General features: G+C 44.7%; 3 protein-coding genes, 2 long non-coding RNA genes and 1 other non-coding gene across 11 annotated transcripts; 1 reads left to right on the forward strand and 5 right to left on the reverse strand.

The window, feature by feature from the left end:
- Positions 1-28,683: 28,683 nt before the first annotated feature.
- LOC128154018 (uncharacterized) lies at positions 28,684-41,638 on the reverse strand. Its single transcript, XR_008239208.1, has 6 exons — positions 40,810-41,638; positions 33,055-39,862; positions 32,677-32,940; positions 32,425-32,537; positions 31,414-31,542; positions 28,684-29,969 (listed from the first exon to the last, which is right to left on the reverse strand). It is a non-coding gene; the product is annotated as an uncharacterized LOC128154018 (long non-coding RNA).
- A 3,827-nt stretch (positions 41,639-45,465) lies between these two features.
- On the reverse strand, positions 45,466-57,864 carry PABIR2 (PABIR family member 2). The gene is made up of 10 exons (XM_052814055.1): positions 57,436-57,864; positions 56,873-56,951; positions 55,476-55,532; positions 55,051-55,094; positions 54,916-54,970; positions 54,588-54,689; positions 53,193-53,281; positions 52,560-52,624; positions 50,077-50,173; positions 45,466-48,998 (listed from the first exon to the last, which is right to left on the reverse strand). The coding sequence occupies exons 1-10, from the start codon at positions 57,549-57,551 to the stop codon at positions 48,848-48,850; spliced, it is 855 nt and encodes a 284-aa protein (XP_052670015.1). The 5' UTR covers positions 57,552-57,864; the 3' UTR covers positions 45,466-48,847.
- On the reverse strand, positions 49,083-49,227 carry LOC128154083 (small nucleolar RNA U109). Its single transcript, XR_008239237.1, has one exon. It is a non-coding gene; the product is annotated as a small nucleolar RNA U109 (small nucleolar RNA).
- A 644-nt stretch (positions 57,865-58,508) lies between the features above and the next one.
- LOC128154022 (uncharacterized) lies at positions 58,509-61,394 on the reverse strand. 2 transcript variants are annotated; one of them, XR_008239211.1, is made up of 3 exons: positions 61,253-61,394; positions 60,855-60,912; positions 58,509-58,663 (listed from the first exon to the last, which is right to left on the reverse strand). It is a non-coding gene; the product is annotated as an uncharacterized LOC128154022 (long non-coding RNA). The 2 variants fall into 2 exon arrangements; XR_008239210.1 differs by having other exon boundaries at positions 60,855-61,394.
- Positions 61,395-61,824: 430 nt separating this feature from the next.
- LOC128154014 (P2R1A-PPP2R2A-interacting phosphatase regulator 1) lies at positions 61,825-79,990 on the forward strand. 3 transcript variants are annotated; one of them, XM_052814047.1, is made up of 10 exons: positions 61,825-62,287; positions 65,851-65,929; positions 71,337-71,393; positions 73,468-73,511; positions 73,591-73,645; positions 74,081-74,173; positions 74,737-74,825; positions 75,499-75,563; positions 76,610-76,706; positions 77,838-79,990. In XM_052814047.1, the coding sequence occupies exons 1-10, from the start codon at positions 62,172-62,174 to the stop codon at positions 77,995-77,997; spliced, it is 855 nt and encodes a 284-aa protein (XP_052670007.1). In that variant the 5' UTR covers positions 61,825-62,171; the 3' UTR covers positions 77,998-79,990. The 3 variants fall into 3 exon arrangements, with proteins under 3 accessions (XP_052670007.1, XP_052670005.1, XP_052670006.1); XM_052814045.1 differs by having other exon boundaries at positions 62,042-62,287; positions 75,502-75,563; XM_052814046.1 differs by lacking the exon at positions 61,825-62,287 and adding an exon at positions 62,568-63,658.
- Positions 79,991-87,305: 7,315 nt separating this feature from the next.
- On the reverse strand, positions 87,306-102,795 carry MOSPD1 (motile sperm domain containing 1). 3 transcript variants are annotated; one of them, XM_052814052.1, is made up of 7 exons: positions 102,368-102,795; positions 96,239-96,495; positions 95,980-96,055; positions 92,518-92,744; positions 90,409-90,570; positions 89,721-89,824; positions 87,306-87,974 (listed from the first exon to the last, which is right to left on the reverse strand). In XM_052814052.1, exons 2-6 carry the CDS (start codon positions 96,390-96,392, stop codon positions 89,745-89,747), a joined length of 699 nt encoding a protein of 232 aa, XP_052670012.1. In that variant the 5' UTR covers positions 96,393-96,495; positions 102,368-102,795; the 3' UTR covers positions 87,306-87,974; positions 89,721-89,744. The 3 variants fall into 3 exon arrangements, with proteins under 3 accessions (XP_052670012.1, XP_052670011.1, XP_052670014.1); XM_052814051.1 differs by lacking the exon at positions 102,368-102,795 and adding an exon at positions 101,848-101,958; XM_052814054.1 differs by lacking the exons at positions 89,721-89,824; positions 102,368-102,795 and adding an exon at positions 101,848-101,958.
- Between the last annotated feature and the right edge of the window lie 16,092 nt (positions 102,796-118,887).

Here is a 118,887-nt window from a genome sequence, read left to right on the forward strand (position 1 = left end):
GGAAGTCGGCCTTTGCCAGGATATTCAAATTTCCTGTACAAAGCGAGTAACCAGCAAGGGGAAAAAAAAAAAAAAAAAGGCAAAAGCTGGGTGCCAATTTTTTAAAAAATATTTTAAATTATTTTGCTCAATTATTTTTTGGTTATACTAGTTTTTGGGATTTTTTTTTTTTTTTTTAATGCATAAAACTATTTTCTCATGTGCACCCGCTTTGGCGGCGGAGGCTGGGGGCGAGCGCGGGTGGCTGGGGGGGTGCGCAGGCCCGACGCTGGAACGAAGTGGCTGCCGGCCCCCCCGGGATTTCTTTAAAAAAAATGTAAAAAAAAGAGGGAAACGGGAAAAAAAAAAAAAACCAACCAACCCCCCCCAAACCCCGAGCCACACCTGCGGGGGGCGGGCGCGGCTCCCCGCGACGCACCCCCCCCCCCATTAATAATAAAAAACCCAAGAGGAAAAGGCTTCCCGGGTGGGGGGGGGTGGCTCGGCGGGGCGCCCCGCACCCACGTGGGAACCGTCCCCCCGTTGCGCGGGGTGGGGTGAGGGGGGGGGGGGGGGGAGGCGCCGCGCGCCGCTCCCGCCCTAACGGTCCGGCGGCGGCAGCGGCGGGGGGCCACCGCCCCGCCCGCCCCCCCCCCGCTCCCGCTGTCACTGCCCGCTGCGTCACGGGCCGCCGCCACCGCCCCCCCCCCTCACCCTCACCCCCCCCCCCCCCGGTGCCGCCTTTGTGCGGCGCGGGGCGGCGCCGCGCGGGCGGGCGGGGGGCGCTCGTGGTGCCGCCGCTCTCCCCACCCCCCCCGCCAAAAAAAGTTTTTTTCCTAGGGTTTGTTTTTTTTTTTTTTCCTTCCCTTCTTCCCCCCCTCCAAGTTTCTCCCGGGCCCGTGTTCCCCCCCCCCCCCGCCCCCTCCACGGGGAGCGGCGCGACCCCGCCCACGGCGGCGCGGGGGGGGGAGGGGGGGGGAAGGCGGCGGGAGGGCGCCGCGCCGTGACCCCCCCCCCCCCCTCCCCGCCCGCCCCGCCGTCGGGCAGCGCAGCGCGCCCCGTCCCGCCGCGCCCCCCCCCTCCGCCTCAGCACCCCCCCCTTCCTCCCCCCGCCGGGCCGGGCCGGGCCGGGCCGAGCCGTCCCGCCCGGGGAGGGGGGGGAAGAGGGAAGGGGGGCGCGGCGGTCGGCCCCCCGCGGCGCCCCGGCCCCGCCGCCCTGCCCGCCCTCCCTCCTCACCTCCGAGTCCACTCGAAAATGGCGCCGAAACCGAAAAAACTTCGCAAATTTCATTGTAGGCGGTTGCAAGGGCTGCTGGGAGCGGGGGCGGCGGCAGCACCGCCCGCCGGGGCGGGACGGGGATGGCCGCGGCCGTGGGGACGGGCACGGGGCGGGGCGGCCGCGACCGGGCCCCACGCGGGACGGGACGGGACGGGGCGATGGTCCCGGCGGGAGCCGGGCGGGCGCCTCCCGGTTACCGGCCTCGCCGGGGCGGGAGACGAGCATCCCCGCGGGCACGATTCCCCCGTGGGGGTGGAGGCTGGCTGCCCTTTCGGAGCGGCGGAGGGCGGCCCCGCGGGTGGCAGCGAGGCCGGGGGTGTCCCCCCCCCACGGGGGGCAGGAGGTGGGAAGGCGCCCGGGGAGGTGGATTCGCCTGCCCACGGGCTCCGGTGCCATCCCCGCCAGGGAGCCAGGGCTTGTGCTCCTCCGCAGCGGCCAAAAGCTGCGCGCTGAAGAAAACCCTCCGTGGAGGGAAAAAATAAAAAATAATAATAAAAATATATATAAATCACAAGAGCTGCACGGGATTGATGGGGAACCTCAGCTTTGCCCTTCATCCAAACAGGCTCTTTCCACCGCCTCTGCCCTCCGTGGTTGACGGGCTCTTTACAAACCATCCAGGGGAGGGATGGCGCTTTTTCAGTCGTGGCTGGGTAAAAGCTGATTTCTTGTTACTCAGCCTGGCTCTGTCCATGCACTGCACAGGATATCACCGCGAGGTTTATAATTGTGGGGCTTTTTTCCCCCCATTACCGTGATACTCGAGTTCTCCACAAACACTGATTCGCAGCCTTCCTCTCCAGGAGATGTTCCCCGCCGTCTTCCCGTGTGCGGCTGGCACAGCTTTATAACCTGCCCGGCGTCACACGGGAGCGAAGAGAGCAGGATTTTGGAGCCCACGTCGCACATCCTGGATGCGGGATGGCACGGCGGCACGCTTGCAGGGAAGACGGGCGGTTTGGAGACACGGTTTTCTGAAGATTTTTTCATCTGAAGAGTCAGAGCTTGGGAGGATGGTAATTTGTGCCGGTGGGAAGCCTGGCAAGCTGAGGCCTGGGGAAAAGTGATGCTGGGGCAAAGCGGTCCCTTCGGAAGGGAGAACCTGGATCCGGAGGTCAGAAACTTCCAGGTTTGTCACGTCCGTCGTTGGGACCGGGCAAAGCTGTGAAGTCTCTTGTTGGCTTGGTGGGTTCGTAATCTTCCTGTTGCAGTTTTTATTTCTACCTCCACCCCAAACAGCAAAAAAACCCCAAACTCTGTTGCTAAATAATTGCTCTGTTCTCACAGGTGAGCAGCGAAGCTCAATTAATTCTGCTGTGTGAAGCGCTTCTGATCCTCTGATGGAAACATGTAAGGGCAAAACACTTATTATTTTGCAGCTTGCAAAGGCTGATAAGGGCGGTGAAAACGGAAAAAGTCTTACCACTGAAGGGTATTACAGCCCTGCGCTTTTTCCACTCGAGATCTTAGAAACCAGCTGATGGCTGCTGCTTTTCATTTAGAAGGGTTTTTCCCCCCCTTTTGAAAGAAACGCAATCACTACCAAGTATTCTGGAGGGACTTCATCTTTAAACAAATAATGTTTTTCTTGTTGGGTGTGCACTATTATTTTCTTAATTATTCCTGGATTTCTGCCTGTTCCACCAAGAGTTTTCTCAGATGGCAGAAACAATTGGTCCTTTTTTATTACGCTAATAGCAAAAAGTATCCCTAATAAAAAGACTCTGTACATCCCATAAACTCAAACAGGACATGTTTTGCCAACAATCACACCTCTTCATTGAGGCATCTTATGTGCTTCTTTTTTTTCTTTCTTTTTTTTTTTTTTTTCCCCGCATTACTACTGTTGTTTACTACTCGGCCTCGCTGGCTGGCTGCATTCTGGTGCCAAAATGAAAGGAATCGAGTCATTTATTTAGCACCAGAGCCCTCCCACTCACCCTTAGCCTGTATGTCGAGATCTCAGCAGATGTGGCGGGGAATGAATGGGCAAAGAGATTCCCCTACACCTCTCACATCTGCTTGTGGGTGGCCTCTAATTAATTTGGCTTCGAGGCTCCGCTGCAAGGTAGATGGGTTAGGAAGTCTGGCCAGGAGTCATCTGTTTGAATCATACCTATTCTATGGAGAACTTCATTGTGTAGCTGTGTCTGACCCGCACCCTTGCGAGAACTAATTAAAAAAAAAAAAAAAAAAAAAAGCGCCCCACACTTATTGGAATGTCAAATATAAATGTCAGTGTTTCAAATGAAATGGTATCTTGGGAGGCTCCTGCACATTTAATCAGCCGGTTGCGCCATCTATATCGTGGACTCAAAAGCTGCAGTGAGAACCACGAAAGGCACTGGCTTAACATCAGCAAAAGTGTTTGCCAAGCTTGGATTATGTCACTGCTTTATGATCTTGCTTTGTAAAGGGAGAATACTCTTGGGGAGAAAGGACTCGGCATGCCGGATCTACAGCGAGAGCAAGGAATGAATGCTGCTCGCAGAAACCGGGGGGCAGGGCGAGGGATTGTGTTTGCTGGGGTATTTTTGCAGATGGATGCTTTACGGCCGCCGCCTTCGAGCAGAGGATGCGCCCCGCAGATCACTCCGGCTGAAAGCAGAAAGCCCAAAATACCCCAGCGAAGCTGTTTGCTGCTTTCCCCCGTGCTGCCCTCCCACGGGCACATCTGCCGGGGCCCCTGCCTGGGCGCTGCCTCCCCGGCAGCCCGCCGGCTCTCCGTGCATCATCGCCGTTTCGCTCCAGGGAAAGTGGCAAGAGGTGCCGAGGCCCGCTGGCTTTCCCTCTCGCCCGTGGGATACAGGCACCCGGCAGGGTTGGGGCTTGTCAAATAGTCAAAACGTGATGTCTTTGCAGAGGTGGTAGCTATGGAAGAGGTTAAAAAAATAAACGTCCCCACACCGCACATATTAAACGCGGCCTGCTGAAATGCTTCTGCTCCTCGCAGCGGGGATGAGCTGTGGCCGCTCCTTCTGGGCTGCAGGCTGGTGGCGAAGGTAGGAAACTTTCTTTGACGAGACCAATTCTGTTTGTCCAGCACCAGCCCAAACGCCAGGCTCGCCTTTGCTGTCCGCAAGCGGAAGGAGAATAAAGCAAAAAGCTTGGCGGTTACGTGCCCTTTGAGGAGTGCTGTTGGGGGGGCAGGGGACATCGGAGGGGACAAATGGCTGAAGAGAGATATCTCTTCAGAAGTAGCCCTTGGGGTTTGAGGGCTGTGCTGCCTGCACTGCCCTTGCTTTCCTGTTGCAGCGAGCGCCTTGTGCGGACCCCGCTCCGCCCCAGCTCACTGCTGGAGCATCCTGCTCAGCCTGGAAACTTTCCACAGCTACTGGGCTAATAAACTGCGGCTGTTTCTGGGTGAGTGTCTGGCCAGCCCCAGACTGCATCCCGGCACTGAGGTTTGGCATGGAAAAGGGGGTCCCTGTGTCTGCAGGGGCTGCGCGGGGCACGCGGAGTGCGGGTGGGCAGCTCGGGGTGCCGTGGCCGGTGGTGAGGACCAAGCGTGGGTGCGCGTGGCCACAGCACCTCGTGGTTCCCGATGTGCAGAACGGGGAGCCGTGCCTTTTATTTATTGCATTACCCCACGCGGTGCAGTAAACTGCCCATCTCGAGCTCTGGCTTCTGCACCAACCCTTCCTCCGGCGTTTCGGTCCCTTGCGACCAGACCGAAGGGTTGGTTTCATGCTTGGTTTCTTTGTGGGTCTCCTTCATCTGACCTTGTACACCAGCCCTGGTGTTTTGCAATTCTCCCCAGCTTTGTGCATGGTGTGGCGATCCCAACCTCGGCTTTCTGGGCACCGTCAGTGTTTGTAGCGGCCCCGGCCACTCGCCACAGTGTGGAAAATGGGTGTGGTGGTCGTGCCGATGGGTTTTTGGCAGCATCTCTTGCCTTCTCTTGGCTCAAAGAGTGCCCGGAGCATAGCACTGTCTGGGCAGGGATTTCATTACCCGCCATCCAGCCTGCCAGCACAACCTTGTCATTGCAATTTGTCACACATATTTGGTATGTGTTTAGTATCTTGCTGAGGGCTCATTTGCCAGGCGATTCATCTAATCGCGACTTGTCTACTGCGAAGAGCGGCTTGGTGTTTGCTGGGCCAACACACGGCTCTGCCATGCTCTCGGAGGGAGCGCTGGCCCATCAAAGCAGAGAGGTGTGAACCAGCAGCATGAGATTCCCTACCATCGGCCTCCTTTTTCCACTAGAGGGGGGTTATTTTTGTAGCAAATAACTGTTTTTGTCGAAATGGTAATTTTAAAGGATCTTTTTGTTGTTTGGGAAACCTTCTGCAGAGGCACCAGCTCCCCACTCCTCTCTTCCTTGTCTTTGCAGTTATTTGCTCTATTTATTTACTGCAAAATTTGCTGTATTGCCTGACATTTTTTGGTTATCAAAATATTTTGATTATGTGCAGGGGAGGGGGTGGGTTGATAGTGCGGCTGACATCTCAATAGGAAATTGCCTGTAAAATATTCGAATGAAATTCAGGGCGGGGAAGAGTGAGATACTCCAGCCTGTCCTAGGCAAACCCTTAGCATTGCTGCTGCAACCTGGGCCTATGCAGAGCCCGGGGTCAGCTCGGACCTACTTCCCTGGATGTTTCCAGGCCTTTTGGGTGTAAGAGCTTGGCTGGAGTGTGAGCTCTCCCCATGGATGCATCAAATACAGCAAGCATGGAAAGGAGGGCAGAGAAGATGCTGTTGTGCGAGACACGACCCGAAACTGCTGCGGAGGTTTTTTTAAGCAGCGTGAGGGGAGACGGAGGCAGGATACAAAAAGCAGAGCTTGGAGGGGCAAGAGGGGAGTTGCACATCAAGGTCACTCCGAGAAGGGCTGGAGCACTTTCCACTTTGTTTTGTCTCGCTGCAAGAAGCAGAAGCATGGCTCTCCGTAGGATAATCACCAGCGCGTTGGCCGTGGAGATGTTTTCTGGCTTCATCCTTAAGCAAATGCCATCGGCAGAAGATGGGCTGACCCGTGAGTGAAGAGCCGCTCACACGTTGAAAGCAGTGCTACTCTCATGCATGTGAAATAGCCTTGAGAAATTGTCTATTATAGTAGCTCTCCAGCTTCTGAGTGCAAAGCTGTTAACAATTTTGAAGATCAATATTTATTCAAACGGCATACGATGACTTTGTCTGCTGTTGCAATTTTTCTGTGTCTAAACAAGCTCGTCTGACTTCCCCAAAGCCAGCAGGTTTAAAACTTTTTCTGGCTCATGTTACCAAACTTGCAATTTGTCTTTAATATGGTAGTCTGTCAAAAATGCAGTACTGTGGGCATGTACGTATAAATATCACGCTCTCCTGGCAAAGCAAAATGTCATGATAGGATAAAGTGTTATTTAATACAGAGCTGTAGATTAGACAGGGACATTTGCAATACAAAACAGTCCCGACATCAGATGTTTGCAAAAGTCCTTGTTATGCTGATACAGTAGGGAAACCGATATTTCCAGCCGAATATTTTTTGTATCGTGCTCCTTGACCATCCCATGGACCTCTGCCACATGACACGTAGTATTAAATGATACCGTCCAAGAGTTATTTTGTACAATTCAAGGCAATAGCCCCAGGAGGCATCCCTTAGGTGTGTGAGGAGTCTGTGAAATGGTAGGTTAGTGGTTGTCTTTAGATGCTTTGACCCTCCTCCTAGGAAAGACAGTCTGGCTCCTGGCTTTCTACCTGCAAGACGTATTAATTCCTAAAGACCCGCTCCTAGGACTGGTGAAAAGAAAACCCAAGCAGTGAAGCTGTGCATCTCTGAGAGCTGACATCCAACAAGCTAGCAGGTAAACAGGTTTCTCTGAGCTGCTGGTCGCCCCAGGGACGGCTTCTGGGCAGGTGCTCCCAGGAGATCCAGCTCCATTTCCAAAGCAAGCAGGTCCACGGCCAGCCCAGGAGCACCAGGAGGGAGCCGGGGAGGCTCCTGAGCAGCCCCTGCCCACTTGCAGGCACCATGCTCTCACGGCTGAGTTTTAAGCCTCTCACTGTGATTTTTGTGAGGAGCACCTTGCCCTTTGCTGTCTGTACACAGCTCGTTCCCATGCTGGGCATTGGACTGTGGTCACTGCCCTTCCAGCAGGTCTGAAGGTCCCTGGCAGAGGTTTGCTTTCAAAATTAAGGCTGGGCTTGTGGAGGACAAGAGCGAGGGTCCAGATGCTGAAGAGAGCCTGGCAGGTCGGTCCCAAGCACTCTGACTGCTGGCGTGTCCCTGGTTTCCCACCCTGGGAAGGAGTGGAAAAGCTTCGGGAAGGGTCACGCAGCAGATCTGTGGCTCTCCAGCCCATGACCACTTGCTTTGGTGGTGGCTCTTGGACCCCCACCTGGGGGAAGTTTAACTCAAGGGACTTTGGGGGGACCCAGCTCCCATAGCAGTCCTCACTGCTTTTGTAAATCCCCATCCTGGTTTTCGTTGGCGACGCTCATTTTCCCGAAGAGAAATGTCGCTTTCTAATAAGGCAGCTTCGAGCGGGGATAGCCGCTCTGTGCCGAGGCGCCTGATCCCAGCTGCTCGCGCTGTGTTCCGGGGGGGAGAGGAAATCATGGCACCGAGTGCGCAGGTCGACTGTGCGCCAGTCATCCTATTAGCAGAGTTTTAACAGGAAAACGAGCATTGCTCCTGGGGATGAACATTGATGAGGTTTCTAGATGGTCAGGGCACAACATACCTTTAAACATGCTTTTTACCCTGAATTACTCAGTATACTGAGTTGAACCTACTGTACAACAGAGGGTTTTCCACTCTGAGGAGGAGGATAAAGGAGTGTTTCTCATACCCTAACATCAGTGCTGGCAGAGCTCATGGGGAAGCACTTTGTTTGCATCTTCCCTTCTTCCAGAGCCTTCTGTCTCACGGTGCTTCCAACTTGCAGGGAGCTTTCAGGAGTGAATCTGGAATTTAAAGCCGCACAGGATCTGACTTTCTGTGCAAAACTGCAGGCTTGCACCAGGAATTAATTCAACAATGCGCAGTGCAGAAGCGATGGCCAAACAGGCTTCAAACTGTATTTTTCATATTGTCCTAAGGTACAAAAAGGAGATGTTGCACGTGCGGGAGGCCAAAACCTGCCTGCAGCCAGGTGAGTGATTGTACTACACGCTGCTTTACAAATGCAGTTAGTAGAAGAGTGCCATTTGGGACAGAAGACCAGACACTTACCTGTCACATCTGGCCCAACTCCAGTGAAATCTAGCTTTATGCTTTCCCCTGAAACTGCAAACTGTAGCATTATCCGTAGAGAAAGAAGTAGTATATATATATGCTTAGCATCACCACTGGAAATCTAGCTTTTGAAAGCTGCAGTCATTCGTGGGGCTGGCGATGCCTCCGTGTCTTTGTACCTGTGACCTGCCCTGGCTCGTGCATAAGGCTGCAGGCGGCCGGAGCTCTGCATGCAGGGGAAGGATGCAACGCAGCCCGGGGAAATGAAAGTAAACTCCTGCCCTGCGCCCGAGCAAGGGGCAGCCAGCGAGGCTTTGCGACCCCGACCCCCAGGCACCAGGGCCAGCCACCGCAGAAATCCCCTGCGGGGACGGCTGTGGATGCAAATGCGCTGGGAAAGGCGAGAGAGGAGAAAACGTGGGAGAGAGGGAAGCGGCAGCAAAACCAGTCTAACCCAAAAGGCAAAACGCTAAAATGAGACCACCCAGAATATGTTTAATTAGTACTTTGCCTCAATTAGTGCTTCTCTCTGCTCATCTTTCATTCATTTTCACCTTTGTGAAATGTCAAGTCAAATGGGTGTGATAACATGTTGCTCTCGCGGGGAATGGAAGAAGGGCGTGCGGGCAGCAAGGAGAGGGCACGGGCAGCGGCTCCGGGCTGCCCTCGGGATGGGGCACAGGATCGGGCCCTGTGCCAGCCCCAAAGCCGGTCCTGCTGGGAATAGGTCTGTTTTCAAACGGTGATGGTGGGGGGGGACAACCAGGTGTGATGGGATGGAGCAGAGCTGCCTGCAGAAATGCCCGCATACGTCTAAGCGCTGCGTGCGGCAGAGTCCCCATCCACCTTGTGAGCTGCACAAATTAAAGAGTGTGTACAGTGTCTGAGTTCGCCCAACATTATTTATTTCAGTGGATGCCGAAAACCACGAGAAATAATTATTGTCTTTTAATGGAGGGGGCAGGGAGATCTCTGCTTGGAGAAGGAAAATCAAGCTCTTCAAAAACGAGGCCGTGCTCCCAGCAGCTGTGGGATTGCTGCCGCGATGGTTTGCAGAAGACAGCTCTCTGTGCTTAGAGGCTGGTTTGTCGGCCGGGCGGGTGGTGGGCATGGCACGAAAGTGGGTGTCTCATGGGTCGGCTCCCGCCGCTGCGCCCCGGTTGCAGCCCGGGAGGGCGGTGGGAGAGCCCACGGCCGCACGGCAGGCATCGCCTTCCAGGGAGCTGGCTGCCGACGCACCTTCCGCGCCTGCACGGTTGGGAACGGCGCAGCTTGGCACCTTGCCCCGGCCGTGGGGGATGCACGGAGCAGCCCACAGCGCGCTGCTTTGCCGCAGAGGCGAGTGCTCCTCACACCCTCCCGCAGCGCGAACGCCTGGCCCCGGGCAGGGGCAACTGTGCCGGGGCTGCTCCTCCTGCGAACGCGGCTCCTTCTCACCCCCGCTGAATTTCTCCTGCCATCATGTCACCCGACCTGTGACCACCTTGCACGGCCAGCTTCCCAGGCTATTCGCTTCCCAGATAGCTTCATACCCTCTCCAAATCGCTCGTCCCCAGGGCGGCCAGCTCCTCACCCAGGGTTAGCTCAGCCCTGCTCGGCCCTTCCTGGCAAACCCATCACCTGGGCAGACACGTGCATCGCGTGGGCCTGAGCATCCCGGCTTTATGGGAGCATGCCGAGAAGGTGGGAGACATGGAAACCCGTGGAGAAGCAGGGCTGTGTAACCCACGGAGTGAAGCCAAGGAGGGAAGGCAGGTGACCTTTTTGTCTTCCAGTCTGATATGTGATTTGGGAGAGGTGGTGATGAGATGGTCTATTGGAGCTGCTGCCTTTTAGTTTAGTCTTTTGCACTGACTACATCTAATAAAATATTTTAATAAAAAAATAATGATTTCTGAATCTTGCTTCTGGGAACAGGACCTACATTTCTGTACTTACAGGAAAGAAATCCAATTTTGTTTGAAACAAAGAGAAATTTCAGCCTCTTGGGGAAAATACCTAACTGTAAAGAGACAGAAGGAAAAGCCCGAATCAGTTTCATGATGTCAGTAAATGATACCATGAATTGGGAAATCCGTGAGTTTCGCTGAAACCAGTCACGGCTTCCACCTCCCCCTGCCTCTCATCTGCTTCAAAACACTTTGTTCAGGCTCGGGGCTGGAGGAGTGCAGAGGTAGCTAAATATTTCCACATATGGTCTGGGGAAGATTTGGAAAAATAATTTCGCTGCAGAATTAACAACAGTAATGGAGTTTATTTGTGTCTCTCAGTATATGGCAATATATTGTAGTGTTTCTCCTCGAGCGCATGCGTGCCAGGGCTGCCTGGCCTGGCACTACCGACTCCCCGACTCCTCGGAGAGGAAGGTTTGCTGCCTCCCTGAGAGATAACAGGGCTATTCTCAACCATGGAAAAACTTTTACTGTTTCATTTTATCAGCCTCTGGTTGGGAAGGTTTCACCATCTGAGCCCTGGCTCTTCTACACTTTCACTTACTTCAACTTTGTGGTTTCATGCACTGAAAGGATATCAGCTGTCGATGATACCAAGGGAAGTTAACACGAGAGACAACTACATGTGTTTAACCATTTATTTGCATCCACAAAAATGCTCCCAGAAAGCGGAGGGATCAGTTTTGAAAGATGAGGGATTTCTCTCTGGAAAATATTTTGCCTAATGAGTTGTGCAAAGCGAAAGGGTTGATGATGACGCTTCTCCTGGAGAATGCCCCGTGGTGTGGGTCACCAGCTGCGCCTGTCCAGCCTGCTATGGCTCTGCAGCGGTCAGTCAGAAGTGGAATTTCACCTCCTCGCAGGCAAGGACCGATCTGCAAAATGCAGAAGCAGCTGGTTCCTTTCAGCGGCACTGCTCAGGGATCACGGGTGGGTGCCTGCACTGACGGGTGCCTGTCCCCTGCCAGTGCTGCCAAGGCAGAGCAGGACACCTGAGAGGGGCTGGGGGTTAGGTGGGAATAGCCCCATGATGCGCAGAAACCAACTGTGAGCTCTGCACGAGAAGAAATGGCTGTGGGGCATCACCCAGCAATTGCAGCTGGTGTTGGCAGAAGTACCGGCAGCTCCCCCCCAAGGGGGCTTCAACAGGGTGCCCCATAGCGAGGTGGGTGCCTTGGGGCTGGGGAAAAGCAACAGCTCATGGTGCCGGTCACCTCTGGGGACCAGCCGCGTCAGTGGAAGGCATCATCAACTACCGAAACTTCTGGACAGGTTTTGTTTTCTGCAGCAGTCGCAGTTTACAAACTTGAGCCAGCACTCACCCCTCCTCTCTGCCGCCTCTGCCGTCCCCCCGGGGAGGGCGGCGGGCAGGGAGCCACCGCGCTCAGGAAGAGGCTTTGTTGCAGGGCTCAGCCATTGAATTCAGCGACTTTCTGAGAACCCCACACTTGTTTTAAAGATTTATTGTTCGCTCTGGAAAGCAGCTCTGAAACACCGAGTCTGCACACCCCGAACACCGGCGTGCACCGTCGGGAGCGGCCGGGCTGCTCGTTGTCCCCAGCGAAGGCTGGACTTGGACCCTGCGTGGAGCCACCCAGATTTTGGGGTGGTGATGGCAGAGGCTGGGGTGCAGCGTGTGCCCGGCACAGCCTCCGCAGTCGGCGATGCACAGTGGGTCACCGTGGCTTCCTGGGGTGCGGTGGCAGTGCTGGGGAGCAGGAGGAGGCTGTGTGGAAAGGATAACAGCATTCTGTTGTTGTTGTTGTTCAATTTACATCCTCTTCCTTCTCCCCTGCCTTGAAGCTCCCCATCATGCTGGGCTCCTCCTGGGGCACAGCAAGGGTTTCAGCACACTTGGGGCAGGTATTTCACCTCCTTTGCTAAGCAGCAGCTCGTCTCCAAGTCCCAGGAACATCAGGAGCGCAACCAAACCATGGCAGTGAGTGGGGCAGCTGGACATTGCTGCGTGGACGGGGATGGGGACGGGGACATGGGGCTTTGAGCCGGGAGGGCTGGCTGCACGGCAGCCTCCTGCGCCAGGTCACCCTCCGAGATGTCTGGCTGAGACGAGGCAGCCTGAGCCATAACCAGGGTTTTATAGGGCCTTGGAGAAGGTGTCTTGGCAGCTGTCATTTACGCCGTGCAGAGTGCAGCTCCCCCACCTCCGTCCCGAGTTGGCAATAACTGCTAGAAAGCAGCCTTGAAACAACAACCAGCTTTCTAATAAAGCTGGCAAGTATTGCCAAGACAGAAAAGGCAGGAGAACCGCATGCAATCATGGAGCACAGCCTGCAAACCAGGCCTTGCACTGCAATGTCCTAGCCTGATTTGGTGCTTCCCTGTCCCCTTCGGCAGGACAGTAGCTGGCAGCCACTGAGCCGAGCTGCAGCCTTTGCTCCGTGCTGATGTCCTCCTTCTCTGCTGGTGGCACGTTGGTGGCCGGCTGTACCCGTGCAATGCAAGAGCGAGGCAGGTCGCCTCCGACAGCGGTGGCATGTTGCACAGGTTACACAAAAAGCGCAGGCGCTGGTGCAAAAAGCTGCCCAGTGTGTTTGTAAAAATGGCTTGACAAATCCACGGTGTCCTGTCTGTGCCCGTGTGTGACTTAATCTAATAAAGCGATCCCTGCAGTACTACTCCAGTTTGTCTAATCTTTGTCACAGCCCTGTGTTGTAGTATCACTCCCGATAGTGTTTTTTAAAACTTTTATTTTGGGAAAGGTTTTTGTGTTCTTTCCGAGGATGCGTGGATCCCGTCTGGATCCTGCGATGCTCTGCTTGCCGCAGTCCCAGCAGCACCCCTCTGCCCGGCTGGCACCAGTGATCTCTCCTTCGCTGCAGGCTGGCTCTGAAATGTGTTTTGGGGTGTTGCTGGCCCTGGAGAGCCGGGGTGGCCGAAGGGCTTGGCGGTGCCGGTGCGGTGCCGGTGCGGTGCCGGGCTGAGGACCAGCAGAGGGAGCACAAGAGTGCAAAAATCCCACCTGGGAGCTTGGGGGCCGAGGGCTCCGGCTGCACTGGTGTGCACTGGCATGTGCTGGTGTGCACTGGTCCGCCGTGGGCCCCACGGTTGCTCTGCCCCGTGGGTGAGACACCGGCCGCCCCATCCCAGAGCCGGGGGGCTCCCCAGGGTCAGCGAGCGCCGGTGGGACCCGCAGGGAAAGCACGGAGCGGCACAGGCAGCCTCCATCGCTCGGGGTCTCCGTCAGCAGCCCCTCCGAGCCACGTTATCTGGTGGGAGACAGCGGAGATAACAGGCTCCTGTGCAGGCACTCCGCAGCTCTCCGAAAGGCACGGCACGGCCGGAGCTCTGCAGCGAAGTTGCAGCCTCATCAGGTTGCATTTCGGTTCGGATTTTCTGTCCCCCAACATTGAGTCCTTCTCCTCCGAGCGCTGCCAGAGTGAGTAAATCCCTCCTGCCCCAATCCGCGCCTGCCACTGGGGCGAGGGGGCAAGGCAGTGGGTACGTGCTGCAGCCCAAAGAGCCAGGCTGCCCTGCGGGCCGGGCAAAGAAGGTTTCAGGACCTCCAAGCCCGATTTGCTTTTGGAGTTCACTGTGAAAAAGACACCGTGACAAAGTCCGGGGGGTTGTTTTTGATGGAAAACTATAGCTGAATGAAAACAGAGCAGTCATCCAATTGTAGCCAAAGGACCCAGTGATATCCCTGCTGCGGCTTGGTGCTGCATTTCTTGCTGCAACGCTTTTTCTTCCAGAGCCAAAGATACCACGAGCTCCAGTTTACACCAGGTTATTCACATGGGGGGTATCTGCTCTCATGTTTAGTGTCCGCAGCCTGCCTGTCTTCATCGAATAAGTCTCCGGCTGCATTTGCAATGCGATGCCTGTGTTGGGATCTCCTTCAGCACCCTGTGCCCAGCAGCGGCAGCAGGGCAGGTCCCCGCACAAAACAGGCTCTACCCGGGCCAGGCAATTAAAACAGGCTATTGCAGGGGCTCACAAAGTAAAAAGACAAATAATTTCCAGCACGCCACTGCTGGTGGTATGGTTCCAAGGGCTGGTTTTGCTTGCTTTCTCAAGAAGAGGTGAATTCCACCCGGGAGGAATTCACTCCTTGCCTGTGCTAATATTAAAAACGTGCTGGATGGTTTAATTTTAGGCCCAGTTATCTTTCTCGCCGCAGAGTTTAACACAATTGCGTGGCAGGATGTCTGCAGAGGTCAGATGGGAATAATAGAGGTGTTAGTCACTCCAGAAAAGGAATTAAATCGCATTGGGGAGTTTGCACAGTTACTTCTGGTGCCGCCACAGGGAGAACTGCTAGGTCTTGTCTAGCAAAGCTTCAGCATTTATTTAGGAAAGCATAGCCAGCATTTTTTACATTTTCGGCTGCCTTTCGTAGCAGAGCAATGAGTCCGTGTTGCAGCTGCCGTGGGGGACTGTCCCGCTGGCGGCCGGGCGCCGAGGGAGGGTTATTGTCCCATTGTGCAGATGGGAAATGCGAGCGTGGAGATGCAGATCTCTGCTCAGAGGCTCGCGGTGGCTGAGCTCGAGTCTCTGGGGGCCTCGGCCTAAGCCTTAACTACAAAACCATCTCTTGCAGTCCTCCATGAGCCGAGCGACGGGTTTCAGAGCATCCCCCTCCCTGCTCGTGACCCGTCGCCAGCAGCTTTCCTGCGCTTGCCGTGGGGTGTCCTTCCGGAAATCCTGCCACTCTCTCCACCTCAGACAACAACGTGGACAAACCTCCGTTGCAAAAGCTTGAGCCCCAGCCAAATTTCCCAGAGACCAGCCGAGCCCCAGCAGCGCAGAGCCAGGCAGGGTCCGGCTTGCCCCGCATCCAAAGCGCGCATCCACCCGAAGCTGCTACGGAGGAAAGGAACTGCGCTAACGCTGGCGGGAGGGAATGGCAGTTTTGGAAATGTGTGAGTCATGCTTGGGTCTGACATTCAAGATAAAAAGGCTGAGATGTGCAGGCTGTGCTGGTTTCCTCGGCGGCTCCTCGGCGGGCGAGAGGGCTCTGGTGGGTGCATCCTCGTGGGGCTTGGCCCCGCCACCCCGGGGCATCCAGACACACAAGAGCAATTGTGGCTTTCTCGCTGTTGGGCAATGAAGGGGGCCTGAATATTGTTGTGGATTTCAATAGAAAATGCTTTCAGATTGAAATGACCTTGATTACAGCTGGTTGTATAATTTGTTGTGAATAAGGTTCTGTGCAAAGTTTGGCATTTTCGTTTTCATTGCATAATAATTAGTGATTACATTTTTCCATTATTTATCCTGTGCTAATCTTGATATGAGCCTGAAATGCCAGCAGTGTGATGACAAGAGCTAGCAACCACACCAACCGGGGCATTATTTGTTTTCTATAGGCCAGGAACATCAAGCAACTCAGAATTGCTTTCCTCTCAGAAACATACAACTCACCGATACCCATTTGGCTATTTTTAATTTTATTAAGGGCTCTGCAAGTCCCCCTCGGGGGACAGATGCAAATGGGGAGATGTGTTTGTCAGGCCCGTGCACGCTGTGAACAAAAACTTTCTGCAAACATGTATTCCTGTGTAAACCAATTTATTCCCACAGTGTTCCTTTCCATCGTTATGGGATTATGGTTTTAGTAATGAAAATGAGGATGAATAGTCCTTGGTATTTACACTGACCATTTGCAGAACCAGAACTTCTTGCCTTCTATGCAATTCCTGGCAAAAATATGTCAACAGAGTTATTTAACAAAATAATAATAAAAATCAGCAACTATTCATAGAAATGTAATTTAGATTCAATGCGTCTTTTTGCACACGATACAGATCTAAGGACACACATGGAATTGCGCTGATTAAACTACAGATGCAACGTTTAAAGTGGGAAAAAACCTATATGAGCACCAGTATGTCTTACTCTAAGCTAGAATATGTCCAATTTAACTTGTTTGGGAGTGGGTTTTAAGTAAGCCACAAAAAAAGTCTGCTTTAAACCACCATGATCGTGCCTGTACAGGAAGTTGCATTGGTGTCTTTAAGCCGATGCAAATTTGCGTGCAGACAAACCCTGCGTGGCGTGTCCTTGTGGAGGGTCGCATTTCAAACTCACGGCATGCTGTACCTTTTGTGCTGACTGCAAACCAAGTCAGCACCAAAAGCTAGGGCAGAAGCTTGAAAAAGTGGGAGATAATTAAGATTTGTCTGTGGTGATCAATGAATCCGGGACAAAAAAGTTGCACTAAGTCATCAGCTGCAGTGAATTAATCACCTGGTGTTTGTTTGCTGTTCTGCTTTCTTCATTGGGTCTCACTGAACAGTAGCATTCACAGGAACTTTACAGCATTTATAGGAACTTTATATATATATAATTTATAGGATTTTTATTTTTTAGGTGAAATGTGATTTCTTTGAAGGTTAACTATGAATTGCAGTCAACAACACCAATGACTTCAAATCCTTGCTTGGACTGTCATCATGGTAGGTTGGGTGGCACGGAGATGAGCCTGTTGGTCCCTGTATGTGCTCAGGCTCTTGTAAAGCACCAACAGGGCTCTGGGACCTGCTGCTACTCTGAACCCAGTAACGCAAAGGGATGGCTCCAAGTATCCATGTGAATCGGGTGGGAAAGACGTTGCTGGAGCATCTCCAACAGGGCATCTCCAAAGGGGCATGTCCAAGGAGCTGCAGTGGGAGATGGGCTTGTGCCTTCATGGCACAAGCAGATGCAAACGCAGAGCTGGAAGGTGGATTTGCCAACAGCAGAGCCCTAGAAGTAGGGCTTGTCCCACACAGGAGTGGGAGACGAGACCCCTCCAGCTTCTCCAGCCTGGACCCAGGGGAGTCCAGCTGGCTCAGCTGTAAATGTTATTGTATGTTTATAAACAAGAGCAGGCAGGAGGGATGACATGGCTCTGTTTACCCCAGTGGCATGTAAAAGTAAACACCCCGGATCAGTTGATCATTAACTCGCCTCCCCTGCTTCGCTTTTGTGCCTCCTTATATGAATAGGAACATTCCCCCTCGACTCCTTTGCTCCGTCTGTTTTTGTTTGCTCTATCTCCACAGGGCTGATTTAATAGCCCTCCTTGAACTCGGAGAAGGCTATCGTTTGCTTGCAGATCAAAACAATGCTGGCTGCCTTACATCTGCAAACCCCCCAAATTCTGCTTCATGACTGAGATAAAAATCCTCCTCTCAGTTTCAGAAAACAAGCAACGAAACTTTGCGTGGTTCGGGACAGTCCCATGAAAACCGAGATTTTACTGAGAGCTTGGGAGCAAGCCAATTTGATGCATTAATCTCAAGAAATAAATCACACACATAAGAGATAAGCACATGTTTTCTCCCAAGTAAATAGAGGCCACTTGGCTGTGAAAGGCACATCCTTCGCAAATAACGAGTGGGAGACTCTAATTCCATGCTTGCAGTCGGTGTTTCTTTAGGGGCTTGCAGGCTGCAAGTAGAGGAGTAGCTGAGCGTTATCAGCCATCTATTGAAAGGCTGTATGTCTTGCACAGCTCACATAGCTAGCAGAAAAGTCAGTGTAGACTATTTTCCCACCCACACACTTTCACAAGGAGTCAACGGCGCCACTACTGCACAGGTCTTGTAAAGGGTCAAGGATTTATTTTTCTTGAGTGAACAACAAACTTCTTTTTCCACCAGCAATAATATTTTGTGACAGCGAGGCACCATCCCTAGGAAACAGTAGTCCCTGATACAACGGATGCCGAAACTGCAGGCACACCGCTGGGCGAGTGCCCGACCTTTGGCAGCGTGCAGAAACCCCTCCTTTGCACCGGGTAAGATTTCCAAGACAGGTGCTGGAAAGGTAGGAAACACCTGGATTGCTGCTTGTGCAATCTTAATCCACCTCCTTCGTGTTTCATTGCATTAGCCTCAGTAATGAGGGCTTTTCAGGCAGCTGCAGGGATGCTGCTTGGGGTGTCAGGAGAGACAGACTGACAGGGTTGGTCCAACACCGGGCACTGGTGGGGCAGGAGGGGTCCCAGGTGGAGGCTAACAAGGAGCAGAGACCGAGGCTGTCCGGATAGGAAATTAGGCAAACGGTCTGTGTTACTTTGCATCCACCTTGATCTTTATTTTCCCTTTGGGCAGCAAAAAGCCAGGGGATTCTGTATGGAGAAGCCGCGTGGGTGAGGTCCAGTGCAGACTTCAGCCGTAAGCCCGAGCGCCGTAACTTGACATAAGCAACTGCAGCAGCAAACTCTGGTTAATCCGGCATTTAGCTTTTGTGGCTCAGAAAGGAGTTTCATGAGAACCCAAACCAGCCAAGTCAAATCAGAATGAGTTATAGATGCTCCTGAACAAGAACCCACAAACTTGGTAGCCTGACTCTTTGCTAAAATTAAGTGCCCTGAGATGAGCTCCTCTCATCAGCACTTTCCTAAACTTGTCTTTTCTTGATTTTCTTCTTTCTGCAGCATCCGCAGAGCCAAGCAACAGTGCAGCTCCCTGGGGCCACCCGTCCCTGCCTCTGTCCCAGGCAGCCTCGTTTCTGCAGTGTCCCCGAGGTGGCCTGGGCTGTGCTCCTTGGCCCTGACATTTCGCCTCTCCATCCCTGCAGCCCTGTCGCAGCCTCTCACTTATTCTGGGCCATATTGGCAGCTGGCTTAATTCTGGCAGAGCTACCAAACCACATTTCATGAAAATTGATCACAGAAGCCATTGTCGTCCCGTGTAAAGCCATTTATTTGTTGGTTAATCCCCAGGGTGTCTCCAGAGGGAGAGGAGGAAAGTGGACAATAACGGGAGCAAAGGGACCCTGCTTGGCACAGGCTGTCTCAGGGATGCGAAAGCCCCGGCTAACCACAGCGTGCTTCCACCCAGACACTGGGCTATTTTTAGCATAACATTTCAGCTGGGTTGCTGTTCCCTCTGCTCGGAGGCCAAATGTGCTCTCAGGAACTGACTAAGCATTGCCATTGTGAGTGATCCGAGGCGAGCGGGTGGCACGGCTCTTCCCCACTTGCTGGGCATCCATGAGGATGCAAAATCAGGGCAGGCGGCAGATCCAACAGCCTTACCTACAAAGGGCTCTTCAGGGCATCCGCTGGTGGGGTCTGGGCTGATAACTCAATTAAGGTACCAGGATGAGCATCTGCTGCCCTTCTTTCTCTGTTCAGGCTCTGTTGAGCTACTAGCGCTGCGTGCAGCTCCTGAGCTGCGAGTGTCTGGTGCTGGACTTGCAGAGCTGGACAGGCGCGGGGACCAAGCTGTGTGCAGGGATGCTGGAGGCCTGTGAACGACACGGAGGTTGGTTGCTCTCGGATGCATCTCCTCATGCTGTCAGCTCATGTCACGCCGGCGTTGTGGCAGCTCTGCCATTGCAAAGGGTATATAGGAAAAAACAGAGGTCTAAAAAGTGACGTACCATCACTCTGCATCAATTCTTTTCATGGTCTTCCCCCCATGTACAGGCAGGGAAGTGCAGAAAAATGCTTTGACCTCCTGCTCAGCAGAGCAGTCCCAACCCCAAAACCAGCTCCACGTTCGCCTCCCAGCCAGCCCAGTCCCCCTCGCCTGGCTGCAGGAGCCAGCACCTCCTCAGGTGCATTCCTGGTCAGCTGGAGCCATCTCCTTGGGACAACATCACTGCTGCTCGTGGGGTCCCAGTGTGCAGGGACAGGAATTATTGGACTGCTGACCCTGGGACACAATCACGTTCTCACGTAACATACACAATCATGTGAACAGGAGAAGATAGAGAATAAATACTCTATTACAATGATTGTCAATGGAGACAGAGGTAATAACCGTAGGAAATGGAGTCTCCTTTGGGGGAAGAGAAGGTTTCTGAGCAGAGCTGGGTTGCCTTCTCGTGCCAGGTGCTCACTGAGAGGTCTGCACAGTGCTTTCTGCCAGGGCACTGCCGGTGAGCTCTGCCGCGGGTGCTCGTGTGCCTGGCTGTCTGGGCACAGGGTGATAGTTGCTGTGCCTGGCCTGGGAACATTTTAAACAGGAGACTGAAAAGTAGCAAATAATGAATACCACACTCCCGTCTGAGTTCTTTGGATGAATAATCATTGGTGTTGAAATATATGAGACTGGGCTTCACCAGTACCCAGCAGTTGTCCAAATACAAACAATGAATAACAGGAACCACAGCAAATGCAACATGGGGAAGGGGAGTCCCAGCTTTGTTCTGTCTCCCCTTCCTGTCACCAAGCAAGAGGACAGGGACTTGTCAGGTCTCTCAGGGATGCTGTGGTCACCGTGTGTCCGGGCCATGCAAAGGACGTTTTGTGCCCAGACCCCCTCACCGGTTCCCAGTTCGCTCTCCCTGTGCCCCTTCTGCTGCTGGCTGGCTGCAAACCCAGGCACGCTGGCTCCGAGATCCTCCCGGCTGCACACAACCACCCGGTCCGTGTCCAAGTGCCATGTCTAGGACTCAACCAAAGCTTTTTCCATGAAGAAATTGCCTTGGGAGCCCTTGGGCATGGCAAGACGGTTCATACTGTCTTCAACAACCTTTGGAAAGGGTCCGTAGCCAGCCAAGTCTCAAGCTGCCAGCTCCAACCAGAGAAGTGGGTTAGCAAAACAAAGACAGATGGCAGGGGTTTAACTTGAGCGCTTTTTCATTACCGCTATCATGATGCAGCCATTGGGAGCGTCTCTGCTGCCTTCTCTGTAACCAGAGGGCCAGGCTCCCTCTCACCCCCGGCTCGGTGGCACGCCATGCCCTGCCTGGGGTCTGCGGGCAGCCCCTGCACCTTCCCTGCCAGGACTGGGACCAGTGTCTCTATACACAGCCATACTGGGAGTAGTGGTGCAGGGGCTGTTGCGTTCAGAGAGGGAGGGAGGGCAGGGGGGTCCAATCTGCAGGGTAAGAGCCCTGTCTGAGACCCACGTCCCGCAGGGGTGGGCAAGGAGATGGGCCAGGCAGGGAGGGACGGAGGGAGGTGATGGAGCTGGTGGGGATGGGGACACATCAGGCCAGGGCCCGGCACCCGTGAACCGATCACGGTAGCAAATCTGCCATTCCCCAGACCCCCGGCATCGGCCCTGACTACCCAGGTTTATTGAAAGACTTTGCTGCTGGATCAAGCAGGGACCACCCCACTTCTCGGGGTGCACAGGTGTCCAGGCTGGTGTCTGGGTTTAGGGTGGGCAGCTAAAGGGTCCTGGGCCTCATGCAGCATCCACAGCACCCGGTCCCACACGCTGCAGGGGATAACTGCACTGGCCATCCTGCTGCCCTGCAAACCAGGAGGGGTTGCAGCCCCTAGAGCTGCCCACCCACCAGCCAAGCCTGGCTGGGTCTCCTCATGTTCCTCATTCCTTGCAAGTCTGCAGGGGGAGATGTGTCACTTGTTCTTTAAACAACGGTGGTTCAGGCCAATGTCTCCTCAGTCACACCTGGAGTCAGTCGGAGGCTGTTTTCAAATCCAAATTGTTGCTAGATAAAAACGAGAGGGATGTATCAGTGACAACATGAGAGAGATTCATTCTTTGCATGGGTGGAGAGAAAATACATCCCAGGCAATGTCTGGTTTCCTTCAGCAATTTAAATGGCTCCCTGGATGTGAGACGAATATGTCCCCTTACCGGGGAGCACGGCACTGCACTTGCAGGGCTTCTCCCTCTTCCAAGCCCGGCTGCTGCAGAAAAGCAGGCAGGCAAAAACGTCTGGGGTCAGGAGTCACCAGCACTTGCTTTTTAAATAGTTTGGCTCTTTTAAATGCTGACGGTGTTTGTTTGTTAGGCCACAAGCTTTGCACAGCCTCCCCCTCCCAATCCACCTGAGCAGAGCAGCTGGCGGCCGGCACAGGCATTGCTGTGGTGGCACCGCGGCGTGACACGTCTACCGAGGGACACAGGAGCCGTCCCTACCCGCCACCGTGAGCAGCATCGCAGCAAAACCTCAGCCGGAGACACCCCGAGCGCTGGCTGCCGGGTAGGAGCCTCATGTTGCTGTTTTAGGTGGCCCTGGGCGACGCTTGGCCGCGGGTTTTTCTTGCCTGTGGTTGAGTCGCTGGTTTGGGCTGGTCGCTGTTTCTTTAGGTGGCTGTGTTGAGTGATTTCAGCTTAGCCAGCAAACTTTTTGTTGAAACATCAGCTGTACTAAATTTGTACGAAGCAATTCTCATGCTGTCCAGATGCCACTGCTTCTAAAAATAGCCCAGTCTACTCTGTTTTCCCAGCTTCTTGCCTTTTATCAGTAATACTTTTAATAGTCTTTGCCATATCTTAAGGAGTCGTTTGTCCACGTCAGACCAGCAACTACTGGGAACAAGAGTCCTTCCCAGTTCCCCCATACTCCCATTCATGCCCTGCACAAAAAAAGACCACTAAGAAGCTCTTTTTTGCATTGGAAAACAAGTTTTTGGTGCACGCTCAACAGGAGCTGTGCCGCATCGGGTCAAGTCCAGGCTTTCCTTGCAGAGCTCCCCAGCACACAAAAGCTGCTGTGGGTTCTTCCCTTGGTACTGGTGCAGCATCTGGAGTGGGACCAGGACATCCCTGAGGGTCCCCAGCATGGTGGGGTGTTGTCCAATGTGGCCAGGAGATGGAGAGCCATAGGATGAGTTGGGATGGGGTGGGATTGAGTGGAATGGGTTGGGATGGGATGGACTGGGTTGGGATGGGGTAGGAGGGGGCAGGATGGGGTGCCAGGCTAGCATCCAGGGGCAGTTCCCTTCTGCTGCCAGCTTGGTGGGAAGAGCTGCAGCACACCCTTGTGCCTTGGTTTCCCTGTCTCTCAGTGGGTATGACTGTGCTGTTTGAGACCCTGGGAGCTTTGTGGCTGGAGGTCACCGCATCAGCAGTGATGTTATGAGTGCCAGAGACAGATACTATCTGTGATGCTATCTTGCTTGATAATATTTTATTTCTTGAAAAATTTATTCTATTTCTGAAGCATTTCTGCAGACACAAGCAGCTTTTAAGGACCTTGGCATCATTTAAGTATCCAGCGACGTTCTCGAACGTTGTGGCTTTTCCTGTGTTTATTTTTCCTCCTCCTGGACCTTTTGCTCAGCAGACAGGCTGGGGTTTTTTCTTTTGGCTCTGCCTGCCTGGAACGAGCATCCCAGGAGGTGCAGCATTGGCAGAGCCTGCACAGGGCTGTGTTGAAACCCCAGCAGTGGTCACGGGGCTGCCCGGGGGACCGGGAGGAGACGCGTGTGCCAGGGGCAGCCAGCAGCCCTTCCTACACCGGTGGCAGAAACAGAAATTTCCTCAGTGGCAGGTTGATGGGACCCATGGCATCGCCTTCACCTTCTGGGGCAGGCCAGCAAGCGGGGACACCCCCTCGGGGCCACCCTTTCCCAAGGCTGCTTTGTGCTTTGGGGTCTCGGTGTGCCTGGCAGCCGGGGTGAAATAACCCCGAGGAATCCCAGGGAGTTTGATTTGCTCCCAGAACACGCTTGCGTAACAATACAATGGGGGAGCCCTATTTTTGGTACAATGCATCGCTCCGCGTGCCAAGATGTGCTGATACTCCCCAGCTCAGGCAGGCACCGGCAAAGCCGTGCCAGGGTCACGTACCGGCTGCCTGCCCTTGTCCTGCAGGTCCTGGGTGAAGAGGGGTGCCTGGAGGGCTGGGGAGCACAGGGGGGGTGTCTGGCCCCTCCAGGGACCAGCGCTGCTGCTTGCTGGACTCCTTGCTGGGCCGTAAAACCTTGCGAGCAACAGTAATTGGCATCCAAGGTACAGGGCACGTTACCAAGCCAGCTTTTTGGGGGGATGGCTGAAAAGATTATTGAAAAACACCAAATGGTTCTTCAACAGCAAACCTGGGGAACTGGTGGGAAATACTGCTCAGTGGGTGGAGGGGCCTCTCTTGGGCTCTGCCTTGTAGGAAACCCCACTGCGTCCGAAATGTACCACCTGGCAGCACTGTCCACACCTGGTTTAGCTGTTCGCTTGAGTCAGGTTCGGAGATTTTGGTGTGGAAGGTTGCTTTGCAGTGCCCCAGCATCAGCCCTGGCAGGCTGCGTCCCACAGTGGCTGCTGGGCAAGCATCCCCCTCCGAGCCACCCCCCACCTCCACTGCAGCCATCCTGGGGCAAGCCTTATTCCTAGAGATGCTGATGGAACTGGTGGGCTAATTGCTAAGACAGTTGCTAACGAGCACGTCCAGCTGCAACCATCACCTTGGGGCTGGCCCGCACTGGCACAGCTCCTCTGAGGGCAGCCAGCTTCTTCTGGCCAGGGGATGGTCCTGCTGCCCGTGGGCTGGAGCGTGGCCGGGTGACCCGGGGCTCACTAGCAGCCCCCGGCACAAGCAGCTCAGGCCCTGGCAAAGGCCACAAAAGTTATTTCTAGCCATCCCTGCAGCGGGGCAGGAGAGCCGGGAGACACCCCTTCGCCTCCGGCTCAGCAGTCCTGCTTCTGATTGCTGCTGACCTGAAATCGCTGCTCCCTGCGGGGCAGCTCTGAGGGCTCGCTCTGCTCCAGGCAAACGGGGGGCAGCTACCCCTGCAGCCCCCCCGGACACCAGCCAAATAGGCAGCCGCTGGGAGCCTCCTCTGCGGCATCCCAGGAGGGCGATGGGCACCTTGAAGAATTAGTGCAAGGGGAGAGCAGGGGCAGAGGCTTTCCTGTAACAAAACCAGCACCAGCCCGGCTGGCCCTGAGGTTGCATTCGCATTTCGAACTGCGATGGACCAAACCAGGCACGCCTGGAGAGGCGGTTTGGGAGACAAACAGTGCTGCTCCGAATGCGGTGGCATCGCTTCGGCTTTGCAGCTGCATTGGGCTCGTACCTGACACCCTCTGGCAGCAAAGCTCTGCCTGTCCTCCTTGCAGGCGAGCCTTCGGGGCCGATGGACGCCGCCATGCACCCAGGCATCTGCTCGTGTGTGGACCAACAGCGAGATGTGCCGGCTCTGCCGCGCAGGCAGGGGTGGTCGTGCAGGCTGTGCCCAGGAAAGTTTGCGGGGGATCAGCCAGGGTGTGCAGTCCTGTTTGCCCACCCGGGTCTCCTCTGCAGGAGCTGGCTCCCGTATGCTGCCCTTTATTCTGCTTCTTCTCAGCGGCTGCTGGGAGGACGCGGAACAAACAAACGCGGGAACAATGCTTTCCAGGAACCGCGCGCTTCCTCCGAGAGCCCCAAGGTCAGGGTTACAAGCGCCGCAGAAACACCCTGCGCTCGAAGTACGTCGAGCTGGAGCGGTGAGCATCCCACCGAGCTGTCCTGCCAGAGTCTTTTTTAAAAAAAAAAAAATCAACAAAAAAGAACATTTGTGACTTGCCCCCTCATCCCCCCAAAAGAGCATTTGAATTTCCAGCAGCCTGAGGGGGGGGTATGCCGGTGTGAGGACTAGAGCACTTGTGCTTTTGCACGTTGTGGTGTTTCAGGGAAGGCTCAGGAAGTGCTGATGAAGCATTCGGACTTCGTGTCTTACAAACTGGAGGGGAACATGCGTGGCGAGTTGCTTGTTCCCATAGCTCCTCCAAAAAAATCCTTGCCAGGGTGCATTTGCAGAGTGGGCTGCATATAAATTATCCATAAATAAGATTAACATTAGTGAGCAGGTGGAACAGGGCAGGGTTCAGGAAATTATGCAAAGAGAGTAGACAAAGAGCTGGGTTGCAATTGCTTTGTCTAGAGGAGCCAGACTCACTTTCTGCAGTCACAACGAGTTAGTGCAGGGCACAAAGGCAGGCAATTTCAGATTTGATTAAACTGTTTGACAGCATTCATATGTTAAATGATTATATGCTACTATCTGCTGCTACAGTATGCATATCTCAAAAGAATCACAAATGAATCTGTTGAGGCCAGAGTGGAGTGTAACAGGAGATGTAATTAATAAGGCAAACAAGTGGGGGAAAAAACCAAATTTGTTGTGGTTTTTACCCAGTGACCAGGCATGTCAAGTCAGGAAGAAGTGAGTAACATGGATGAACACAGATGCACGTTCTGGCATTTGAAAGTCTAATCCGGATGCAAATATTTTAGACAAGATCCTGTCTCCCATCTTCAAAACTTTAGACACACGAGAGCTCCATGGCATCCCCTGCGCCAGCAGATGCCTGAGGAGGCAGGTCAGGACTGTTCAAAGGCATTCCCAGCATAAGGATTATTTTGCCTTTATGCTTGCTGCCCATTCAGTCTTTTGTGAGCTGCCATGAGGAATCGAATGACATTTGAAACAGGAGTGAGGATTAGAAACCCCCTGTGTCGGCCGCACAATGTCCAGGCGGAGAAGCGGCGGAGGATGCTGCGAGGCAGAGGCGACGCACACCCCGGCATCACCTTCGCCGCGGGAGGGGAACGCGAGGACCTTGCACCCCAGGTGTGCTGCCTTCAACCCTTGCCTTCCCCCACACGTGAAAAGATGTCTCTGAAACACGTGGCTTCCTGGCAAAGCTGCACGGCTTTGCTCAGTCGGCAGCCCCGGCCCACAGGAGAGGGGCAAAAGCCCCTTTTGCCAGGTGAGAGGATGTTCAGGGATGGCTCCTGGCTGGGTGTCTGCTCCACGCGGGGCTGCATGGCTGTGGACACGTGTCCTGGGTCACACCAGGACCACGCAGACACCTTGGCTTACGGAGAGGTAATACCAAATAGAGATGCCGCAGAGACACCAAAATGCTGGTGCTGCTGCTGAAGAAAATATCTGCAATGACTCCTTATATGTCCCTGCTCTCTGGGGGGAAAAATGTGGCTGGTCCCTGCTGGGGACTGCGGTGTCACCCCCGGCTGTCTCGCAGATGGTGATGGTGAGAAGGAAGGTGATGTGCTCCTCCACTGTGGCCCCATCCAGGTGTGGACAGACCCCCTCCCAGGCACCAAGCAGAGCAGCTTGCCTTGGCTCTGAAACAAAAATCACCCTAGGAAATGCAGAATAAAAGGAGTCAGAGAACAGGTTGCAAAAGCTGCCTCTATGCAAGTAGTTTAACAAGAAAAAAAATATCTACAAGAGGGACAGAAGAAGGGACTGGTCCTTGGTGGTCCTGCCGGGTTATTGGGCTGGCTCTGTCTCCCAAAGGCCGTCAGCAATAGCTGTGTTTCCTCCTCTGGGTCAGGGAAGCTGTCTGTCGCAGGCATTTCTGCTGGTAACAGCTGCAGGACAGTGGAGCAGGTTCAGGCTTGCTCTGTTGTCCTATGGCCACCAGCAAGCCCAGCAAGCCCCGGCACTGCCGAAACAGCCCTGGTGTTACCCGTGACGAGCCTGTCCTCACTCCCTGCCTGCTGCAGCCAGACGCAGGGTGCAGAAACAGCCCAAACCAGCTTTTTTTCCAAGAGCACCTGCTGGGGAGCAGCTCCTGGGCTTGCATGTGGGCTCCAGCCCCGGGTCATCCCCATGTCACCCCACAGTCCCTCTATGCTGGCATCTCCGGCTCCGCTGCTCCAGTCTCGCTTGGCTCCTGTGCATGCCGGCTCGGTGCCGGGAACGGGGCAAAACACGACGCAGAGAAACCCAGCCGGCCAGAAAAGGCAATCATGCCTGCAGCAGTAAGGAATTAATCAAGATCTGTGCTGATAAAGCAACTGGCAGCGCCGCCAGGGAGGCGATGACTTGCAGCAGGAGGTGAGCGAGCGGGCAGAAGGCTGCCGGGTCCTCTCCTGTGTCCCCCTCCCCGCCACGGCCCTTCCTGATCGGCATGGAGATGGGAGCCATCTCCCTTATGGTCTTATAGTCATAGCATATGTCTTAGGCTGCATTCACAGAGCACCCTCCAGCTGCACTGTAGGTTTGAGATTATGTGAAACAGCCGTCTCTGCAGGCTTGGGGTGCCTGAATGCCTGGTGTGCAGGTAAAACGTCCGTTACGGGGGGCTGTGGAGGAATTACCCCAGCTCCCAGGATCCTGGAGCAGATGGCTCCCCAGTGGCTGCCCCAGGAGCTACACCCCTACAGACACTGGAAATTAATTCACCAGTCTCATTATGCTGTTTGGCAGCTGCCAAGTTTAAGTTACTTGCAGAGGGATTCACCCAGGGCTGGCTTAGAAATGTGTCTGTGGCTGGACCCGAAGCAAGGTGCACAGCGAGGGGTCCTGCAATGTCCCCCTGTCACCAGCCCTGCCCAGCTCCCGGCAGCACTTTGCAGCACGTTCAGGACAATATTCCCCCCCCCAAACCTTTTAATTCCCATTCCACTATTGCCAACTGTCTTCTCCCAAAGCACCTCCCCCTCCCTCCAAAAGAACAAAAAAGAAACCAAAAAGCGCATAAAAATTTTTATCTGGAGACAGAGGGCCCTTGGAGAGCGGCCGCCCGCCTCGCAGCGGGGAGGGCAGGCTACGCAGGCAGCCACGGCCGGGCTGCCTGGCTCGGCACGGCGCTCGCCAGCACTCACGATGCACCAGATTGCAATGAAAGGTTTTATTGCTCAGTCATCTAGCCCGTATCAGTCAACTATTTGGCTGAAGGAGAGGCATCCATTCAAAGCCAGTTTACAGCAGAGTCTTTATTTTTATTTTAAAAGCATCTGGAAATTAAAAATCCCCTTTGGCTCTCATCCACTTTGGAGAGAGAGCCAGGCCTGTCGTCTGGCCAAGCAGCCCTGCTCTAGCTGAGTTGGGTGGATCCAGCGCTGGGACGTTTTTCTAACTCGAGCAGACACGGGCTGCTGGCTTTCTTCCAGCAGCTCCACAAACTTCCCACGCCGAGCATCAGTTTGGTCCTCACACCATACGTGTGACACGGCGTGCACGTTACTCGGAGCTGTTCAGGGTGTGCTGTGCCCTGCCCCATGCTCTTCCCCAACCCAGGGATGTCTGTCAGATGGTGCTTTGGCCACGGCAAAGAGCAACAGGCCGGTTGGTGCATGTAGGGTTCACCCCAGGTGAATGGCACCAACACTAAACATGAATTGTTTATTTCTATTTTGGGGCGGCTACAGGTCTGATGGATGTTGGTCACCCCCAACAACCTGTCCCCATGGGGAGGGCACATTGCTGTGGCCTCCTCAGCAGCATTGTAGGAGGTGACACTACCTAAGGCTGGCTGAACCTGGTGGGACAGGCGTGCTGAGTTTATAGCAGAGCCCTGGAAAGTTCTCCGTGAGCAGTATTTGCCCCAAGATCCACAAGATTTCATTGAACTGCTTCCTTGGCAGGCTGGTAAACCCCAGCTGGGTCAGCCCTTGGGTCAAGGTGTGTTTTGGAAAACGGAAAATAAAGATAAGTAAATGCATGCCTGTGTGCAGTTGTAGTTGTGTAGACCTGGTTTTTGTCCTGCAGGAAAAGTGCAGGCACTGGAAATCTCCAGCCTGCTCTGGCAGCTGGCACCTCTGGCTGCACAGCCCCATGCGTCCCTTCACCACATCTCCGCAGCGGGAAGGCAGGCTGCTCTGAAACAAGGCAGAGGGCAGAGCAATAACAATGATTTATCTGCTCTATGCTACAGGAGAAAAAATGAGAAGCCCCTGCCCAACAGCTTGGGATTGCCACCGCGGAGAATTGAACCTGGTGAGCGCATCAGCCGCAACACAGGACAGCGTCTTTTATCCGAAAGAGTGGGTGAGGTGAACAAACGTGTTCAGCTGGAGGAAAATTGAGGATCTCCAGACACAGCTTTTGCCTATGTCCCGCTGCGTGCCTGGGGCTGCCCCCTCCCCCTTGGCGTGGGTACTCCACGACCTGGGATGGCTGCAGCAGTGGTGTGTTACCCTCCGCCTGCATCCGCGCCTGGAGGAAACGAGGATTGTTGCTTGTGAGTGTCACCGACGTTTTCTGGCAGGAGAGGAAGGCAATACCCCGTCAGGATGCGGGGAGGCAATCAAACGGGCACAGATCCATCACCCCTCAGCCTACCCTTCCCAGCCTGCCCTGTCCCACCAGCTCCTGCTTCCAGGCACAGTCCCCATCTCTGCTCCAGCGTACCGGGATCCACTGTGGATGGGCTTTCTCTTCTCCCTCCCAAAGCGCTGCTCTTAGCGAGAGCTAGTCCTTACCAGGAAAGACCAATTTCACCACTCGTGCAGGCCGGTGAGGGCCAGGCACCGGGAGACACGAGCAGAGACTCTTCTCTAATCTTAGATAAGCTCTTGCAAAGCCCTACTGCACATACATAAACTAGACTTTTTCAGAGGCTCATAAAACTGAAATAACCGTGGTCAGATCCTTATGGCAATGGCAACACGCCCGTCTTTAGCACAAAGCCTATCTTCCCCCACTGGATTTCAAGTCCCTGTTTCAAAGTATGGAAGCATTAGATCTTTCCAAAGAAAGGATTTCCTGAATTATTCTAACACGGAAAAAACAATGTATTCTTCTCTGCCCTGGCTCTCACAGGCAGTTGAAGTACTTGGCTGAAATTTTCCCCAAAAAAAGAAAAAGCCAGAGTCATGACATAAGAACAGGATCTTGCACTTAGAAGGGACAAGCACCCTCCAGAGCAGTCTGTGCTACCAACTCTGCCTCTAATAGTATCTGCCAACTTTGTGAGCATTGTACATTGTTTAAAGAATCTAATCAAGTTATATATTCCTTTTGAAGTCAGACAACTTTGATTTAACAATGGCTTCAGAGCTTTGAAAACCCTAATCTTTTCTAGTTTGTCTTCCATGATGGTTCCTTACCTGTCTTCCATCATTGAATAAATCATTATAAACATAAACCAGATGCCTAATGCTAACAATAACTTTAGAGAGCCCTGCTTCCCCTAAGATGTATGGGCAATGACTAACACACTTTTAGCCTCCAGACTTAATTTAAAGCATTCTGAAATTGTGCACTGGTGAGATGAAGGCTGCCCGAGACAATAACTTTTACATTAAAAATAATCTCTGTCTTTAGCAGCAACAAAGTCGAGATTGTCCTCGTTCAGCCCTCGTGTCTCAGCCTGCCACGGGCCCTCTGCAAGCCGTGGGGTGCACTTAGATGAATTCATGCCTGAAGACATTGGAAAAGGAAGACCTTGCACCACCTTAAAGAAAATAAAATAAGGTGTCTAAATGTGTATGAATGCATGGGAGCAGCAGCTTATGCAACTTGCGGTGAGCATGCAGCAGCCAAGCACAGTTCCTTGCAACAAAGTCAGCATTATTTTCAGCTGAGATGTGACAAGGGACAGTGCCGAATCTCCAGACACGATGGAAGGAGCGGCAAGCGGTTGAGTTGACCTCAGCCTCTGCTTCGCCAACTGAGCTAAAGCACTTTGAAATCTGGAACTCACCTTGCCTGAAGAGAGATCGCTGATGTGTGGGGCAGTTCAGGGGGATGTGCTGGTGGAAGATAGAGTGTTTCTGATCCAGAGACCTCAGCCTGTGGAAAGCCTGTAGCTAACAGCTGCTCCAGAGCTGCTCTATAGGGAATATATTGCTTAACGGAGGAACACACTTAAATGCATTACTAGTACAGCTAAATTAGTGTCTGGAGATTAAGCTCTGGCAAAGAAACAAAGTTTTGAAATCTTCGTTCAATATTCTTTCACTTTCCTATGCCTGCATACACTGAGCCCACAGTTGGGTTAATCTCGCCATTTTATTTGCATATTTTTGTCATCCCTTATTTACAAGGTTTGCAGCCTTATTAATTTGAAGCAATAACCAAAAAGTGGAGAGAAGAAGGAAGGATGGGAGGAAATCTTTGGATCTGCCAAAGTCAGGGAAATTTGTATTAGGTAAACTCTTCCACGCAGACGTGCTTTGCCCTTGTGACGTACCGGCACAGCGTGGCACAGCGGGAAGTTCATTGCAGAATTTCCTGACACAGAATGAACTAAAGAGAGTCATTGCTAAAAATACCCCAACAAGGAGGCTCGCAGGGAGCTCAGGGGGGATTATTCCTCCTCCCTGAACTTCATGGCAGCACCTCTGGTTTGTTAAAAGACCTTTGCGTGACAGCCTCCCAAGCAACCTGGTCACACATAAGCCCAATGCTTGTTTGAAGCCATGGCAAAGATACCATGTGAAAAATAAAAGCACATCAAGACAACCAGGGGGAGATTTTCCAGGAGCTCGCCCTTTGCATGAAATTTGTGTTACCTTTGCATCACAGCTTGGCTTTTCCTAATTTCCAGCTGCTTGGTGAAGCTTCAGCCCTGGACACTTTTTTCATTCTGATTTGCAAATGAAAACTCACCAAATTATTTGATATGGGGAACGAGGCAAAGCACAGAGTGGCTTGAGGGGAGTAAAGACCCTGGACCCAACATCTCCAAGGAAACTTTTGCCACCTGCTTCACCTTTGTGCTCTTGTACGACAACAGGAGACCTGCTTCCCAAAACAGATCCTGCCAGCTATCCAGACATGCTTGCAGCAGCGCCAAATCCATCTCCAGAGGAAGGTACTAGAGCACTAGAATATAAAAGACGATAGTTTATGCATTTTAAGCCATGTTTTTGATTATGTTGAATAGCAAGCAAAACCTGAAAAGCATCTTTTATAGAAAACGTTAATTCTGTATGATGTCTTTTCCTTATAAAGAATGATTTACCTGTCTCTGGGGTTATGGTCTTTGTACAACAGAGCACATGTCTGTTCTGGTTCCTTACATCTGAGATACAGATCCCAGGCAAACAGCTGTCCCATGGTATTGTGGGGTTTTCATGACAAATGGGAATCCTTTACAGGCAGCTTTCATTTTTTCATCTGAAAGCCTCAACACATTAGTAGTTGCCAGAGTCCTGTGAACTTTCATATCTATTATGCCATCACCACTACAAATGCTTTCAAATTAACAACCAGCCAGATTTCCTTTCTATGACCAAGCAGGGAAATAAAGAGAAAAGACAGAAATTATTACATTACAGAATACCTTCTCCTCCATCCCACTTAGCAATCGCTTTGTAAAGTGATATGAAAAGTTATTTACATTGGGATACGTCTAAGGGGATGAATAAGAGCAAATGCTCCAAAAAGGGGTCACAGCTGTTTCCTTTCGAACCCTTGCCTGTCTCTGCCGCTGAGCAATCGTCCTCATGCTGGCGAGCAAGCCAGGGCTGCTGTGCTCCCAGCCACTCTCAGACAGGATCCTGACAAAGTGCAATAAAAATTGGTGAGAAATAAGCATTTTAAGTAATCTCATAAATTCATTAGCAATTTCATTTCCTTTTTACCTCATTACTTTTTTCAATTCCTGTTTGGTTTTGGAAAGGGGTATCTTCAGTCACTGTGCGTGGATGAGGGCAGGCACGCAGAGAACAGCCCTTTCTATAGGAGCAGATCTGCTGTTGCATTGACAATAACAGTTTCCAGGAAGAATAGAATAAAAAGCGAGACAACATTGCTAGAGGAATGTTTTATAGCAGTATATTGCACAGCTGTCCCACCATTGCCAACACAGACTTCCAAACACTCAAACATGGTGGGATGCTCAGCAAAAGGCTGGAATCATGGCCTGATGCCTGTTCAGAGTAAGACGTCAGGGTCCCAGGCGTCCATTCGGTGCACCTGGCAAAAAGATCATACATCTAAAAATAATGAGTGATATTAAAAAATCAAGGAAATTCACTTTTATGTCTCTTCTCATGACTCTGAATTCTTCCTGTTAATTCCTCCGTCTTTTGACTGTGCCTTTTCAAACCCTTATCAACGGCCTCACCCGCTTGGCAATGAGAAGTGGAGGCACAGTCTCTGATGAGGTCTTTCAGGGTTCCGAGACCTTCGATGGTCACTGATGGGAGATCACACTCAGGCAACCCCAGGGATCCCCCTGGTCCGGCAGTCTATGGATAAAATCTGGGTGAGTGACTTAATATCCTCAAAAATTGCCATGGTGAGTAATCCTCCAAGATTTGGTGTTGCCCTCATAAACACAGGCTTGACAAATACTACCTTTTTTTTTTTTTTTTTTTTTAAACATCAAAGGATCACATTTGCTTTTAAAGTGATGTTTAGTCATAATATTCTATTCCTACAGGTCAGTTGCATTGTGGGGAGGACAGAGTCATCTCAAAATAAATGATGCAGGATCTGTTCTGCTAACTGATATGCTTGAAAAATTGTACATACAACAGATGCCAATGCACAGTTCATTTATGCTAGACACAACCGATGGTAGATTACGTTCTATCCCGGAAACATGCGCACACATTTTATTTCTACCTTCACTGAGAAGAGGACAGAATTTTGCATTCCTGTACTTTTTATAACTCTTCCCTCACCCTGCTATAGCTTGTGGCAAAATTTTAGCCTTGAAGAACTGTGGTGGGGGAGCTTTTATCAATGGGACTCCAGGGGCTACTTCTGTCTCCTTTATGCCATAGGTTCAACCAAAACAGACCGCTGGGGAGTAGGTTCAGCTCCAATTCATATGTATAAATGATGATGCAGAAATTGGAAAAGTAGCAAGTTTTATTATCTCTGTACTTCTGGGGCAGCCTGAGCATCTTCAACATCTTTTGATGCCTTAGGGACGAGACTGTCAGAGCTGTTTCTTCTCATCCCTGTTTCTTACGTAGCTTTTAGTGTTGTATGTGAGGCAATCACAGCAGAGAAAAAGGAAGATAGAAAAACCTCTTTTCTTAGCCTCTTGGCTAAAACCCAAATATTTTAAACATTTCTGCTAGGGGTTGAATCCCCCAGCGAGTCTCAGAGCTCTCATCTCTGACTGCTATAAACGAAAGACTGTTTACATGAGATCAGCACATGCCGATATTGCTTTACACTTTATGGTGTGTGCACTTCATATATCTATAGCGATGGGCAACCCATCCCCGCAAGCCCTTTAGTGATCTTAGGGTTGTTTTTTATTTAGAGGACAGGGGAGAAAATCATGATGGAAGTCATGCAAATGAATGCAAATGATTAAATGCAAAGATCTGTTGATCTTGTGAGACCACTGGTAAATAATTTAACAAAAGATCTTTAAAAAGTCTTACTCTAAAGGAAAAAGTGGGTCCACTTTAAACCCTGCTTTTCCAATTTGGACATCTAAATCAGTACCGCAGTCCTTTAAAACAGCCAAACTCTGTAGGAATTGCCATGGAGAGTGAGACACAGAGTTCTGGCTGCCGAGTGTAAAGGAGAAAAATGTGAGAAACTCCATAACAGGCAAACATGGGGTAATCTCCTTTCCCCCAGAAGAGCTCATCTGAGCCCTGGAGACTAGCTAAAACATTAAAGCAAGAGATTTTGCCCTACCCAAACCCCTGTAGATGTGAACTCTCCAGCGATGGCTCTTCTCCATAGGAAGATTCTGCAAAGCTTTTGATAATTTTATGGAAACACCTCATTGCATATTTTAAGTATTCCCTTTACCATCTCCCTCCCAGAAGCATACTAACCTCTCCAATAAAAGACAACTAGAGACATAATGTCTTGTGGTCTTTGGGTACCTGACCATATGGAGAAGCCTTCACTGGCATGGCTGTTCCAAAGCTGCGGGTGAGGCTCAGGCGAGGAGACTGCGTTCCTCACCAGGAGACACCTGATTCTCAGGGAAGGGAACACAGGGCAATTAGTCACTGTAAAACAGTCTAACAAGGCTAAAGAATTAGGAATTGCCTAGGCCCCAATAAAATCCAGTGCTTTATATGACTCGAGATGCAGTTGGAGGAATCTGGCTAATCTTTTACTCTCCTAGTAAATCATTCATTGAGGCCATCTGTGAAATATGAGAAGAGCAGCTTCAACCCAAGATTCCCGCCTAGCAAAGCTCTTACTAGCTTGGCCGGAAAGAAGCTTTCCTGATAAAGTTGATAGCTAGTCCAAGCCCTCATGATTTCCAGCAGCAGTAATCCTTCTGGGGAGATTAGAGAAGCAGCCCTTGAAGGTCCTGAAGTATGGCTGTGCATTTCAGCAAAGTTCAAGGGGGGAAGGAAAAAAAAAAAAAAAATCCACAGCACTTGCCAGGGCCTGGCCCAGAGGTGCACCTCTCGACGCTTTCTTTTCCAGCAGCCTGTGCAGACAGGTCAGACAAACAGCCCCCAAAGCAGCCGGTCACAGCCCCTCTGGGACAGGGAGCATTCCTGGGGATCAGGGAAAGCATCAAGGAAGAAATCTGGTGCCTCGATGGCCAAGACTGAACTGTGGTTTTGTTCAAGGAAGGGCACAAACACCCATCTGGAAAGCAATATTCAGCTCTCACAGCTGAACCCAGAACCCAAACTTCCTTGTTTTGGGAAAGTTCGTGCCTGAGTTGAACAAGTACAGTGTGGGATCGTGTCACTTGAGGAGGAATAAGTCATCCAAAACCACCCCCACCAACTCTCCACGCCAGGCTGCTTATCGGTGTCCTCCACCCAGATTTGATGCAGTTTTTTTAAGAAGCAGTTAGTCTTTCTCCACAGGCATTGCTACTAACCTGGGAACAGAAGAAAGTCCTTGGGCAAATACTTCATAGGGCAAAATAAACAAAAAAAATTTTCGCTTACAGGAGAACTGGGCTGAACACCTAACCACAGTATTCAAGAACATGAGTTACAATCCGCCTCCTCCAGGAATTAAGACAATACAGTTTTTGACAGCTTTTTTTCTTTTTAATCTTCTTGTTTCCAAACTCTTAGGATCTGTAATTCCCAGGTGGCTCAATAGCTAGAAGGAACAGAGAGTTTCAAAGTGAAAGACGAGATGCCCCAAATCCTAGAGCCAAATGCTTGAAGGGAAGTGAAGCAAAAACCCAAATAGAAGACAAAATAAGAGTGCAGCAGGGCTGGAGGCACAAGCCTACAGTCTTACCTGGTGCTGGGCTCTCAGGGGGAGGCAAGGCTTTTGGACCAGGAGGCTGAGCAGGTCCCACCTTTGAACCCTGTCAAGCCCATGTTGTATAAATCCAGACATTTATATTGTGTTTGGGCACCTTGCAGAAACACAGCCACAGAAGGGGAAATACACCCCCTCCTCCCCCGTGCTTAAGCTAGGCAATAACATGCTTGGTTTAGTGTTGAAGTCTTCCAAAAGTCTTGGTCCAAATTACAGCGCTCTTGGTGACCAACTGCAGTTGAGGAAGTGAGTATGTGTTGGACCAACATATCTGACAAACAGTAGGAGCTGTAGTTCCTAGGAAGACAGAGATCCTCTTTGCAATGTGAACTTTAACCAAAGTTTGGTGTGATAATCCCTCCGCGCTGTGGTTTGTAAGATTTTAACTATTCTTTCTGTTTTCCTTGGCTATCTGGTGTTTGTTCCACTGAGCCTTGAGGTCAGTAACTGTGTGGAATACATCAAATTTTCTGCCTTCTCCCTAAAACCTCCTCAGATCTAAGCAAAGCAGCATCTCATTGACCATTATTACACTGACCAGCTTATTAGGGGTGCATTTTCTGTTGTGGAGAGAAATAAGGCAGGTAAGATTGGAAGTTGCTTTATTTTGGTTTTAAAAGCGAAAGCTCCTTCCTTCCCACTTACTAAGTATGTAACTGTTGAAGAAAATATTTCACCCTGTGCATCAGCTAAGGTGTTAGGGAAGTGCTTCCTCTACTTTCAGTTAGCTGTAATAAACACTATAAATGCCCCTTCCTGTAATGCTGTTGCTATTCTTAGCATGTTCTGTACCATCCTTGGTAGTCAGGGCAGTCGGCTGCGGTGGTACTAACTGCAGCTTGGATCATTGCAAACAGAGAGGGTCTGGAAGGAGAAGCAGTAAGGAGAGCAGCCAGCATCCAGTCCCTACCTCAGGAGCAAAGTAGGTGAGGAAGAAAATGATATCCAAAGGGTAACAGAGAAGTGCTCAACCTCAGCAAGACCAAGGACGTACCGTGGCTGTGGCACTGAAAACTGGCTGAGCAGAGCTGCAGAGGTGATATGCCCCAACACGGCAGAGCTGATACAAGAAGTTCTCCTGCCTCGGTGTCAGCTGGGCTTTGGGACAGAGAGATTTTCCATTAGTCGGACAGGACTCATGGTGTTCAGCAGAAAGCTACTCTGGCCTCCCAAGCACGGCAAGCTTGGTGGATCCCCCACCCTCCAAATCACACACAGCGAAGACTGCACCCCGGGCAAGAGCAGGAAACACAACTTTCACAAGACTCTCAAACGAAGAAAATAATCCAGGACTTTCCTCTGCAAGTGCTGCATTCCTCCTAGAGCCCTTTGTGATCAAAGTTGTTTAGAAAGTAAATGAAATGGAGTGAGCCAGAGAGACAGTAATGATTATTTTCCAAGAAAGAAAAGCTTAATTTTACCATGGGGATCTTGTGTCTGCCATGACCCCTCCAACGGCACACAGGAGCACAGGAGGGATTAACCAGCAGTGAGGACTGGTTCATTCTTGCAGATCTGTGAAGAGTTTCATCTTAGTTCTTAACAGAAATATCTCCCCTCCTGCAAAAAACAAACCTAAACAAACACCACTTAGTCCTCAGTTGGTAATGTGCAGCTTCTCGATAGCTTATAGCACTCTCCTTTTTCCATATAACCAAAACAGACCTAGGGCTTGTAACCTCTTTGGAGACTTTCCTGGGCTGCAGCTGAGATGGTCAATGCATGAAGAGCAGGCAATGTTTCACAAGTGGCAACCCTGGAGGAGCTGGCTCCAGAAAAGGTGAAAGGAAAAGCAAGTGGGAAGAGGATTGCCAGCCTCAGAACCATTTGTTGTTTGCTCGTAGTTAGCGTCTGTTCAGCTAACTGGCAATTGAGATCAACAGCTAGGATTTTTCCATCCAATCTAAGTGAGCTAGCAGTTGGGTTTCATTCAAGTAATTGTTCTAATAGATAATAATGTCTTATTATGACTAGCGGGCTTATTACTAGAATGTTGTACTAAATTCAATAACCTGAACTCACCATATATTGTGCCTCTTGTGGGAGCTTCAGCTGTTTGAGAAGGAGCCTCAGAGTTGCGTGATCATCCCTAGAACCTTCTCCCCTAAGTTCCAACTTTGGAGAACAAGTTGTTCATCATATGCTGAATTCAGCCTTGGAGTAACTCCAGTGAAAACAAAAGGAGTAATGACAGGAATGGATTAGGCCCAATTGCTTTCACATTTCTCCAACTTGAATTTCCAATTCCAATACTAAAGGAGGAATAAAAAAAAACCCCAATGTATTGCACAGTGACAAATACACTTCAAAATGTGAGTCTGCCTAATGATGTGACCTCATGCCCTTTGGAAAGTCCACCAAGGTGAGCTTCCCCAAGCTTACCTATAAAAAAACCCTGCCGCCACCTGGCAGGAACAATATATATTGCTACTTCTGCCACTGAATTGTACCAATTTTTGCACAGAATGGTCAAACCCGTCCTGCAGTTCTAGGCTGCTACATTTGTGACTACTGACCTTACACACATCTGAAAAAACTAGTATCTGCTAAGCTGAGATATAAAGTCATGAGGATTTTGTTTCATAAAAACATACTGAGTAAGATTAAATAGTGTGTGCTCTGTACTGACCCTATTTTCCAGGGAGAGCTGTGCGCAGAACAGGAGAGGGCACAGTCTCACCTACAAATCCTTATCTGATAGATCATCACCTTGGCATCTCTCTGGTTAAACAGATATGAACCAACAGAGAGCAAGTGGAATAAGGACCAAGGTAGAGAACCCCAAGCTCCTCTGCTGGCTCTTGAACTATGCTTTCTCCCAGTGTTTGCTGCACCACTCACTCATTAGCTTTTAAGTAAGTTCCTTCTAACTTTGACCTGCTGTTTCCTGCCGGGGCTGATGAGCCACAAGTGCGGAGTCGCTTCCTCTGGGCCAGTTCCTCAGTGCAAGCTTTCAGTGGCTGCCACATCAAGTTAGCCTAAGAAAAAATGTTGCTCTTGTTTTCACTAGGGTTATTCCCAGGCTATTTCAGTGTGTTATAAAGGGGGTAACAGAATTAACCAGTAATCAAAGAACTAAACTGCAAGTCAGAAGTCCTGGGTTCAATTCCTAGCTTATATTAAAACAACACTAACCATATGCCTTCTTTGTGCCTCCACACACTCATTTAAGAGTTTTAATAATAACGATGACACTAACTTAAAGTTATTCCTAAACAAATAAGAAATTTATGAAACATCGCAGCAGCACAAAATGTTAAGACCAGGTTTGACCCACGAGCTTTACAAAGTAAATGCACAGCTTCATTCAGCTGACAGGCTGGAAACCGAGGAGTTCAGCTCAGCTGCTATCTAGCTCAGAAATCACTGCACATTGTTTGCAAACTTATCAGGAGTGACTTGAATTGTGAATTAGCTTCAGCAAGGCAGCTGGCAGGCTGCTGAAGCATACAATGCCTGCTGAATCTGCACTTCCTGGTGGAGACGTGCGAAGGAGAAGGCAAACTATGAAAGAGCAGAGGAACCGCTCCCAACGCAAGTCAAAACTACGTGCAGCACAGGCATAACAAGGCCAGTCGCTGATCCGGGGGCCGAACCAGAATTCCCAGCGCCGGCAGCGCCGATGGTACTCAGCCCTTGCACAGCACTTGCCATGGAGACATCTCAAAGCGCTTTGTGAAGACGACCAGGCTCACCCATCTTCCCCCACCTCCTTGCTAGGCTGGGTTAGACCGCGGAGCTGGAAGGGCAGCAGTCCGACCTTCCCAGACCCAGGCCGTAGCCCTGCAGGCAGCTCACCAGCACACAGCCCGCGGTTGGTGCCTGCTTATTTTTACATCTTGGTTTTCAGTAAATAATCCAGTCTATGTCAAAAGCAGCAGCAGGCACCAAGACATGTTCTAGCCAGCCTTACCCAAGGACTCACCTGGACGTGGCAACGGAGCACAGCTACGTGGTCGGACGCTCTCTCCGTGCAGGCCGATGTTCCCCTTGCGCTGCAGGTTACAGAGCTGAAGCCGCTGCAAATTCTCCAAGATCCAGGTCTGTGCGTGCCCACACAGAGAAATAACAGAAAGACGCTTCCTGCACGCGGCCTGATGGGAATGCTGCAGCATCAGCGCTGCAGGAAAAAACCCCAGCTTGTACACTGCAGTTCACTAAAACCAACTGAAATATGTCACAGCATGCTTCTAAAAGATTTCACGGAGCTTGGAAAACAGCCAATATGCAATATACTCCTAGAAAAGCTCTCTTGCTACGAGTAGGGCCTTTTCGTTCATTTCAGGTTGTCAGTAAATTTGATCAAAGTCTCCTCTAGCATGGGATTGTGTTATTCTTATAACCAAAGAGCATCTGCCTCTTTTTATCAGTTTTAAGGTTATTAGTACAATGAAGTCCAAACCTCACTCTGGAAAGTTAGCATTTACTCTGAAAGGAAGAGGTAACATTGCAAGTGAAAGGAAAGAAAACATTAGAAATTTCTAGCAATAGATGTAACAGGATGAACATAGTTCAGCCGCACTTCAGTCAGTATTACCAACTGCTCATTAAATACCGTTCTGTGCTTTACAAGCCACGATACGCCATCCTGTGGTGATCCACATCTCCCTGAACTTCTCACGTCTGGTCCAAAGCACCCAACACAGCTAGATACACGTTGTGCCTCCTGGCTCTTATGCTCCTCATAAGTACAATATGCACTACGTTCCTTGCTGCTAATGCAAAGCAAGGCTGAAAAACTTCAGATACTCTCCAAAAAATACCTGATAAACTCCATTAAGTGCAAGTTGTAAGATGTGGCTGTGGCATGGCCAGCTTGCTGCCTGCATACAGCCGTACCACAACACTTCTTCCTCAGCATGAGCCTTCTGTTGGCAGCAAGGATAACAACCATGACGCCTGACAGGAAAACCATCACTTTCTCCATACCAAGCATGCGTACCAGCCTCCCGCCATGCCATGCCATCTCCTTCCTGATGGGTGACATTCCTCCTCCCGCTCCGCTATGGTGCGGTTTCCACAGTCCCTGATCCCACCAGCTCCCCCATGCTCTCCCACTGTGCCCACAGCTTTTTAGGCATCTTTGTCCCACTCCTACACCCCCATTTTCCCCTCTCCCCCCATGAAGGGTTTTGCCCACTAATGTCTAGGACATGTTTGACGGAAGCTGGCAATCCTGGTTAATAACTATGCTGCTAAAGACAAGAAGTTGAGCACCCAGCCTTGCTTTAGTTGGCCAACAAATGCAACTATAACCTTCACGGCTGACGCAAACTCAGTGTAAAGGGGGCAGGAGGGAAGCTGCAAAAGTCCCCACAAATTTAGCTAGCCCTCTGTACCCTTCCTTATTGCCCATCTGGCCCACCTTACCCATGCTGCCTCACATTGCTCGTGCTGCTGGGTTTTAATACAGGAGGGGAAAAAGAAATAAGGAGAAAAAAAAAAAGAAGTGACCAGCAGCAGTAACAGTCCTCAAAAGGCAAATGTTTCCTATTACAGTGCTAGCTCTTTCAGGCTCTTTGATGTCACTTCTCCCACACAAAGCTGTTTCTTTCACAGTCTGTTCTTGCACATGAACAAGATGTTACACGTACTATACGTAGCACATCCTCAACTCTTATTTAAAGCACATTTGTCCCAACTCACTGTACTTTGTTCTCTGTACCATTTTTCAAACCAATACTCATACATCATAGGCACGGAGGCATTTTTATTCTAGCTCCCCCTTTCACATTTATTTTTCTTCCAAATTCTTGGACGTTCTGGTCATAAGCAGAGAAGTGTTGACACTTAACTAGGGTTGAGACTGAGCTGCTAAGTTCACGGCAGTAGCTGATTTTTTCCAAAATTTTAGGGGCTTGTAGAGCAAAGGGTTTGCTTTGTCAGAGGCCAGATCCAACATTTAGATTTAAATTCTGGACTAGTTAACTTTAGTTACATTCTTTATTCTACTTTGGCCCATAGTTTTTGATACCACCTGCTTCCTACATGTGTATTACAGATCCTAACATTTTCATGCTGAACAAATTGTTGACTATGCATTGCATTGATAAACCATTACAGTTCTCACGACAAATTTAAATTGCAAATTATTTGGGGCAAGGAAAATCTTTTTGTTCTAGCACAATAGGGTTTTCATAATCTGCTTTATAAACTACCCCAATACAAATAATAGCCTAGCACTTCTGCCAACTTACTTAACTTTGGTGAAAGTTCAAAAGTGGTGGGGACTGCGGCAGAATGCAGGAGGTTTCTTTAGGTGATGCAAGGGTTAAACCAGTCAACTTCTGAAAAAACAAATGCATATCATCGTCTCCAAGATTCATTTGGCTCATGTTGTTAAATAGGAGTTACTTCTGCATAAACTATACCCAAATACCTTGCAGAATTAAAACACGATGGATAATTCTTCCAGAAAACACACATTGCATTATCTGAAAAATAATCAAAAAATCCCAAACTCTATTATACCCCAAAATGAGACACATGCAAAAGTCCACAAGGTCCACCAGGAATTTCACCACAGCCATTTAGTAAGACAGTCAACCTACAGTAATTAACAGCAAATAATAATTGTGTTTGTATAAAAGGTAAAAATCTCATAGCCCTCAGAAACAAGCTAAGGGAGACTAAAGGTGTTAGAATTATTGTATAGTGTAAGATGATGCTTTTTGGACAGAAAGGAACTGCTAGACAGCCTGGTGTCACTAACAGGCCTGTTGAATCACAGGGGACTGTTACTGCGAGCTGTTATTCAGAGACCGAGACAGGCCATGCCCTCTGTTAGAGGTGAACAAAACTTGTGGTCTTTCAGTAATAAGTTCTTACTTTCCAGTAAGGAGAAGTGTTTGGGGGTGAAAGCATATTGGCTTTTGTTGCTGTTACTAATGATATGTTCAAAAGACTACTGACTGCATTTAAAAAAAGAGCTGGTACCAAACCAGCTGAATTGGTTCACTAAAAATAAGTATTTCTTTGTTCCGTGTTTTCAGGTCTTATTTCTTCTAAAACCCCGCAACCTTTTGCGATCACCAAAGCTAACATGCATTCTTTGTTAATAGCAAGAACGTACCTACTTTGCATTTCCAAACTTCATAATGCAAGAAGAACAAAACAAATTGCTCCAGATTTAAAAAGAAAATGTTGGCCCTGGCATGCTAATCAGAGGCAAGACTCAAACCCAAGGTCCAATAGGCCCCATATCAAAAGGCTTTAAGATCTAAAAGCAAGTAATAAAAAGCAGCTTTAATGCAAAACGGTTTGGATTGAAACAAGAGACTTCCGTTAAGTGCCCAGGACACTAATAAAAAGGATAGCCTTGAGGTACATGTACAAGTTAAAAGTGGGAAGTTGTGTGCGTTTGTATTTATGGGAATGGCAGCACCAAGCCAGCAGCCCAGTCGCTGTAACCCGCTTACATGAACGCTCTTCACCCGCAGCAGGAAGCAAACCCAGGCTATCATGCTTAAACCAGCTCTGCAGCCTATTTACTCCCTCAGAAAACAGACTTGCCCTAAAACAACATCTACTTTTGATTTTAGCCGGGTGACAAAGGTCCTAGCCATGACTTAGATAACCAGCCCTTAAGGAAACCCAACCACCAACCCCCCCCGCCCTCTCCAAAGGCGGCTAAAACCAAGATAACTGCTACTCTAATTTTGACCGGCAAGCATAGCTCGCTCTTTTGGGGTGGTTTGAGAAAAACAGTCCTAGACTTGCCAACAAGGAGTCTTTTCCTCCAAGTTTGCATAGCGTAGACCCTCACGAAAGTCTCAGTTGCTTGAAAAATGCATTTTTCATTTGAAAATTAGTTGGATAAGCTAGGTCTACATTCAGGGGTAAAACTCGTAATTTATAGTCAAAGGAGCTAGTTACTACATCCTTCTCACTGGGTCATCTGGTACCTTCAGCGACCCATCTTACCAAATTTGCTAAGGATTATTTAACAGATCTCAAGACAGACTGAAATATTGAATGGTAGGCAAAGTCCCTTTCCACTTACTATGGACAGTTGCCATTTATATAATAGCCTTGGAATACAAGAGGCAGTTTGTATAGCTCCAAAAATATTTCTTGGCCTTTACTCCAAAAAAGCAAATGAAACAGTCCTATGACTTCATGAAATACTTGAACCCATATTAATGCAAAGCTTTTTTTATTATGAAGTTACCAGGAAGATTATATGCAGATGAAATTCCTCCAGGAAAAACAAGTTCGTGTCTTTGTTGTCACACAATATATTAGCAGGGTCTACAGATAAGAATGTGAATATTTGCAAAAAATAATTTCCCAAGACTAGCCTATTGTGTTTGCGCACCAGAATACGAGAGTTCCAAATCCGCCTAAGCCTGCTCAAGTTAACCTCTGCATACAGCCCCCAACGTGGTTCTGTCTAGAGAAATGTGCCAAGCTGAAGCACTTATATTTAAAATGTTTTTAGCAGTGAGTTGTTAGAATAAGTACTCCATTTTTACCATTACTTTAAAAAAAAAATAAAATCCCACTTTACTGTTTTTATACAGTATAGCTTTCCTTGTGCATTTCAAGAATGCGTTTTCCAATAAAGTCTGCAGGACTCAGATTTACATCCTCACCCACTGACAGTTTAATTACTTTCATTGTAGGAGAAAGTATTTAATCACATACAGTCAGAAAAACAGCCCCTTAAATACAAGCTTTTGGGCCCATGATCCCCAATTTGAAATTCAATGAAGGAGAATGAAACATGCATACTGTGATCCATTTCCTGATTCAGAACACTTGATATTATCAAAACATACAGAGTTCCACAGCTGACACACACATTTTTCTAAACCATTGGTAAAATCCTTCCAGCATTTTAAGCCCACAAACTGAGGATTCAGCGTGCTTCGGATATGATCTAAAGGCAGTGCTAGTCAATGAGCTGTACAAAGACCAATATCGTAACGCTGTGCTAATTAACATATTAAAAATAGTCCATCTAAAATGCTGCTTGAATTACGCTGGTATTAGGTGGTATTTTAACTTTCTTCTCAACAGATACAACATTAAAGGGAAGTCATCACTGGTGACTCTCAACAATAGATACATATTAACAATTCCTTATTTAAAAAAAAAAAAAAAAAGAGGGGGAGGAAAGACAGGAATTCTCAGACACTCATCATGGTAATTCAGCACAAATAAGTCTGGTGAAGTCATAAAAAACAGTTAAGTGTCAATAGTTATATATCAAAGCTGACTACCAGCACCAGCTGGCCTTCTTCCCTAAACTGGTATCCAATTCATTACATACAAGACAGTTAAATCCAGAAATGCAACTTTTAGTCAGTTTTAGTCAGAGTACGCTGTACTAGCCTTTACACTGCAATAAAGACTGATTCTGTAAGCAGCAGCAACTCACATGCAGTTAAGTGCAAATATCAGCTATCAGAGTATTAGAAAACTTAGTTTTAAAATGAACAAGTGGTCTTACAGCTATGTGTGTGAAACAGAACACGGTCCTAGATGGGACCTATTACATTACACAATGACATTCATTCTGAAACAACAGACAGTGTGTGTGTGGGTATTACATATATATTTTATAAAAGAGCAATGTCTTCTGAAGAGTGGAGGATAGCCAGAACACTAAAAAAAAAAAAAATGCTGTAACAAGACTGAATATTTGTGCGTTTGCTTTATGAGGCTTACATTCTAATGTTTACAAAGGCCAGCACTTATATAAGACTCTCCACTAACAAACAAATCTGGAATACATCAATTGTACAGGTAAGTCAGCCAAAAATAAGCAATAGCTATGCTCTTCTGTTTTAAGAAAGCATGCAATAGGTTTCCCCCTTCTGCCACCCCTTGTTCAGATTTCTAAAATCACAGTACCAATAAAAGCACAGTATAATGAAACTGGGGCACAGGTAACAGGTTGAATTTTATCACAGAGTGTTTATCAATATTTTGCAAATGTAAAAGCAGCCTTCTTTTAGCATCAAGAAGGCAGAGAAGATACAAGCATGAATAAAAAAATAATTAAGCAATTTAAGACATCAAAAATTCAAGAAATAGCACTGTGCATATACAAATAAAATTAACATTCAATACTGCAGAGCTCATTTAAAAATGGCACCAATGGACAAATATTTTACAATATGCACATTTATTTGAGGTGGGGAACTAAAGCTCCACAGGTGAAAATGATAATACAAATAATAGTGCCACTGTCAGCCCATTATGGTCCTTCTTACAATTTAATGGAAACACTTTTAAAAATAATCTGGTATGTACACATCTTCTGGAAACTCAACGGCTTCTTCAGAACAGAAAAAACTATGGTTCTCCCCCTCCCCTTTTTAGCCAGACAGTATTGCCAGAGATTGTGCTCACTTTTAAAGCACATAATCTTACTTTAAATTCAGTGCTATTTTCTTTCAGAAAGATCAGAAGTTGTACTTTTAGGTAACAAAAGCATTTATGTTACAAACATTCAAAAATGGAAGCTTACGATTCTGGCAGACAATGTTGCGTATTAAATACAAACCAGCCAGCAATTACTGAACATAAAAAACTTATTCAATCATAAAAAAATACTATAATTCATCACCACAGACTTTTTACATAGTTATAAATAATAAATAGCATAACACAGTAGATTACAAACGGATTTATTTTGCCCCGTTAAAGTCTTTAAAAAGTAAAATATCTATTGTCTTACCTCAGACTGACCAAGGTACTGTATCTAGACTACTCATAGCTCAAATATAACTCCTTAGCCAAACGATTTGCAGAGCTCATATTCAATCCAAACTTTTAAGTCTTTCCTTAAAAATCAAATGTTCGTTTAGCTGCTTGCCCTGCTCATGACCACCAACAAAGGTACAAACACTGCACACAGCAGCTGCAAAGGGAATTACTTTGGCTGCCATCTCACAGCAGAGCTGGGACTGCCCACAGCACCTTGCAACGGAGCACACATCTCGGAAAGAAACACTAAGGAAAGCAGCATCGACGACAGATTCTGGTAAGCACTCTACAAACAAGCTGTACACAAAGGACTTTTCCCACCCACCCCTCCGGTTTACATTCCATAATTTTGTAACAATGTCCCCTAAGGCACAAAAATACCTATGACCTCAATGCCACAGGAGACATCGATGGTGCCATACATGGTTCTCCTACACAGTAGTTTAAATAAACTTAGTTATCTGCACTGTATGTCTTGGATTGAGGCGTGGATTAGTTTTCCTTGGCCAAACCTTGCTGAATATTGACCTTATTTCATATAATCCGTAGGATAAAGGATCTGGGGAGAGAACTATGCAGCTATTTGAATCATGTTCGTGGAGTATTGTTATTTCTTCACTGATGGCAAAAGTGCCAGTCATTAGTTATTTTGTTGTGGTCTTTTTTTTTTTTTTTTTTTTTTTAATGTAATAGAGTGATATTTCCACACCCACTCTGGTCTTCTGTAATAAAAACAACTAGCAGCACTAAGAAAAGATTTTTTTTCTCCATTCCATAAGAGAACTCGAAGCTAGTGACTGAAAAAAAGCAAGGAGATTAGTTTTACTCAATGGTAGAAGTGCCAGAGAATAAATTAGTATTTTCAAATCCTTCCAAACCAAATTATTTCCCTAGACATAGTGACCACCATAACGATAGAAGTATTCTCCTAAAAATTGCAACACTAATAGGTAGATACCTATTCTCGAAATCAAAAAGTGTATGCAAGTTCCTGAAAGCAAAAAGTTAGTATAATCTGAGCAGACATCTTGTTTAAAAAATAAATTCGCAAAACCAGACATTAATATGGTCTACAATGTCCATTAAATGGATAAATCAAAATCATTGGAAAGTCGCCAAGGATTACAGTTACAATAATTTTTCCTTTTAATAATCCTTGTGTTAATGGTTCAAGGATCAGAGTTCGTTTCTCTGTACAGGTGTACAGTAAGTGAACAGCACAGCCGGACACTGACTCAGAACTTAAGTCACTTAGGTGAGAGATCATCCATCAAAATGAATGAAGAGCATGAATTTGAGCATGTTACTGGAGACTCTGTGGTTATGCTGCCTTTAGTCAGTGAATCAGAGGAAGAGCCAACACTGCTGCTACTCCCATCAAGAATATCTGAAGACAGGCTGGGGAAAAAGAAAAAGGTTATTTAGTAACACAGGCATGATGACTTTGTGTACAAAGCTAATGTACTTTCGCCTTTGTAGAAAAGATGTAGGAGACCTATACTACCACTCAGTCTTTACTGCAAGACTGGCAGCCCTGAAGACTCCTTGTTTTCTGTAGCATGTTATATATATATTCATGCTCCTTATGGGAATGAGGAGCAGAATTTTTTTTTTTTTTAACATGCAGAATAAATTATGACTCTGATTTTAATCAGTCACAGAAAGGAGGTGACAACTAATGAGGATAAAACTTTACAAGGTTATAGGAAAGGAATAATAAGAATCTAATCAGCAATGCAGCAAAGATGTCATTAATTAGCTAGTATGTTCTTTAATGTTGCACTACTCAAAGCAAGATTTGGAAGCCTATTTTTCCCTTCTAGTTGGATTTTGAAGTCTTGATACAAGATTTCAGAGCACATAAATTGATTCTTTTGCAATTTAGCTGGAAGCAACACAAAGAAAATATTTCTAGGCAGTTTCAAGTCTGTAGGTAAACTGAAATTATAGTAATACAAGGTTGGTATTTTAGAATACTTAGTATCTGACTCTTGACACAAAAAAGAACTCAGCTTTTTATGATCGTAATATAGAAAGGAGACAGACTACAACACAAAAATCATGAATGTATCAACACGAACTATGTAACTGCAGTAACTATTCACACACACATTTTCTAAGTATTCAGATAAGTACCACAGATACTGTACGACCACTGCCTACAACATACTGAAATGAAAAAGCATCTTTTAAGGCAAAGTAACTTTGCTTATGAACCAACAGGGATTTGTAACAATTATATACTCAGTATAAAAGTTTTGATACAAAAAAAATCTACGCTAGAGGTTCCTCAGGAAGAATTGAAAGGAGCAGGAACATTGTCACACTATACTACCACAGGAATAGTCCCCAGTAATATGCATACGCAAGCTATACACAAAGTATTTTTTTCTGGAAAAAACCAAACAAAACAAGAAAGCTTTCGATAAATGCACATTCCCTATTTTGGCATTTCAGGGCACATGAAATATTTTACCATGAACTGAGATCTGTCAGATGTGTAACATCTGGAGAAAGCATGTTGGTTGTTCCTTGAAAAAGTCTCTTTGGCTGACTTTCAGTTTCCATTTCACCTAAGGAAAATAGTGCAAATAATCAAATTCACTTGAGTCTCTGGAACGTCCATTTAATATTTGTCTATTGTAAAAGAGAGGTTTGTCCCGCAATAGAGCAAGGTTGCATTTGTAACATAAGCCCTCTAATTCAGCCAACCAAGCACTTGGGTAAGACATTAATTAGATGCTAGTTGTTGTTTAACCATCCAGTCCATCCTTAACTAATGCTTCAGCAGTATCTGAGGGGCTACAATGATCTCAAAGACATAAAACTAGGCACTTGTTACTTAGACTACAATCAGACAAAATAATCTAAACCAAACCAATTACTGTGACTTAATTTTAAGTAGGCAGTTGAGATGAGGCAACTGACATAAGCCAAAATACGGAGATTAAAATTCTTAGTGATTATGAAAATAGGAATGCCAGCTTAGTTCACAGTTTCACCCTCCTGCGTACAACAAATTCTGATGCATATGTACACTTTTACAGAAAAGCTGAACAGAAAAAAAATGGGCATGCGTATGCATTTTCACTTACTCATCATGGATCAGACTATCTTTGTACCTGTAATCATCTACTGACATTAAAAGATTAAACATGAGGAGGAGAATTCATATAATCTGTTTAGTATAATCTGCCCTGAGAATGAACTAGCTCATTAATAGCTTCTGTACAATAGACACGTTTGGAAATATCATGAACTTGCCAATAACAAGCTTAAAAAAGAAAACCCTCTCAGCTACAGTATATTTTTATTTTGGCAACAAAAACATATGAAATGGGAATACATTTTCTGGCTTTTTACCCACACTTCACAGCAGTTGTGGTGTCAGAAAAGCTGACAGAGGTTAAGCATTATAGCCAACCAGTATATATTAATGTGTTACGGAAGAGAATTATACTACCACTCATTTTATAAAAGACTGATAATCCCCCCCCCCAAATTTCCTATTTTCCTTTAGCCTACAGGGATACATTCACTTCTTTGAAGTGAAGGAATAACAGCTTCTATCAAGCGGAATGGGCAAAAAACATTTATAAAATACTTGGTCTTATACAAAAATGAAGAAAACCCAAACCACCAACTTTGGTAACTCTTTTGCCACTCGAAATTTCACAAAGACAAATCTGCACTGCTACAACACATTGCACAGTCTACCAGTATTAATTCCCTATAGCAGTGAAATGTTCTTCAGTGCATTGTTTTCTTCCCTCCACATATCATGGTAACAAACTGACACCATGTCATGTCTGTAGAATATGAACCATAAAGCTACTGCTAAAATTCAGAAAATAACAGGATTATGTATTTAGGAAAAGAAATTAGGTTCATTTAAATGGATTAGATGTTTTAGAATTAAGTAAGATTTTGAAAATTCCTTGATATTTTGAGTAAAAAAGGCAAACTCGTATCTCTACTTTGTAAAAGATGCTTCACAAGAGCACATGGATAGGGTGAGGAAAGCCTGCCCTTTATCTGCACTGTTTCTAATACAATCTGTGTAAAGTCTATTGTAAAACAACGCAGTATGAACACCTATTCCCTATTGATCATTGAGCTTAATAAACTTTTGTTCAATTTTTAATGCCTCTAAAATTCACAGAAAATAACAGCCAAGATAGAATTGGCATCTATGAGAAAATTACTCTCTCTCCCCTGTCAATTCAATATAAATTAGACAACATTCTTTATCTGATAGGACAAGCAGTCCTAAAAAAACAATAAACAGTAACTTTTCTCAAAGGCTAAATATAAGTCTTGTAAAATAAGAGGACATGCTTTTGGTGCAGTTAAGAATGCCTAAGTTTAAAAAAAAAAAATGCAGAAAGGATAAGCATAGCTAGAGGCACACTTGTAAATATCTCAATCTTACAGTTCTGCTATGGAGACTTGTTCTGGGATGTAATTTGAATATCCTTAACATGAAATACTTCCAGGAAAGAATGCAGTTTTCCCCCTTCAGGAGGAAAGGGCACTGATCTATTCCATTTCTCTAAACACTCACCTTCTGAACTTTCAGAGTAAAAACAAACATTCAGTACTAAGTTTAGAAGATACTGCATGATAAGCAACATTCCTAAGATGATCTGAAGGGTGTGCACCGTACAGTGGTACTCTTAGGAATGTCAGGGCTTACGAATATTCATAACATTTAATTTCATGTGTAATAAAGTTTGCCTCTTTCAAGCAGTAGCTGCTTTTAAAGTTTTTCATTCTTGTGTTTTAGACTAGCTACTTTACATTGTATTTTCAAGTTACGATGGGCAAATTCCAGTTCACTGTGGATACAAGTGCGTTATATTTACAGAACAACAACAAAAAAATATGGGAGAGAGAGAAATGTATCCAGCTGCAAAACTACATCCTTATTAAAACATCTGACAATGTAAACACACATACCTTTTCTTTTAATGGGGCCGAGAACACTGGGCCTGATACAGTTGATTGGACTTTGACTCCTCCTGCTAGAGAGATAGAGTACTGATACTCAGTCAGGCCTATAAAGGTTCCAAGTCTGAACACCACCATACCTACCATCAAATCAACACAACCACATCATATGAAACGTTCTTTAAAACTATCCCTGCACAGCTGGAACACTTAGGGAATGTAAATACATAGATAACAAAGAAATGCTGCCCGTTAGAGCAGATTATCTGCCACACAAAGATGTAGTAAATTTTCTAGGGTTTTCTCCTTCCCTTAGTGCATCACAACCTCATTTCAATCCACATCTAAATCGTGTGTAATATTTGTATAAAATTGATAGGCTGACAAAGTTAATAAAATTCATTTGAAGTACCTCGGAATTTCCCCACAAGTTACCAAGTGTAGTTTAAACTTGACGCAGGCTCCTATAAAGCTACCTACCATTGGTAAAGGTTGAACTTTCAGAGCATTTTTATGTGGCAATACTTTAGTTACTGTAAAACTAAAGTCTCTTTTAATGCCTTAACATCAGCTTTAACTGATCTTTGTGCTAGCCTTGGAATTTAAGCCAATGTATACCTGTTACTTGCAGATGTTACTTACTTGGAGAATCGCCTTGTTGGACTGGGAATAGGACTTGGAGGTAAACCATTACTACTCACAAACATTTGCAATGATGGTGAAAAACATTGCTGCAGAAAAAGTCACATTAAGATGCTTCAGAATTTCCTTTTAAACACTCAGGTGTTTCACCCCACCCTCCAAACAAAACGTCCCCAGCTAAAGAAAAGCTAGTAACAGAATAAGGCAGAGATAATCAAACACAATCTTAGAAGCATTAAAACTTAACTTGCAAAAATACACTGGCTAAAGCACTACTGCTCAGATTAACCTAAAATTCAAACCCACAAGAAATCTGAAATTGAAATAGACAGTTTTCTCAGTAAGACAGTTGTTTCTGTTCTACCTGTTACATTTAGAAGCAGCAGTACAGTACTCAGGGCTTACTTCTTTCAAGGAGCTTGTTAAACAAGTTGAGTTTACTCAAAATACATCTGACTTGAAAATTTAACACAATACTCCAGAGGAGAATAGAGTATTTAGCTCTGCGGTTCTGCAGCTAATCTAAGCTTAGCCCATGAATGCCCATAGCGAAGCACAAAAATGTTTCTGTCAAGTTATCTACTACTGCTTTACAGTCATGATTCCAAAGGTACAGGACCAGCTGTCAGCATCAGTGTTATACTAGGAACACATTTACCCAGCACTAGTATGTGGCTGCTCTGTGCATCAATACTGGTAAGAGGCATGCAATAAAATAGTAACAGTACAAAAGCACAACCACAAAAGAGGGGAAAACAAGGTCACGCAGCCCATCTTTAAACACAGTTGCCAGTTTCTCTGTGCTACATTTCAGTTCTCCAGTCCTCACTGGAAAAAGTAGTTTATCCACCTCTTCCCTTTCTCCAGCATCTGCCATCAGTCTTCAGTGCAAGTTCAGCACGCTCAAGTCCTTCTTCACAGTGAGTTTATGCCTCCCTTTCCATAACTGATGGACATATTTTCATCCTCCTCACCACACAGATTGCCTACACTTTTACCCTACACATACAAAACATTCCAATTTTGGTGCTTCTTTCCCAGCAACCCCCCAATTACACAGCTGAAGATCATGTCCAAATCTGATTACCCTAATGACCTCTTCCAGCTTCCCTGGAACCAGAACCCTAACCCATCCAAACACCGCACAAAGAGCAGCAACTGAAAATATTCAGTGTGACAGAACTGGCACACTGCTTAAACTGTGCAGGCTATAAGATGGCAAGCATCTGATTCTTAGAAACCAACAAAATGTGGGTTTGGCGGGGTTGGGGTTGTTGTTTGGTTGTGGGGGTTTTTTTAAACTATCAAACAATTTGTGAAGTTACACGTCTTCACAGTTCACCTTGGTCTCAAATTCTAAAATGTTCTCTCATTTTGGTATTCCACTTATCCTACCTTTCCTATCCCTCTTGTTGGTGAAGGTGCAGGAGAAACTGGAATGAAGTCTATTCTCTTTGGGGAGGAAGATTTCTCAGACTTGTCCAAGTCATTGTCGCTCTGTAAATACAAGGTTTCAGACTTAACACTGGCACAGAACATTACCTTAGAATCCAAGGCACAACCTTCTAATGAAAGGTCATCGGGCCAAATGCACAAAACAGCTAAAGCAGATGAACTTAAGTTCTTCATAAATGATTTTCACAGTTAACTCCTCTCTTTCCCTTAAATTCATCAGCTGAGTGTAAAAGGAGAATTAAATAGGAAACATCTATAAAGAGATTACCAGGCTCAAGCTTTCCTCCCATGACTGGCTTATCTGCATTGCTGTTTGCACTTCCCTAGAATACAAAAAATCCCATCAGTAGCTACAAAGAGGATAACTCTGGCTATTTTATCATCTTGTTTCAGTAACACTCACCTTTCGTGTGCTGCTTCTCTGTTCATTAAATCCACTCCTTCCTCCTGCAGGAGATAAATGTCATAAGTTTTCCCATAATGTTTGATTCATCACAGGTACTTGCAATAACACTCATGATTCAATCATTTGCTATTAGAATTGAAATATGAACAGTAGGACCACTCCAGAAAGAAGAGGCTGCTACCAGCCCAGCTCACCATTTCTCTTGAATGAAAAAACACTTCAAAAATGCAAGGTACTTTAAACACGACAACAATAAGCCTTGCAAGGACACTTCCTTGTTGAAATTAAGTCTTAAAAAAGACTCTGTTTCCTCTAGTACTTGAAAAACTCAATAGGAAAGAAACTCCCATTAGGTACATACTTCAATATTATATAATACTTTTCATTCTGTCACTAAATATACAGATAAAAACTACACTTACCCTTCTGATCTGATGAAGTCGGCTACTAGGAATACGAATAGGAGATGATGACAACAACTGAAAAAAGTGACAGCCAATATGATTAAATCACACATCAACAGCTTGCATGCATCCTATTTACCATCACCTACATTCTTAGTGAATTAAAAATGAGCTGTACAACTACACGCAGATGACTCAATGTTGCAAAAAGAAAACACTGACCTTCAAGAGAAAAGACTTGTTTTACCACTTACAAATTCATTCTATCACTCAGCAAGTGGCACAGATCTCAGACTTGCAAGCAGACACTGCTTAGCATCTCAAATACACAAATAGCTATATATGCCATTTAGACAAGTGAGGTATTATAAATGGAACTACGAACGTTATACAATTCCCTGCTGCCTAAAGTAAGACGACAAACTCCTGTTCTAACTTATTCAACCAGTTGGCTATTATAAAGGAGAAATCTCAATGTTTCAGCTCAGCCTTGAAAAACACTCCCCAAAACTTTACTTTTGTGATTTTTCAATTGCATATAGTTTTATGCAACTAATTGCTCTGGAACTTTGGCTACCACCACATACATATGGGCCAACAGTTCCCACTCTGGATGCCCATGTGTCTACTGTAACACCTACTGATTTGAGTTTCAAAATTTTGGATTCTTACTTTTAAGAAATCTCATAACAGAAGCTTTTAAACTAAAATTCCATCTCACTTTTTCTGAACAGAAGACATAGAAGAAACCTCTTTCAGGACTTTTAAGCTCTACAGGTTTTGAGGAAAGCAACACTTAATCTTTACTATGCTCTGATGAGAAAGAAAAATTTCAGTGAAAAAGAGCATATAGATCCCTGAGTTGACAAGGGAAGGGTGAAAAAAAAGAAATGCAACATCTTTGAAAAGTTAAACAACCGCAGTACTGTACGCTGCCAGACTTACATAATAGAGGGCAGAATATAACCCAGCAAATGAATTCCCCTTCTTTAAATGATTTTCTGACGTCTAGCATTCAACATTGTGACAAGACCGGCCACGTCAAACAAACAGGTCAACGAAGACTTGTGAGTCTCTCTTCCATTTTTACAACAAATAAAACACCCTTTCAAGACTTTTACTTGTGACAGCAGTTTTCTCTTCCAACCCATGGTCAGGTCCAAATTAACTTTCAGGCTGTACTTAATACTGGGAATCACACACAGCTTCAGCTCCTGTTGTCTTCTTGGGGACATATAGTTAATATACCAGTATTATTTCATTGCAGGTTGCAGTTACAGGTGAAAAAAATGCATATTCTGCAGCCTGGAAGCTTGCTAGGATGCTTAGTACACATACAAATCAAGTCTAACTTCATTTCTCCAGCCCAATTATTTCTTGTTAGGTGTAAACAGAACATGCTTAAGATTCCTTACCATACTGTGGCGGCTCATAACCGTTGTACTGTTCCTGCGAGTTCGCAACACGTAAGGCTGAAAGACCTGCGAGTTGTCACTGGAGGGGGAAAAAAAAAAAGTTTTGTGAACAACTTTCTAAGGCGTGCTTTACTTAAAACTACACAGCCCAGTCTCCAGTGCACTGGAAACATCCATCTTATTTCAGGAGAAGCACTACGTTCCCGGAGGGAGCCCAGCCAGCACTCTCCTCCGGCCAGCCTGCGGGGGTCCGCACAGGGCGGCTCCGCAGTTACACCAAGTAACTCGCCGCCTCGACTCGAGCCTCATGCCGAGCAACAAGCCACACGTTTCAGAGGCCTGCACCGCGCCCCAGCCGCGGCGCAGGGAGAGCGGGGGGCCCGCACCGAGCCCGGCCCGGCAGCGGGGCTCGGCACGCTCCGAGAGCGCAGGGGGCTGCGGCGGAGGCGGCCCGTGCCGCTCGAGCAGCCGAGCCCCGCCGGGCAGGGCGCTCCCGGGGCGGGCCCCGCTGCCGCCGGCGGGGCTCCGGCGCCGCGGGCCGGGCCGGGCCGGGCGGCGCTCACCTGAGCCCGTGGATGAGGGGGGCGCTGTTCGATCGCCTCAGGCCGCCCCCGTCGCTCGGGGCCGCGGCGCTCCCCGGCGGCAGCTCCAGGTCCAGCTCCATTTTCTCCTGAGCCATCGCGGCGGCGGCTCCAGCGGCGGCTCCGGCTCCTCCCGCTCCGCCGCGACGCCCATTCACTGCCGGCGGCCGCAGCGGCTCCTCATGCCGCCGCTGCCCCCCCCCGGCCAGGCGCGGCGCGGCCGCCCCTACAGGCCCCGCGGGCGGCGCCGCAGGCAGAGTCGGGGGGCGCGCCGGGCCCGGCGAGGGGGGCGGCCCCAGCAGCGCCCCATGCCGGGGGCGGCCCGGGGGGCGGCCCCTGCTTCCCCCACCCGCGCTCGCCGACCGACGAGCTCGCCGCGCGCGGTCCCGCTGCCCGCGCCGCTGCCGGTGCCGCTGCCTCCGCAGGGGAGCGAGCGCCTGGGCCCGAACACCCCCCCCGCGCCCGCCGCCGCCGCCGCCGCCCAGCGCGCAGGCGCGGGAAAGCGGGCGGAGGCAAAGCTGCCCGCCTTCCACGACGCATGCGCCCTGCAACCGCATCCCGCCACCGCGCATGCCGACGAGACCGGCGTCGGGCCCGAGCGGCAGCCTCGGCTGCGTCCGGACTCCCGACAGGCTCCGGCGCGGGAGCGCGCGCTGACTGGCCGACGGGGCAGGGCGTGTGTTTTGAAACGCTACAATGGGCGCCGAGACGCGCCCGGCGGGGGCGGGGCCCGGCGGGGCGGGCACGCCGGTTCGAGTCCGGCGGCGGCGGCCAGAACGAGCCTCGGTGTGCTCTTAACGGGCTGGGGGTCGTGCCCTGCCCTGCCCGCAGGGTGAGCGTCCCTCTCTTCAGCTTCCATCACACGGCCTTTTCCGGTGTTTTCTCCCAGTTTGGTTTTGCTGCTGAAGAACGCACTGCGTTTTTAGCGAGCCGTGAGAATGCGAGCCTCTGCGCCGTTTTCCAAAACTGGCATAAAGTTCGTTATGAGACGCATCATTCTAGTTCTTGGCTGCGTTTCGGTTTTGGACCGACTGTTACCAAGTGATCAAAGTATCTAAGTTTGTGCTTACTGATTTTTATTTTCTGTAATAACAATTACAACACGCACATTTGTCTCCTACATGCAGGGGGTCTTCAGGGTCTTTACCAGCACCAAACTTATAAAGGTTTTCATTTTCTCCTGGGAAACAGCAATTCTTTTTCTGGAGTGCTAGGTACAGAAACAGTTAAGATGGAAAAATTAGGACTTTTCATCATTTCAACCTTCTTAAGTAAGAACACGGCTATACGAATTACTCTCTTGCTTCAAAAGATCAAAGGTAGATGTTCCTAGATAAGCAAGTACAACTATTGCTTATATAGGTTGCTCTTCATTATGGTACCTCCTTGCATTTTTTGTTAATCAAGACTGACTCGAGTGTATTCCATTTTTCTACCTTCAGAGATGGTGCGTTATGTCTCATCAGCTGTTTTTGTTGATGCTCACATTTCTTGCATTATGCTGATACTACTAGTGTCCTGGTTTCAGCTGGAATAAAGTTAATTTTCTTCTTAGTAGCTGGTACAGTGCTGTGTTTTGGATTTAACGTGAGAAGAATGTTGATAACATACTGATGTTTTCAGTTGTTGCTAAGCAGTGTTTATGCTAAGTCAAGAACTTTTCAGCTTCTCATACTGCCCTGCCAGCAGAGGCTGGGGGTGCACAAGAAACTGGGAGGGGACACAGAACGGGCATCTGACCCAAAATGAGCCAAAGGGGTATTCCATACCATATGATGTCATGCCCAGTATATAAACTGGGGGGAGTTGGCTGGGGGGCACCATGGCTCGGAGATTGGCTGGGCGTCAGTCAGCAGGTGGTGAGCAATTGTATTGTGCCTCACTTGTTTTGTATATTCTATTATTATTAATAATGTCTCCCCTTCCTTTTCTGTCCTATTAAACTGTCTTTATCTCAACCCACAAGTTTTACTTTTTCCTGATTCTGTCCCCCATCCCACTGGGTGGGGGGGAGTGAGCGAGCGGCTGTGTGGTGCTTAGTTGTTGGCTGGGGTTCAACCATGACAGTTAGGTACCTGAAAGGATTTAACAGGCCCACGATTACATTTTAAATATTTTCAGGATTTTTCAGTATGTATTTATATTGAAAAACCTGGAGACAAAATTCCTTGTCTTGTATTACATTCACAGTCCCGTGCCGGTGCTTACACTATGATATATCGCAGCCGGTAATGACGCCTTTCTGCGAGATGATACAGAATGGCCATCTCCTCCAAAGATAAACAAGGTAAATAACCTAAAACTCTGTTTTGCTTGATTTCTCATCATTAGGGGAAAATTAAGATCTGTTGCTGCAAAAGGAAAAGGCTGTTTACCACCTCTCACTGCCACCATTCACTAAAAGCAACGCCACAATTTTGAGCTTTAATAGAAAACCTGCACCATTCTCCTTGTCTAGCACTTCAGCACAAGCATTTCGTACGACAGCTGGAAAGTGCCCAAAAGGCAATTCAAGTGATGGTATCTAGCAAAACTCCTAGCCCTGAACGGAAATCGACTCACACGTATGTTGGCTCTGCTAATACAAAAGCCACCTGCAAAATCTGACTACATCACCGAGCTATGTGGATTTTACTATCTATTATTATTGTAGAGTTATTATATCATGTCCTTGACATGACGGACAGCAAAAAGCTTTAAATGCTATGTACCAGGATACCGTTAAGGAAAAAGTCAACAATATCCAAAACGTGGCCAAGAGCTCAAAAACATCTGCTTCACATACTCAAATTTTCCAGTGCCAGGAACCGACACATAAACTTACTACCCGCCCAGGGTTTACTATAGCCAAGAGAACCTTAATGAGGCTATATATACAAGAGAAAGTAGGGACTGTCAAGGTGACCCTCAAAGGCCCAAGGAGGGTAGTGAGACAGAGAAAAGGAGTTGTGGCTGTGAGACAGTGTGCTATGGAATAGAATGAGGTGAAAGACGGAAATGAGGAAACGACAAAGACCTGAATTAGAGAAACAGCACAAATGACCATGGCAACAGGGATTAAGAAAAGGGAGAATATGTTAAACAGAGCCTTGGGAGGTTACAGGTGAAGGATGGAGATTCAAAGTGTAGGAGGCTGGGAGAATGAGCTAGGTGGGTACTGTCATACAGAGGGACTGGTGGGCATAAAGTTGCAGTGTGAATAATGATGTGGGAGATATTTGATAGTATCAGGGAAATATCCCCGTGGGTGAAATAAACACAGCCACTCAAAGTTACAAAATGCCATCAGCCTTAGACAAATTAGTAAGCATGTGACCCGTGAAAAAAAATGTTTTAGCTATCTATGATCTACCTTTCTTCTCTGGTTATTTTTGTTCTTAAAGACGGCCTGAAAATCTCACCTGGAATATAAACTGATGAAGAGATGTCTGGGCCTGCAAAGAACCATCAGCTGTATTTCTGAGAAGTGACAATGGTTGGGTATTAACTCAGATGCTTAGTTTTCGATATTTAAAGGTCAGCACTGTAGCACTTAGCAAGAGAGTACTAACGAACATACTTTAGGCACCTAAAATATTTACATCTGAGTTGTAAATATCTAGCTACAGTTAGATAAAATGATTTCACTACAGTTAGATGGATGGGTACGTGGCAACAGGTAAGTATTGACGTTGACACATAAGACAGTAAGTGCACGAGGGCAGAATTGTTCTCTACACAAATGTTTAGGTTGGGTTTGACACAAACTGCTACGGTGTAGAAAAATAAGGGTACAGAATTCTTCTATAGCACTGAGTACCTGTGCCTCAGAGCCGAGCTCCACGCATGTAACCGTAGCGGGGGGGGGCGGTCTGGGCCAAGCCACCGGCCTGGGCTCTCCCACACGCAGCAGCCGGGCCAGGCAACCCCCGGGGCGGGGGGCCAAGGGCGTTTTTAAGCTTTCTCACCTCTTGGAGCTGCGGCTCTACGTCTCCAGGCACAAGGGAGCCCCGGCCCCCGGCGGCACCCCGCCCCCGGCGGGCAGTCCCGCTGGCAGGCCGCGCCCGCCGCTCGGTCACCTCACCTCAGCGACGGAGGCCGTGCCTTTCCCTCCCGCCTCATGTCTCCCAATGATTTTGGGTTGTCCTCGCCTGAGAAGCTCGGCGGGAACAGCAGCACCAAAACCGAACCCCTCCGCACACCCGGCTGGCCGCAAGCCCGGCGGCAAAGAGCCCCGGGGAACCGGGCCGCCCCGCCGCTAGCCCCAGCTCCGACGGCCGCGGGGACGCTCTGCGCATGCGCCCTGCCGCCGCGGGGCCCACCGGCTCGGGCTCGCCGTGCGGGGTGGGCTCCCTCTGGCGCTTGCGCGCTGGGCGGCGGCGGCGGGCGCGGGGGGGGGTGTTCGGGCCCAGGCGCTCGCTCCCCTGCGGAGGCGGCGGCACCGGCAGCGGGACCGCGCGCGGCGAGCTCGTCGGTCGGCGAGCGCGGGTGGGGGAAGCAGGGGCCGCCCCCCGGGCCGCCCCCGGCATGGGGCGCTGCTGGGGCCGCCCCCCTCGCCGGGCCCGGCGCGCCCCCCGACTCTGCCTGCGGCGCCGCCCGCGGGGCCTGTAGGGGCGGCCGCGCCGCGCCTGGCCGGGGGGGGGCAGCGGCGGCATGAGGAGCCGCTGCGGCCGCCGGCAGTGAATGGGCGTCGCGGCGGAGCGGGAGGAGCCGGAGCCGCCGCTGGAGCCGCCGCCGCGATGGCTCAGGAGAAAATGGAGCTGGACCTGGAGCTGCCGCCGGGGAGCGCCGCGGCCCCGAGCGACGGGGGCGGCCTGAGGCGATCGAACAGCGCCCCCCTCATCCACGGGCTCAGGTGAGCGCCGCCCGGCCCGGCCCGGCCCGCGGCGCCGGAGCCCCGGAGCCCCGCCGGCGGCAGCGGGGCCCGCCCCCGTCCAGGCTGCCGGGACGCGGGGGTTTGGCCGCCGCTGCCGGGTCGGGAGCGGGGTCCGCGGCCGCCCCTGGCTGTAGCCCCGGGGATTGCTCCGTGTTTATCCGGGCCGGGCCTGGGAGGTGAGCTCGTCACCGAGCCCGTCCCGCGGCGCTAAGCGGTGGGTGATGTTTTGGGGAGCCGTGGGCGTGCGGGGAAACGTGGGCTCCTGAGCGGTGTCCCACGCGGGGAGGGGTTGAGACAAGGCAGCCCTCGAAGTGCGGAGGGGTGCAAGAGAGCCTGGGTGGACGTGCTGTAGCTTTATTAAAACGCTCTGTTTGTTTCCATCCAGGTCTGCTGCGTGTTGTGTAGCTGAGAAACGTACAGTACGCAGCGTCAAGGTTGTGGCTGTTGTTATAGATAAAGTAGCAATCTCGGTGATTTCTGTAAGGGTTCAAGTTCGAGCAAAAAAAGAAATCACTGTGCTGTGTATGATTACAACAGTAAATGCTTTCGGAACAATCAGGCGAATTCGGTGAAGAAGATAATGTCATGGGACCTTGAAAGATACAGAAGTTTTACATTTTGTGTTAAACAATGTATCAGTTGCCCTGGAGTTTTTCTGGATTATACTAATTTTGTTAGTTTGTAATAGGGGGAGAAACACAAGGTGTTGCTTGGGTATTGCCCTCAGCCTGTGGCAGGTGGTGTTTGCAAGGGGGGTTGGGCGTTTGCCCTGTGTCCCAGGTCTAGCTCTCTTCAGCTGACAAGGCAGAGACAGTGGCAGTCCTAGGCAAGGGCTAGGGGGAAAGCTCTCAGATATCTTGTACAGTTTTGTGTTTGGGCAAGTTTATAACTCAAAGTGCTCTTTCTTGCCTCCTCTGGGCTGTCGTGAAGTTGGGAGATGCCCCCATCTGCTACGTGGAGTGGCTACCATCTAACTTCATGGTGGTCCATGTGCTGCTACTAGTAGTATGTCTTGCAGTTTGGGAGAGCATGTTGACAAAAAACTTTATAAAACATAGTATAATACGTAAGTACTTTCTGGTTTGTTTTTTTTTAAACTTCATGTTTCTGTAAGGAACTAGGTACCAGGTGACAAACAAATCTCATAAAACTTTTGTACCAAAATGCTTAACAGTACATTACAGTTCAGAGGAAGTACTAATTCTTGCCTATTCACTCATGACTTAATGTTAAGTAAACATAATTGTGATTCTTTTACATAATCGTAATGAAACAACTATCAGTTTACATTTCCATGCAGTACAGAAGTATTGTGAATGGCAGTTGTTCCTCAGGGACATTTCTGAACAGGTAAACTAATTATGTAACTGAGACAAGATGTTTTTATGATCTCAGCCTTTTATAAGTTGTTTCTTACAAACAGTGAGACCCTTGACTATTTAAGAAAAAAAAAAAAAGGCATCCCATAACCATGTTGTAAACAAATGATTTAATTCAGGGTTTGGGCAGGCAGAAGGGTAAGCCTGAGCTCTTGCATTGAAACTGCATACACTATACATTAGGTGTTTATACAAATTAAACTGAAATGCCATTGAACTAATTTGAGGTACTTGCAGTGGTTTGCCTGTTAGTTAGGAATTTTCCAGCAGAATACTGTTTTTGCAAGATTGCAGCTCTTGGCAAGAATCTTCAGTTTTTCCCAGAATCGCTTTGTTGGGGAAACTGAAACAAAAGCTCTTGCTCTTGAACAGCTTGCTTTTTCTACTCTGCCTCCTGTTTTGACTTCTTCGTTAACAGATTTAGTAAGGAGCTTGGAGAATGAGTTACCATAAAAGCCAGAGAAAATTTTTAAGTGGAATATTTTAGATCATAGAAGTTACCTTTCACAGAACTTTTGATTCTTGTTTGCATGCCAAATAAAATTGATTTTTAATGGGAACTTTAAGAATTTTCTGTGAAAGGTAAGTCTGAGATCTGACCAGCTCTGGTCTTTTTGCAAGGGAGATCAAAGGTAAGGATGTTGTAGGGTTTATTTTCTCTCCCTCTCTTCTCTTCTAGTTAGCACTGAATATTGGATTCAGCCTATGGTAATGTGTTACAGAATCGTTCCAACCTGTTTTCTCCATTCAAACCCTGGATTTCAGGATGTACTGCTTGTGTTGTGTTTGCATACCAACCAGTACACTTACAAGAAAGAGAAGTTGTAGCTGTTGGCCTGGGCTAGTAAATCTCATCTCTAAACATCACATCATGGGTCCCTTAAATTTCTCCTGTTCCACTTCCTATCAAATGGCAACTGTTTGATCTCTTGTGCGTGTAAACAGAGTGCAACTTCTCTGAAAACTGTAAATGATGGCTGGTCATTTGTACTTGATGTTTTAGAGAAAGAGAGTCAACGCATTCTTCTTAGCGAAAAGCACAGTGCTTATGCCAATTGCTACTGGCTTTTATTTCACAATATAAGCTTTGTTTATTTTTTATTTACAGCTAGGTAAAAGCTGTCTAAAACTTATGTGTCTAACAGGTGCTTTTTAAACTGGAGGATTCTGATAGTGATGTGTCTTGAAAGTGCATTATGATTATCAGTCTTTAGAACAAGGTATTACTATTGGTCAGATTAGTTTTAAGAAATTGTATTTGTGTAGTGCATTTATTCATCCCAAGTTAGCAGCTGAAACAAAAAGATACAATCCAGTGACTTCTTGTAATTTGGATCTAATTACAATCTTACATTTGGATCTGTTTGCCTATGCAGTTCCTTGGTGGTTTTTAGGCATGGGGATTGTAGGATTGCGTCTCAAAATTTTTATTCTACTGACCATAAAAATTACTTAATTTCTGCAGTTGCATTCATTAAGTGCTGATCAATGGCTGTTGATAACACTAGTGATGACCAGTGAAACTTGCTTTAGAAATCAATAGAACTAAAGTTGCCTTGAGAAAGGAGCTCATTTTATATCTATAATCCTGTGTTACTTAAATGGATGTGCTGCCTCCTAGTTAGAAGTGTGACTGTGGTGAAAAGTCTTAGGGCTTTAAAAACTGGGTTTACTGTATGTTTAATTTAACCTCTCCTGGAAAAAAGTTCAGAACTTATTAGATGTTTGTAGTGATAAAAAACCACAATATCTTGATAAATCTTATTCTATTTTATCTGTGGCATTGAAGCTGGTTTCAGTTACTGGCTATATGCCATTTATAAATTTGTTCTGTTGAATGATGTTCAAAGCAATATGCAAGCTGCAGCCATTCCAAACATGATAAATTCCCATGGAAATGATCAGTCTTAACAATTTTCAGTTATTCTGAAGACTCAATATGATTAATTAAAATCATTACTTGAAGTAGCTGGGACTTGGGGGAAGAGCAATTTGGTTTCCACTCTCTGCCAACAAGCTAAAAGAGTTCTTACATACCTGTCTCTGGAGTGCTTTGGCTTGAAATAATAGCTGTCATAGCATTTGAAACCGAGCTTATATTAAGAGGTACTTTTTGATAGGAAGGAAATGGCGTTTGCATTTGACAAGTGTTTCTTTTCACAGCGATAATTCACAGGTGTTCCAGGCTAACGTTTTGCGAACCCGCAGGAACAGTACCACAGTTATGAATCGTCATAGCCTGGTAAGAAAACTATTAGACCAACTGCATTAGGTCCAAAGCAGAAGTGTGCAAACAGGATTAAAGAAGAAAATGAGATTGTAGTCTGTGAAACTAATACCACATGTTTTCAGAAACAAGGCTCTAGACTGTGACATTAATACGCTGTAGCTATAGTGAAATGTTATTTATAGACCATTTGGCCTTGGAGAGTACTTATATTTCATTGTGATCATAACTTTGTTTATAAAATGCAAGCAGATGTTCTAAGGTAGAGTAAGAAAGGTAGTTTGCAGGGAAAACTAATTATGTAGATGTATTGTTGTTCAGCAATCAATGTGTTAATAACTTCTGGTGCTTAAAAAAAAAAGGCAGCGATGTTCTGATCTTAAATTGTCTTTTATATGGTAATGGCAGAATAGACTGTTGTAATCAACAACTGATATAACAAGATAGAACTGGCTGATAGAACATGAATCTTGAGACTTTCAGAATGAATGATTCCATATCTCTTAGAGACACTCATTCATGATTTCAACTTTTTTCAGACTGCTGTTATTACAGTTCCCCAAATCTGAATTTTTAAAATATTAATCTAAACCCACGGTGCTTCAACCCAGAGAAAATACTGCATATCTTGTGTTTTAGTGTCCTACAAATTGTGGTAGAAGGGTGTGATTTTTGACTGATTTAGAACACCTGCACCGGATCACATAGACAGCATAGTTTGCTAACCCTTAAAGGGTTAGGGTACATGGGATAGCTATTTCCTCTAACCAAAAGGAATTTTTGGTCACTTTCATGTAACCAAAATGTAACTTTTTCCCCTAAGACAGCCTTAAGAAACAGGTAGACACAAGATTACATCCAGCTGCATTCAGCTGATTATTAGTGTTTTGGAAAAATTAAGCTATGTTGGGGTAGGAGGGGAGTAGTAGAAGTTTTCTTTTTAGGTATAGGAAAAAAAGTCCCAGTAATGGTAACAGCAATTATCCTGTTTTTCTTAGCTACCTTTTGAAGATGCTTTAGAATAATTTGTTAGCCCCATGTTAATGGTTGTAGAATACTACTCTCCTGTTTTCTTGACTGATGCCCCTTAGCTAAAATTCTGTTTTAAAATCAGGACAGACAACTACTTCAGCAAAGGTTTGCATCTGTAACAGAACCGGGATACTTATGTAAAAGTCTAGGAAGATTGGTGTAAAAGGCTTTCTCCTGCTAGGATATAAAACCTGATAGAATGTATCATGGTATAGATTTCTTTAAACAACAGTCTCTTTCTTCATATATATTTTAGGGTGGCAGCATAGGGTAAATTTGTTTATGCTTATGGTCAGATGAAAGGAGAAACAACCAAAGGTGAAAGCTCAGTTTATTGTGTCTACTTCTTAAAGATCCTCAACTGTTGGGCAAAAAAAGATGCTAGTTTAGGGTGCATTGCCTGGAATTTGCTGGGAAGTAGGAGCTAGTTCACTGATGGGCTAGCTCTTCTGGCTGCCCCTAATAGATGTTGCAATCTTCTGGACTGAACCAGTGTTCCCATCTTCATGGGGTGATGTTCTTAACCACTTCACCTCACGTTAAGGTTATTAAAAAGCATCCTGAAAGTTAACTTTCTTCTTCACTCCCAGCCAACCAGGTGCTAACAAAATACAGTTGAAATTTTACTTATGCTAAAAATCAAGTGCTACATTGACTGCTAGATCAGTGCCTTGTCCGCTTTGAAATATTTCTTTGAATTATGGTCTGGGTAATGGTTCTGTTGAAGATGGCAGGGAGAATGGAATTGGAAAGAAGCTTAGAGATTATCTCATCCTTCTGTGTTCTTAAACCAGGATCATCCATAGATAAATGATTCTGTGAAAATAATTAAACTTTCAGCATTAAGGACCCTAAGCAACCTCACCTAGTATTCTTTCTATAGCAAAGAAGTAACCATAGGTTTATGATGTTTAGAGATTTTCTAAGGAGCGAGATGACATCTACTTTGGTAAATTAAATTTTAGAATCAGTAGGTGATAGTGTACTTCAAAACCCACTTTTTTGTATTTGGGAAAACTAATCCAAGTTTTATTGCAGTGTAAGCTCTTATAAAGAGGGTGAAAAGATTCACTAGGTAACTGAATTTAATTTGTTAATTTAGTATTATAAGTACAGCTAAAATTTCATGTTTTGCTAAACTGGGGAAAAAAATTGATTAGCATTTGTCTAATCTGTGTTGTGTTCACTGTCATGGGAACAGTGGGAATTGCTAAAATGCTTTGATAACTGAAGGTCATACTCTATGTAGCTCCATCTTCAGGGCTGTTTTGGTTGTCCCAGTTGCTCAACTGAATTCTAAAATCTTTTCTTTTTTGAGTAGCTTGTCCAAGTCTCAGATTCCAAGTCTTTTATAGCGATGACTACAGGGGCAGCTATGCCATTTTGGCTGGGTCTCAATCTGCGATTTTCTGACACTACATGTAATTGCCAAGGAAGGGTCAGCTAGGCTCAGTATCTGCTGTTTATTTCCTTCCAGAAGGTATCAGTGGCATCTAGTGTGTAAATGTTTTGGTGGTTTTTGTTTTGTTTGTGTGGTTGGGGTTTTTGTTTTGTTGTTTAAGCCAAACATTTTAGTCTGTGGTTAGCTGTTTAGGTGCTATTTCAGCAAAAGTTGATTTTTTAAATTTTATTTATTTTAAGCTGGGTAAATTCCCTGTTAGGGTTCATGGTGTGGCCCCACAAAGGCCTGCGCTGGCAGAAGACAGGGGGCACTGCAGGGACAGCAATGGAAGGGCAGGTGACTGCTTACTTTGGCTGTGCTGCCTGCCAGACTGGCACTTCTGAAACTTTACCTTTAGTGAAAAAGGTTAATCTAACATGCTGGAGAAGGGGGAAAGGGAAAGGTGTTTCTCTTCCATGTGATAGTCTAATAATTTGTAATGTTTCTTACTGAGCTTTGTGCTCTCTTAAAACATTGGGGATTTGACTAGTATGATTTTAACAAATGGGTTCAATCTGCTTTAGCAAGTATCCTTTAAAAGTGACCAAGGGTTCTTTTCACAAGAATTAGATCAAAGCACTACAAACAGGGAAAAAGTGAGTTTTAAGCATTGACGAAGCAAGGATCATGACTTGTTGGAAACAAGATGTAGGATCCTCAGAGTTAGTGGGTTTAGTTAGTGCATTAGATCCTGCAGAGAAACACTTGTCTTTCTGTAATTTTTATTTTACACTGTGAGCCACTGGTTTTGTATATATTCTATTAATGTCAAACCTTAAAGCATGTGGATCACAGTCATAAAATTAAAATATAGTGAGTGGAACAAATGCATTTCTACTGTGGAATGACAGAGTGAATAGGCAGGAATGTACTATTGTCTAAATCCTTTTCTCTGTGTGAGAATCAAGGGCAACTCAAGGTCCACATTGGCTGGTACAGCTTGGAGGAATTTTTATTAGGTGCACAGGATTTTTGGGAGCCCAGTATAATAGTAAAGCTGACCTAAACTGGACTTAAGTAGCAGCAAATCAAGTCATTATAGCTGTTAGACTTTAGTAGCATATATTACGATGACTAAATTCTGTGTCGTGGTTTAACCCCAGTCAGCAGCTAAGCACCATGCAGCCGCTCACTCACTTCCCCCCAACCCAGTGGGATGGGGGAGAGAATCGGGGGGCGGGCGGGAAAGAAGTATAACTCGTGGGTTGAGATAAGAACAGTTTAATAGGACAGAAAGGAAGAAAATAATAATGATGATGATAACAATAATAAAATGACAATAACAATAGTAAAAGAATTGGAGTATACAAAACAAGTGATGCACAATGCAATTGCTCACCACTCGCCAACTGATGCTCAGTTAGTTCCCGAGCAGCATTCTGGCCCCACCCCGGCCAACTCCCCCCAGTTTATATACTGGGCATGACATCACATGGCATGGAATATTCCTATGGCCAGTTTGGGTCAGCTGTCCTGGCTGTGTCCCCTCCCAACTCCTTATGCCCCTCCAGCCTTCTTGCTGGCTGGGCATGAGAAGCTGAAAAACCCTTGACTTAGTATAAACACTACTTAGCAACAAATGAAAACATCAGTGTGTTATCAATGTTATTCTCATACTGAATCCAAAACATAACACTATACCAGCTTCTAAGACGGAAATTAACTCTATCCCAGCTGAAACCAGGATATTCTGGCACAAACATTAGACATCCTCTCTGTGAGTCTGATAGGCTAATATCTTTTGTGAGAAGAAGGGTGTGATGTCTTGATGGTTTTTTAGTTTTGTTGTTTTGGTTTTTTGGTTGTTTTTAGAAGGAGGATTCTGCATATATGAAGCAGTAATAGTCTGTGATAACTTACCATAACCTTTTGTTTAAGACAGCAAAATCTTTGTGTTCTCCATGGCATTGATTAGAAGATGGTGCAGTAAATGGTTAACTGAACGTTCGTTAGTTCTCCAACTTTAGCATGATGAAGAGCTCTAGTAATGTTTTGTGAAGCCTCATGCTGCATAAAGTATATAAACACTAAGTAATAATGCAAACCTTACATGCTGAATGCACATCCATTTTAAAAAGACACCTTGTTTTTTGGAGGGATTGTCAGCTTACAGAGGAGAAGTTAAACCTCTATTCCAAGTTTTAGCTTTGAATTTTTCATCCCTGAATGGATTATGACAGAAGTCAACTGAGGGTCAAACATTTGAGGGATGGGAAAGGCAATTATATTTTGAGTAAATAATCACTTTTAATGACTTGGGTTTGAGTATACAGTTTTAGATCATGGTATTCCAGTGAGATCTTGATGCAAAACTGACAAAATTAACAGAAGACCATCTTTAGTGACATCCTCTCTGATTTCACCTGAATTGGTGAAGCTCTTGAGAAACCATAAGGAAGGTGTTGAACTCTTTGTTAGCCTTCTAATAGCTGATTGTTTTCACCTGTCAAAGTACTCGTTTATAGGCAGACAACAATCCAGAAACCTTTTTGCATAATGTGTTGGTTTGGCTTTGTATTTTTAAAGGATCTATTTGGGAGCCTTCTGGATCACTTAAATTAAAATATTCTGGATCACTTAAATGAAAATATTTATGCAACCATATGTATTAAGGGTGGCAGCGTGCTAGTTAAAAGCAGCTTCATTCTGTAGAAAAGGCTGTGAATTCTAGTTGCCTGGAAATGAAGTGAAAGCCAGGCTGATACAAATTAGCATCTGTGAGCATACAAAGCAGTATAATATGGAAATACATAATATGTTCTTGAAAGTAATTAATGTAGTTTATATATACTGAGAATGTTATAAATGGTTTGGGGGTTTTAATTTACTTTTTTTTTTTTTTTAGTTTGGGATAACACTATAGAGTGGTTACTAACATTCCTACACCTTTCCCTTCCTCCTTCTGTAGTTTCTAAGTGTGTTTCAATTGTATGTGGCTTTGTTTTGCAGTTTGTGCCATCATCTCCCATCCGTATTCCTAGCAGCCGTCTTCATCAGATCAAACAGGTAAGCATAGATTCTAATTTTTTTTGAAATTTGATATTTTTTATAGGCGGTTGGTTTTTTGGCACTTAATGTGTAATGTCCTTCAAATGGCTATAGATTTTACTTTGAAACTGTAGTATAGTCTGCTGCAGTCTGTCATTTCAAGGTGTTTTCAAAAGTAAAGGCTGTATCTTGTCAGCAGAGTTCTAAATTTCATGAAGTAGAAGGCATCTTATAGTGAGAAGAAGATTTGAGCAGAAAGAGAAATCTTAAAATGGACATTTTATAAAGGAAACCTTTAATGTAAACCCTTAGGGTGAAGTTTCACCAAGTTTTTGGCAGTAGTGCCAGCATAAATATTCAGGCCCAATAACAAAGTGTTCCTTAACTTGTGTTGGCACAAGACTTTTGTGCAGCCAGCAAATCAACTGGATAAGGAAGCACTCTGGCTAAAAAATAGTTTGGACTCTTCTGGCTAGGCTATTTTTCATCTGTATAATTTTCTTATTCGGATCGCTGTACTTGTGCTGTCACAGCATGAGCAGAGGGGGAAGGGCTCCAGAGCAAACACTTAGGAAGGGAGGGGGAGTGTGGCAAATAATCTGAGTAGGCTTAAATAGCACTGCTACCAGACAACAGACCGCAGTCTAAAGACTCAAGTTTTAAAATCAACAAGCTCAAACTCTTGTGGCTCCTCCATTTTAGATGTTGACTTTTTGACAGTAGAATGTTTATAAAATTGGCTTGAAGAGGCTTGATTTTTTTTTTTTAATAATAGGGTTTTTTTAGCTTGCTAGTTTTCAATGGGTAGGCTTGATTTTTACAGGATGAAAAGTAAGAAAACAATTTAATGCTTCGGACAGCATTTTCAGGGTATGATGTCTGAAATGACGGAAGGCACTTCTGCTTTACACCTCAGATATTTAAGGTGCATGCATAGTAATCCTGAAGAAAGTAACTGCTTGCTTTCATTATGTAAATAATTTACTGGCTTAAAGAGACTCTGAAGCACTCAAGTCAGTTGTAGAGCTGATTTTGTCAATATAAAAAAGCTTAGGATTAATATGTAAATGTGATGAGAGCAAGGGGATGAACTACTGTGGCTATGTTGCTATATTACTTGAAGTAAAGTTTGAAAATTCAATTTTTTTGAAAATACTTCTGTGCTCATAATTGTTCCATACATTTGTTAAAGCAAACAATGACATTTCCTAATTTGTGTTTGATCATTACATTCACAAGTTGAAATTCCATGTACTGTATACTTACTGGCAAAGATGGGAATCTGTGTGATTTATTTCTGATCTCTTTCAAATCTTAGCAAATAATCACACAGTTGGTCTATGTTAGTAAGACTCTTCCTACATATGGTGAAGATTGTGAAGATGTTTAGTTGAACTTTTATTCTTGAACTGGACTGAATTAGCGAGTCTACTCATCTACTCAACAGGCTGGATAGCATTCAGTTAGTTTTAAGGAATGGTGTCTACTGAAGAGGAGATTGAGTCAAGTTTGTACTTTAAATTGGTGTTAATGTTTTGTTTAATTTTGAATCTTTGATCTGTTTTAATAATATTTTATGGATGTTTTAGAAAAAAACCACTACATCCCAAATTCATTGTGTACAGTGCACTGTATAGCAAACAAAATTCTGACAAGTGTCTAGTTAGTTACTAATCCATAGAATAAAGCTAGAATCCAGCCATGCTTCTGAGGATTATCTGTACTAGTTTCCACTTTTTGAAGTACTATTATGCAAGACTCATAAATATACTCTAGCATGTGCAGAATTTTTGGTTCATTTTATCATTGTTCAGTTTTGTAACTACCTCTTTGATAGTAATGAATGTAAAAAAGCTGCTTGAGAAACAACCAACTCCCATAAGCACTTCTTATGTGATGGTGTCTCTTCCTACATCTCTTTCCCATCCTCTCCCCCTCACTCCTTTTCATGTAGTGAGAGCTTAAGTTTATTGTTGCTTGACCGAGTTGAATTAAATTTTCCACGTACCAAATTGAAATGAAACGAGCTTTTCTGATTTGCTGTAGCAAAACTTTTATTTTGGCCTTAATTTTTCATCTGCTAATCTTTTAGGAAGAAGGAATGAATTTGATGAACAGAGAAACAGTACGTGAAAGGTAAGCATTAAGGCAAACTAGAATACTTAATGCATTCTTCTATGGGCCTGGGACAATACATTTCTTTTCTTCTTTATAGAGAAGTGCAAGTAGCAATGCAGATGAGCCACTCATGGGAGGAGAGCTTGAGCCTGGTAATGCATTCGTGCTTTAATTGTGTTTCTGTTATCAGTATCAGGACACTAGAGACTCTCTCATGTCAACATTTTCTTTTATAGTTTGACCTACAATTAAGGTGTTAGTATATCACTATTTTTGAGCAACAATTTTTCACACTAACAAGGCATAGAATTATCAGTTGTTCAAGGATACATGTGGGTTCCTTGGGCTGGTATGTCAAAAGAAAATTGCATGGATGTCTGCCTGTTCAAATTTTCTTCCGTGTTCCGATACTCACCAAGTAATGTTTAAGGCTTTTTGTTGTTGTTGAGCGTATGCTCATAAATGGCTACCTAAAAATTATTAATATGATGGAGGAAAGCTTGGGAATCTTACTCAATTCCACACCAATCAGTCCTTTTCATGTTAAGGTACTTGCTCATAAGATTAATTATATGTACTATTTACAGAGCGACAATGATTTTGAAAAATCGTCATCACCAAAGCAAGTAGACTTTGTCCCAGTTTCTCCAGCTCCTTCACCTACCAGAGGAATAGGGAAGGTGAGCAAAAAGTGGTAGTAATGGTTTTATCTTGAGTAGTGCTAAATAAATTCAACCAAATTAGTAGCAAAACATTAAGCCACCTGCTCCATTCTACCTCAGCTGCAAATAAGAAACTAGAGAGTAAACAAAAAAAACCTTAAAACCCCAAAGCAGAAAATACCAGCTAGCAGTTGCACATCTTGTGGATGTGCATTTCTGTGGACTGTTCAACTGTTAATCTGTCGTTAATAAACCTTATTCTTTATTTGCCTTCCTCTTGGAATAAGAGGAAGGGGCATACATTCTTATTTTATGAACCATAGTCTGTTTAACCAGACTATGGTGAAATAAATCCTTGTCAACTTGCATGTATTCTGCATGAAAATGGAATCTGTCCAATTTTTTACTTTTTTTTTTTCTCAGTAATAAAAAGCGGTATCTCAGTATACCCAGCCATATTTGATTGGTGGCTTAAATTGGTAGTGGGTTGCTATCAGTTCACCTGCAATAAAGATGAGTTGTTACCATATGGGTGTGATACAGTGTTTATACGTAAATAACGCAAACTGTTTTACTCTCAGCAATGTTTCTCACCATCTTTGCAAAGTTTGGTGAGTAGCAGTGGGTTACCTCCAAGTCCTAGCCCAAGTCCAACAAGGCGATTTTCAAGGTAAGTACCAGATCATATCAATAATAGAAAGTTGGTGTAGCTTGTTCACAATAGGCTTTTGAAATACCAGAATTTGTTATGTACATACTTGATTTCTGATCACAAATACAGCTTTAATATATTCATGGAAACTTTAGGTTTTACAATGCTCTAAAATATTTGTTAAAATCCTCATATCATAGTGTTGGGAAAGTGGGCTGCACTGTGGCATCTCCTCAGTGTAGTCTCTATATTGCTCTTAATCACATCTGAAGTAATTGAATCGAATTCTCAGGGAAAAAAAAACCCAAACAAACAGATCTAGGGTTTGTTACTGATTCTGGTTTTAGTTGCATGGGGTGGTGTTTTGAGTGATGTGGGCATACAATTAAATTTTATTAGGCCCTAACAGTTCAGCAAAGTACTGCCCGTCAGCTGAGAACTAGTCAGTACCTAGATATGTGCTTTTAGACTGCTCCAGATGTGAAATAATGTGATTAAACTTTTCCTGTTAAGGTCTTTCTTCAGGAAAAAAAAAAAAAAAAAAAAGACTGACTTTGGATAAGCTGTTTTAATGCCTCTTTTCTTAGTGTTCTCCATTTAGCAGTTTGTTATCTGAATATCTTTTGATTCTTTATGTGTTTTCAGGCTTCCTTTATTAATGGTGATAATTATAGCATATGCCTTCTTTTAGCAGGAGAAGCCAGAGTCCAATTAACTGCATTCGACCAAGTGTTCTTGGGCCAATAAAAAGAAAAGGTACAGTATTTGATTTTGGCTAATATGCCAATGTGTTAATTTTATAATAATTCATATAGCTTTCCTCATAATTCTGTTCAATTGGCTGATACTTCAGAGTGACTAGAAATAGTATTACAGATGACCAAATAAATGGAACTGTTCGTAGGGATAAAACAAATAGATAAATTAGCTTTTACTGTTCAGTAAAACTAATAGTTGTTCTGTTCTTATGCCTCTCCATTGCTGTAGTCATATAGATCTGATAAGAAACTAATGTAACCTGCTTAACAAAACAAGAAATACAACTATTGGTATATTTCACAAATAAAAAATTTTGAAAGTCCTGGCTAACTGAAGCACACAGGTACTGTAGATTTAAAATCATCCTTCAAAACCAAAAACTGATGCAGAGACCTGATAGATACCTTAGAGCTTTTTTGGGAAATGTTTCTCTTATCTTCCTACATTTTTCTTCAAGTTTAACTCCTGGTTATTTTATTGCATCTGTTTTTATATCTTCATGATTCACCTTTGTAAAAGAACACTTCTGGCTCTGAGACAGCTTTTAAAATACTTCTATCTGAGTTCTGTTATAGCCTGTTTAAGTGTATATCTTTCCTCTCTTCTAGTGTATTTGGAAATCAAAGTCAATATATAAGTTTAGTGACAATCCTGAACTTTGTTTTTATTGATTGCAAGAGGAAAAAAAGCTTTCCTTATTCTCAGCTGCTTTACTTTGGTGGAGCTAGGCAGTGAACTGATAGCTGAATAAACTGAACCAAAAAGATTATTCTTCCCTACCAAGATACCTGTATCTTCTGTCCTAAGATATCTAAACCTCAGTTCATAACTCACTAAACTTTCCTGAAGCTTGGACTAAAATGTTTCCAAGAAACAGACAGCCTTTAAAATTTCAGCATCTAATGTCTATGTTTTGCATATAAAACAACACTCTGTTGTAACAAGTTTGAACCTCTATTCTGTTTGCTCTGTAGAATGACATTGAAAGTAGATTTTAGTTTAAATGAGTAATAATTTTTATCACTTCTTATCTCTTACCAAAGGTGTAACAGAGATAGAAGATCATCCAAAAAGATTATTCCAAGGATCCACCAACATGCTTTCCCCTGAAGTTTCACATCAGGCAGACCTTGGGGGATGGTAAATGCTGTGCTATTTATTGTGTCAATTTCATCATGAGCACTACAACTCTTTTTTCATCTGCTATGATCATGCTTGAAATTTTTTATTATTATCAATATGGACATCCCGTAATTCTGAAGCACTGAAATTACCACACTAAACAGGTGGTAATATTCACTATAATTTTACAATTTCTAGGACTGACTGTTAACATGCTTCACGTATATGGGAGTTGAGCCTGTCTAGGAAAAGATACCTCATAGCTGGCAATTTTTGGAGTGTAGTTTCACATTGCAATCAAATGTGAATGCTAGTGCTTGTGGACGGATTGGGTTTTTTCTTCTTTTTTCCCCTTGCTCTTAGTCATATAGGAAAATTAGTCTGTCTGACACTCCCTGCTGGGAGGAGATAAAAAGTACTACATAAAAAATCATGACTTGAAATAGCAAGGGATTTTGATTTAGTATTTTAGTCAAGACGTTAATAATACATAGGGTGTGCCCACACAGCTATCAAGACAGGGTTGTTCACAGTACATTTGTCCTTTTTGCTTCTCAGCCAATGTACAAGCTTTGAGCCCATTGCAGTGGCAATAATAGATGTTTTAAGGGTACTTTAAAAACATACCTTTTTGCACACCCTATTCATCGTTGGCATGGCAGTGCAGGTTCAGTTGCTGCGTCTGAGTTTAGGAGATGGTAATCTTTAAAAACAGTTTGATGCTATTGCTGATGATAGATCACCTATAGTTATAATTTTTGTCCTGTGAAATATGTAGTGAATGGTACAACTGAAGTGCGTGCAGTTCATCATTGGCTTTCCTTACAAAAGAGCCCTCTGGATATATGCTAGACCAGGACCTTGAAGGAGATGGGGTAAAGCTTGCAATGAATTGCTCAGCCCGATGCTTCTAATCCGTATGCCATTTCTGGGTGAGCTGAAGGAGGAAGTTGGCAGAATGTTATCTGTCTGATTGGAAGTGACTGCAAGGTGTGTAGTTGCAGATTTATTTCAAATCATAGGGCTTACAGTTCCTTCAAAGATGTATGTTTGTTTTTAAAATGGCTTTATAATGAATGGAGGCTCGTATTTGAAACTTACCAGGAAGAGTAGCTCATTTCTTCTATCTTGATGTTACTCTGTTTTCAGTCTGTCGTCACATGCTCTTGATGACAACAGAAGCAGTGCAGGCTCTTCCTGTGACTCACCAGCTGAAGTCGGCACCAACACAGACTCTCCAGTCTCACTTTCTGACCCCAGATCTCCTTTTTTACCAGTAGATCTTGCGGCTAAGTTACCTATTGATTGAGAAGCAGAAGTCTGCTAATGGACACCAAGAAACAGGCTGGACATCAATAAGACTTTCTGTTGTGTGTAACTGATTCTGTTCCTCATAGGAACTTTCAGAAACGTCGTTATTTCTAGAAAACTTCCAGAATAGTTCCTTGAGGAGGAATTCGTGTTTCTAGTGATTTGTATGACATTTACTAAAATACAGTAAGCATTTGAATTGCAAACGTATTTGATGCTAACATCAGTAAGCAAGCTGTTGATTTACAATGAGTATTGTCTTGTTGGCATAAGTTACAAATACTGTATGTACATTCTGCTTGTGGAAGACTTGGCTTTCCATCAGCCACCAGGCAGTGTCCTCACTAATACGAAGTGGTGCTTATGTAGTAACAGATAACTTTCACATTTGTCCTCAGTTTGAAACCAATGAAGCAGCTTACTAATTTGTTTTTATTTCCCGAGTGTTAGATATTTATATTTTTTGTTCTTCATATGAAAGGGGGAACACTAGGTGGAGGGAATTGATTCTTGTCTTCTATTATGATTGGCTGTTAATCAATTCTGTGTTCTAATAGATGTCAAAAGGACAAGTTGGTGAATTGTCAACTTAAATTTATATGTTGGATTTTATTCATGATCATGACTGCTGTTGTGACTAAATTCAAATTAAGTGTGGATGGTCTTCTGGGTTTTTGTACTGTGGTTTTTTTTTTTTTCTTCCCCATTTAGATGATGTATTAGAGTGGTAGATCCTCTGTTAAAGGTCTTTTAATAGGGAAAAATAGTAATCATGTTTGGAACAAAACATTAAATCCTGAGGTTTTAGTATTTAGTACTTCAGAAGTGCATTATTTTAACAGACAGTATTTGTCCTCATATATGACTTTTGTTGGACAAATACAGTGAGGAATCTTGAATGCCTTTTTACAGGCTGAGGCGATCAAACATATTTAATCTGTGTTTAATCTCCTGATGTTGCTTCCTCAAACAATGGCATCAAGTTATTTCTGCTGTTGAAAACTTCAGATGCTGATTGGAGGCCTAGAATATTGTAATCTGAGATGTTTCAGGATTCTTGTACTGTGTTTGAAAAGTCAGTGGGTTGAGGCATCCTGATCTCAACTCTGAAATTCCCCAGACAGGAGGAAAAATCTGCAAACCCCACCATAGACAGCTGTTTCAGATTTTCCAGGGGCAACCTCATTTTGGCTGTTGACTCCTGTTCTGCAATTGAACTTTCCCAGCTGTGTCCCCATTTGTATATGTGTATGTGTCTATACTATGTGGTTTCAAGCCTTCTCTCCAGAGAGGTTAATAATGAAGCAAAATGTTTTATTTTTAAACACTAAATCTTTGTAATGTGTAATAAAGTGCAAAAAGTACGGAAACTTCCTCAAGTAGGAGAAAAGCCCACTCTGAACTCTGCTGCGAAAGATTCACGTGGATGAAGCTTTGATTGACAGCAGTCATCAAAACTAGAAACGGACGACTCAGAGTGCAAAGGCCTGGTGACCTGAGGACCAATGACCAGTTTCCGTATGTCCTTATTGTAGAACGAAAATAGAATGTATTTAATAGTTTTACTCAGTTCAAGTAAGATATAACATGGTTTACTTCTGATTTCATTTCTCTTTAAATTATTGTAGTAGTCAACTTACTGATTGCAGTTCCTTTTTAAATTCAGGCTGCCTTTCATCCCTGTGGCAGATGGACAAGCTTGTGTTTAATGTCTGTTTGCTGTCTGTCTAATACGGCATAGTTTCATTTTGCAATTTCAGGTATGTGCCAAAGAGTTGCTGTGCATTCACTCTTTTGTGGTGAGGGCAAGACTTGTTTTTTTAAGTCTTGCTTATTTCTTAAGAATGAACCTCCTGGTGTCTCTTCCAGTCTTTTTGAAAGATGCATCAGTAGAGGGGTTTAATAGTTGCGTGTGGGTCAACTTGTCTCTTTTCTGTGGAATATTTATGCTATTTTTCAAATAAGTGCCAATAAATGGAAAAATAAATGTGTTTTGCTGTTTCTGCACTTTGTTGGAGAGGTAACCATATTCTTGTTTTCATCTGTGATTAAATGTTTTTCTTTTTAAATCAGAATATCTATTGTAACCCACTTCCACCCAGTCTAGTTTACATTTAAGTTGGCCTTAAAATCTGCAGCAGACTTTTCTGTTTTCCTGATGCAATGCTATCTTAAAGTTCTGTGACAGTTCTAGGAAAGCCGAAGAATAAACCCAAACATTTTCAAAAGACTTTAATAACTAAACATGTCCCTAGTTTATACCTAAAGGAGGTCCTGGTGAAATAGTTTGGAAGATAGAAGCTACAGCTGGCTGATGGACAGTACTGAGGCTCTTACCCCTTGGGAAGAAGTGGGGAGTCTTTGTGGTTTGCCTTAATAGGGCAAGTAATGCTGTTGGAGGAGAGAGAAATAGTTCTCTATCTGCAGTCATTCCTTTCCCTGCTTTTGCAAAACAGAAATCACTTTGAACTTGTGGAAGAAGGCATCTCAATTTCTTGTCTGTCCATGTCATCAAGAAGCTGCAGTTTTGTGCCCTGGAGTCAAGACATGTATAGGTTTTTTTCCACTGAAATATTAAATTTTGGAACCAAATTATCCTGCAAAATATGTATCTGGATTCAGGGAATTAGGGTGTTATACAATGTGCATAATCAACCCTGTACTCACATAGTAGCTCATGCTGTTAGTATTACCTCTGTTCTACTAATTCCCCGTTTACTCATGAACAATTAATATTGAAGCTTTGCTTGATTAAGTGTCGCAGTTACAGGACTGTTGCATATGATGTAAACTCAGATCAGTTAAGGAACATTACAAGTGTCTGTGCCTTTTCCTCTGAGAAGAAATGGTCATCTTTCTTGTCTTAGGCCATATTGTAAGTATTATGATCTCATATATATATATATATTAAAAAAAAGTATAATATATAAGTATATATTATCATATATAAACTTTTTTGTTCTGCAACTCTTTTGGGGCATACAGCTGTTCCTCTCCAGGATTCTGCCACTCCTCTGGAATGGCACCCTTCCGAAGTCATGCTTGTGTTTGGCACTTGATTGGTCTGGTTGAAAACTATCCTGTAGGATTTGTTGGCAGTTAAATTGGGTCTTGGGCCAGTGTGTCTTCCTTGATAACTGATAGGTGTTTTTCTTCCTTCCACCTTCTCCGGAATGACATAGTTGCCGAGGGTACATTTGATAACCATGCCAGTGCTCAGGGGGACTGTATTTTTGGAATGAGCGCTTTGCTGGTTGCTGCATTTAGCAGAGGAATAGATACTTCACTCTAGAAGAGAGGTACAGATGCCAGGAAAGATGAGCCTGTGCATTAGCCAGATTAACTTGCTAGGGTCTGCTGTGTGGTGTCAGTAAGCCAGTTGATCTGAATACTCAGCTGAACAGCTGCCCACGGTCCTCCTGAGATTAGTATGAGAACTTAATCCTAAATTTGTTCTTTTCACCTTTCTTCAGAAAACTGAGTGTAAATGATCACCAACCCATACAAACAAAACAGATCTCCAAAGTCTTGTATTGGTGAGACTGAGATATTTTGATTTATAAATGTGTATTGTGGTTCTAATGTTAGTGCTGTATTTGTGAGTCCAGCCCTGCTATTGTGAGACTATTTGCTAGTGAAGTGACTAAAGGCAGGAGTGACTTCTGGAGTTCCGTCAGCTAGCTTCCAGCCTGAGAACAGCTTGTGCCTTTCTTAGCAGTAGTCATTTCAGAAATGTTCACTTTGTGCTGTTGTGTTCTTGCATATGTTGGAGTCATAACTTATTTACTTAAAATAGAGAGCTTCAGGAGTCATAATTAAAATGTGTGAGCTCTTCATATCCTGTTTTAAGCAACCTTTCTCATCACCAACTGGCAGATGGAGTTTAAGTTGATCCCTTTTCTCCTGGAAGCACCAAGTTAAAATATTTGTAAACGTAATTGAATGTTTACAGCTACAGTACAATAATTAAAACCTTACTGATCCAAAGAGGAGCGCTTGGCTTGCAAGAGTCCTCTTCAATAACTGGATGCACAAATTGTCACCTCATGTTTTTTATTTGGCATCTGTTTCCTAAGGGTGTGTCTTGGATAGTTGATTGTTTGTTTTACCTGTAACAGCAGAGTCTTCCCATTTCTGTGTATTTGGTATGAGCATCCTTGTCTGATAAACTTGAGACCAGTTGACAGCCAGCCTAGGTCTTGATCAGGAGATCCTTTCCTCTGTCACAGTGGACTCCAAGCAGACAGCTACCCTACATCTGAAAGACTCAGACCCCGCATACATGCTGGAAGGGAGAGATTCCTTCCACTGTTGGGGTTTTGTGGTAGAAGCATGAGGGAGGAGGGGGGGGAATAAACAACTGAAGGAGAACAACCTTGTTTGACTTTCAGTAGCTGGCTTGGGAACAGAAATTTCAGAGGGGGGAGGAGTTGAGTGCATTTAAACCAAAACCAAACACGGCCTCTTCATGCTGGTTCCTCTGTGTCTCTCAAGGAACTGGTGAGACTTCCCCAATCCCATGAAGATTCCTCAGACAAATCTGGCATTTATCAAATTTAAAATTCTTCTGATAGTTTAGTTTCTTCTTTTACTTGCTTCATAAGAGCCTTGGAAAATGTTCGTTATATAAGACTTCCTTCTGTGATTAATAATGGCATGTGAATGTTTAGAATTTTGCTGGGTGCCAGCTTAAGTAGGAAGAGCTGCTCAAGCAGGGGCAGTTTTTGCTGCAGGTACTAATCTTTGGAAATGTGGTTCTCATGACTACTTTCTCCCCTTGTGTGGAGAAAAATCAAAACCATGATGTCCATCTCATGCATTGTTTATTGTGGCACAGAAATAGCGTGTTGCGTTGTCTTTCAAGCCAGCTTAAATCAGGCTGTGTGGCACTGAAATAGCTGCAAGAAACTTCCTGCTAAAAATAAATCAAGATCCTTTCATTTTAAGTGCGTTCACTTCAGCAGTCGGTTTTGATTTTGGAGATTCCTGGCAGATTCCTGAGGGAAAGTCACTAATGGGTTTGGTGATGTTGATGGAACATGGGATTCCAGAGCCTTACTGCAGTTTTATTTGTCTCCTGATGGTGGCTTCTTGTTTGTCAAACCATATGCTTGTCTAACGCCTTGATGTTCCTACCTCGAGCCACCTAGAGTATCTGCAGTTTCCTAGAGAAGAATGCTCTCATTTGTTGTTGTAAATTGTATTGTTAATTCCTTTTTTTTTTTTTTTTTTTAAACTGTAAACAGGGACTTAAGTTCCATTACAGACTCTTGGTTCTTTTATTCCAGGTCTTTGATATGCATTTTATCAGTCATCTTTTTTCTTCTTAGTATGTCTTGTTCTGCTAGCATCAAGATGACTGCAGTTACGTTGTGTCCGAATTGATGTTCCACAACAGAGGTATTACAGGGAGCCTGTTACTCGGTTGGGCCTTCTTACCGACCTTTTTCCTCACAGTGAGGAGATCATCCATTGCTTTGATTGTGCTGCTGTAAGCATGGTTGTACTCTTGCTCAAATTATTCCTTTCTAGAGTCTCTGCTGTTTCAAAGACCAGCGTGCATTACTTTGCCAGCATGTAATTCCACATTATATTGTCAGCGTGGTTATAGAGCTTTGCAAATTTTCAAGAGCCGATATGCATTAGCTACAGTTCATTATCCAAAGTAAACAGCTAGTTAGCGTACAGCAGAGAGCTTCTATAGAAGACAAAAATACACCAGAAAGTGAGTGTATCCCCTTACTTGGCTTTAGTTAACGCTGTGTCGCCTGCCTGTGTTTATTACTCCAGTACTCATTTTTTGAGGATACACAGGTTCTATAGACTCCTTTCATTTATACGCTTGTTATCTTTAAATGGCTTTTTCTAGACTGTGTAGCAATGGCTTCCCAATCTTTGCTAGCTTATGTGGAGCAGTACTAAGCAAGTGAAACGCTGCTGGCAACAGCATACTTCACTTTCCTTCAATGGTTTCAGTCTTAACTTAATTTCCGCAGGCAGCAAGCTATGCCTACAGGGAAGATAGACTCATTGCCAGCACCATTAACTTAGGGTGTTTCTCCTCCAGCTCTAATGAGAGACGGTGCCTTCTCTAGCACTACCATGAGGAGGCAAGTGCCCTGTTTCACAGGGACGTAGGAGAGAACCTGTTTTTCTATGGCCACTCAGCACGCAGCTAGGCAGGAGGATCAAATACCAGGATTGCTCAGCCCTGCATGCTTTGTATTGCAGTCTGTTCCCTTACTACCACTTTTTTTGGCCGGGGGGTCTCATACAAGGTCAGAGGGCAAATTACCTGAGCTGCTCTGACCCACGAACTCAACCTCCCTCCTGGCAGTGAGGATGATTTAAGGTTTGGGGTTTTAAGACCTCCTATTCAGCTTGGTCCCTGAATTTTGAGGTTGCCCTAGAGCACCACAGGCCCTATGAAACACAGATCACTCAGCACCTGAGAACTTTCTTTCCTGTAAACAAAGTATTGGATCTGGCTGATGGGCTTGGGCAAGTTCCCTTGTGTAGTGTTGCCCTACCAGTGGGCTGGATTGCCAATGCATGTAAGTCTTAAGTATGAGATTCATACTCCTGACAAAGGAAAGGGGTGATGGAACTTGGCATTTAGAAGGAAACCTGTTACAAGGAAAGCCAGGTATCTTAAATATACATTGACAACTGAGAACTAAAATATGGTGATTTATTGCCAAACCTATTTGGCAGCCTCTTTCCAGTTTAGGCTTGTTTGTTATCAGATACTTGTGAACGTAAAATGAAATAACATACAATTGACTTTGACAATTCTCAGCTAGTTGATTCCAGGAAGGATTTCTCTGCTTCTTTGTTGAAGGCACAGTTCTGTGCATGGGCTTCTCTTGGAGCTCTGCAAATGCCACTGTTAAGCTGTTTAAGTAAGAGCAGTGACTGTTACCATCTGACAGCATGCTTGGTTATCTTCCTGGGGCATGTTTTGAGAAATGTCAGCAGCAGCTCAGCATTTCCCTTTGCAGGGACTGGATCTGTTTCCAGGTGATCTCCGTGTGAGGCTGCTCGACCCACTCTCCCGTCTCGGGGGGCTCCATCAGCTGTGATCCCTGGTGAAATGAACAGATTATCTGAAAGCCCTCTCTGTCCCTGGAGCTCTGAAACAGTTATGTTGGGTCTATTGTAGTTTTAAGCATTCTGTGATTCACTCCTTCAGAGAAAATAGAGACATCTAAACGTTTTCTGATCCAGACAAGTGCTAACACCTAGAGGAGATCATGTACCAAGCCTACAGTGTCCAGGAGGGACGCTCATGAAAGCGATCTCAGCAGCACTCCCATTTCCTGCCTGCCAGCATTGCTTGTTTGAGATGATATCAGTGCCATAGCAAGTGCTGGGTAAACAAGATGATTGTTTCTGCTGGATGATCTTAAAGCCCTCCTAACTGTCTGCTGAAAATACTTTTCCATTTCAAGGAAATGACTGTTTTGTTTGTGTTAGGAGTCAGGAATGGGAAATGACGTGAACACTTAACTGTTTCTCCTGGTGTTTTTAAGAGGAGGCATATTCAGTGTCTTGGGTCTTATTTCCAAAGGCATTCAGTGTTTTCTGTAACGCCATTAAGTGCTAGAGGTGTATGCATGCATATATACATATATATATACACACACACATATCAGAAAAATATCTTATAAATCTTGTGTATCCACCTGGTAAAATTTTACTAGTGTCTCCCTGTGACTGTGCTGTAACATGATTTGATATATTCCCCCCCACAGGGCTGAACTGAACCTGTCCTCAGGTCTCGTTATTCCATCACTGGAATAAATTGTGATTATACAGTGTTCTGTAATCTCCCTGAAGTAGAAAGAAGTCAAAATTCACATTTGTCATGCTTATTTTGCCCAAGCACCAGTTTTATCTGCATCTGCTGAGCTACACTGTGCATTTAATCTTTTTTATCTGTGTATTGCTCCTCGTCCTTGAAAAAGAAATGGTCCAATGTTTTAGTCTTTTTAGTTGCTGATAACTTTTTGTTACTGATTTCTTTGGTCAAGGCGTTTTTCTAAGCCAATCGCTTCTCTTTAAATTCCTTGAAAACAAACGCTGGCAATCTGGGTCTCTCTTGTCCTGTCACCTCACTTTGCAAGTCTCGTGCGTGCACTGTCCTGCAGGACTAAGGTGCCTGCAGGTGTCAAGACTTGGTTCTCTCTCTTCTGTGCTTTCGCAAGTGCCTGGCAAAACATGATCCTGGCCCATGACTGGAATGCCAGCACATGGGGGGGGGGGGGAAAGGTGGTTTTGTTTTTTAATCAGCTTGGGCAAAATAAAATGTATATCTTAATACATAACAGCCAGGCTAATGTGCCATGTGGCAGTTTTATCTCCCGAATGTCTGTTCAATTCCCTCGCCCTTCCCCAAAAAGCAGCAGGTTAAACAACCTCATGAAAATCAGAATTAACAGTGTAGGTACTTAAGAGTAACAGCAAAGCTACAAGAATGCAGCTCTACAGTGGCAGGAAAACACTGGGACCCAAACACGCTCTCAGTGTTGGGAGGCAAGCACTGTGTCTGCAGCGTGGGCTCTAGAACACAGCGTTCTCAAACCAGTTAGTAACTTTTTTTTTTTTAAATGAATGTTAATGTTTGACTTTTCTTTATCATCTGATGCTGATAGATGACACAATCTCCATTCTTCTGAGAATCAAACTAAGGTAACATTTTATTGCCCTTGAAAGACTTACTTACTTGTATTATATATAAGAAAAAATGTACAGTGATTAACAACTTGAATTCAACCTTTCTCTCTCCTTTTTTTTTTTTTGTTAAGCAACATTGTTACCTGCATGGTTTCTTTGTACTTCCATGCATAAGCAGAAAAGTGACCCATAACATGCAGGGGGAAAGAAGGTTTAATTTCCAAACTGCTTTTTATACAGATCAGAGCATATTATATAGGCTTCTTTTAAACAAAGATTTGTGTGTATGAATCAAATGCAGTAATAGCAGCCCTTCAGTAGCAATATTTTTCAGCTTAACATCTCGACAATGAAATGTCAAATGAAGGAAAATGCTTATATGAAACAAGATAAATGTTCACCTAGATTATAAAACTGGAATTTGAGCAGGAGTTTCTGATACAGAAGAAATCCCTTATCTTAGCTGGGGGGGAGGGATGGTGTAGACGAATGCCTTTGTTGTGACACTTAGTTTGGTCTCTAAAATAGAAAAAATGGTGAATTTATATTAGTGTGCAGTGTGAGTTCAACTTCTGTTAATGCCACTTAGTTCACATATTGCATGCATCCCTAAGAAATGAAAGGATCTGATTATAGAACTTGTTGTTTATTGTCTACAATTGTGATACAAAATGGCTGTCGCAGGAATTAATTCCCCAGTTAAGAAAACAAGCGCTCAACAATATATGGGTAATGATGAAGTAAGGAATTTGAGAATTACTTCTTCACCTAAAATTCATGGTTTATTTCATAGTTTCACTGATGGAATTTTTCATTTTCTTCAATGATTAGTTATGACTCTCATCCTTCTGGTATGTATACAGAAGTGTTATGCACCAGCCTCAGCATGTACAACCACAAACCAAATGAACGTTTTACATAAGACAGTTTGCTTTTATAGTGATCACGCACTGATGTGAACATAGACTAAAAATAACAAATGTTGCTTTAATAAGGATTTTTTACAGTAGGCGTAGATATAAAAGTTTTTCAAATTATTTTCACAGGTATCACTGAACATTTCATAGCTGTCTGTTACAGAAGCACCGAAAAGTGCTTTGAGTCTTTCATTTATTATACATAGTTAAAATATATTACACTTCTGAAGGTATCTTAAATCACTGAACGGTTTTGCTAGCATCTTAATGAGCCAAATGGGAGTAAAAGGCAGTCCACATTCATGATGTGAATATACAGTAAGGTGTTTGACATCCTATTAACTCATTGCTCATGTTCTCAAAATAACCATGGTGATGAGACCTGAAAGACAAGAATTAAGAACTAAACACTATAATTTCACTGAATAAAACATTTAAAGACAGTTTACCCTGTCACAGGCCAGAAAATAAGGTGAAAGTACATAAATACATGCAGAATTTATATATACACTTCACTTAAATATTAGAAATATTGCTCCAAATTTTGATGTAGTCAAAAACTGTGTAAAAAAAAAAAAAAAAGACACTGAAGTGCAGTATATCTAGTAACTAGATGTCAAAGAAGCTACAAATACTCCAAACAATTATTGATCTCACTATGGGAAAATCTTAACATTGAGATTTTGACTTGGGTAAGTGTAACACTAGCATACAAGCTACCAGTTTTCATGGGGGCTAGTCATGGGCAGTGTAATTCAATTGCTGAATCATCAGTAAGGCAGATTAGCTGAAGGCTCCAAGACATTTTTGTTTCTGCTCTGTGCAGAATAACTGATCAAAGACTAGTTTTAGACAAAGATGTTAAGCTTCCTTGTCAGTCTGCATAGGGAGCTTTCTACAGTCTTTGTTGTGACCTTTAAAGAGGGAGGAAAAAAAAAGAACTGCTCTGATAGAGGTTAAAAACAGATGAAAGCAGGAAATGTGGGGCTAATAAACCTACTCATGACACAATGATAAGTTCACTTTAATTATGTGCTGATACAGGAAAAAGTACAAATCTGCAAGTTCTTCGCCATGAGTTACATGGCACAAGGCAAAGAGGCATATGGAAAAACATAGGGCTCCTTGAATTCCAACCTTACGTAACATCAAAATAGTAATTTATCAGTTCTTAGGCAATCTTTCTTGTAGACTCAGATGACGTTAATATAACAGCCTTTCACTGCAGAGAACTTAGCTAAAGCCTACAGATCTCACCATGGATAAAGAAATTTCTGAGACTATTTTACTATCCTGCCACTACATGCTGATTTAACTTATTTACTTTATAAAGATTTTGAAGATAGAAGCATGACAGAACAGAGTTGTAACGCTGCCTTCCATTAGATAAGCAATTCATCCATTAAAGAGGAATTACAGTTCAGCTATTTCTTATGGTCTGTATTAGCTTAGACAATTAGTACTACCACAACTGCTGTAGGCCTTTGCTTGGATTATCTAAATCATCGCAGAGTAATAACAAAGGCTTCTAGAAACTGCTACAGGACAGCCTATACCACTTGTACAGGGACTTTCAGGCAATAAAGGGTTTAACTCATTTCTGTAAAGCAAATACTTCTCAGATGTCGTATAGCCCAGTTGGTGTGGTATTAGCCTCCCTTTTCAATTAAATGCTACACAATCCAGTTGTACTTCGTTGTGGAAGAAAGTGGTTTCATCTCAAGAGCAATCAACTTTCTACGTGACCAAGAGTTGCACACAGAAGGATCTTTTCATGAACACTAAAAACGCTGCTACCAAAGGAATCAAAACCTGTAAGAACTTCACAGTGAATCTAGAAACGGGTTAAGTTGTTGCAAATAGATAAAGTCAAATGGTTTAACACTATAGTTAGCATCAGCAGGAACTGGAGTAATTTTCAAAGCTAGAGATAATTTTCAAAACTAAAGATAAAAACAAAGCAAGGATTAGTGCAAGGTTCTGATCTGAAAATACATCACTATTGGCTCAGGCAAAGAGCGACAAGTGAGTTTTCAAACCATTTCAGCAGACTGACTTGCATGAGTCAGTCAACTGAGTGTGCACATTAACCATTAAGAACTTGCATCTTTTCCCATCACTACCTCACCTCTAGCTATCAGTTTGAAGCTGCCTAGCTCGTTTCCTTTAAATCCTCATTTCTGCCAGGTAGTGGGACAGGAGAATTGAGTTTAGTGTGACTGTTCTTCAAATCTGAAATAGTTATAGAAAAATAGTCATAACAAATGAAATGTGCAACTTATCTATGCTTGCTAATTTAGGAGCAAGTTACAAATTGGGAAGAAGATGGTAGCGGTCTCTTAGGAAGGGCTTACAACAATTTATTTCTACACATTTCAACTGCTTATCAAGAAGGTAGTGAATAGAGCCTTTCAGACCAGCTCATCTGGGTTGGAGAGAAACAAAATAACAGAAGAGATCTAGGTTCTGCAATAGAGTAACTCTCCATTTCAATATAAGAATAAGAAACAGTATATTCCATTCAGTTTTGCTCGCAGATGACTACAGTTGGCCAGTCATCAAATGAAGGTGAATTTAACATTCAGGGGCCTGTATATAATAAGTATCAACTAAAATCTGGTCTAAAATACTTACAATAACTGATTTACCCTGATATCACTACGGCTGCAAGTTAAAATATAACTGGAGATGAAAAACAATATGTAGTGTCGTTCTTTGTCTCCATCAAGTTTCCTGAAGCCAACGGCAAACACAGGAGAAGTTTCCCAAATCACTGGAAGTTGCAAGAATACATTTACAAAATCCAAAATACCTACCTAAAACATAAGCAGCTACTAATTTTTGATTCACACTTAAATGGAGGTAGAGAGGCACCAGGGATTCCATTTCCCCCAATGTAGGTAGCATTAGTGCTGCAATACACACTATTCCCAGGAAGACTGTTAGTAAACTAGGTCCCGACGAGGCAGTTCTGTTTTCTGAAAAACAAGATAGTACCAATTATAAGGAACATCTAACCAACATAAACGTTAAATATTCTGCAAAAGTGTTTGCGGTACATTCGAGCTGTAATATCCTAAGATTTTCTTTTCCCTTTGGAGTGGGTGGGAAACAACTCTTAAACCCACCCTTCTAAACCTTCCGCATTTTGCAGTGGAGAAGGCTGCTTCCTGTTCTGACACTGGAACTTGTTTTCCCATGACTTCCCAAACCCCTCCCTTGTGGAGGAACAGAGCCTGCCAGGCCCAGTAGCTATGTATACACACTCATGACAGCTGGGTGTTTCAGCAACACTTGAGGTTTCACCATGCATCCTGACTCCATTCCTTGATATGTTCCTTCAGTGATTAGTAATCAGTTAGGAAAGAACACCTAAAAGACCTGCACAGGCAGATAACTGCTTACATCTCTAGAACAAAACTTGGCTACACCAAGAGCACAGGTTCTTGGGCCAGATGAGTTCCCCTTCTTTCTCTAGAGGATTCAAGGGCTGCACCTGCCAGAACCAGTTTATATGCCACAAATCGGTATTATTTGAATCTTACTTTTAAAAACTGTGAGAGCAAACCACTCTGACAGTCCAATATCACCCAAATAAGGAAATGCAAACGATAGATGAACTGTCCTTCACAGTCTTTATTGCGCTGCATTTTAGCAGCTGGAACCTACCCAAAGGCACACTGTGTAATCTTTGAAAAGCGCTGTTAACATGTTAGCTGAATACCTCTCACCAAATTCTTAAGACCCGTTGGAAATTAGCCAACGTTTTTATCAAGTTTTTCTATCCTCAGTGACTAGCAATACATGTCCTATTTTAATGCCATAAATCTGTTATTTCTAGGTTGCAGGTTATATGCAAAGACTGTAGTTGCTTTGTTTACTGTTTTTCTGTAAGCAACCAACATAATGTAGTCAACGAGGTTTTTAAGCAAAGAAATAGCATTTGGATTAAGACCAGTATCAGATTGTTCAGGATGGTTTGAACCCTCTGTACCAGAACAACTATCATAGTAACATTCTGTTCTGTGAGCCCAGAGATCATTGTAGGTTTGCTTTAACCATGTATCCCACTAATACCTACCTTGAGTTTTTTTAAAGTAAAAGGTGTTTCACTAGCCAACGAACTATGTATAAACAGAGAAACAGTTTGGTTTTAACAAGAGGTACACTCTCAAGCAGGTTCATCTATTTTCTGGAATTTATTTTTGTTCTTGTCATGAAAAATAAAACAGTGACAAGAATGTTATAGTATAAATCAGTAAAAGTAACAAGAAGGTAGACTGTCAAGTCAAGAAGAATAGGTTTAGATTCAGTTCAGGTAAAACTTGATACTTTTTATATCTCCCCCTACCATTTCAACTTAACTGTTAGGTCCAGGTTTTGCTCAAGACTGTTGATTCACTTCCTCACGTATGAAACATGCAAAGAATTTTCAGCTAGTGACTGTGCTTTTCTGTACTTGTGAGACAGACAAAGGAGATGGCGCAGAACAAGGACCACTTTAGAAGATATTTTGGCAATATTTTCTGCTCATCAGGAAATGGAGGATTAAGGGTTTGGAACAAACTCAGAAGGGGCATATGTTCTGAAATAGCCCAAGGGAAAAAATAACTGCCACCCTTTTGCAGCTAAATTCCCATTGGCTGTAGCAGAACTTCTGCACCAGAGGAATAGAGGATGTATTCTCTCTCCAAGGCATGACATGCAAACGTGGGGCACCAAAGGGTCTTGATTAATCAAGACAGCATAACCAGAATAGCTGTAGTTTGGGTTCTTGGGCACTATCATCCCCCAGTGATAAAGACAGCAGTCTTACAGGTAAGAAAAAGGAATTATTTTAGAATTTATTTTAGTCTAGCCTTTCTAGTCACTTGAGCTACTCATAACTGATTAAGAAGACAGGAGAGGTAAAAGATTTCAGCTACCTGGTTGACACAAAGTCTGCTCAAAAAAGACACTTTCAGCCAGGTGTTCTTTTATTCGTTTTTCCTCCTCTTCCTTTTGTTGTTGTTGTTCCTTTGCAGATGGAAGTAGAGTAGCAATAATCTCCTTTTTCCCTAATGCTTTCCTCTGGCTCTGCTCAGACACTTGTAGACGAAATTTATCTATCACACCATAGTAAGAAGCCCGAACATCTCTGTGACGAATCACACTGCAGAGGAAAACAACACTTTCAAACAGAGGAACTAATAAGCAGCACGTCTCCTGTGGAATTACGTCCTACATTCCAATGTTTCCCCTCTTCCCTCCCCACACAGATGCATTGCAATAGTCCAGATCCCCATTACCTCCTCCATCACTCAATGTTCTTGAAGATTTGATCTTGCCTTCTCTCTCCCCTCCTTATGTTCGCTCTGGTTCCCAAATATATATGCTCCAATTGGCTGGCCAAAAAGAACAGTTAATTCTTTATCTCAAGCACACCTTTTCCTCAATCTGAGGCCTAGCTGCCAATTTGCACGAAACATCAATTATCTGAAAGATGCCTCCTCCTTTATCAAAGTTGTTTGACACTGGCCAATGATTTTAAAAGGTACGGGGTGACTGGAGTGGACAGGGAAGAAAAGAAGAAAAGTACAACTGCCAAACACTTGGACAGGTGATGGCAAAAGTCTGGCTTTTTGAAGAAACCAGGCTCAGAGCTTTACAATTATACTTTCTCAGAAGCAAAACTCATTCCCTCTACAGACAAGAGTCAGCTAGATGTAAAGGATTTTCAAAATCAGAAGCCCACCATTAAGAGCATGTAACAGTGCAGTAAAAATGACAGCTACGTATCTACGTAAACATTTCTCACCTGTCTTTCAGTGAGTAAATCTGGATTTCAATAGCAGAGCTCTGTGCTGTCAGAGCTTTGCTCATCAATCTAGCTAACCTGAGCATGTTTCGAAGCCTGCATTGAAATACACGATGCTGCAGGTACTTCACTAGCTACGAAGAGCTATGCCGGGCGTAGACAGACAAGCTGCAGTCACAACTCAGACTGCAGTATAGATGTATTCTCCAAGTTATAGCTAGAGAGTCAGTTACTCTCTTGGTAAACCTTCTCACTGTCCAGCAACCACTCTGTTGCTCTACTGTTTTGAATAGGTTGACCAAGATGGTTTCAACAGTAAGACAGGGTTCTAGTTTTATGGCATTTCATGGAAAAAATTTTATGTGGGTCCTACAAAAGGCAATTTTAAAATAACACTGATCAAAGACAATACAGACCTCTGAGCAGTGCTCTGCTTAACTGCCTCCTCTCTGCATTTATGATTCATTACGAAAATACGTATCTAGCACTAAAAAGCTATAATATTTAGGTTTTGAAGTCATATCAGCTCTTAGGGTTAATACGGATTCTAATTATTTTTCCGAAGTGGAAAACTTTTTTTGCGACAGGCTATTCTACATTTCTAAGATAACAATAGCTAATCTGAAAAAATACCTACGTATAAGTGATTTGGCTTCAAGAAGGTTGCCATCTCCTGAGGGGAAAAAAATGATTCTACCCTTAGTAATACAGGATAGTAGTCTTAAAATTGCTTCAAGAAACCTATCTTTGTGATTAATATATACATTAAAATGCTGCAAGAAACAGATCTTTGTGTTTCAGTCTTCATTTAAAGGAACTATATCACATCAAGATATCTACAATCATTAACACATAGCCAGGGCTTGTAACTGGTATCTAGTTTGAATAGACTATTCAACAAGGAAACGGAGAGTAAGTCATCCCCCAAGCGAGAAGCCTGCAGGAATGTACGTAGTTTTATGTCACTTTAGAGGCAAAAGAGCATGCTTATGACAGGCTTTCAGCAAGTTGAGTGTTGGCTGGGCAACTGCCTTCAGTAAAACAAAAGCCTTTTCCCCCCTGACAATCCTAATTCACACAACTCTCAGTGTATGGGAACAGAAGATTCAACTCTTATTTCTTCCTTTAACACTTACTTCTTAATTTTTGTTTCTACTCTTAGTACCATGATACTAACCACCAACCTAAACAGAATCTTTACATAACACTGTGTTATGAGAACATGTATCTGCTGCCAAGCAAAGAGATATTTTCTGCAGACCCTTATAAACAGATACATTCTCCTGTTTCTTTTTAGAGACCATTGCATAATTGGAAGCTCTGTAGAATATCTGTTTATCTGGCAAATGGCCATACTTGCATAGTACTGCTCATATCCTAGCAGTAAACACTGCCCTTAGACAGCAACCATTGGAATGGGATGGGGGTTTTGCTGCACAAAAAATTCCCTTGGAAACATGCATATGTCTTATTTTCCTTTATTTAATAAGACATTTGTTTAAGATTACCCAAATGTAATCAAGCTTGTATAAATGTCTGCTAGACTGGAACAGCTAGCTCACCAATACGCTGGTATATTCTGACCTGTTTTGTTCCATTTTTAGGATTGTTGCCCCTGCCCACTGAAACTTTTTAGTTCCATGTTTTAAACTTCATTTCCATTTGGTGAGTCCTTGGAATTTTCCAAATTACACCTAAGGAAAACAGTCTACAGGAAAGAGCCATTCCCCAAGCACAGTACTATTTATCTGACAAAAGACAGATCATTCAATAGTGGAGTTTTTTGTATATGGCCATTTGTTAACCAGAGATTCCAGGTGGTGTTTTACAGTTTGTAAGTTTCTATTCAGAAAGCTCGGTCTGCTCTTTTAGGTACTTCATACTTTCTTTAGCTGTATCTGTACATCAGCACAGAAATAATGTGGCAAACGGAAGATGAAAAAAGTTGGTCTATTTCAGCTTATATACCTACTCTACTTTGAATTACAGCAGCCTACAGACCCTATACATTATTGTGATCATTTAACTGGCCTACTTATTTTCTCTGTTACTGGGTTGGGACCTGACAGAAGAAACAAGTAAAGGGGAGACAGAGAGATCTGAGACCAAGAGAGGCGGTCGGGGTGAAAGGTAGGCAAAAGTACCTTTATTAAAAATGGCCCGGGAAAGTGTGCTCAGTAGAACTGCATACATTTTCGTTTTGCCAATCTGCAAACAAATATTTCTCATAAAGAAATCCCAACCCTGAGGGTCTTGCTTTTCTTGTTATTTCTAACAAAAAAGTACTCAGGGGAGGCTCATATTACTCTCACTGCTGGTTTACAAACTATACTACAGGATGCATTTACTAGCATTTTATTTATGCTTCAAGGCAAAATTAAAAGAAGGAAATATCTCCAATATTATAATCACTCTGCCCTAGGGTGAAAGCCACAAGAATATAGGAGATTAGGAAAATATTATATCTTTATCCAACTTAGTTTATACTATGCATGCTGTCATTTACTACCTCTTAAATAAGAAAAGAAATTAAGATAATCAAATGTTGTACATTAGGAAAAAAAAAAAAACCCAACCAACTTTTACTTACATATCAACACAGCACTGAGGCTTCACTGCACCAGTAGCATCAACCACCGCATATTTATTTGGAGTTGTACAAAGAACTGCAATGAAAAGGACAGTAGTGGTAACAAATCATGAATTAACACCTCATCAACTTCTTCAACAGGTATACATAAAGACATGAGTTTAGTTTTGTCACAAATAAGATTTGTTACATGAATTATAATTGGACCGTTCAAGATCATCAACTAACCCTTAAACAGAACTTAACCTAAGAAACCCACCTTTGAATTTTAAGGCAAACTCATAGGGGTTATATAGAGTCAACACCTGCTTGTGTGTTGACTGGTCATCTGCATAAAATATAAGTTCTGTAGGAAAAACAAAAACAGGAAGATTTCCTTCCACTAACTCTGGCTGTCTTTTTTGTTGCTGCATTGGCACTGAATCCTCCTTGCTGCTTCTTGTGTTCTTATGATTTTGTATCCTCAGAGACTTCAGTTTTTGAATCGTTTAAGAATTCCAAAGCATTTTGGCAATTCTAAAAGAAAAAAAGGGGGAAAAAAGAGAAAAGGCAAGAAGATTATTTCCATAAGTCTATACTAAACTGAGGCAGTCAACAAAGGTGTAAAAATATAAAACGTGATGCTTGGTTATGAATCTACCTTTACTTAAGTTCCTTCAAAAATATGGTAATGGAAAAAATATTTGCATCGAGTTTCCATCTATTTAACAAACTGCTATAAAATAAATGGATAAGCACTTCTTCAGTGTATCATGGCAGCATTTTGGGGTCCCAGTCCATGACTAGGATTGCTTATGCTGGGTCTTTGCAACACAAACCAAACAACAACAAAAAGATATCCCATCCTTGCCTCAGGACACGAACACTTGAGAAAAAACAGAGCAGAAATGAGGAAACACAAAGACGTAAGGCAGCAGTAGTCACCATTTAGGCAGGAATCTCTCTGCAGTGGTGACCTTCCCGGATGAGGTATAATAACTTAGGTATCTGCTCACATAGGCGCTGAGGTATGTCAAATCCCAGAGATTCAGAACAAAAGAATGGGGAACACCTTCACACCTTGTTTAAACTAAACTCTTGTTACAATTGCATGCTAGTTACAGGCAACAAATTGAAAAATAACTGGGATGAATAATACCAAACAGATTTGGGATTTACTATTTGATTAAAAAGTAAGACAGGTTTTCTACCACCACTGTCTCTAACCAAAGTATAACCATCGTAATTCTCCCTCTGCCACCCCCACAGTTTTGTTTTATTTTGAGTGACATTCCAGAACTAAAACCAGAACCCATGACCCGACCGAGCAACAATCCCAAATGTAACTCATAAAAGAAAATTAAGGCCAGACTCCTCAGCACACATACCATTGACTTTACACACTACAGACAGAACAAAGTGAAACAGCTACATATATTTTTCCCCCCAAGAACGTCATATTTTACTGTAGCTCCTATAGGTTAATTATCAAACTGAAGGTGTCCTTTGAGGCTTAATTTTATTCTAGAGTAGAAAATAGTAAAAGAACAAAAAGTTCCTACTGACTCATCAGCTGTCATTTCCACTTCCAATGAAGCTTTATAAAACAAGGTCCATTTCAGCTGTTCTGCAGTCTAATAAACTGATTTGGTTGCACCTTAAGAAATTTAGTTTCGGACATCTCTAGCAGTGAATAGCCCTAGCATTATGAACAATCAAAAACAAATGCTTATTTTTGCATTCTAAACATCATGATGTTCACATTTCCAAGCACCAGATACGTTTCATACTTGAAACATGACACAAGTTTAGGTGTTTAGTAGAGTATATCTGTCACATCTTCAGATTTACAGGTTCTGATTCTTATTCACAAACTAAGCTTTTAAATTTATTTATTTTTTCAAATAGCAAATCATCTCTGTAGAATTTAAATTCATGGCTCTCACTGGTATGTCTTTCCCCAAGATCCAGTTTCTTTTCAGAGCACAGGTTTGTTTCCACTTCACTGAAATGCTACTAATAATATTCTGAAAACAAATCCCCAATGATAGTGTTCCAAGTTGATGTTCTGCTACCTTATTAAGAAGAGTCTAGAAAAAGACATAGGTCTGTAAGTGGCAATTTGGGTTCTGAGTGCTTCTTAGAATTTTGGTGAATCCCTTTTGTTTCAGAAGAATTAACAAACTCTGGATTCACTTTGTGCAGCAAGTGTAAGCATTATTTCTTGAACAAGTTTGTTTACTATTGCAAAGTGAGATTCATTGTTCCATTCAAATATATTAAGACTATATGAAGAGCTAATGTGGAAAAACCACCGGCTTGCAGGAATACAAAATAACGTCTTTTGAAACTTCTCATAGGCAAAAGATTAAGATTTTTTTTTTTTTTAACAAAAGTTAGCTTGATGCAGTAAGCGTATGTGGGAATCTTTGGTTCCCATACATATCTACACTGCATACATTATGCGTAACAGAAATACAGGCAATCGTTGAAATTAGCAAAAGGGTTTTTTTCCTAATAAAGGTTTTAAACTACCGTACAACCAATAGCAAACTACCGCTAGATATTTTTAAGTTACTATATTTAATAAATTTTTTAAAGTATTATTTATAATAATTAATACTATTTTGATGCTTTAGTTCTTTATTTAAACACTGCACATGTTTCATTCTGACTCCTGGCATCATACCACAACTCCAGTTTCTTCAGCTCAGCCAGCGGCAAGTGTTTAGGTGTCCAAAAACCCACAAATCACAACATCAGTGGAGGTATGGATCACTAAGCCTATTAACAGGCTCATTTTTCTTATGCATCCATTGAAAATGTAGCGCGCAAACCTCCCAGGATTCCACAACTTGCAGGCGGAAAGCCACCAATCTTAAAAAAGTATATCCCGTTATTGCTTCCTTTTCTTATTTAACTTGGCTGGATAAGAAGTTACCACCCAAACTGGCAAAAATAAAACCTGGCAAACCCAGGCCTATAGTAGACATGCTTGCTGACACAGCAGTGTCATTCAGGATATAAATTTCTGGATTTCTAAGCAAGCAACCAGCATCCTTTTTGAGACAATAATTTTGACTTGGAAGTCGCCTTGCTGGGATATCTCACCAAGTGACATCAGTAAAAGCACTTTTCCCAAAGACTGCATTATAAACTATACATATGCTGGGCAGATTTGACAGTTTAGTACTAACAACAGCACACCTTTCATACAGCACTCATCAACAAGAAACTGCAAAGACTTTTACAGAGAAAGCCTCTACCTTCAGAACTTCTCTGCACAGATTAACCCCAAAGCAGTACTCACATTCAGAATAAGGCTACGCAGCTGGCTATGTTTGGCACCCCAGCCAGTTCATTTAAAAGAAACTTGGCTGCCGCCCTTCCACACCATGCATCGCAGCACAGCAGATTCTCACCGCAATCACTAAATTTTGCAGTCAATAGTCACCACGATTACTTGCAGAACATAAACGTAAGCAAAAGCAAATCTGTGCAAAACTGAGATCTGTGGTCTCAATTCTGTGACCTACACTGCGCAGATGGGCTTCTCTAGTACCGCCAATGAAACTCCTCGCAGGTGCAGGAATCTGACAAATGTAATGCTCATTACAGGACACGGGCCAAAGTGCAACACCTGAACAATGCCAGCTTGCTTTCCAACGCTCTTTGAAGTCCAGACAAACAATTGTCACTGATATTTTTTTTTAGCACAATAAGGATCTTTCCTCCCTGAAGTTACTAAATATATACTGCTGGTGTCACAATAGCATAGATCTGCCAGCGTTTCCTTTGAAATCTCTTTCTTCATAAATTTAACTTGACAGAGAAAAATACAAAGTGAAATGTAACTTCTCTCTAGGCTCACAAATAACACCGACTGTGATTTGTTTTTACTTAACAAGCATCTGCTGAAAAAATAAATCAAGTGAGGAAGTTTTTTGTTCCCATTTTAACTTCCAACAGCCTCATCACCATGGCTTCCGAGTGCATTTGTTGGTTGTTTCTTTTCCTAACAACTGCAAATAACTCTACAGAATGTCATCTGGTAAATACTTTATTCAGAAGATAACCTCTATAGTCATAGTCTCCACATTCCGCTTTTAAAAATTGTCTAATTGAATTGTAATCTATTTTTATTCTATCTCATGATCTACCCTCTAAATCTACACAATAAGCCTTTCTACACTATATACTCAACAAAATTGATGCCTTTTGAGTGCATATTTACAAAATAAGCCACAAAGTCTTCTTCAGAATTCCCTATGTCAAGCTGAGCAATTCCTTTAAGCTACATGTAAATACAGCATATGATCTAAAGCAGATCTATTAACATTTTGTTTCTCCAAAAGTTTTTGAAGGCCATAACGTGCACTTACGCAACCCAATGTTTAAACTACCTGCAATTATTTGGGAGAGTCATCCAATGATTAGAGCACAGACCCAGCAGCCAGGATGGCTGGATTCCATTATTGCTAACTCTGTCACTGACACTCCATGACCTTGAGCAAGTTGGTTAACCTCACCTCGATTTGCTAATCTATGAAGGCACATATTCTGCAAAGTATTTAAGTAGGTGGATAGTCACATTTAAACTGGCAGAACTCCTCTGATACTTTGCAAAGCCTGGGCAGAAATATGCTACTGTTTACCTCTCTACAGGGTGATGAGAAATGCAATTAGTAACTGTCTCCAGGATGCTGTAAAATGAAATAGTCTCAGAGCATTACCTATTAGCATAGATGACAACATGCATAAATCACGCTGATACTGAGAGAAAAATTTATTAGGACCACATAGTTTTTTCCCTTTATTTTTTCAAATGCTGAAAAGGTGACAGTAACAAAAAAATTTATTCAAATGCAACTGAGACACACAAAAGCAGGGAAAAATGAAATAAGAGCTGTGCATTGCTTCCAACCCATTCTACTATACGGCTCAGAAGAATCCTACAGAAGACTTTCAAGGGCACATCCGCTGCTTTAGTCTCTATTTTCTCACGTTCAGGTTGCGTTTAATGCACCGAACTGGCTGGTTTTTAAACGCGTGTTGTGCTATTCAGTGCTACGCGGCCTTTTCCCCTGTCTCAGGCCAGGTTCAAATCCTCAGCTCAAATGCCAAGATGCCACAGATTAACTGAGGAAAACACTCTTTCCTCCGAGAACGCCGGGAAGAAAGGCGTTCCAATTTGACTCTCAGAGCGCACCTACTTGAAGGCAGAGAGGCAGCAATCATTGCACACCCTTAATTGATCCTCTTTGTTCTCCAACGCGGAGCAGCAGAGATAAAGGCTGAGGCATCTGCGCTCTAACGGCCTCTCTCCACAGCCTGCGCCCAGCCCTGCCCTGCCCTGCCCCTGGCGATAACGCAGCCAGCACCTTCGCACCGGCACCGTCCCGCACCGCTTCCCCACCGACAACCTCGGAGCAAGCCCAAGCGAGACCCGTCCCCACCGACGGCCGGCCCGCGTTCACTCCCTCCCTCCGGCCCCGGCTGCCCCGCTCCCCGCCGAGCAGCCCCGCGCGGGTGAGAGCAGAGCCAGGCCGGGCAGGCGGCGCCGCGCCGCCGGGGCCTCGGAGCCCGGCCGCCGCCCCGCTCCTCCTCACGGCCCTACCGAGGGGAAGGGCGGCGGGCGCCGGGCTCCGCCAGCGCTCCCGCCCGAGCCGGCCCGGCGAGAGCTGCCGGCGCCGGGGGAAGGCCCCGCGCTCCCCCGCCGGAGGGGAGGGGAGGGGAAGGGAGGGGAGGGGAGGCCCGGCCCGCCAAGGGCCCCCTCGCTGCCCGGCCCGGGGCCGCCTGACAACCCGGGACGGGGGTGTCGCTCCTCCCGCCACCCCCCGCCCTGTCCCGGGGGGGGGCATCGCGCGGCGCCCCCCGCCCCGAACTCACCCCCTCCGGGGCCGCTGGGTGCGGGCTCGCGCGGCGCCCCCTTTGTCCGCCGCCGGCCCCCCCCGCCTGCTCCCGTCACTGCAGGTAGCGTCGTCGCTATGGCTGCCGGGATCGCGGCGGACTCTCTCCCGCCCGCCCGCCCGCCATCGCGAGACGTCACGGGGCCCCGCCCCTCCTTCCTTCCCCCCCCCGCTTCCTCCCTCCCCGCCGCCATGTTAGGTCCGGCTGGCGGTGGGGTGCCGGGGCCGCCGCCGGCTTCGGGGCCTTGTTCCTCCGATGCTTCCCCGCTCCTCTGCGGGGAGGTGGCCGGGGGGGGGGAGGGCGTTCCTCCAGCCGGCCTGGCCGCCCTTCGGGGGAATCCCGGCGCCGTGGGAAGGGGGGTGAGGAGCCCCGCCGGCCGGCGCTCCCGTGACAGCAAGGCGAGGGGAGGCCCAGCGGCGGGGAGCGGGGGATTTTGCAACCGGGCCGGCTTTCCTCTCCTCCGGGAAGTTGTTTGTTTTTTTTTTTAAGAATAACTTACCTCATCTCGTGGTTTCTGAGGCCTGACCCCTTACCGCAAGGGTTCCTGGCCCCTCTCATGGCTCTCCCCGCCGTTGGCCTCGGGGCTGCTCCGTTTCCTGGCGTGTGCGGGTTCCCAAACCCGGCTTCGGGTTCCCGTTAAGGCGCGGCTCCGGCTCCGCGCCGTCCTGCCGGCCGCTTGCCCGTCCTCCGGCGGGGGAGTCGGCGTGCCTCGCCCGGGCTGAACGCAGGGTAAAAGCGGTAACGAGTCGAACGTACGCTCACGATCCTCGAATCGTACAGCAGCGCAGCTTCCGTGGGGCATGTTGTCTCTCTGGACATGTTTCTCTTCTTGTTAACCTTGGTTCTGTGCTCCTTCTATTAATGTCTTTTTATTAAATTAAACTATTTGTGGGCTTCAGCTCGCTTTATGCAGTATCTGCTATCATGGTTTTTTCCTGACTTGGGCTTCTAAGCCCTGTACAACAATAAAAAAAAAACGCAGCAGCATAATCGCCACCTACGATCATCCCCAACTTTAAGATTATTAATGCAGCAAAATATTTTTGTTGCAAGTCAGGTGAATAATTGAGATTTATATTAAGCCATCCAGTCAGCAGGATTGCAAAATCTTTTACCTCTTACCAGACTTTACCCACCAGTGAAATGAACACACTCCTACGGTGAAATAAACACAGTAGCCATTAGTATTTCACAATAACATCACGAAACAATCCAGGACAGTAAGTAACATATTTTGTCTGTTTAAAATCGTGGAAGACATTAAATTAAAAAAAAAAACAACCATTTTGCAACTTAGCCAAGATGTGTGTGTTAGTACTCACCTTTTTCCAAATACTACCTTCTGCAGGTCTAATAGTTGCTAGTAGTTCATTAACAGTTTCAAGTCTTACAGCCCCAAATTATATAATACTACAGTTAAATTATTATATATAGAAATCATAATCTTTTGTCAGAATTTCTGAAAATGTATGCAGGGAAAACTGGTAAGTTTTTGTTTCTTGACAAATGTCAGTCAGGTCATAGAGTTTTAACATGTTTTAAAATAAATTGGAATTCTTGTTTTTAAACAGACTATCAGACTTCGGCCTTTAGGATACATTCAGAAAATTACTATGTTTTTACTGAGTATTAATCAAATGCAGGGTCTTCCTGATTTTGGAAACCTGTTTCAGGAGAAGCAGCAGACATAAACATGCTTCAGAGATATTCAAATTAATAATAAACACAATGATCAAATTAGAAAAACCATAATTTAAAATGCTAGACTTAGAAGCATATTAATTAGCCAAGTTGATATTTTCCAGTTCATCCAGCTCATTTACAGAGAAAGTTTAGAATCTCTAAAAGCAGGTTTTAGGTCTCCCTTTATAAGATTCCCAGGATTCAGCTGTGGTTTTTTTATCACCCATTTAATAACGTTTGCATCCACTGGCCACCTGTTGAAAATCAGAAGTCATGCTGGTCTCCTTCCTCTTCCACCTGTCTATCGCTGCAGCTTGTTTCTAGGTTATTTTGTTATTTTAAGAGCCCTGTGTTAAATTAAATGTGAAAACTCTTGTATGCATACGAGTAGGAGTCGGTGTTCTTCTGTCCTCGTTGCTAGTGCCTGATGCTTCAGAGAGCACAAACCCCACACCCCTGACGCTTGTGCAATAGTGTGCCGTTGAGAGAGATTATGTCCCATCCCAGACATTATTAAAGGTACCTATGTGCCATCACTATTTAACCAGCACTGATGTATGCAAAAATATTTTTATCAAGCATACCTGCTTGATAAACTCACTGGTGCCAAGCTTTTTGGTTTTGGGGTGCGCACAAAGCCTGGCTTGGCACAGTCCTACTGCTCTTCTCACTGCCTTGCCAGCATGGCTCAGTGCTTTAGGTGGATGAAAAAATTATTGAGAGGATGTATACGAGTGTGCCTACATGCCATGTGCTGTGGGTAGACTGCTCATCTGCGATGTGGGAGATGGAGACTACTGTCATGTGTGGCAGTAACTAGAATTATCTCAGATCTGTGGGAAGTTCTTTCCTTTATCATTAGGTTATTGTTTCTTTTGCTTTCTCCTTCTCGGGCTACTTTCTTTTGCCTGAATAATTAACTATTTCTGGGATCAGAGGCAGATTGAGGTTGCAGTCCTTGTTATGATGCTGGTAGAGCAGGGAAAAGATGAGAGGAAAAAATGTGGATGAAGAAATAGAAATACAGATGCAAAGGAGTAGAGACATAAGATGCAGTAGAGAATCTGCGACAAGTTTGTCAGGTCAATTTAAGTGTGATCTGAGGTGTAAAAAAATTCTGTTCCTGTGGCTAATATTTGGTCCTCTGATTTTTTACCTACCTTAGAAACCACTGCGAGTTACCTAAAAGCATTGGCTAGTTGTCTGTTACATAAAATATTGCCTCCTTGCAGCACGAAACCTGAGACTGGAGTCTGCAGATACAGAATGCTCCTGAATGACTCTGTCGTGGTTTTGGTTGCTGTGGTGATTATCCATCTGTTTAAATACTTTATACGGGAGATTCTCAAATCGTTTATCACTGAGGAGATTTTCTTAAGTTGTGAGAAACACAGCATTATGCCTGATTCCCGTAATTTTCACACTTGATTAGCAAAAAATTCCACTTTATCTGCCATGGCATAAGGACACTGTGTACTATTTAGATCGAGAGGGTATGGCACTGGGTTCTGTGGTCACTGCTAGCCCAGTATGCCTGTAACGTTGACACATACATTATAGTGGTGCAGTGGGAGAGGCTGACTGCAAACAACTTATGAGGGGGCCTCCTTTAATGAATCCTCAATCTGAAGCAGTTACACAAAATAAATTGTACATTTACAAAGTCTGATAGGAAAAGAACTAGCGTGCAGACAGGAGAGAGCTAAACATTTTGTATATCTGAGTCTTACCTATAGCTCTTAATTCATTTAATACTTAATAGCAAATATTCTTAATGTGATATTTGGGGTTTCTTGACAGTTGCCTTCGCCATGGCACAACATGGGAGATCCTCTTTGACTTTGAAGTAACTCAGGAAGTGAAGTGACGTATCTGCATTTCCATTCACACCCATGTTGTGTTGTTTTTATCTTGTCTTTCTGTGCAAAATGATTTGAGTTTTCTTTCTAATTAATACCAATTTATAAAAAAATCTTCATAAAAGATCTTTTATTCATTTTAAAGGACCATTTTTCATTTTAAAGGACTCTCAAAAGAAACAAAATACTGCATTCAAACTACCACCTTAAGCAGCATGCATGTTCTGACTTATAATAGAAGCAACAATTGCTCAACCTAAACTGTCCAAGCTGTTCTTGTAACTTTAATTCACCAGTAAAAGGTTGGCTTTTTTTTTTTTACTTGCTTATGTGGCAGCTTTTCAAATTTCCACCCCCCAGTGGCAGCATGCTGTATTCCCATTTTGTGTCACTAGGGACTTAAATGTTCTAGCATGGGGTTTTTTTGTGTCAGAGGTTAGATTGTTTGTTTTTATGACTAATAATGTGGACCTTGGGAGCCACATATCTAAGCACCGTTGAGGAAATACCTAGACCTCTGTTAAAGTGTAATCCCTTTCAGGGCATGTCTATACAGGAGAGTAAAGACAGCTCGGAGCTCTCTCTGCCCATGCTGCGCGCTGGCTGGAGGCAAGCCAGTTCCACCTTAGAAGTCCTTTAGCTCAGCTCTCTGCCCGTGCTAATGGGTCCCTGAGATGTGCCTATGGACATGGTGAGCACAGCATGTCAGAGAGCCATATTTGCTGCAGAACAGATAAAATGATTTGGGGACAATATAGCCTAAAGCATAGCTGTCTTTAAAATACTAAATGTAAACAAGGGCAGGTTTCATGCATGCTCTTTCTTGAGCATAAGGTCGGTGTAAGATCTAAGCGATTATTCAAGTCCCTCTCAGATCTTGTACTGAGCGAATTTTCCCCAAAGTATACTTGCATTACACTTCAGACAGGTATCAGGGTTCACTTTTGTGTATTTGGTGTCTTACGGTTCTTCATGTGGGAGCTCCTGACATACGCCTTGCTCCGTGAAGCTGTATGAAAGAAGCCATAACTGAGTCTTAGACACCATGGTACTTATAATCATTTAGAAATCTCAGAGCGCGCAAACATTTAGAGTTTTATAGACAGTCATCATCTTTATGAAGTGTAGAATCTATTTCTGCGTCGTCTGTAGGACCCTGCTGAGAATCTCCATTGTCCTGCTCATCAGAAAGCTGCAAACCCAGCATGGGCTCTGCTTCTTTCAAGGATGTGCGCATACATCTCTTATAAATAAGCAGTTATGGTTGTTTCATTAGACCTCTAATAACATCTCTATTTCACGTTCCTTCCAAAGATGTTTACTTCAGTGTTGACACATATTTATAATGTCATCTCAAAAGTAAGAGGCTATCCTGTCAGATTTACAGCTGTTATAAAATATGATGCTATCCGCATACAAATGGACAGTAAAGCCTTACAGACATTTTCCCTATTATTACTGCCTTAGGAAGCAATAAAAATTTAACATTTACCATTGGGAAACACCTGCAGAGATTAAATTAAAACTAGATTATATGCTTATCAGTTAAATGTTACAAAAGCAAACTCTTTAGAGATTAACATAAAAATCATTGTTATCAAAATCTTATTAAAAGCTTCACTTAATACAATCCATTTTGCACCTCCACTGCTCAAGCGTTCTACGTGTGCAACTTATTAAGTCTTTGTGCGGCTGTACAGAGGGGAGGCAGGGCAGCCTCACTGACAGCTTTGCAAATGCCTACCCTGATGTTTAGATTTGTCTTTCAAAGCTGACCACAAGTACCATTTGTCCTTCTCTATCTGATCCTGGCCCCTCTCTGAAGGGCTCTCCACATTGCACGCTCTGTTTCTTGAGCATGGCGCCAAGGCGTGCTTCAGGCTCCCTCATGGAGTTCTGCTGGGAATTACTCTGGAAACCACCCGTCCTTCCTGCTGAACTCGTTCCTTATTATGGTCAGCAGGACAAAGACAAGGGATTTAAAAGGCCTAGAAGTTGAGAACAAGAAACTGTTGTTGCTGCTAAGCAGATGGTCTCGTGCTTAGTTCATGCAGCCTTTGGTACGTTGCAAACCCACTGCAGAAAAGAGAGATCTGGGAGGCAAGCAGGCCGGAGTTGATCTCTGACCTGGAAATTCAAAAAGCTTCTGGTTTTGGGCTTTGCTGCCACCAACGACTGAGAACTTTACAGTGTGGATAATCTATGTGCACTGACTTGAAGAGGACACCATCAGCACAGATCCTACCTGTACTTGATTTGCACACACAGTGATTAGAGTTTATTTCTCCATCGGGTCTTATGGTGACCCCTTTGACTCAAGGCATTAGAAGCAACCTGCCACGGGCATGTTCTGAACTGTGTATGGGAGGGTACAACTCAGCAAGAGTCACATCCTGAATTAACTTAAGTGAAGGCCAGCCCCAAAAAAACTCTGATTGTGGAGATCCTACTGAGTTTGGTGGATCTGGAGAATGTGATGCTAACAAAAGACTGAGATCATTGATGAGATGACTGTAAAATAACTCAAGCCATGTAGTTTACCAAAGGCCAAATTCAGAGGAGGACTAAGGAGTATCAGACCATGGTTTCCTGAAGACATTTATCGCGAAGACAAATTTGATGTAGGGGCCTCCTGGCCATTTTTTCCGACCCTGTGCCACCTCCTGTGTTGTGTTGGCACAGATCTTAACATCTAATTAAGTGAATCAGGGGCGTGGGGGAAATCCAACTTAAAAAACAAAACAAAACAAAACAACCAACAACTTACGTTTATAAAAATAGACAAAATAGTGCATAGACCGATGGGGTGGGGGATGCAGAACCAAAACATAGCCGAAGATTAGGGGACTGGAAATAGGTGGAGCTTGCTTTGCAGGGAAGAAAAAATGTCTGTGCAACCATGGCTAACATTTTAAGTAATAAGAGTTTGCTGGCCCAGCTGATTTTCACTGAAATAGGTTAGGGAGTGTTCAAACAAGTATATCCAGATCAGAGGGGTGGTACCCTATTGCAGGGCAATGCTCACCAGCCTCTGGGCAGGCTGGGGGAGGACTCTGCTGTCAACACAGCTGGATTTGGGAGGAGATACGTGTCCACAGACAGACTCCCAGCACTGTCGCAGCCTAAACCAGTCTTGCCGTATGCCTCCCTCTCTAGAACAGCATGTCTCCTCGCACAGCTGTAGCGTGCAGTTTGCCTCCCCATGTGCCTGAAGAGGCGAGCTGTACATTAGCATTTTTATAACAAGCTTTCCTTTGAGGGGAGGTAATGGACATATCTCTTAACTTCAGCAGAAGCCATGGGCGCATCCGAATACTGGGTGTGAGCCTGCGTTCTGTCCTTTTATTTGGACAAATCACAGTATTTAACTTGGAAAGGCCTGCTCATGTCTCTTGCTTGACTTTCAGGCTCTGAGCAGAGTGAATTACTGACATGGGGATTTAAGATTTCATTTTTCAAAAATGACGCACATTTTTGTGTGGACATACCTATATCCAAGATGTAGAAACTGCTTAACTGTAGTCTGAGTTTTCCATAGTCATTATGCTAAGTAATTCACTTCTACTGCCACTAGAGGTATAACATTCACTTGAGCAAATACCAAAGGAAACATTTAGTTGGAAGCCTTGCCCATATTAATATTTCATTTTTCAAATAGTGTTTTTGATCTGGGTTTTTTTGGAGGCCTCAGCCTACTTTGCCTATTGCTGTTGGGCAGTCTTTCTTTGATTGAACTACAGCTGACTACTCAGGAGATGAAATGCCACTTTGTGATTAAAGGGCACAGAATTGAATGCTCATTTAAACTGCATAAAAAGCTAAATTATAGTATCAGTCATCGTATCAATCATCTGTGACTGCCTCATGTGCAAGCTTGTACCAACACATTTGTAAGTCTCATTTCACATCGCTTGTTGTTCTGGTGCAAATTTACATTTATACTGAAATGCAAACATAACAAAATCTATTTCAAATGAATTTCCTTTTTTTTGGTGTGATGACCAACTCTCAGATATAACCACCCCTTTGAAACTCATGAAAACGTCAGTGAGGACGAGGATAGCGGCGAAGCTCCCATGTGTCTGCTGGGACTGGCAGGAGAATTGCTGCATTACCTGGGGTTTAATTGCAGACCTGCAGCGCCTACGCAGTCCGAGTGCAGCGGAAGGGATGGCTCAGCTCAGTGGTGGTGGGTGTTTTGAGGGGGGAGGCGGAGGTTGGCTAAATTACGCCTCGCTGCAACCCTGCTGGAGCATAATCTCTGCCTGTGTGAAGTTTGTAACCTTTCTTTCAAAATTTTCTGACGTGCTCAGAGCAAGACTCTGCCAGCTCAGTGCTGCCTGTGCAGAAGAGCCGGGGAGCGGCGGGTTGCTGTGGGAACTGCCCACTGTGCCATCGCAACGCCGCGGCCGTCGCAAGCTCTCCCGCCGCAATCGGCACGGCCCGCTTCGGCTTCCCACTGCATTTCCACATGCTGCTTTTCACCTCCTCCTCAGCTCTGCCCGATGAGCGCAGCCCAGCAAGACACCGGCGTGCCAGCTCAGGAGCGAGCGTGGGGAAGGCGAGGTGACGCGAGCCTGAGCTGCAAATCTCTTCGTGGAGAGCGAGCCCCAAAAGCAGCCTTCCTGCCACGTTCTCCTTGCAGGACTGCACCCACCTCCCTGCAGAGGGGAAGGGAAAAAACCAGGAAATTCCACGATGAACGCTGGAGGGAGAGATCTCTCTCACTGGTTTTGTGAAGTTTAGTTTGTTATTTGGGGTAAAAGGGCAGCGTTCAGGAAATAAAGGCATGATGGATAGATTGAAATGTCTGTTTTAATTTAGAATCCATTGCACTACAGTGTGGTATACACCGTATTTATAGGCACTATGCTACATGTCACAGTAAAACTATTTTGAAGGGAAAATATTGAAACAAGACACCAGATGCTCTCAGAATTTTTGCTTTTCCCCTAGAACGAAATTTTGACAAAATTGTTGATTGCTTGAAGCATTTAATTACAGCAAAAGTGGGCTTTTGATGGGAAAGGTGTTTCCAGCATAAGTGAAGCACAGATCCTCATAAAACTTCTGGCCTAGTGCAGCCTTTGGGTTGCTCCTTTCCCCAATACAATGCTAACAGCACAGTTCGTTATAGACCACATAGCTATTGCACTTGGTATATTCTTATTTTTAGTTTCTTTGTACTTTTTGTAGTAATACTGGTAAATTCACCGGAGTATTATTACACTCGCAAGACACTTTTGACTAAGAGAAACAGTGTACAATTGGGATACTTTGGATTATATTAGGATAAAAGTCGATAAAGTAATACTGCTGAAATTATAGCAATGTGAGATAAAAATCAGATCCACTGAATTTATTGAAAACAACAGCACTGCTATCTGACCTTACTTCTGCCCTATATACAGTCATTAGCAAGACTGTGCCATTTATTTAGAGCTTCCTTCTATTGCACACACAATCTTGGGCAGTAAATTCGATTGCTGGAGTATTCTGAGTGCAGTTCACTGGAGCAGTTGTGTTTAGAATAACGTTATCAACATGCTTTCTCCCCAAAATCAAGAAAATGGGTGGCAACCTTTTATGCTTTGCCCACAATTTTGGTAACTCTTCCCAATGATACAGTTTAGTGTCAAGTTGACCTTTATGGTTTTCACAGCTAAGGCAACAGTTACATAAAAGGGATGAATGAGCAACAACAAAAGAGGAAGGCTGGGAACATACAATCTGAAAACTGGAGCTGCCTGCATTTATACTTTACTATTTCAGTGAGGAAGGCAGCACTGAAGAGTGGTTAAAGCTGTAAGGAAATAGAGGTTCTGCTCTCATTTCTGCCTTATATTCCCTGTATTGCCCTGTGTAAGTCATTTTAAGACCAGACTGCAAATGTCACCTAATTTAAATTTAAAAAGTCAGAAAGTGTAAATTTTTCAGAAAAAAACCCCAGTCTTGTAACCAATAGTCAAAATTATGCCTACTGGTGAAGAAAAGGAGGCACGGAGCAGTCAGGGTTGATTTTCAGTGACAAAAGTGCCTTTGGCTCCTACTGATTAGACTTTGATTTCTCCCTCAGTGAATGAGAATGAAACACTTACACCATGTGAGGCATGTTGGATGTGAGTTAGTTTACATGACTATTAACAGTTGGGATTAATATTTGTCACTAAACCAAAATATTGGCATGTATGCAAGTAATAGGAAAGCGTCACTGTTTCTTAGCCTTGCTGGTTGTTTACGCTCCCCTCTTTAGTTTTTGCTGAGATGCAAAAGGCTGAGATACTTTCACACAAACTAATAATTTAATTATTACTAGAGCTGTATGACATGGCCATAACTATGGTTGGGTAGAAGGGTTTCACCTTCTTATGAACCTAAACTAGATCTGGGCTCATCCAGAGCACTTCTTCCAGTCTGGTGATACTTTGGTTTAACTGGACCCTTTTCTCTTGCTCTGCAGGATTTTGGGGTGGACAACTGGAATGGTTAAATCACTGGGTAAAGTCTGGGTCCCCTTGAGGGAGTAGCAAACAGTCCCTAGCCTTTGAGGCCAGAAATTCATACTTTCTTCACTGAGTTCTCTGAAAATTGACATGTTTGTCTCTCCTTCCCAAGATTCAAAAGGAAAGGGAATCTGCTGGAGAAGCAGCAGGTTGGCCTTGACGCCACTCAAGCCCACTGAGTTTTTGTTCAGCTGCTGTATTTGATATATCAGCTGCCTACTACTGATTTTAACCGCTCTTCAAATATCTTCAGAACTAACAATGCAGCGTATCAGCATACGTAAATCTGTGAGGTTTGCTAAAGCATTTTCCTTATAGTTTTATTGACCTTAGCAGCAATAAACAACAGTGTGTTCAGAGGGAAGACTGAGTTTCTCTGTATGTTTGTTGTGCTAGTTCTTGGTTCAGGATTTTTTTCCACTATTGTCTGTTAAAATTTGTTTTATGGCCTGCATGACACAGTGACTGATGCTGAAATCCTCTGATGTCTTTTGGAAATGCAACAGAAGCAATTTCCAGCCCATGTCGCGGGAAATTTGCATGTTCCTGGGAATAAAAATTAAGATGAAAGCAGGGTGTGTGGGAAGACCTGGTTGTGGCAGAATCATTCTTGGCTGCTTTCTTGGTTGGAGAGCAATCACAAAATGAGGATTTTTACCAAGCTTGTTTAGATCCTCATAAGTGGATTTTGGCAGGAGGCAGGATGTGGCCACTGCCAGCTGCCTTGCTGAGTTGTGTGTATGTTCTGTACCTCTGTAAAACTAATGATTAGGCTATGATGAGAAAATAAACCTCAGTAGGAAAGAACAGTTAGCAAACCCCTAAAGTCCACTGTCCACAAAGAGTCCCATTTCTTAGATGGGCTTGCTTTATTTTAATAATGTTAGAGAAAAGCTCCATTTTGAGACAGAAGGCATAGTGTAGACCTGGTCTATGGAATTAGATAGCACTCTTTTGCCTATCTACTGGGAAAAGGAGCAGCTGAGCATAATGCTTGCACACAGGCAGCTCTGTACAGTGTTTCACGAGAAGCTTTGAAAAAGATAAGAGTCTCATTTTGTACTTTGACAAAGAGTTGCACTGACAGCGAGAGTCTCCATGTTACACTTGCAGCAAGTACAGCAGTTTTCCGTGGCGTTGCTGCAGCACTGCCCTACCTTATTTTATTGCCCTCCCTGTTTGCCACATCACCAGCTCCCAGTAGCTGGGGGTGCTGTGGATGTGCCGGTCCTGGATCCCAGAGGCAAAGGGTCCACGGGACGGCTTTCTGAATCTCTGCAAGTGAGCTGCAGCTCCACGAGATGGGAAGTAAGAGACCAGCTTGATAACAGATATCCTTTGCTGCTTTTGTTTGAAAATAGTAAATGAGTAAGAAAAATATTATGGTTGTATCTGGTATGCAGCAAGGCTTTAAATTTGAGTTTACTTACCTTCCAAGCTCTCTACATATCCCTTATTTGACCAGAAGTTTGCAAACGTGGCCATGGGAGGGTTGCAGGGGTAATTGGCTAGCAGCCTGGGGACTGTATTTAATTAGCAAGGAATGCACCAGCTGTAGCTGCATTCTCTGTAGGAGCCGCAACCCACATAGCTACAGGTGCTGTCCTCTCTCTCTAGGCCCAGGGACTGCCCTTCTTCACGCAGGAGGGCTACACGTTGCAGCTTGTGCTGCATATGGAAAAGAATATGTTTGGATATCACTATCAGAACAAAAGTCTTTCTATTTTCTGTTTATTGCTCTGCCAGTAATGCAGGCAGTATCCTTGGATTTAGGGCCCCTCTGCCCTCTTAGTCTTATTACAGATGAATCCCTGGTTGTCAAAACCTTGGTGGATTCACATTTTTTAACCCTCTGTTTGATTAACCATTTCAGGACAGCTGGGCCTGACTCTGACTAGCATCAGCTGCTGATCTTATTGAGTTCATCTGGAGTTTCAAGTGATTGATACCTCTGAGAATTAAGCTCAAAGTGCACCAGGCTAGACTGCCTAGAGCTAAAATACCCACAGTTAAAGCCCATTAACTGAAATGTCTGTGTTTCACTGAAATTCTGTTTGGAAGGCTGAAGCTAATTTTTCCTTTGTTGCCACTATTCTGAAGTATCGTGCCTTGATGCACTGAGATGTAATACACTGTTATGATTTGTTTGTTTTTTAAGTAGTCTGATGGCTAAATACCCTCTTTGGTACTAATTTCTAAATCAGAAAAGTTAACTTCTATATTTGTGGTCATTTTAGTTTTATCAGGTGACTGTGGTTGCCTGGGACATGAGTCAGGTAAGCTCCTGTTATGTGTATCAAAAGGTAATTTATTGTTTCAGTTTATTAAGTTATGCATTTTGTGTAATTGTGGCTCTTCCTAAAGAACAACAGGAACCTTGTTAGAGCTATGCTTCTCTCTGTGCTTGTTTTCCTTCTGATCTATGCTTTTTTCCCCAACTACTTTTCAAAGTGTTTTTTCCTTATTTTGCTTCCATACATCCATTCTCATGCTGTTTTCATTTCTCTCCTGTCTGTGTTCCTTAACATGTGTGAGCACTGAGGAGAGCTGAGCATCTGGAGAAGGGCAAAGGGGCTGTGAGCTCTTAGTAGGAAACTCCAAAGCACTGGCACTGAGATACTAACCCTTGAAGGGCATGGTCCGGTATCAGGGACTCACTTCCCGGGAGAACCACATTAGCAGGGGTGCTGAACAACCTAGGACCCCCCTGCCTTAGCGCGAGTATACCACTTGCCTTATATTTTTTGTTTAGTGTGCTCCAAAGCTGAGAATACAAGTGCTATGGAAACCTTGAGTCATCAGTAGCTCATCACAGATTTCCACTGTGCTAGACCGTCACAAGGCTTTTGTGGTCTTCCCCCTTGAATTTTTAATCCGGTTTCATTTCTTGTATACATGTCAAGTCTGTGCCCAGCACTGATCACCCACCATGTCCTTTTCCCTCCTCCCTTCTCTGCTGCTTTCTCTTTTCTTTCTTTTCTGCCTCGTTGCTGGATGGTAAAATGAGGGAGCAGGAGGTGTGTGTGTTGGGAGGAATGGGGAGATTGCAGCAGGGACATGGAAGGGGGTGGCAGGAGAGGGCAGGGCTGCTGGGGGGTAAGGGACAAGCTGCCCGTCCTTGGCTCGGGGATGCTGTAGAGTGTGCATTGCGCAAAGCTGGAGAAGTGTTGGGGTGATGAATGAGCATGTTGTGACATGGGAAATAGCTGGCACAAACTCCCAGTTCAGTTGGATTTTCCTTGCGAACACAATGGGTTTAGCTGAATAGGGAATAATTGAAGTTTGAAAATGTTTCTGACTGTTCTGAAATTGTTTGGAAGAGACTTGGCATTATTACAGCCTTTTAAAAAAAAAAAAAGGCTGGGCATAATCATAATTGGAAATTCTTGTCTTTTATAAATGTTGCATGTAAAATCTTTTATTGCAGTTACTGTTTTTTAAAAATGAAACTGAGTGACTTCAGGGTGGAGTTTCTGGGTTTTGTTTGTTTGTTTTTCCTTGCTGTCTGAGGTAAATTGTTACTTTCACTTGGCTATGGAGAGCAGTTGTTTGGTTGCCTTGTCCTTCTTTTTTTGTAGATAGTACCAAATTATTATTGGGGACTGGGGGGCTTTTTGACCAAGAATGGAGTACAGCTGCATTTTCTACCCTTTGAATATGAGATACAAAGGCTACAATTAAATACCAAAACATAAGATTAAAATTTTCCTTGTTATAACCTGAGATTTGCACTTCACTAGCTACATAGGATTAAAATTTTCCTTGTTATAACCTGAGATTCGCACTTCACTAGCTCATGCAATATTCTCTCTCTGCACAATTCTAAGTGTGGTTGCTCTAGGGAAAATGGGGGGGGGGGGGGGGTTGATTGTGAAGCTCTGCCAGAAGCATCTCCGGCCCCCGGAGGAAGCCTGCTGCAAGATGGAGAAGAGCCGCGCAGAAGAATGTAGAGAACCGTGTACTGCTCGTTACTGATGTGCAACACTTGGCCCGATAGTTCAGCACTGAACAACAGGAACTGCCATGCCGTTTCCAGGATCAGCCAGTGGCAGATGGTTAGCGATGAAGAAAAAGGCCACATACCTACATACTGTATCATCTTGACTTGATGTCTCCTCCCAGCTTTGGGAAATCAGCTGGGTAAGGCTTTGAAAACCCAAAAGTTTCACCTAGGCTACTGTGTCTATTTGCCATTGATCACACTGTCCCCCATGAATTTGTTTAATGCCTTTTAAAATCCATTTTCAGTCTCCACAACCTCCTGAGGCACCGACTGCCACAATGCAATTATGGATGGTATGAAAGAGTACTTCCTTTTGGGTGTGTTTGTCTTAAACCTGCTGCTTAATGACTTTGTTGGATGCCCCCTCAGCTTTTGTACTGCAAGAGAAAGTGAACAATTATTCTGTATTTACTTTCTCCATTCAGCATTTTATAGACTGCTATCATTTCCCTCTGCAGTCATCTTTTTTTTTCCCAACCTGAAGAGCTCTTGTCTATTTAATTTCTTCTTGTAGTGAAGCTGTTCTGTATCTCAGAAGATAAATGTGGGCTTTTTATTACTCCTCTCTTTCTTTTTCCTCTGGGACAAAAGTGTCAGGGAAACCTTATACAGGAATGCCATCGTTAAAAGATTCTTTGGTGCCTCTTGGTGCCAAAATAATTAGCTTTCAGCTCTTGGAAATTGCCAAAAGCTGAAAGGAAGAGAAAACTTCGTTCTCATAACCCTCTCCAGTTTGAGGTTGCATTCACATCCAAAACTAGGTAAGAGCATGTAGCAAGTAAACAGGAGAAGTGTCTGCATTTGAAGTTCTCCTTTGCTGCCAACAAACCTTCAAATTTAATACACAGAAATCGCGCGAGTGCAAGGAATTGACAAAATCGGGACCTGAGAGATCAGGAAATTCAGTAATTTGGTCTGTACTGAGTAAGGTCAGCAGCGCTAAACAGGAACAAAGATAGCAACTCCAGAGAGAGTGGACTTTGGTGTTTTTTTCTACTTAGTCCAGAATAAGCACAATATCTTCTATCATGTGCAAATCTTAAGAGACAGAGGAGTAAAAGAGATAGCACGTTTTTATTTTAAATTTCTATGTTCCTATCTGACATAAATACCCCATTTGAGAGAGGCAAATGCAAACGTCTCCAGATCCAGGCGCAAGCATCTGTGGGGAACACCTTGCTGCCCTTTCAGTCTGGCAAAGTCACGCAGCTCTTCCACCTTGTGCCCTTTTTTCCTACCCCGTCGCATTTGAGCTGACTCTTCAAGACTCTGCATGCCTATTTCTTGCTTGCTGCTGTGTCTCAGTTCTTTGGATTTCCCATTTGGTCTGTGCTGCTGGCAACACTGCTGCACTGTGCTGTCTGCTCCTGCCATCTCCTTTTTTCATGCCACTACACAGAGAGCTCGCAAGATGAGGTTGTGTCCCTGCTTAAGCACTTCCTGGAAACTTGTTTCTGCCAAACACCTACCAGATACCTTGGGAGATGAGCCTTTGCTTCTTCTTCTTCATTAATTACCTTAAAAAAAAAAAAAAATTATTGAATGAAAGGATCTCTTTTATTCTCCTGTGCACTTGCTTTTTGCTGAGTTTCCTTCTAACCTCAACAGTGCTGCTTGGGCCTTTCTCTCCTGTCCTGCCTTGCTGTCTTGTTACCACCCACTCATTAGATCATGTCTGAAATTAGCTTGCGGGAACTACAGGGCAGGGTTGATTTCTTGCCTCTTTAGTGAGGGCTTGGCACAGTTTTGAGTGGTTTTGAAAAAATAGTAAAAACAACAAAATAAGCCCTTGTGCAGCTGGGGAAACCAAGGTAGGAAGGCCAGGTACCTATGGAAGGTGCTGGTGAAGGTCTGTAGCAGTGCCAGCGAGAGCTCACGTGGCACCAAAGCTTGTGCTCCAGGTAGATAATTCTGTCCACTTCTGTAACTGTCTTCGATGACAAACAGTCATTAGGATGAAGTATTGGATTCCTTTGAAGGGAAAAAAATTATTTTGTGAAGAATGCTTATGGTAAAAGTAACACTTTTATTGCACAGTGTTTTCTGTAGTAGCTTTGGGGTTTTTTTTGGCAACAAAATGATGATAAAATAAATGTACTGATGCTGTGAAAGACTTCAGTTTCAGTAAGGTGGTGACGATGATCTGTTAAGTCGATGTCGGGAATGTTAATATTCATCCCTAAATAATACATCAAATTTCCAGTTCAGGACCAGTAACTTGATTTTTAGGTGCTCTCAACACAGAGTTAACATCCCACAGAGTGGTGTCCCTTGATATATTGGAGACTGTCCATAACTTTTTTTTTTTTTTGAGATATAAGGAGCCATGCCATTGGGGGACAGTGGGTGTTCCCAGTGGAGTGAAATGATGCTGAGGGCTGAAAAGTGACTTGCAGAGGTGAAATTGGAGGGCTGAGGCTCCCTGAGACTCGCAGCAGGGTCTGGTCCACTTCGGATCAGGCACAAGCAGGATGTGGAGTGCACAGTCAGGTTAGATAAACTTTCTCTGTGGGAGATACTTTGAACTCTGTAAGGGAGAATTTCTGTTGCAGGCAAGCCACGTATGCAGTAAAAAATCATAACTGTGTCCAGAAATGAAACAGCCAAGCATGGCTTTCCCTTTATGATGAATCCTGTCAGTTCAGAGCAGGTCTGCAGCCTATGTGAGTATTCTTTGTCATAAAATAAATGCTGATAGGCAATAGATGAAGCAATGTTAACTTCTCACTTGGTGGCACAAATCTGTGTACCCTAGCCTAGGAAAATGACTTTCCTAACCAGTCCCTGTTGGCTCCAGTCTACTTAAAAATGTGTGTTTTCAGGTGTCAGGTCTGGTAACGATACACTGCATTTACCTCTTCCTCACACAAACCCAGGCAGAAGGATGTAGTTTTCCTGAGAAGAGGCAATTTTTTAGTCTCTTTATATTTTACCTCGTAGAATGAAATAAAATCCAAATCCTGCTACTTTG

The sequence above is a fragment of the Harpia harpyja genome, chromosome 18 (assembly GCF_026419915.1).
Source record: "Harpia harpyja isolate bHarHar1 chromosome 18, bHarHar1 primary haplotype, whole genome shotgun sequence".
Classification (NCBI taxonomy): domain Eukaryota; kingdom Metazoa; phylum Chordata; class Aves; order Accipitriformes; family Accipitridae; genus Harpia; species Harpia harpyja.

Bases quoted from the DNA above. Each gene is read 5' to 3' on its own strand.
- MOSPD1 (XM_052814052.1), bottom strand. From the start codon at position 96,392: ATGCAGCAACAAAAAAGACAGCCAGAGTTAGTGGAAGGAAATCTTCCT. The intron at 92,745-95,979 runs GTAAGTAAAAGT...TTTCCTCTGCAG, and splicing joins CCTCAGTGCTGTGTTGATAT to TGTGATTCGTCACAGAGATG. The intron at 90,571-92,517 runs GTAGCTGAAATC...CTTGTTTTTCAG, and splicing joins GCAGACTTTGTGTCAACCAG to AAAACAGAACTGCCTCGTCG.
- PABIR2 (XM_052814055.1), bottom strand. From the start codon at position 57,551: ATGGCTCAGGAGAAAATGGAGCTGGACCTGGAGCTGCCGCCGGGGAGC. The intron at 53,282-54,587 runs GTAGGATAAGTG...CTTTTTCTGCAG, and splicing joins CAACAAGAGGGATAGGAAAG to CAATGTTTTTCACCATCATT. The intron at 48,999-50,076 runs GTAAAATATTTC...CTTTTTCCCCAG, and splicing joins CTGACAGATCTCAGTTCATG to CCTGTCTTCAGATATTCTTG.
- LOC128154014 (XM_052814047.1), top strand. From the start codon at position 62,172: ATGGCTCAGGAGAAAATGGAGCTGGACCTGGAGCTGCCGCCGGGGAGC. The intron at 74,826-75,498 runs GTAAGTACCAGA...GCCTTCTTTTAG, and splicing joins CCAACAAGGCGATTTTCAAG to CAGGAGAAGCCAGAGTCCAA. The intron at 76,707-77,837 runs GTAAATGCTGTG...CTCTGTTTTCAG, and splicing joins CAGGCAGACCTTGGGGGATG to TCTGTCGTCACATGCTCTTG.